The 141,423-nt window shown below is 37.5% G+C and overlaps 14 protein-coding genes across 18 annotated transcripts in view; 9 read left to right on the plus strand and 5 right to left on the minus strand.

Moving 5' to 3' along the window:
• The first annotated feature begins 3,215 nt into the window (after positions 1–3,215).
• si:ch211-198p11.6 (uncharacterized) lies at positions 3,216–7,139 on the plus strand. The gene is made up of 4 exons (XM_053514449.1): positions 3,216–3,400; positions 4,094–4,204; positions 4,561–4,698; positions 6,264–7,139. The coding sequence occupies exons 1-4, from the start codon at positions 3,392–3,394 to the stop codon at positions 6,348–6,350; spliced, it is 345 nt and encodes a 114-aa protein (XP_053370424.1). The 5' UTR covers positions 3,216–3,391; the 3' UTR covers positions 6,351–7,139.
• Positions 7,140–12,217: 5,078 nt separating this feature from the next.
• Positions 12,218–21,468, plus strand: cln3 (CLN3 lysosomal/endosomal transmembrane protein, battenin). 2 transcript variants are annotated; one of them, XM_053515402.1, is made up of 15 exons: positions 12,218–12,456; positions 12,541–12,577; positions 13,529–13,625; positions 14,322–14,399; positions 14,808–14,887; positions 15,234–15,319; positions 15,407–15,479; positions 16,669–16,812; positions 16,915–17,060; positions 17,156–17,244; positions 17,704–17,772; positions 18,615–18,670; positions 18,817–18,910; positions 19,341–19,481; positions 19,589–21,468. In XM_053515402.1, exons 1-15 carry the CDS (start codon positions 12,402–12,404, stop codon positions 19,703–19,705), a joined length of 1,362 nt encoding a protein of 453 aa, XP_053371377.1. In that variant the 5' UTR covers positions 12,218–12,401; the 3' UTR covers positions 19,706–21,468. The 2 variants fall into 2 exon arrangements, with proteins under 2 accessions (XP_053371377.1, XP_053371378.1); XM_053515403.1 differs by having other exon boundaries at positions 17,192–17,244.
• Positions 21,469–21,565: 97 nt separating this feature from the next.
• On the minus strand, positions 21,566–29,349 carry nudt9 (nudix (nucleoside diphosphate linked moiety X)-type motif 9). The gene is made up of 8 exons (XM_053514078.1): positions 29,182–29,349; positions 26,599–26,829; positions 26,425–26,514; positions 26,240–26,326; positions 24,378–24,489; positions 24,079–24,225; positions 23,897–23,981; positions 21,566–22,685 (listed from the first exon to the last, which is right to left on the minus strand). The coding sequence occupies exons 1-8, from the start codon at positions 29,271–29,273 to the stop codon at positions 22,540–22,542; spliced, it is 990 nt and encodes a 329-aa protein (XP_053370053.1). The 5' UTR covers positions 29,274–29,349; the 3' UTR covers positions 21,566–22,539.
• Positions 29,350–32,710: 3,361 nt separating this feature from the next.
• On the plus strand, positions 32,711–49,268 carry mapk3 (mitogen-activated protein kinase 3). The gene is made up of 9 exons (XM_053514543.1): positions 32,711–33,138; positions 34,409–34,591; positions 34,944–35,133; positions 36,175–36,291; positions 36,402–36,516; positions 38,317–38,448; positions 42,495–42,604; positions 43,456–43,585; positions 46,791–49,268. Exons 1-8 carry the CDS (start codon positions 32,903–32,905, stop codon positions 43,573–43,575), a joined length of 1,203 nt encoding a protein of 400 aa, XP_053370518.1. The 5' UTR covers positions 32,711–32,902; the 3' UTR covers positions 43,576–43,585; positions 46,791–49,268.
• A 5,896-nt stretch (positions 49,269–55,164) lies between these two features.
• On the plus strand, positions 55,165–63,567 carry gdpd3a (glycerophosphodiester phosphodiesterase domain containing 3a). Its single transcript, XM_053514873.1, has 11 exons — positions 55,165–55,440; positions 55,519–55,705; positions 58,438–58,480; positions 58,628–58,763; positions 61,046–61,091; positions 61,175–61,293; positions 61,427–61,516; positions 62,014–62,147; positions 62,270–62,329; positions 62,406–62,457; positions 62,588–63,567. The coding sequence occupies exons 2-11, from the start codon at positions 55,567–55,569 to the stop codon at positions 62,714–62,716; spliced, it is 948 nt and encodes a 315-aa protein (XP_053370848.1). The 5' UTR covers positions 55,165–55,440; positions 55,519–55,566; the 3' UTR covers positions 62,717–63,567.
• A 1,385-nt stretch (positions 63,568–64,952) lies between these two features.
• On the plus strand, positions 64,953–69,720 carry ypel3 (yippee-like 3). Its single transcript, XM_053514020.1, has 5 exons — positions 64,953–65,263; positions 66,874–66,992; positions 67,074–67,117; positions 67,213–67,321; positions 68,841–69,720. Exons 2-5 carry the CDS (start codon positions 66,876–66,878, stop codon positions 68,928–68,930), a joined length of 360 nt encoding a protein of 119 aa, XP_053369995.1. The 5' UTR covers positions 64,953–65,263; positions 66,874–66,875; the 3' UTR covers positions 68,931–69,720.
• A 3,314-nt stretch (positions 69,721–73,034) lies between these two features.
• LOC128544676 (uncharacterized) lies at positions 73,035–80,051 on the plus strand. Its single transcript, XM_053514949.1, has 12 exons — positions 73,035–73,382; positions 74,834–74,945; positions 75,058–75,151; positions 75,257–75,311; positions 75,394–75,534; positions 76,186–76,346; positions 76,445–76,543; positions 77,869–78,014; positions 78,124–78,295; positions 78,412–78,524; positions 79,213–79,297; positions 79,402–80,051. The coding sequence occupies exons 1-12, from the start codon at positions 73,265–73,267 to the stop codon at positions 79,456–79,458; spliced, it is 1,353 nt and encodes a 450-aa protein (XP_053370924.1). The 5' UTR covers positions 73,035–73,264; the 3' UTR covers positions 79,459–80,051.
• A 2,782-nt stretch (positions 80,052–82,833) lies between these two features.
• LOC128544983 (uncharacterized) lies at positions 82,834–92,309 on the plus strand. Of its 2 annotated transcripts, XM_053515294.1 has the most exons (12): positions 82,834–82,992; positions 87,757–87,865; positions 87,957–88,044; positions 88,133–88,187; positions 88,354–88,494; positions 88,604–88,764; positions 88,851–88,949; positions 89,084–89,229; positions 90,108–90,273; positions 91,517–91,629; positions 91,703–91,787; positions 91,885–92,309. In XM_053515294.1, exons 1-12 carry the CDS (start codon positions 82,914–82,916, stop codon positions 91,939–91,941), a joined length of 1,299 nt encoding a protein of 432 aa, XP_053371269.1. In that variant the 5' UTR covers positions 82,834–82,913; the 3' UTR covers positions 91,942–92,309. The 2 variants fall into 2 exon arrangements, with proteins under 2 accessions (XP_053371269.1, XP_053371270.1); XM_053515295.1 differs by lacking the exon at positions 88,851–88,949.
• A 2,335-nt stretch (positions 92,310–94,644) lies between these two features.
• rabep2 (rabaptin, RAB GTPase binding effector protein 2) lies at positions 94,645–102,407 on the plus strand. 2 transcript variants are annotated; one of them, XM_053514610.1, is made up of 13 exons: positions 94,645–94,875; positions 95,491–95,667; positions 95,816–95,904; positions 96,419–96,769; positions 98,402–98,497; positions 98,630–98,728; positions 98,832–98,945; positions 99,021–99,099; positions 99,200–99,211; positions 99,311–99,366; positions 99,657–99,755; positions 100,676–100,792; positions 101,347–102,407. In XM_053514610.1, exons 1-13 carry the CDS (start codon positions 94,839–94,841, stop codon positions 101,449–101,451), a joined length of 1,431 nt encoding a protein of 476 aa, XP_053370585.1. In that variant the 5' UTR covers positions 94,645–94,838; the 3' UTR covers positions 101,452–102,407. The 2 variants fall into 2 exon arrangements, with proteins under 2 accessions (XP_053370585.1, XP_053370586.1); XM_053514611.1 differs by lacking the exon at positions 99,200–99,211.
• An 873-nt stretch (positions 102,408–103,280) lies between these two features.
• atp2a1 (ATPase sarcoplasmic/endoplasmic reticulum Ca2+ transporting 1) lies at positions 103,281–117,943 on the minus strand. 2 transcript variants are annotated; one of them, XM_053514606.1, is made up of 24 exons: positions 117,801–117,942; positions 117,515–117,652; positions 116,806–116,823; positions 116,219–116,301; positions 114,620–114,724; positions 113,349–113,487; positions 112,600–112,680; positions 112,378–112,463; positions 111,318–111,615; positions 110,852–111,018; positions 109,097–109,185; positions 108,312–108,414; positions 108,091–108,222; positions 107,810–107,935; positions 107,501–107,719; positions 107,108–107,219; positions 106,748–106,971; positions 106,229–106,449; positions 105,900–106,102; positions 105,533–105,618; positions 105,179–105,312; positions 104,522–104,639; positions 104,311–104,428; positions 103,281–103,582 (listed from the first exon to the last, which is right to left on the minus strand). In XM_053514606.1, exons 2-24 carry the CDS (start codon positions 117,630–117,632, stop codon positions 103,545–103,547), a joined length of 3,018 nt encoding a protein of 1,005 aa, XP_053370581.1. In that variant the 5' UTR covers positions 117,633–117,652; positions 117,801–117,942; the 3' UTR covers positions 103,281–103,544. The 2 variants fall into 2 exon arrangements, with proteins under 2 accessions (XP_053370581.1, XP_053370582.1); XM_053514607.1 differs by lacking the exon at positions 103,281–103,582 and adding an exon at positions 103,694–103,988 and having other exon boundaries at positions 117,801–117,943.
• Positions 117,944–126,999: 9,056 nt separating this feature from the next.
• On the minus strand, positions 127,000–129,546 carry LOC128544474 (heat shock 70 kDa protein 1-like). Its single transcript, XM_053514608.1, has 2 exons — positions 129,457–129,546; positions 127,000–129,027 (listed from the first exon to the last, which is right to left on the minus strand). The coding sequence occupies exon 2, from the start codon at positions 129,004–129,006 to the stop codon at positions 127,075–127,077; it is 1,932 nt and encodes a 643-aa protein (XP_053370583.1). The 5' UTR covers positions 129,007–129,027; positions 129,457–129,546; the 3' UTR covers positions 127,000–127,074.
• Positions 129,547–131,706: 2,160 nt separating this feature from the next.
• Positions 131,707–134,558, minus strand: LOC128544898 (heat shock 70 kDa protein 1-like). Its single transcript, XM_053515211.1, has 2 exons — positions 134,468–134,558; positions 131,707–134,032 (listed from the first exon to the last, which is right to left on the minus strand). Exon 2 carries the CDS (start codon positions 134,009–134,011, stop codon positions 132,080–132,082), a length of 1,932 nt encoding a protein of 643 aa, XP_053371186.1. The 5' UTR covers positions 134,012–134,032; positions 134,468–134,558; the 3' UTR covers positions 131,707–132,079.
• Positions 134,559–137,031: 2,473 nt separating this feature from the next.
• LOC128544236 (heat shock 70 kDa protein 1) lies at positions 137,032–140,139 on the minus strand. The gene is made up of 2 exons (XM_053514294.1): positions 140,047–140,139; positions 137,032–139,560 (listed from the first exon to the last, which is right to left on the minus strand). Exon 2 carries the CDS (start codon positions 139,537–139,539, stop codon positions 137,608–137,610), a length of 1,932 nt encoding a protein of 643 aa, XP_053370269.1. The 5' UTR covers positions 139,540–139,560; positions 140,047–140,139; the 3' UTR covers positions 137,032–137,607.
• An 811-nt stretch (positions 140,140–140,950) lies between these two features.
• LOC128544235 (heat shock 70 kDa protein 1-like) overlaps positions 140,951–141,423 on the plus strand; it is a 3,081-nt gene continuing 2,608 nt past the window's right edge. Inside the window, exon 1 of the mRNA XM_053514293.1 lies at positions 140,951–141,065. The gene's annotated coding sequence lies outside the window, so the exon portion shown is untranslated. The remainder of the gene's footprint in view (positions 141,066–141,423) is intronic.

Below are 141,423 nucleotides of genomic sequence, written 5' to 3' on the forward strand. Positions count from 1 at the left end.
GTATTAAAATTATTTTTTTAAACTGTAGTATAGAAATTTAATGGAAGGATTAACATGTCAATCAGACATTGTTATTAATAATTATTTAAGGTCATGTGAGTCATCATTCAATGGCACTTTTCATCACTCATTAGTTTTATTATCCCTTTTTCTTTGTTCCCCTAAGAGTGACAATGAGTCACAATAGATCACGTTTGTGCGTTTAAAAACATATCGTACACATAAAGACACCTTAATGAACCAGTTGTGCTCCTTCATAAATAGCACTGTGTTGAAATAGCATGGTTTAAATCCTAGTGCAATACTTGTGATGAAAATAAACCTAGCTTTTTAAGAAGCTTGGCAACTAAGCAATTATAATAGCTGACAGACACAACAGGGTAAATTCAAGTTGATTTGATGGTAATGTTTTAATTTATTTACAAATTGCATACCAAGCTACCTATGTAGCTGGCATTCTTTCAGGTGCATCTATCAAATAGATCACCACACCAGAAGATCCGACCAACATACAACTTCCTGATGCAACCCTCCCATTCTTACCAGGATTAAGATCAGACGTATAGGAGGCAAAGGACGCATAGGAGGCAAGAAGTCTACTGCCATTTTAAGGAATTATTCCTTCCCCCCTTCGTCCGCAGCTTGCTTATCAGGGATGTAAGGGCCATGTTTTCATTCTTGTGACTTGTTGTTGTGTTTATTTTATTTCAGTCTATTAGTTAAGCATTAAGCATTAAGTATCATACTCATAATTCGTATTGTGACATCATTTCATGAGTTGTTCTGTGACATCATCTCACAGTTATGTAGCTGCATGTCTATCACGCACGTTAGTTGTTCAGTTGCTGTTAAGACACGGAAGGATACAGAAAGATTTGGAGTACACAAGCTTTTAACCGTGACACCGTGAGACAGTAAGCTAAAAGGATACAGTAAAATGAGTTGTTGTAACTGTAATCTATCGAAGCTACAGAACACAGCAAGTGACTTGTCGTGACTACAGTGGATTTATGCAAGAAACTGTAACAACCGTTGTACTTTGATGTTGAAAATAAACAAGTGACAAAGAAATCAAGGAAACGTCTGGAGCGTGAGTGACACTGTGTAACAAAAGGGACACGCATCAGAACTTGTGAATAACATGCATGTACAAGGGCCTATGTAATAATTTTGATTCACACACATTTATCACATTTCATATAAATTTTCATCATTTTCTTTTGATTGTGTAAAGCTGCTTTGGCAAAAAAATGACAATGGTTATCCTTTGTAATTGTAAGCGCTATACAAATAAAATAAAATTAAATTGAACATTGAACATTTAAAATGTGAAACCTTGAAATGACCCCCCACTGGGCACCAATAATCTAAACTAGGCACTTCCTGTAGCTGTGGATCAGACCTGCATATCATTTAGGAAGAGTTTTATCTCTGTCATATTCTTCACATTTGTGACTCTTTAAGTGAAGTGCATCTGTATTGGGTTGAGGTCTGGGCTCTGACTTGACCACTCCAAAAGGCAGATTTTGTTTTCCTAAAGCCATTGTGTTTTGATGTTTTGAGTCATTGTCCTGCTGCATCACACAACTTCTACAGAGTTTTTAGCTGACGTGCAGACATTCTCAAATTGTGCTGAGAATCTTTTTTACACGATTGGGAATTTATCTTCCCCTCTATGACTGCAACCTGGCCAGGCCCTGATGCAGCAAAGCAGGCACAAATCATGATGTTTCCACCACCATACTTTACGGTTGGGATGATGTTTTAAGCATGATATGGCGTGTCCTTTTTATGTCATATGTAATGTGTGTCTATTCCAAATAGTTCCAGTCTTAGTTTCATCAGTGCAAAAAACATTTTTGCCAAAACCACTGTGGACTGTCAATGAGCTGGGCATGCAACAATGTTCTTTTTGGTAAGCAATGGCTTTTTTTATAGTGTCTTGCTTGTTCATGAACAGTTATCCAATTCAGGTCATTTTGACTGGGCCCCCACATTTTGGTAGAGTAGCCAGAGTCCCTATAAGTGTTTCTATTAGTCTGTAGACTGGTGAATTTCTAAAGGCACTTCAGAATCTTGAAAGTCACTTTGTTACCCTTTCCAGATTTATGTAAAAAAAAAAATATATACTGTATATATATATATATATATATATATATATATATATATATATATATATATATATACATATATCCTCTGAAAGCTATTTTTGGCCAGGCATGGCTCACATTAGGAAATTATTTTTGTGCAGCGCAAACTTAAATTTAAGCGGATTTCAATCTGTTAAATAGCTCTAGTCCACACCTTCAAACTACACCTTACTTGCCATCATCACCCTTGGCTTGCTCATCAGGGACAAACTGATAGGCATACTTTTCCCCCAGCATATTCTTAATTTTATTTCCATTTTTTTATTCTGTAAAGCAATTTTCAGCAACAATGACCTATGTTAAAAGTGCTACACAAATAAAAGTATGAATTGAATTGATTTGAAATCAAATTGAAACCCAGTCTGAACAGGTTACACATTTTTTAATAACCTGGGTAAGCTGGGTATGTGTACCATGAGACACACAAGAGTTGAAATGAAAATTAAAAAATGAGTTGTTGTTGGTCTTTCAGCTGCTCCTGTTGAGGGGTTGCGTCAGTGGATCGGCTGATCCGCACAGGTTTCATGCCGGATGCCATTTCTGATGCAACACTCCCATTATATCCAGGCTTAGAACTGGCACTGCATCCAGTGGCTGGAGTTTAAGCACTGGATGGGAATCTAACCTGGGCCTTCCGCATGACAAAACCGAAACATTTGTACTATAAGAATATAATTAACTGAGAATTAAATGAGAATGTGAGTGTGTGTATATGTGTGTCCTGTGATTGATTGGCACCCCATCCAGGGTGTACCCTGCCTCGTGCCCTAAGTCCCCTGGGATGGATGATGAGTAAGTGAGATACAATGAGGAATTAAGAGACACTATGTTTCCACTATGCAAAAAAAAGAAGTTTAAAGAAAGCAAATAATGAATATAGTACGTGAATGAACTTAAGAACTTGTTCTTTTTTAAATCATATGTTTATAAGTATTTTTTTCTAACTTCTCCTTACTAGACTTTCTTTTCTTCGTGGAGATGAGAACCTGCGCCGTGCGCCATTACAGCAGGTGGCGGTGTTGCGCCAGATAGCTGTTTTTTTTCCAGTCAGCTGAAGAAGAACGGCAAGCCTGCTACCTGGTTACCAAGACAACGGAGACGAACTGCGCTGTTACTTAAGTTCGAACTGATTTTTTAGCTGTTTTTTTTATTTATTGTTTTACTTGCGACGGAAAAATCCTAGATGACGATGTTAATTAGTTAATGCAATGATTATAAGGACGGTTGAATAGACGAGTGTGATGATGACGGTGTGTATGAACAATAGCATCGTTAGCAGCGTTAGCTTTTGTAGCTAGTTGGTTAACTGGTTATAGTTTATTTTATAATTAGCAAAGACTTGTGTCAGCTGTCTCAGTGGAAACCTGAATAGAGTGCTGTCCTATTTATTAACTGTTCAATAAACGTACTCTAAAAGCAGCCCTTTAGCATATTAATAATTATTTAATTTTATCTATAATATTAATAATTAATAATAATAATAATTAATAATAAATTTTCTATTTATTATCTCTAAATGAAGATGTGAAGCATCTAGCTTAATCTACTAGGGTGAGTCAAAATTATCTGCACTCTGGTTGTAGAATTTATTTTCTTTATTTTTTTTTTACTTTTAGGAAAGGCAAATACAGCATTTCTTTTTTTTTTTTACATAACCTCCTTCATTTTCAATACACGTTGTCGAACAAGCTTTCATATTCCCTTATTAAAAAATGTTTTAGGCTGAGCTTCAAACCATGAATCACAAGAGGAGCATATATTTTAACTGATGTAACACGTTCACTCAGTGCAGTGACTGGGGAGACAGTCACTTATCTGCACTGATTAGATGCCTGATAATGCCTTCTTTTTGAGAAGCATCTTAAAATTTCTACTCAGAAATTCTGAGAATTTAACAGTGTTGCATTGTACAGTGTAATTAACTACTGTGTTTTTTTTCTAAGGCCGTCCCTTTGTGGGCTCTCTCCCTTCCACTCCCTGCCATCATCCTGATTTCTGTTGGACTCTATATGCTGTTTCTTGCAGGGGTCTTATGGTGCCATCACTGTCTCAAGGTGAGCACTATTTTCCACAGTTATTTTTGCTTCTATTAAGACCGCTACGTGTAAGTCTAGGTTTTACTTTTAGATACTGTTGTCATACGTATAGTTCGTCAGTTCCTTCCATGTCATCTAAACCCTCCTAGTCTTGACTTATCACTGACACTGATGGGGTACAGGTGTATCAGGTGCAAGCAAGCCCAACAAAGCTTCTGTAGCTGATACACTCATTCCTGCATTTTATATACGACCATTTAAGGGTTGCTTTTGAATTCCCAAATGCACCATTCAAATATCATAGGATAGATTGAGTCTATCAACAATATGTCTGCACATACTGTAGCTTCTTACTGATGGTTCTTTTTTCACAGACCCAGTGCAATTCTCAGTGTGCCAACTGCTGCCCGAGCGTATCTCCTTTTGAGTACTGTTACATGTGTGCTCAATCATGTGACTGCCACCCACCATCTCTTCAAACGTGCCTTGACCACTCCTGTCCCTCTTCTCACGTAAGGCCTACCAGATTTCTAGCACAGAACAATCTTTACATCTTCTGGCATTTTACCCAGTAGAATTTGTCTCAATGACATATAGAAAAGAATGTACTGATGTTGATAGTGGTGCCTATACAAACACATTTACTCATACTCAGAAAAACACTCTGCTAACAACATATGGTATGACATGATGCAATGCACCGTAAGCACGCCGAACATACATTGATTCCTGTAACAACAGGCGAGACATGAATTGCTTACATGGTTCAAGATAACATGAGGTATTCGCAAGCCGTCACACATGAGAGCAGTTCATTTTTGTGAACACTGAAATATGCACGCTTCATGTCAACACTTAATTTCACTTACTCTGTCCTATCCGCTCAATATATTAAAGATATAGTTTAAATCCCATGAGATTTAATCTGATTAAATCTCATACTTAGCAAGGGTTCAGTAGGTTACTCAATATAAAGTTCTTATATTCAGATATTATCTTTAGTATGCAAAAAACAAGCATCATGCTATATTTTATTAAACTGGTTTCAGTGCCTGTGTATGACGTTGTATTTATTTATTAATTTATTAATTTATTTATTTACAGTGGTGGCCAAAAGTATTAAGACATCATACATAGCTATAACATTAACATTAGTTATCTATTGTATACCAGTAAACTGTTGACAGGATCCTGGGCTCCCAAGGCTCACCTATGCCCACAGAAAGCAAAGCCCAACCTATCTGGTAGAATCCCACAGTAAAGCCATTGCAGCACAATATAAAGTATCATACTGGCCATGACAGAAAGGCACCAGTACACAGCCCGCCACACATGGCACCCAGCAGGCAAAGAGCCCAAGGCTGCTAACCTGGCCTCCAAACCTGGCATCGAAAGGATCCGCTGCTAAAGTCCTGGTGCCAGACACCACAGCATACTCGCAGAGGTCTTGCGCAGTCATGGTCCAAGGGGACATAGCTGCTTCGGTGGAACAAGGAGAACCTACACAGTTTTAGGACTAATGTTTTATGTTGTAATGTTATGGCCGATCAGTGTGTCCCATTTGTTAAAGTTACACGTACATTTAGGCATTTGGCAGATGCTCTTATCTAGAGTGACTAACAAAGGAATTTCACACAACAGGTAATGTCACCAATTATTTTGCCTATATGGCTGAAGAGATGCTTTAACTAGAATCAGTTGCTTTAACTAAATGATGGAATAAATACTGTACACTACAGGCCTTTTCTGAAGCTGCACCAAAATGTCTAAAACTAGGGAATTCTCAAGTCTATGGCAAATATCAAGACATGATCTTCAGGAAGCGATCAAGCAGGCATGGATTGAGCGAGTGACATCAGAGTACTGCAGACATTTTTTTGACTTTTGACTCTTTTAAAGAATACAGGACTTCATACTAAATATTGATTGTCGTCTAGCAATTTCATTACTGTTATTATTTTTAAATTTGAGAATGACACTTAAACATTATATTTCACTTTTGTCCCAATACTTTTGGTCACTATTGAATATGATGATGTACAATTGGTTGTTTATGTTGTACCCTTGTGTTCTGCAGTGTGCCATGTGGGACTGCTCCTGTACCCCTCAGTCACCTCAGTGTGACTCCATCAACTGTTTATGCTGCGAGATCAAGTTCAAATAGAGACTAAATGGAAGATCGATTTATACTTTCAAGGCCAAATGGTTTCAGGGTCTAGACTAAGTTGTGTATGCGATTGTTCTCATGTTTACAGCAAGTACATTCTTTTTTTTTTTTCCAATCATTGTACATTTACAGTTTTTAAACATGTTATTTTTGTTTAGAATGCCTTCTTGTTTATGTTTACTGGCTTTTTCTTTCATAATCTTTCAGTGTCCAAGTTCTTGCTTTTTAATATTTTTTAAAATAATAAGCGTATGTCAAATTATTGTCGCTACAGTAATTACATTGCACAAGCTGTGTCCTGGATATTTCAGCTGTTGCAGCACTAACACCAGTTTTCTAGGATTGATTTTACAGATTTCTATTTTCTTTTTGTATTTGCATAGAAGCATGCTGTATAGTCTTTAAATAGGAAACCAAAGCTATCTTTTTAATTATGTTTTGAATTCTTGAGTTCTTGCTTACTGTGTTGCTTCAGTTAAAGATTTTTTCCTACAAGATACCAGCGTTATTATTATTATTATTATTATAAAGAACAAGAATAATAATAAATGAAATATTACTGTAAAGATTCATCTTACATTATATCGGGCATTATCTCTACATACAGTTACATATAATTAAATGTGACTTAAAAACAGTTTCATACACAAAATATAGATCCATTATCCTGGAAAAATAAGACATAAATTATCTGATTGGTATGAGAAGGGAGCATGCTTTTTTTCCACATGCTATTATTTACAGACAAAATTTTTGACAATAAAACAAATATTAATTTTCACAAAGTCTGCTGCTTCTGTTTTCAGATCTCTTATTATGGAATATTGCCATCAGTCCTGTGTCATGCCAACAATAAAGCATTCTGAGATAATGTATGTGTGGAGTTGCTTCTCAGCCAAGGGAATGGGCTAACTTACAAATTTGCCTAAGAACACAACCATTAATAAAGAATGGTACAAAAACGTTCTGTGAGCAACTTCTCCCAATCAATCCAAGAACAGTTTGGTAATGAGCAATGCCTCTTCCAGCATGATGGAGCTCCTTGCCATAAGGCAAACATGATAACTCAAGGAACACATCATCAAACTTTGGGGTCCATAGCCAGGAAACTCCCCAGACCTTAAACCTATTGAGAACTTGTAGTCAATCCTCAAGGGGCAGGTGGACAAACAAAAACCAACAAATTTGGACAAACTCCAGGCACTGATTATGCAACAATGGGCTTCCATCAGAAAGGATGTGGCCAAGATGTAGAGTGACATATTAAAGTAATGATGAAGTGTTCATTTTTTTTACTTCATTACATAATTACATATGTGTTATGTGTCTCTTGGAAACAAATATACTTTACTTAAGCTATAGAACACAAGAGGGAGTGCTGTTGTGATGAACATGCTGATATTATACACAACAGCACTAGTTCGAGTGTGTTTATACAATAGTTCCACAAATGCCATTTATTATCCACAGATTATTTTGCCAGCTATTTTGCTTTACCAACACATATCATTCGACACCTGGTGCAACTAAATAACTGCAACTGGCTGAATGGTGACTGGCAGTTAGTGTAATTAACAGGCGAAAAAGTAGTTTTAAATTCTTATTTGTACTATGTAACCAAAATGTTAGTAGAATAAAACATGCAGATTATAATTGAACATTCCAGTGGTGTTATCATCAATTATCACCACTAGTGGAATCCCTCTCCTTCAATCAGATTCCTCATTTGGAACTGTTGTGCAATAATATTTAATGACTGACCACTTTATACATTCTTGCTACTTAGCCAATCATGTATCAGCAAGTGCAATAAGTTAGTTTTCGCAGATAATGAGCTTTACTTAACGTTCACATGACTCTGACTTTTTTTTTTCCTTTTTTTGTGTGGTTTAAGTACTTCACAAACTGCTGATCTCCATAGAATTTCACACACAGCTGTCTCTTTAGAGACGAATAAGAAATAAGTACTGTATTCTAACAGCATCTTCTAATCTAAAAGGGAGGGAACAAAAGGTAGTCATAAAAATGGTAACGTATTTTGGTGCATACATGTTCACTATGTTCATACATAATTTTACTATAGGTGTGAGAAAGAAAAAGAAACATAATGGTGTACTGGACATAATGGAGCAGCACGGTGGCTTAGTGGATAGTACTGTGAGTGTGTGCGTATGTCTGTGTTGTGTCCTCTGATGGATTGCCACCCCATCCAGGGTATACCCCACTTCTTTCCCTATGTCTCCTGGGATATGTTTCAGGCCCCGACAACCCTGTACACAGGATGTGAGTAAGTGAGTGAGTGGATACAATGAAAGTCCAGAGGGTGGCAGCACTAAAAAATGTACTGAGCAGAAAGGCACCTTCAGAGAGATGGGCTACAATGGCAAAAGAAAACATCAAGCTCCACTTCTGTTAGCCAACAACAGGAATCTAAGGAATCTACTGAAACTGGTTGGATGAAGACTAGAACAACTAGGCATTCTAATAATGGATCTGAATATAATCTGATATGTCTGTATGATTTTGTGCAATGCACTATTGTCAGCCACAGTTTCGGCTGTATGGATAAATGTTTCTCACGATGTTTGAGAGCTAATTTATGCCCATTCGATTAAAGAACATATGTTGGACATCTTGTACATGCTATAAATAACCGTCACATCTACCCCCAAAAAATGGCTGAATAAGGAATCAGGCTTACACAGTTATCTTTTTAATAAATCTATCAGATAAGCTTTATATCAAATACATTACAGATCTTGCAAGAAATCTCTTATATCAATCTGATAATGTAATTTTCTTCAGAACTAATGTTTCTGACATGACCCTTTGTAATCCAGATCATTTTTTGTATTAAATGACAATATAGTGACATAGTGGTACCCAAAGTCCAAAGACACGCATGAAATGCCCCGGGTCATTTTGAGCCTTAAAACCAGCAGAAAACTGCTGAGTAATGGTGACGAAGGTCAAAAAGTTATAAAATCTGCTTCTGTAAGTGATCTTCAGCAAGCAATCAAGCAGGCATGGATTGAGCAACTGACACCAGTGACATACTGCAGACGTCTTTTGAATCTATGGCCAGCAGGATCCAGGAGGAACAATTTTTATATTTTATATTGTTATTGAGTGTTGTAGAGCAATTTAATTGCGTGAAACAAATAATTGTTATTATTCTGGTTTTCATTATCTGAAAAAATAATTATAATTAAATCATTGAATTTCACCTTTGTCTAAATACTTTTGGAAATTTATTATAATATGATGAACAGTCTAAATTGACCCAACTGAAAAGACTTTTGTTTCAGAACATACTCTTACATGCATTCAAACAGGACGTTTTTATTTCCTGTAACCTGACAACCATGGACAACAATGTACCAAAGATTCATTGTTTCAGTCTTATCTTGTTGTTTTAATGCTTCAGTTTCCTTCTTAGAAGTCTTCCATATTCTCCATGCATGTTGCAATTGTTTTCTTTCTCTGTCAGGTTCTATGCCAACAACACCACACACCCTTAACCCACACACACTGGTCATTGTGTTTTTCACTCCACACAGAGTGAAACTGACATCTAAAGTCATTTGAGAACAGGAAGAGAAAGAACAAACCTGATTTGTTTTGTCACCATTTTATCAAAATAGCATTATCTATAAAATTAATGCTTTGATGCGAATAGATACAAATAATCATGTGTTTGTTTGTTTTTTGGTTGTTTTTAGTTGTTTATAACCAAATAATAATAATAATAATAATAATAATAATAATAATAATAATAATTTAATAGTGGTAAAATTTACCCTTTATTAAAGTAATGATAACTTTTTTTTTTGTAGCTGACATAACCGAAAACCCAAATACACAGTTTGATGTCTGAAGCCTCCCCATTAACACACTGCAAAGCTTTCATATAATCATTGACCTATGCTGTGTTGCCAGCACATATCTGTGCCACTTGAGTTTTAAGGGTTTTAAATTCTTTCAAATGTGATTAAATGAACATGTTTGATAAGTCTATATGTAATATGTGCCTCATGTCACATATCGCATGTGACCAGTTTATTTATATACACTATACATCCATTCATTATCTATACAGAAAACTTGTGTAAGAAAAGGCAGTTTTCACCCTGGATTGGGTGCCAAACAATTGTAGACTCTCAACTCTCAATTTAAACATGTGTTTCATGTTTTAATTTTATATATTGATCAGCCATAACTTTAAAACAGATTCCACTTGTGCCGCCTGGGTGGATCTGGCCCTTCGCAGCCTGGCTTCATGGGACCTCTGGGTGTTATGGTGTTATCATTATTATAGGTTTAATAGCCTTACTCAGAACAGTTTTTGCCAGCATTTAAATAGTGTATTAAAGTACAGCATAATCTAACGATCTACCAACAAATTATATTTTTGTTTGATTAAACTACAGGGCATCTGTCACTTTGTGTACAATATTTATGTTATGCTTTATATGTATAGATATGTTTTATTAATATAGAAAATTAATTTGACTAATGTGATATATATAATACAACCACAAGGGGGCACAATCGAGTGTCGTCTTGTGCCAGTCCCAAGTCTGGATAAATGCATAGCGTTGTGGCAGGAATGGCATCCAACGAAAAACAATTGACAAATCAATCATGGAAATCATTTACATGGAGGTTCTCTTTTTGGGAGTGAAAAAAATGGATAGGATAAAGAATGTGTCCATCAGAGGAACAACCCATGTTAGATGTTTAGGAGATAAAGTCAGAGTGGCCAGATTAAGGTGGTTTGGACATGTTCAGAGGAGAGATTGTGAATATATCAGTGGAAGGATGCTGAGGTTGGAACTGCCAGGCAGGAGGTCTAGAGAAGGAACAAAGAGGAGATTTATGATTGCAGTTAGAGAGGACCTGAAGGTAGTTGGTGTGAGAGAAGAGAAGTTGGTGTCAGAGGATAGGGTTAAATGGGAGCAGATGATTTGCTGTGGCGACCCCTGAAAGGGAAAAGCTGAAAGACAAAGAAGAAGAAATAATAATAATAATAATTTATTATTATTATTATTATTATTATTGTTGTTGTTGTTGTTGTTACACGGTGGTGTAGTGGCTAGCACTGACGCCTTCCACGTCCGGGTTCGATTCCCGGCCAGGTTCGATTCCCATCTCTGTGTCCATGGAGTTTGCATGTTCTCCCCGTGCTTGGTGGGTTTTCTCCGGGTACTCCGGTTTCCTCCCACAGTCCAAAGACATGTAGATTAGGCTAATTGGCGTTCCCAAATTGCCCGTAGTGTGTAAATGAGTGAGTGTATGAGTGTGTGCCCTGCAATGGATTGGCTCCCTGTCAAGGGTGTACCCCGCCTCGTGCCGTGACCCTAAATACAGGATAAAGCGGTATAAAAGATGAGTGAGTGAGTGGGTGAGTGTTTTATTATTATTATTATTATTATTATTATTATTATTATTGTTGTTGTTGTTGTTATTATTATTTTTATTATTATTATTGTGTTGTATTATTATTATTTAGTTTTTATTATTAATATTATTAATATTATTAATATTATTTAGTTTTTATATTATTGTGTTGTATTATTATTATTTAGTTTTTATTATTATTATTATTATTATTATTATTATTATTATTATGCACGCTCACCTGCTGCCGGACTCTAAAATGGGGAACAGTTTGTCTTCTATCCCGGATTAGTAGGGAAGTATTTTCATGTTGCACCTACGTATAACGGAAACTTCATTGTTGTTTTTGCTACGTCAAGTCACATCTTCTACGCTTGATTGGATAACGGTTCATAAACGCTCTGTACGATTGGCGGAATGTTGGCGAGGATGAGCTGTTAGCCAATCGAAGCGCAGGAGGCGGGCCTTGTCAAAATGTCGGTTTGGCAAAACATGAAACTGTGAAAAGAAAAGAAAGGGGAAGAAAGAAGTTTATTTTCATCATAGGTTTTCCGGAAACACAAAACTGAGTTTTGTATTTTTATTTACAGTAGTATGTTCTGGTTTATGCATCAGTGTAGTTGATGTTTGTGTGATTTTGTCCTCAACATGGATCACAGAGAGAGCATTAATACTGATCCTGGAGTAACGACCGGTGCTGAAGGTCAGTAATTGAACAGACTAAACAAGTGTTTAACATTTGTGCTAACTTCAGTCGCGGTGTGTTTACTGTGCGTTTTGTCTTTAGGCCGTTGTCAGAGATGGAGGAACCAAAGCGGGTTTTGGTGAGTCTGGCTCTTTAAAGTCGTATCCAAGTAGTAACCTTCTCTTTATTTCACATATTGTTACACCATAAAGCTCTAAAGAACACACTACAGACCCATATACTAGGAAAGTGGATTAAAAAGTTTTGTAACACGCCAGCAGATGACACGTACTAACACAGGGAGCACCGACCTTCATAAGTCAGTGTGCCAAAAGACATCATCCTGTGTACATCAGAAGCTGTGTGACAGGTGCTATTCTGACCACGTGCATTACCGCCTGTGTGATTTCATCATGGACAGCAAGTTAGAACAAAGCGAACATGAAAGTCAGCGTGAAAATGGGCAAACATGCCACAGAGACAATTGAAATGATTTGCCAAGTTTACGGCGATGCTGCACCTAGTCGCCCGAGGTCTTTTGAGTGGCACATGTGCTTCAAGAGCTGAAGAACATCACTGGAAGACGAGGAGGGGCTCAACAATCCGGGAACTTGTGCATGATGATCGTTGGAGAACAAACCACAATGTTGTCGGTGTGTCATATGGAACAGTCCAGGCAGTCCTCATGTGGGATTTGGACCATGTCACTGCCAAGTTGGTCCCCAGGCTGCTGACCCAAACGCAGAAAAAGAACATCGGGTCGAAGCCTGCCAAGGACTTCCATCAGCATGCCGTGGATGACCCATCCTTCATGTCGAGGATCATTACCAGTGACTAAACTGGGTAGAATAACTAATTCCACTGGCAGGTTTTAAGGTGTCTGTGCGAGGACATATGGCAAGAAAACTTGTAAACAGAGCTAATCACGAAAATTTTTGAAAATACCTCCTCGTACCACATCACAATACCAATACCACTCATTTACAGAAAAATATAATATATTTTAGACCCACATTATACACCACAAACCAATTCCTCTAAGTAAACATGTACATAACACATTCTCTGTTTTTGTCCATTTTTTGTCTAGGTTGCTTGGTCTGTGCAATAACTTTGCCTACGTGGTGATGCTGAGTGCCGCTCACGACATTTTAAAACAACAGGAGTCTCATAATGCAACAGTGACGGTACATGTGTACGACAGGCGTTCACGTCAAATTATTACTTTTAATTGTGCAGTTATAAGAGTAAAAACTCTTCATTTCTTTGTATAACCCCTCTACACTAATGCACGTATCCCAGGGTTTTACTAGTGCTTGAAAACCATAAGGTAAAATGTTTTCTCAGTACTGTACTGTTTCTGTTGTGGCAGTATCTCCCAGCCTTGTTCCTGTAATGTGCAAGTGTTGTTGGTGAATGATTGTGTGCATAGTTCCCACAGACAGATGTGTCTCTTTTGCAAGTTAATCTGTCAATTTTCAAGGATCAGGGGTTGAATGTTCACAGGAACGACTGCTTTTGAATCCGAGCCACATCGGCCGGAATCGTCATTCGTACGGCCTTCTTTAAACCGTTTGGCCATTCAAATGTTTTATGCCGCTAAGTACTGTACTTGGAGTCTTGATGTCAATTGCTTTCATGACTGTATTAACAAGAAATTTCATATCAATTCCCAGTTTGACTTGAATACCCACTGTATTTATTTCAACTATTTGTTTCTTGTAATTTTGTCGAGCTGTTACGAATGTCAGTGTGGTAAGCGAGTTGAATGAATTTGATCAGTATCACTACATTTGAGACAATTTTGTCAAAAAATGTACTTGGACTCGGAAAAAATGGTAATTTATTTAGTTTTTGCATTTTATGTCAATTTGGTTTTATAGACTCCAGGCCACTTAGACTCGAACAGTAGAAATGGCAGCAACAGTAGCCGCTATGACTGCAACCCTACATCTACTGCAGTAAGTCTACAACTCTTTCTCTTTCTCTCGATTTCTATTCATTGGTTTAAATTAGTGGTAAACTTTAAGTGCCAGAAAGGTGCTTTCACAGAAACTTGCTGTGCACTCTCTGTGTTTTAAGTAGGAAAAACTGCAGCTTAGTTTTCTGGTTTGATCTCACACTTTCCCTTGTCTGTGATTGGTCTAAATATCATGTGCAGTTTAATTTGCAGCCTCACAGTTTGCTTGTGTTGTAGAAGCATTGGTCCACAAAAACTGTATATATGCCAGCTGATTCTCTATCATGTATTAGTTTTCTGATTTGCACATTAAATGAGTTGACATCTGCTCCATATCGCCATCATGTGTTGATGTTTTATAGATTAATGACTGTACTTTGCTGTATTAATTATTTATTTGTGTTTTCAGGCTGTTCTTCTGGCTGACATCTTACCCACTCTCCTGATCAAACTGACAGCGCCGTTTTTCATACACAAAATGCCTTATGGGTAATGACTTCCCATATATATATATTATATAGATAGAAAGATAGATATAGATGTTGTTCGCATTAGATTATTAGCAAGCAGTGGTGCATAGTAGTCCCTTTAGTTTTAGGCTTTTGCTTACTTGAGAGCACCTTCACCACGGCTGTAAGTGGTCTCTCGTGAGCTTGAAACGCTAAAAGCCACAAAGTACTCCATTACAGGAGGAATATGTTAGGATTTTAGTGCTCGAAGGATCATTATCAGATAACCAGAAGATTACAAGTAATATTATTTATGCTTTCACATGATGCCTGTGTATGCGTGTATAACATCCTTAATTCTATCTCCATTTACTTTTGTCTGACAGTTTCCGTATTCTGGTGTGTGTCGCCACGGCAACAACAAGTTTCTTGGTGGTGTCATTTTCTTCAACTGTTTGGATGAGTATATTAGGTAATGTCTTAACTTTGTGTGTATGTGTGTGTGTGTGTGGTACTCTTATTCTAAATTGCACTGATTGACGTGTTGCTGTGTCTGTAGGTGTGATCTTTGCCAGTGTGAGTTCAGGACTGGGCGAGATCTCCTTCCTTTCCCTAACGGTCTATTTTAGCAGGTACGGCTTCTTTTACATAAAGCACACTGAACAATGCGTCACGCGACAATATCGACCATAAATAAATGTGTTCTTTTATGAATCATGAAGGAACAGCTTCCTTAATCAGTTCTTCTTACTAGGTGGCACAGTGGCTTAGTGGTTAGTAGGTTTCAGGTTCAGTTCCCACTTCTTTGTGCTTACTTGATAAAACGGTATAGACGATGAATGAGTTCTTTTTACTGGATTGTTTCCAAAAGACTTTAAAGGTCTTGTATTATCCTGCTTCTCAAACAAGTCTTGGAGGTCTCCAAAGAGTGCCTGTTAATATTCCAGCTGAAATACAACTCAGATCCTGCATTATGGATGCTTGATTTTTTTTATATTTCCCAAACACACTGTTTGCAGCTTTAAATGAACTGTTCCCAACACGCCTTTGTGGAAAAGCATTATCCTAGCAAATAAGAAGACCAGAAACGTCTATGTTCTTGACCTTAACAAGCATTTCTTACCAATTTTCAAGCTTTTCCTAGCTGTCTTTCTAACTACTGTAGTCCTTAAAATGGTGCCAAAGTAAGAGCAGAGCTGGGTTAAGCACACAATGGGGAAACCATATTTTCTCGTTTAAGCCAATGCAGAATTAGAAAAATGAAAAACTGCAGTAAGTTTTTTTGGTGTGTTCATGCAGATATTTAACCATATGAAAATTATATTTAAAAAAAAAAAGTCAATTTTGCATAAACTTAATATGCAATATAAAGTTTCTGGCTTAAAAGGCTTAAAGGAAAGGAACATTTTTGCACTTTTGAGTGTTATTAATATAGGATCAATATTATATATATATTATAGCAGGATTATATATATTATAGGCTATTAATAGATCTTAATACTTAATTTTCTCTTAATAAAATCTTTTAACATGGAAAAGAAAATGAAAAAAGCTGTGCACACGGTTTTTTATAATAAACATGCATATATTTAGTCTTGAGTTGTGTGATGTACAGTAAATAATGCATCACATCACTATTAAAAGAACAAACTCTGTGATTCTGATAAAATACTGATCAGCAATAAAACACCCATGATTAATATTATTTTCTGTTTGTAACTGTTTGCAGTTATTTCTGATTTTGTGGCCAGTGAGAAAACCAGATGTTCTGTGGTGGGTCGGTGATGACTGTCTTTTTTGTTCCCCCCGTCTCTCCATAAGTGATGTGCTGAGTGGATGGGGATCAGGTACAGGCGGAGCAGGAGTCGCTGGTGCTGTTCTTTATTCTGCGTTCACACAGGCTGGACTTTCACCCCGGGTTACTCTCCTGATCATGCTGATCGTCCCAGCCGTTATGATAATCAGGTCTGAGAAAGTCTGATAATTCAGCATCGCCACTCGTGTATTTGTCTCTGTCCTTTCCATTATGAATCTGCTTTCTTACATCCTCACTATTTTTTTTTCCAGTTACTTTCTACTTCTAGTCTTCCCTCCTTCGTTCCCACAGTGGAGGTCTGGGTCTGGTTTGTCCTCCGAGCAAGACTTTCAGGAACGGCGTCCGTTAATAACAGACGATAACGATGAAGGCAGTGTTCCAGATGAGAAAAGGAGAGGTGGGATGTGATCCATTTGTTCGGCAGAATATTGCTTGTACTGTAAGAGTGTGACGTGTTTGTGTGTAATGTGATTTCTGTGGTAACGTGTTTAGATAACTGTGCTGGAAATACTTTCTCCTTCCTGACAGAGGACCAACGTACCGGATCGCTGACCTTCTCAGACAAACTACATATCCTGAAAGTGAGTATGTGTGTGTGGGCATGCACGCCAGTACTTACTGCTCATGTTTGCCTGTGCGTGCCTTAAAATTAAACTTGGCTTTTTATTCTATTTTGAGAACCTTAGTACCTCACTACCTGTCTGTGAGTTTGTTGGTCAAGTGTGATAGGTTGCAGTCTAGAAATCTCATCTCTGGTCCATTTGTGAACTTCTTATCTAATTCCATTTACTCACAACCACTTAAATGTCTGGCGCCAGAAATTTTAGGGTATTATTAATTGACTGAAATGGACAATCTACCCAAAAAATATTTCTGGTGATAGAGTGAAATCAATCATTTCATCAGGAATTATGCAAGTCTTTAAAAATAGGGTGGTTTTTTTTTTTTTCTTTTTCTGCACAAACAGTAGAAATCATCATTTTGCAGTTCATAACTTTTAAATTATTAAAATAATGCTCACCATGTCTGTTCTGTTTTAGGGGCTGCTGAAGTATATTGTGCCTCTATCCGTGGTCTACTTTGCTGAATATTTCATTAACCAGGGATTGGTGAGTGCCTGGATCACTTCGCATCTAGGCACTAAGTTACATACTACACTAGTTTTAGACTATAAGCTTCATGTTTTATTTAGCAGCACTGGTGTGTTAGAAATGAAACTACAGGCAGTCGCTGACTTAAGAACAAATCGGACTTACGGACTCGTTTTTAAGTCCGACAAAGTGAGACTTGTATGCCTTTGACACGAATATACAAAGTAAAGCATACCAATCCACTTGACTTAATTTGTCCCCTTTCCCCACACTGCCATTATGTGGCCAAAAACCATAATCGCCCCTAAGGAAATTAATCTGATAAGTGTTGTCTCTGCGCCTTTAAAACGCGAGGGGAATCCCGTATGCCATTTTCTCCGTTTTTTTTTTTCCATTTTGAGCTGTTTTCCACTTATTGGACTGTAAAGTCTGTTTTGCTGAGGACTTATCCAAAATTTGGATTATTTACCATCAGGACAGATTTACAGGACAGACGTTTTCTATCATCGTGCTTCAGGACTGATTCATTGAAACCGTCGAGGCTGACTAATTTCTCACGCATACCCACACACACATGCATACAATATACCAGACTTTACCACTTTTACCATTTTATACTGTACATTTACTTACACAATGTGTGTTTTTTTATTATTATTTATTTATTTCATTATTATTTATTTTTTTTGTACAATACACGTTAAATCTTTGTGATTGAACCGAAAATCCTTCGGAAATTCTTAACTCGAATGTTCATAAATAGGGAACTACCTGTATACTGCTATCTATTTAATTCTATTAGGCAACACTATAGAAGCTGTTGATATTAAGAAATTGATGTGTTTTTCTTTTCTCCCCAGTTGGAGTTGCTTTACTTCCCTGCTTCCAGATTGTCTCATGCAGAACAATATCGTTGGTAGGATTCAGGTTTTCACTTCGGCCTAAATGTCTGAACGATCCACAGAAAACTAATTGCCATATGTTTTTCTTTCTCTTTTTGCTTTCTCTTCATACATTGTGTGGTGTATGTCTAAGTGATCTTTAACAGTGTGTTTGTTTCAGGTATCAGACACTGTACCAGATCGGCGTCTTTATATCCCGCACCTCGCTCTACTGTGTTAAGACCAGGAGAATCTGGGTGCTTTCATTCCTGCAGGTGTGGAAAAAAGTTTGTGAAAAGTATCCCCCCGTACAAAAAAATGACATAATACAGAGTTATAAGATAGTGAAGAGAAAAAGCACACAGTTTAAACCGGTTAATGTGGTGTACAAAAAGTGTAAATAATGTTTCTGTTGAATGAGTAGACACAGTAGTAGACACAGCAAACATTAGACTTTGTTCAGTGGTTGGAACAGACAAAAGGAGAAATGAGGTTGCTGCTAAGGTTAAATCAATGAAATGTACATCTTTTAATTAAATTTAATTGAGTATAAAGAAATGAGAAGGTAAAATTTTTAAAGCAATGGCAATTTTTTTTCATTAGATTTAGATTAGAGTCATTGATGTTTGAAGATGAAGCTCAATAATTTAGTGGATAATTATACCTTTCAAACTAATTAAATAACCTCTCCTTTGTGTCTTTCAGTGTGTGAATGCAGTCGTGCTGCTTTTTTCAGTGTATTACCAGTTCTGGCCAAGCGTTTGGGTTGTGTTTGTAATAGTTCTGTACGAAGGTCTGCTGGGAGGAGCTGCCTACGTTAACATCTTCTACTTAATCAGAGTTGAGGTGCGTGCCCATGTTTTGTTCATCTTAAACGCAGCGAATCATAACCAGCATAGGGGGCTTTGTTTGGATACACTGTTAACACTGTTCTTGGGGGTTTTGTGTTACAGACTGGGGAACGCGAGAGGGAGTTTGCGATGGCTGCAGCGAGTGTTGGAGACAGTATAGGCATTGCGCTCTCTGCAGCACCGGCCATCCCAATACACAACTACTTCTGCTCTCTCTGAGGAACACGAGAGGAAGTCATAAAGACATACTTCCTGCAGAGACGATGTTTAGTTGGCCCTATTTATTAGAAAACACCGCAATGTACAGGCACCTCGCTCTCAGACTTTTGCACATGGTTTTAGGTGAGCTCTGAGGAATACCAATCTTGTGACCAAGATCATGTTCCTAGTCTTCGTCTAGGAGCCATGCTTAAGCTGGATCATTCCAGGATGGATGACTTTAAGGGGCATCAGTTTTCTTAATGTACTCTAAATGTGTAAACTGTCCTGAAATGTAAATATTGCCATCTGCAGTACTGAAGCACTCCCTGGTAACAGCCAAATCACAGTAGGTAGTGAACTTGTAAGCTCTCAAAGCTATTTCGGTCTTCTTCTATCTTAATATGTTGAGGCCTTAAAGTTTGTGGATGAAATACGAGAAAGTTAGTTACATTTCCAGTTAAAAAGCAGACTTCCACCCAGCTACCAACCCCTGAGGGTAAATCCTAGGATGCCTTCTCTAAGACACTTAGTCTATTAACTATATTTTATTCATTCTTGCAACAGATGGTGATTTTTAGAGCAGCGTAACACAAATGCCTGCTTTTGCATACTTTGGCTTATAGACACCGTGATTAGTGGTTGTCACTGTTGTTACCGGGTAAAAAGATGGATTGAACGGTTTTCTGTTCCGTCAGTTAAGATCCCATCTTGAAAATAAGTTAAATGTTGAAATTTTGAACAGCAGCCATGAAGAATTCTGGTTTTATCAACTTGTTGAAAGGCATGATTTTTTTTATTAGCTATGATGTTATGACCTTAAAGCTATACAGTATAGCGTCTGAAAAAGGGTTTTTTGTTTGCTTTTTTTTTTTTTTTAAGCAGACCTGGCAACCATATAAAACTGAACAATTGATTTATTTTTTTAAATGCGCCATCTGTAATTCTATAGTAACTGAAGCACAAATGCTTCAAAGATGTTTGTTCACTTTGCAAAACCAAAACTGACATTTTATAACAATGTAGTGTAGTAATTTTATTTTTTAAATTAAACTTAAAATGAATGAACAACAATCACAGGCCAATTTGCACTTTTTTCTAGTTTACAAAAAAAAAAAAAAAACAGGATTTTTTTTCATATGGGTCCAAAGAGATAACCATACATATTGCAAATTTCTTGATCCCAAACAAGTATACAACTAGCTTTAAGCAGTAAGAAGTTGACTAGAGTGAAAGAACTACACTGACATCCACATTTGCTTATTCATTATTTTTCTTTGGCTTATTCCTTGGCTCAGAAATGCACTTTCGAGTTTTATTGTGATATTTTTTTAACATGGCTACTATAAACACCAAATTTTTAGTGTGGAATAATGTGTGCTTGTGAAATGAAAATTTTTACATTCCAATGTTTTTGTCTCAGGAAATGCTGAGTTAATGTTAGCATCTCTTTTAATTTTTATCAAGACTTTCTAAATGCTGTTCTCAATTATTACTATCATTATAATAGCTAAACTTTATTTTTAATATAATAATTCATTTGATTATATATTGATATAAAATATCTTTTTCATTTTATTTTTCTAATTTATCTAGTAAAGTAATAAGGTGAACCATTTTTACTGTAGAACTAAAATCAGCATTAAATGGTTAGGTGCAATAAAACTGATTCATTCGATTTAGTGCAAGTGGATTAACAGAGGAACTTTAACTCAATCCAGGTTTAATCTTTGTTGGTACGATGTAGTTTAAAAGAACTTGTACTATGTGTCTGATTTTTTTTTTTAATAAATGTAATATATAAACATGTATGTAATAATAATAAGCTAATACTTTTAACAATCCATAAATTCTTAGAGGAAAAAAAAAAACACACACAAATTGTTTTTGTTCCATTGCTTTTCATTGGTGTTAAATACATTGTTGATCATTTATCAAGTTAGAACAAGTTGTTCATTATAATAATCTTTCCCCAGGTCCATACACATGCAGGAATGTAAGGTGTACATCTGTTTGTAATATCCTTACCAAATAAAACAAAATTGATTAATTATGTTAATTACAGTACATTAAAAAAGAACAAACTCCAAAGCCATGGTATGCAGTGGAAAAGAGGTTTTAGTTCCCAGCGGTCCCAGAAACCCCAAGCACAATTCATTTTAGTGCCTTCATTACTCTAAAACACAATTCATGTCATTGCCAGAATTAAAAACCTTCAATAAAACAGAATAAATTAGTTAAAAAACTTAAAAGGGTGATTTTAAACAATAGAGAAACTTCCAGGGTATTTATTATAGCAGTGACACGATGTTGAGTGGTTATTTGTACTTAAGGAAAAAAACTCATTCAAACATCTTAAATAATTCCTCCTTATTTTTTAATTAGTGTTAAGATACACACATACAGTATATAATAACTAGAAGATTATATACTAAGCATATCAAATGATTAGTGAGATGTTCCTTGGCTGTCCTTTCCACAATAAGCATACATTAAATGAGTTCTGCCTGAAACTTCTTTGGGTGTTTATTAGACTTATGTCTGACTTCTGAGAAGACCATTAGAACTTGTGTCTATCAGAACATGTCTGAAATGATTCATTTTGGACGCAATTAGAAATGCCTGAAGTTTGTTTCAGTAGTTTAAGTACTTCATGAACAAAAGCAGTTTCGGACTGGGTTTTTAACAATGCAAAGTGCAAAAGAATGCAACAGTGCCCAATGAAGAGCCAGTCTACAAGCGAAAACTTCATGCCCGCTTTAATCAGTAAATGTTTACTCTACAGCACAATTTAAAAAGATAATTATTATAGCGTTTAAACGCTATCTCGGAAGGCACTTGTAACTTCCCTTCATTTACCAATGTGCATTTCTTTCCTCCGCTACTCTCTGGAGAAAATCAGAGTGACTGGCGTACAGGGGCTGAGAGGAATCGACGTCGCACCAGGTCACCTGTCCTGCATCGTCACCTGCTTGCAGAGGCAGCTCGCTCACACTGTCACCTGAGCCACAAGAAGAAACAGACTTAAGAGACTGTAGTATTTTAAGTTGTTTTCATTCTGGGTTCATTTCACAGCAAGGTCACGTACAGCAACAGTCAGGCTCAGTGGGTAAAGTCTCATCACTGGTTTATCAAAATCTGTAACCAAAGTAATCTCTCAGCGCTCCATCCCAGCATATCTCAGGATCGAAATCGGTCAGATCAGCTAGCTTGCCAGTTGGGACTGGAGCCTTATAATATTAACTGTTCTTTAGCAAATATAAGTAGCTAGCTAACTTTTACCGTCAGTTTGAAGGATACACTATGCTGCCAAAAGTATTCACTCGCCTGCCTTCACATGCATATGAACTTGTCAATGCTCTGCTGTTCTCTGTGTATGTAGTCAGATTAAATGTCACATTGTGTATTAAATAAGACTTAAATAACTTTCTAAAGTATACAATCTTTCTCTTTTGAAAGTCAAACACTAATATTTCATTTTGCCATCTTCAGCTTTGATTACAGCGCATAACGTGGTGGCCAGTCATCATGCTTATATGTCATGCTTACATTTCCTGGAATATGCCCATGCCATCAGGGAAGAAAAAAAAAATATACAGTGATATGTGATAACCTGGTCATTCAGTGCATTTTAATGTTGCTAAACCTAGACCTGACCAAATGAAGCAAGCCCAGATCCTAACCCCTGCCACAAGAGGTTTGTACAGTGGGCACTATGTATGATGGTGGCACCGCTTCATGTGCTTCTTCCTTACCCTTAAGCACCCATTGCTCTGGAATAGGGTCAAGCTGGACTCAACAGGCCAAACATGACATTTTCCATCGCTCCAAAGTCAAATCTTCATGCTCCTTAACCTATGCCTTTTTTCTGATTAGTTGTCTGAATTTTTCTCATTTTCTGAAACAGGTTTTCTTATGGCCACATTACATTTCAGTTTCAATCCTGTGAGTTCTTGTCACATTGTGGATGTGAAAATGCTCATAGTTTTATTATAAAACATAACTGTGGTTTCTATTCTAGTTTTTTTAGAACTTACTGCACCAAGTGTTGAAGTGCTCACCTATCACAGTTATTCATGTTTCATTTTTCTTTTATTTATTTTCTAAAGGGAAGGTAGTTTATACTCTCATAATTGTGCTGTTTTTCTGCAAAATAAAAAACATTTTGCCTTGAACGTATATGTATATTGTTCGATGCAATCTATCTATTACCTGTTTCATCATGAAAGTTAACAGCAACGGTTTCCATCCATGAATTGTCTGTGTTTCTTGGGTCATCAACATAACCTTTATACACCTAAGCAAAAGAACCAGCACAACTCTGTAAAGTACTGCAAGAAGACTTGTGTTTGTGTGGTCAATTTTATATGTACTGTGTAAAGTTCATTTCTAACCTGAAACCCAGGTGATCCGAAGAGCTTTGAGATCCGCTCATAGACCTGTTTGCGCTCTTCTGGAGGAGCCTGGAGAGAGTTCAATGCTTCCTCTGAGAATTCTCGCTGCAGAGTCTGAGACACCCGCTCTCCTGGGTCAACCATACCCTGAACAGTATATACATAAATATATATATATATATATATATATATATATATATATATATATATACACACACATACACACACAGTAGCTCAACATATCTGGTAACATTTCTACTGTACTGTATGTAAATAAAAAAATTTTATGTTATACCGACCCCCGGGATGGCCCATTCTCCACAATCTTTCCTCTTAATGGACACAAACTGCAAGACAGTTCGTTTTGAGACGGCATGAGATACAGGCTTGCCTGTAGAGTCCCGCTTCCACCTAGGACAGAGAAGAGATGAGCCTATGCATGAAAAACTAAAGACTCCTAAGTAAATGTCTCATCACAAAATACAATATGAATTAGTGGTTGAATTTGAATTTTCTTTTTTTTTTTTAATTAAGGGATGGTGTGTTCAAGTATTCTTTTTTTGGCTTGGGGGGGAACTACAATTAACCATACAAAATGATTATAAAATCTACGAAATAATTTGCAAATAAATTCTTTAAAAATCCTACAATGTGATTTTCCTATTATGACAATTACAGGCCTCTCTCATCTTTTTAAATGGGAGAACTTGCACAGTTGGTGGCTAACTAAATACTTTTTTGCCCCACTGTATTTATACACTGTATAAAAAAACCCAAATGGATGAATAAAAAATCCTTAGAAGAACAAAAGGGGGCCCTCGCACACTATGATGGCAAAGTCATAGAGCTTGAGTCCTAAATATTATTAATAGTATATTCTTTTCCTGAAGTGTGTATACATTTTTCAGCTGACCATATGGGCGGGGGGTGCAAATAATGTACAGACAACTCCCGGGAGTCACCCCGTCGTTGATGCGATGCGAGGCATATGTTTTTCATGTTGAAGTGTGCAAGACATTTTTTGGGCCCCATTTATTTCAGTCAGACCATAATTCCCAATGCAAAATCCATTCTTTATAAAAGTCATGTGCTCCTTCGTCTAGTCATAGGTATATTATAAGCTTTTGCATGGAGTCTAAAACCTCTCAGGAGCAAATGTCTGGTACAAAATCAATACGTCGAGTGCATTACGGGACGCACTTCAACTGACGGTTAATGTGATAATGTGAATTCTGATCTGTTTATCCTTTCTAAAAGCATTGAGAGTGCTTGGTGAACTCTGGACAGGTCATTGGGGATGCTGTGAAGTGTCCATCCAGTCAGTGGTCTATACAGAGTACTAATGTGAAAATTCTCTCAAATTGTGCATAGTGCTACACACGGGGGGGACAAGGGTACTAAATGATCTTTCAGAGTAAAAACTCTAAACACTGGAATGGTACCATTAAAGATAGATCACTTACAAAAATTAAGTGTACCCTTACTTACATTTTAACCACAACTATTGTACTGTCTAAGTGTTTGTTGCGGAGCAGCTGTCATTGGATAAAATGTGATATTTTTTCCAATGAATCAATAAAAATGCGAAAATATGAAGGGCACCAGTGGTTCTTAAAATAGGGGCCATAAATTTCATTTTTAAAACCAGTGAAAAGCACTATAACATTTACATTTCTTAAATTGTTTTGTGTACAGTTACTCAGAAAAAATGAAAGGTACATGAAAGGTACAGTATTATTTCAGTGGTAGCAAATAATTCTGTTATTTGTCAACACATATGTTTTTAAGTGTGTATGTCCCTTATTTTGCTGGGTTAAGATTCGTGGTGATGTACCTATATATCATCATTTAATTCAATTTACATAAAGTTTGCAGATTTTTTAATTATTATTATTGTGGAATTGCCTTTTTCTGTCTACATCCAAAATGAGGAAAGATCAAACATAACTCAATAAGTTGAAGAATCGATCTAGCTTAATGAAGGACAAAATTATTTTAATAACAAAAAAAAATCGCTGCACTACATGCTGTGCTCCATGGCAGAATGTTTTTATTCTAGAAATTATTTATTCTAAATTATACTTTAAGACTTTTTATAAATTAAAATTCTACTTTAAGAGTGTCTCTACATACATCTCATGCAGGAACACCTGTTACCTACCTGGTAACTATGGGATCTGCAGCATGGTTCGGACCCCACCTACCAAGCAGTCCCTGTCCATTCAGCCCAGTTCTTCCTTGAGGGTTACTGAAAGAGGTTTAAAAGGAAATGGAGTCTGAGACAGCTGGGAGAGAAAGAGAGAAACCTTGTGTAAAATCGCAGTAAAAATGACATGCTTGTCTTACAGCGGATGACCATCCTGGATGATGTAATCTCCTTCATAGCTCCTCCTATCCACAGACCCGTCAAGAGCGTTAAACCTTGGAGAAAAAGAACTGAAACATAAATGGCTCCATTAGTGGCTGAAATATCGATAACATTCCATTTAAATGGAGACACTCACTCACTCACTCACTCACCCGATGTCTGGATCTGCCCAGGCAGGTTTATTTAGCACAGACGGTGCGGTATAGTTCACAGGACTGTATTCGGGCCAGGGAGTCTCCCAACTTACTTTATCATCTGGAACAGGGAAGCGCTGTGTGTTTGAACCGGGGTACAATTTGCAACGAGCTTTGATATGTGTTGCAGACGACATGGAGACAGAACTTAAAGTGCAGACACTTGATAGTCCGGTGTTGATGGATTTACTGGGCACAGATAAAAAAATGCAAGTCAGTTTTTATTTGTGCGAGTGAAAGAATGAAGCTGAACCATAGATCAGTCATTAATGTTGATTATTTTGCTTTAATATAATTTCTGACAAGTTTCATCTGTAAGATTTAAACTAATGCTCTAACTTTTTGTAAGTCGCTCTGGATAAGAGCGTCTGCCAAATGCCTAAATGTAAATGTAATGCAATCTTTCTGGAGTAGCAGCTATAGTAAGAACTGGTTGCTGTGGTAACCACTGTAATGTATACCAAACCAAATACTGTGGTTTTCTGTGACGAGACCTTTTTCCCACTTATGAAAGACATCTTCAGTGTAAGCACTTTGCAACTTAAAAAATTCAAGAGGATTAGGTTTTGGAATTTCTTGCTAACAATACAAGTTGTGGGGTTTTTTTTGGTGTATTATTTAAAGATAAAGTAAAAGGGCTGACACCTCAGAGAGCTGTTTTGAAGGCTTTACAGAGAAAAGCCACATCTCGATATCAACTGTTCAAAGGAGATTAAAGAATATTTTGAAATATAAGTCAGGAAAGAAAACAGAATTATAAGGTGTGTCCAAACCTTAGACTGGTAGTGTATAAGAATAAAAGGAAACCACTTAAGCTGTAAAAGGATGGAAATGGTGACACATCAATGCTGTATTAAGCCAGTGGTTTTCAACCTTATTCCTTATACTTGATTAGTTCAATAAGGTGTCCTGGGAGCTGAAAAAACACTAAAATGTGCAGGACAATGCACAACTCCAGGACAAAGTGTTCTATAAATTTGCCCTACCCATAAGTCTCTCCTACCCACGCATGCACATACCATATATGTGTCATGTTTCACTGCTCTAGCGCCCCACCCATTACTCTATACTACTCCCAGCGACTTGTTAAGTAACATTTTTTATTAATTGTTTGTGTTTTTTATTGCACATTTTATTTCATGTGCAAGGTTAATGTAATAACGCTAAATCAACATTAAAATACTACCTGCTATATTCTGATAACATAAAAAACTATATGTAACAAGCGCTAACAGTATGTCAGGAAATTTTACCTTGATAAAAATTGGGAATTGCTACGACTATTCAAAACTACACTGAGGATATAGTAAGAAAGTAATGTGGACTGGTACAGTATAACTAAGATTTTTGCTACGGCTAGAAAATTCTTGTAAGGTAAAAAAAATAAAAAATGAAAGAACATCGTAGTCAAAAGGTTTCAAGACGAGTTTTGTAGCATGCCAACAGATGGAGGCACACGGCTGCCTGCACACTGACTGTCATAAGTCAGTGTGCCAAAATACATAGTCCTGAATACATCGGGAGCTGAACAACTAGTGCTATTCTAACCATGTGCGCTACTACCTTTGCTATTTTATCATGGTATCAGCAAGTTAGAACAAATGTGAACATAAAATTTTGTGTTTGAAACTGAGCAAATCTGCCACAGAGACAATTGAAATGATTCGGCAAGTTTATGGAGATTCTGCAATGAATTGTTCGAGGTGTTTTGAGTAGCACACCCTCTTCAAGAGCAGGAGAACATCACTGGAACACGACGAGAGATCAGGAAGACTTTCAACGAGCTCAACACCTGAAAATGTCAGAAACATTCAGCAACTTGTGCATGATGGTCATCGGAGAATAACCCACACCATTGCTGCCGTTGTCGGTGTCTCATGCGAGACAGTCCAGGAGATCCTCACGAGTGATTTGAACATAGTGCTCTTGTGCTGGCAAATTTGTCCTCAGGAAGCAGACAAAACATCGCAAGTCAGAAGCAGACAAAACATGGCATCGAAGTGTGCCAAGCACTCCATCAGTGTACCGTGGACAACCCGTCCTGCGTGATGAGGATCATTACCAGTGACAAAACTTGGTTGAATGGGTACGACCCAGAGACGAAGCAACATTCCTCACAGTGGAAAAGCCCATCATGTACAAAACCGGAAAAAAAGCGAGGCAGGTCTACAGCTTGACCAACTGCACGCTTATGGGTTTTTTCGACATTCGCAGCTTCCCCCAGGGGCCAGGCAAATTCTACAGCAAATTCTACTGCCAGGTTTTAAGGCGTCAGAAAGAGGGCATACAGAGCTAATATTGAAACTTTTTAATACCACCTTATGTTAGAGTATAAGCTAAATGAAGAAACATCAGGTCAGGGCAAGGCTGTTAATAATTGGGGAAAATATCCAAATGAACCTCTGGACCTGATCACACCCATCTGTCATTGATTAAGTTAACTTATTTGTCTGTGACTGAATAAGATCTACAGGCCACATTACACTGTATATAAGAGGAATTCTTAGTATTTATACTAACAATTTAATTCTAGAAACTTACCAGAATCCACTTGCACGAACGGTGAACGGTAGCGTCACTAGTGTAAAAGCAATATGCACCGAACTTGTCCAATTTCCAAATACAAGTTTCATCACAAAACGCCTGCAGTATCCAGGAAGTAAACGCTAGCGACCGTGGAAATGACTCCTCCTCCTTCCATCTGCAGCAACCCTCAAGCGTGGAGCGGGAAATATTCACACTGCGCATGCGTGCTACTGTGGCGCATGCGTACATTTTATTATGCGCTAAGCATAACGCCTATCACGCTTCCGGATTTGTACTGCGCATGCGTTTAGAACTGTTTTTTTTTTTTTCTCTATATATAAGATTTTGTTTGGTGTTTTTCTTTAACACAGGGATTGCAAAATAAATGTATTATTATTATTATTATCATTATACAGAATAATACAAAAACATAAAATGGTTAAACAAATTGTCCAAACAGCTTCAAAGAGAATGAACCTAATTTTTCTTTTTTTGTATTACCTATTCAATATTGTGTGTATTTTTTTTTTCATGTATTGTGTTATTGGAGTCGTTTCGGTCGTCAACAAAACATTCAAAGACAATATATATATATATATATATATATATATATATATATATATATATATATATAGTGTCATAAATATGTAATAGACTTTACCTACTAAAGCTGTAAATATGTAAATATAATGACTTTTATTATTTGTATAATAATCACTTCTATAGGAAAATGTAGTCAGCTACAGCAGGTCTTTGGTAGGAGTTTGGTGTTTTTGTGTTAAGAGATCATTTTTGTCCTAGGGTACTTTCTTAAGTTTTCCTATTATTTTTTATTTATTTATTTTAAGGTTGAGGGTTCAATTCTCACCTTCGGAATGCGCATGGAGTTTAGGCTCCCTACTGGGGTCTAGGTACTCCAGGTTCTTCCCACAGTCCAAAGACCTGCAGATTAAGCTAATTGTCCTTTCAAAATGTTGTATAGTGTGTGTGTGTGTGTGTGTGTGTGATAAATGGGCACCCTGTGCAGTGTTTACCTTGCTTAATGCCCCAAGTCTCCTGTCGTAGGCTCCAGGCCTTCCATGAACCTGTACAGGATAAGCAGTATAAAAAATTATAAAGGGTGAAAGTGAGTGATATTTTAGTATCTATTCGATTTCTGTACTTTAGTAACCTGTTTCAATGTCCCCATTATAACGTTCTTAAAAGCTGAACCAAACTAATTGCATTTTGTTTAATTTCTGTAAACTTCTTTGATATAGTTCATTTGTGTGATATCGTTTTTGAAATAACATCATTAACGCACTATAAAAAAAAAACTTAACAATAAATATATAAATAGTTAATTTCCCCTAAGAACGCATTATTGAACGCTGCGTGTTACTCGAAGCTTTATTACAGAGGCTGTGGGCGACACCTCCTGGTAAAAAGATGTAGTGCAGTCAAGTCTTTTTAAATTTCAAGCAAAGGCACAATGTGAATATATTATTAAACGGTTGTAATTCTGTTAATGGTGTATGTCAGGCGGTAGCACTACTACCATAGTGCACCAGGGTTTTGCTTTTTTTGCATGGATAATTTTGGGCTGCACAGTGGTGTAGTGATTAGTACTGTGGCCTCACACCTCCAGGGTTGAGGGTTCGATTCTCACCAATTTAATTCCCGGGACTATTTGTAAATGTGGAGTGTGTATATTTTCCCCATGCTTGGTGGGTTTACTCTCATAGTCCAAGGACATGCAGGGTATGCCGGTTTTCCTTTTCAAATGCCCGGATTGTGCGAATGAGCATGTGCCATCTTGTTCCCTGTGATGGATTGGCACTCAGTCCTGGGTGTACCTTGCTTATTGCCCCGAGTTCCTTGAGATAGATTTCAGGTCTCCCACAACCCTGTGTAGAATAAGTGGTGTTGGTGGATGATTGTGTGTAAAGCTCCCGCAGACAGATGCATCTCTTCCACAAGTTAATGATAAGTTATCTGATCAGACATTCAACTTGCTGAATGTTCATTAAATTAATTGCACTGGGCTGCGAGCCACTTCAACCACAATCGTCATTTGATCAAGAGTTTCATTACTGTAATGTGCTTGAAGACTTGTGCAAATGTGAATTAATTCACAAACAATTTCATCACGTCCTGGTTTGACCTGAATTCCCCACATAGTCTTAACGCACATTCTGTGCAGCAAAATGGCTGCTGGTTTCTTCAGTTTCTTTGCAGCTTCTATAGGTGTGGCACAACCAGACTTACTTTTTCATGATGTTGCCGAAATGTTGTGCCTCTATATAATGTCGGAGACAGGGTTTATCAGGTTTATTTGTGATGTAGCTTCAGGCTTTTATTCGGAACAAGAAGGGGTCATACCTGATAATAATAATGCATACATCTGTCTGGTGATTGTCTTACCAATCCTTGGTGGGTAGAGAGAATATTTGTTTTTGGAATTTATCATTTAATTTACATTAGGCTTTTAGCGCTTATCCTACTGCTGACATTTTTGGACCAAAAGTGACCAGTTTGAACTTAAAAGTTCTTACCACTACCAATTAAATGTGGGAGAAAAAAGGTTTGAACCACTAGCTGCAGTTAGAACTGCTTGGATTAGTTGGATACTAGCAGTGACATACGAAACAAACAAAAATTATTTAAATAGGATCAGGTGTGATTCCTGATTGGTTTGAATGAAGGCACTGGTTCTTTAGGCAGCAAGGTGGCTCAATGGTTAGCACTATCACCTTGCACTTCCAGGGTCCGGGTTAGATTCCTGCCTGGGGGGCTTGCATGGGGTTTGCATGTTCTCCGGATGCTTGGTCCAAAGACATGCGGATAAGGCGTCCAAAAATCACCTGTGTGAATGTTCGTAAAAAGGAGAATAAATACAATCGGCTTAAAGTAATGGTAATCACCACTGGCCTCCTCAGTCCCTAGTTGGACTTTAGACATTCGATGGATGAATGGATGGAACGGTTCATTATGGATAAGGCTAAAGTATTGGCATGAGGATATTATGCTTGATTTAAACATCAGATGAGCACTTACTCACTCATCGTCTATAACGTCTTATCCTGTATAAAGGGTCGCAGGGCGGCCTGGAGCCTCTGCCAGGAGTACACCCTGGAAGTGGTGCCAATCCATTGCAGGGCTCTCACACACTTTTGCACAATACAGGGCGATTTGGGAACGCCAGTTTTCCTAAAATGTCGTTGGACTGCAAGGAAACCTGAGTACTTGAAGGAAACCCACCGAGCACAGAGAGAACACACAAACTCCATGCACACAGACCCTGAGGCAGTAATTAGCCCCTGAAGGTGCAAGGACAAAGTGCTAACCACTTTGATAGGCACGCTTATAAAATAATAATCATCATCATCATCATCATTATTATTATTATAAACGCCCTGCCAGGCCTTGCATTTAAAACGCCCTGCCATGCCTCGAGCGCATGCGCAGTATGGCAACTGGCCTGAGGAGTATATTTTCACGATGCGCGCCCCCGCGTAGTACAGGAGGAAAAATCCGCGTTCACTAGGCCACACACACAGTGGCGCGCACGCACTCGTGTCGACTTTATCGAAGCAAGGGGGCGCGCTTTATTGACTCTTGTTCCACTGGCAGTTCAAGTGCGACGTCCAAAGGAGCCACGCTCGTTCACGGAAATAAACGACGCTTAAAACAGTAGAAGGCCCCCCTCCACACGACCGAGCGCCGGGAACCGAACGGGATTTAGTGGAGCGGAACGATGGCGGAGTCGGGCAACAGTGCAGCAGCAGCAGCAGCGGCGGCGGCAGGAGCAGGAGGAGCCGCGGGTTCGAACGGCAGCGTCGCCGATGCTGGAGGAACAGCCGCGCCCGGTGGAGCCACTGGAGCCGCGGGATCTAAACCTGGCCTGGAGTCGGTGAAAGGACAGAATTTCGACGTGGGCCCGCGTTACACTGACCTCCAGTATATCGGGGAAGGGGCTTACGGGATGGTGTGGTAAGACTGGAATTGAGATGAAATCTTATAAACACATCAACACATAGGCGAGGTGCTAACCAGTAACATCAGGCTTGCTAACTTCTCTCCTCCAGCATGCTAAATCGTATGATCAAAATAACACTGTGTTGGGGTTTTTACTTCTTTCTAAACATTTTTATGATTATTATTTTTTTTATTATAATTTCTTTAGTCTAAACCAAAGCAAGTCGTCATTTTAAGTCGTTTATTTACAACAGCAGATTTGGGGCGGCTCAACAAGTTCGCTCGGTGTAGCACATTAGCGCTTAGCATGTCCACAAACTAGCCTTTAAAAACAACAACGTTACTGTTTATTCAGTAAACAACATGCCTCCTAAAATATACGTTACCAAAGCTAACTTGGCTGTTTATTCTGTCACCATAATTAGCCTCGTTGCTTTGATATCATTTCGCAGATAAGACATGCCCTGTTTGTTTATAATCAACACCCACAAGTGACAACTGCTTATTAGTTATTTATTTATTCATTAATTTATTATTATTATTTTTTTTTTTTACAGATTTTTATTCCTCAAGGTTTAGAAATAGTTGGGTATTTAGCAAGTTATTCCGCAAAGCATGAAGACAGGAAGCCAAAGCTGCATGCTAGCTAGTACATTAGCCTTTAGCTCTTTGACATGTCATTATGTCGAGTGTAAGGCGTGGTTGTGGTGGCATTGAAGCTGTGTGTGTGTGTGTGTGTTTTAACTTACTATTAAAAGTTTCCATTAGGTATGAAAGCATTGAAACTAGTCATTTAAAAAAACAGAATTTTTGTTCATTATATTTGTACAGATGTGTGGTGTTGTCATGGAGATTAAAATGTTCTTGTTATCTTTACTCTTTTGAGATCACTAGCTGGTGTTATGATATGATGATAAGATAAAGATGTGTGACTAGCGTTGAGTTCTCAGTTATCCCTATTTGTGGCCCGGAGATCTAAGATAAGTTATACCTAACGTTTGTAAATAATCTGTAAAGCCTTGCTTTCTCCCCCATCCCCCCTTTGATAGTCATGTAGTGATGGTTTGGAATAAGCTTGTTTTTAAAAATAATCTTACAAAACATAACGGTTTATTGTCTGTTTTAGTTAAAAAGAAGATTAAGTATAAATTACTCTTTTTTTTTTTTTTTTTTTTTTTTTTTTTTAAGTGTCTATTTAAAACATCACTGCACTGATCTTATGTCACTTGGAATGTATTTCTAGTTTTTCATTTGTGTGGCCTCTTTCTTCCCTCCCTGCCTTTAGCTCTGCTTTTGATAATGTCAACAAGCTCCGAGTTGCCATTAAGAAGATCAGCCCGTTCGAGCACCAGACGTACTGCCAGCGCACACTGAGGGAGATCAAGATCCTGCTGCGCTTTCGCCACGAGAACATCATCGGCATCAACGACATCCTGAGAGCGCGCCGCATCGACTACATGCGTGATGTGTATCCTTACCCGAGCGCTCGGCCACGCCTGGAGAGCCAGGCTGCACTGCGATGAGGAGTCAGGTTTCCAATCATTGTCCTAAAGAGCACTGAGGCCCGAGGGTTGTGCTCTAGAGGTTTTACGTGATTACATTTATGCAGCTCTTCGGCATGGTCAGAAATGAGAGAAATAAAACGATTGCTTTGCGTTCTGTCTTTCTGTACTGTTTGAGTTCACGTCCAAATCTCAACTAATGCTTAAACATGCATTTAAAATAGCAATTAAAAGAGTGTGTGTGTCCCTGACCTTATTCAGGGATTATCCCTGTGAGCTTCTGTCAAGTCGATGTGTTAATTCCTTGACCGCCTGCAGCTACATCGTCCAGGACTTGATGGAGACGGACCTGTACAAGTTGCTGAAAACCCAGCAGCTCAGCAACGATCACATCTGCTACTTTTTGTACCAGATCCTGCGTGGGCTGAAGTACATTCACTCTGCCAATGTCCTCCACAGAGACCTGAAGCCCTCCAACCTGCTCATCAACACCACTTGTGACCTCAAGGTCAGAGCCAGTTCATGAGGAGTGTTTTCTTTTTTTTATATATGTTTATAGCTAGATATATTTTTTTTTTGTGCAAGGTTGTCAATGGTGTTTGTTTAGAGGACAAACCCTGCTCTTTGTGCTCAGTAATTCAAAGGTAAGCGGAAGCCAGAATAATGTGTACTAGCATAATTCCACCAGTCACGGGAAGGAGGCATCTCTATTTGCTTGTCTTGCATGAACGTTTAGGTATTCGAGCCTGGGCATGTTTTGTGTTTGTGTCTTCGATGCACAAAAGCATTACTTCTGTGGTTACCTTCTTGATTTGTTAACATTATGATGTTTAAAATGTATACATAATATAACAATGACTATGGTATTATGTAACGTGTACATACTTGTACATACGGCAGGCTTTACTTTTTTTGGCTACTCCCATTTCATATAAGGAATCCCTTCTAGGCCACGCCCACAAGACAAGCTTTAGTCCCATCAATTCCATTACCAAATCCACATTGCTAATAATTTATCAAGACATGACGGGTAAAGACAAAACCTAAATGCGTTTAGGTTGCCTCCTGGGCAAGCCAGTGCTCCAGGTTGCCACCCAGTCTTGTTTTATACAGACTGAAGAGATCTGAACTTCAAACCAACCCTTCTAATGTAGCACGGCATTTGCATCCTTACCTAAAATAACAAAAAAAAAAAAAAACATGTCTCTGACCGATAAATCTGCTTGTTGTCTTTATTTTCTCTCAGTATGTTTAACCATGAGTTTATTGCATGTGGTAAACAGACCAGTTGTATAACAGTTCTGCTCAGTTTTGTTAAAGTTCCCAAATAAATGTTTGTTCCTGATTCTAAAAACATAGCCAGTCATTAGCAGTTAATGTAACGTCTCATGATTCTTACACAGCTTTTCTTTAAAATCATTTTAAATTGGCCATGTTTTGTATAAACAGCCAGAGCTTTTTTTGGCCAGAATTACTTTGCATGAGATTGTCATTCTTGAATAGCTTGCGAGCCTCATTTTGTATTGTATTATCATTTCTCTGTTCTCAGATCTGTGATTTTGGGTTGGCTCGGATAGCCGACCCCGAGCATGATCACACTGGATTCCTGACGGAGTACGTGGCCACTCGCTGGTACCGTGCTCCAGAGATCATGCTCAACTCCAAGGTGAATATTCTTCTGTGCTTCTGCACGTGTATATGTAGGAATCTAAATTTATGTATTTTGTAAAAAAAAAAAAAAAAAAAACTGTCTTTCTTTTGTTTTTTGTGTGTCAGGGCTACACAAAGTCCATTGATATCTGGTCAGTGGGTTGCATTCTGGCTGAGATGTTAAACAATCGGCCCATTTTCCCAGGAAAGCACTATCTGGACCAACTCAATCATATACTTGGTAAGGTAGTATGATTGCACATTTCTGTTCTCACTAGTTTGCAGCCTCCCAAGTTTTCTCTGAAAAAAATAATCACATAAAACTGATCATTTTAATTTGTTGATCCTGTAACAAGACAACAATCCATAACGTGAAGAAAAAAAAGTCAAATCACAACAATTTTATAAAACTCTAAATCGCAACATCACACTATGTACCTTATGTATCTGTATTTAGATATGCAATGAAAAGTGGTTGCCCACCAACAAATTAATGCTGTGAATAATGTCCTGGAACATACATCCTACAACAGAAATTTTCACAGAAGATTTTAAGAGCAGAACCTCCACCTAAGCAGAGCTAATATATATATATATATATATATATATATATATATATATATATATATATATGTATATGTATGTATATATATATAAAGTAAGTTATTAAGGGTAAGGGTATTAAACATTCTCAGAGTTTAAAACATGTACCCTAGGGGAAATATAGGGGTACAGATATAAAAAATGTAACTGGTTGTGTGCAAGAATTAGTTACTGTCAAATATTTATATCACCTCTAAAGAAATATTAACTGAGGTGATTTTTACTTCTCGCAGTTTCTTAATATTTAATATTATAATGTACATCAAAGAGAGGAAACGTGTAGCAATGTTATCGCTATAAATTAAATTTGGCCTGATTTTGCATCAAGTGTATGCAAACATCTTGCACTCAACCATGTGAGGCTTAAACACTTCGACTATGAAATGAATGCAGCTGCTGTTGATTTGCTGCTTTTTACTTACAAGGTCATGGTTCAGGTAAAGAAATATATATATAATAATAATGACACACATTTTCCACTGGCCTCAAATATCATCAGCCATCAAAGACATTTTAATGTCCAGGTTTTGCTACGTTAGCCCTGTAACCCCAGTGCAAAGGTGATGCAGCTCTCATGTAATGGAATATATTGATTGCATGTTAATGTTGTGCAAACTGCAATGCTGAAGTTCACACATTTCTCTTAAACCACATGGCGTTGTTAGATAACCTCAAACAGGCTTGTGGTTTCTGACACTTCAAAAAAGGGAACAACGTTGTAGTGGTTGGCATTACGATCTAAGAAACATGCAGTATAAGTTTATATGATTCAAATCTCTTAGTTTTAAGTTAACACAAATTCAAAAAGTGTCTAATAGTCTGATTTTGGTTTGTTTGGTTTTTTTTTTTTGTGGTGTGCAGCATTTTTTTTTTTTTTTTTTTTAAGTGTGCGGCATTTCACTTCAAGTGTGGCCTTTTTTTAACTAAATGTCATTTTTATGTTGGGATTAGATTTATATCATTAATTACCACAGGAACAAAGCAGAAAGGGCTTTTTGTCTTCAATAATAAAGTTGTGCAGTCCAGTAAGAGTAGCACAGAGGCAATGGATATGTTAAATAAAAAATGTGTGTGCATTATGCTTAATAAATAAATAGTATTATTTATTAGTATTTATTTATTATTAGTGTGTACTTTTATGATAAAACAGTAAATCTGTAAGTTAATAAAACGTTAAGTTATTTCCAGTAGCAACTCTCAAAAATGTAGCAATGGTTTTCCTATTTATATACCAGACGTTAAATATTAATTTCAGAAAATGGAGTGTGAAAGAAGTAAGAACGCTGTATAACTGACTTTATTTTAAAATAGTTTAAAACTTTGGCCTTAGTCATGTATCGTGAACCTAAAATAAACCAGATTAAAGCCAAAATTTATACATTGAACAGTGCTGGTGTAAAAACAGTGCCTTTTGTAAAATGTACGCATGTCTTTTCAGGTGTTCTGGGTTCTCCTTCTCAGGAAGATCTAAACTGTATAATCAACATGAAAGCCAGGAACTACTTGCAGTCTCTTCCACAGAAGCCCAAAATCCCCTGGAGCAAGCTCTTCCCCAAGGCGGATAGCAAAGGTACACACGTGTATATGTTTATGTAGAACTATGCTATATACACGCATGTCAAATGTTATGAGCTGCCTCTCATTTCTTTTAAAATTAAGTGATGTAAATTACATTAAAGAAATGGGAGTATTTATTATAATTATTTTATACTGTGACGGGCTGTTCATGTAACAACCTTAGTAGCAACCTCTTTTCCCCTCTCGTCTGTTTCAACCATGTTTGTTCAACATTTAGCATCACCAGTATACTAATCACCGGTCTGATCACCTATCATTATCCGCACCTGTTTTCACACTGGTTCATGCCTTAAGTTAATTATTTTTTTTATTTTTATGCTTGGATGATTCATAGGTCACTGTGTGGCTTAACAAACAAAAAAACATTTCTATGAAACTTCTCAGGTACTAAGTAAGTTGAAAGCCAAAGAAGTCCTTCAGAAAGTCTCGAACTATTCTTCAAAACTACATTAACATTACATACATAAAAATTGAGGAAATGCAAGATAATCTAGGTTTTCGGAAGTTAAATATTAAGAAATGAGGGGTGGCTCAAAACCTTTGCACAGTATTGTGTGTGTTTGTGTGTACACATACACAGTAGCAGCCAAGTTTGGACACACCTTCTAATTCAATGGTGTTCCCTGATTTTTTTATTTATTTATTATTATTTTTTTTTATTTAAATTAATTCCTATGTTGTAAAACAACATTGAACAGTTGATTTGAGATGCATCTGCTACTTATGCTCTGTAAATCCTTCATAACGGCTCTAATCTGAGGTGCTGATTGTTAATTGGTGATTTCTGAGGCTGGTAACTCTAAATAAACTTCTCCTCTGCAGCAGAAGTATGTTTTGGTCTTGTTTCCTGAGATGGTCTTGATGAGAGCCGGTTTCATCATGGTGCTTGATGGGTTTTTCAAATGCACTTGACAAAACTGTTCTTGCAAGAACTATTTCAAAATAGTCTTTAAATAACAACAGATTGTTTTTGCTGTTGTTAGTTAATTGCATAATTCCATATGTGCTACAGTACTTCCTAGTTCATGGTCAAATCTCTGGTAGTTTTCTAGAATGTAGTGTCCAAACTTTTGACTGGTATCGTAGATAGTGCATATGTTTTTGCAAGCATAAAAAGTATTGTGTGGTGAGATCATGACTTCAAGAGAAACTCTTGTCATCAAATCATTATTATCCTGCAAAAATATACCAAGAATTATTTGTTTTGTTGTTGTACTTTTTAATGAGCCAGACAGTGTATAAGTCTAGAATCATTGACCGGTGTGTGTGTGTTTCAAACCCTTTTATTCTATATCACATTAGCAGTCATTTGGCTGGTGCACTTGTCTGAACTCGATTTTCTTGCTTGAAAGGTGTGCTGACTCTCAGTCTGTGCTTTTGCTTTCTGTCGTGATGAATAAAGAATGTTTTGAGGTCATTAACATGAAATGCAGTCCGTCGATGTATCAAGTATTTCAGTATCAAGCTGGGAGTAACCCTTTGAAGATTTTAAACTGAGACCATGAGAGAAAATACATGGTCCAGCAACAGATGGACTCAAATGATTGATTGGAGTTATTGAGCCCAAAATGTGCCCAGAAAACCACACCATTACGCCATCTGCACCAGCTTGGATTGTTAACACGAGGCAGGTTTCTGTTTATGGATTCATGCTGCTGGTGACAAATTCTTACCCTACCATGTGTGCGCCTCAGTGGGAATTTAATAGAAAGATTTATCAGTCCAGCCTAGGACTGGACTATCAGTCCAGCACTGCATTTTAAGATGCTTTTCTGCTCACCATAATGGTTCAGAGTGGTTATCTGTGGTACTGCAGCCCTTTTGTTAGCTCGAACCAGGCTAGCCATTCTCCATTGACTTTTCATCTCAACAAGGCATTTCTGTTCACGGAACTGCAGGTCACTGGTTGTTTTGTTTTTTTTTTTTCTTTCCTTTTTTCCTTTATTGCACAATTTTAAGTAAGCACAGATATCAGGAGATCAGCAGTTACAGAAATGTTTAAACAGGTTGTCATGCTATGGGGGGAAAAACACTGACCTTTTTTTTTTTTCTTTCCCCCATTCTGATGGCTGATATGGCCCATACCCACATGACTAAATGCAACGCACTGCTGCCACACTATTGGCTGATTGGATGCTGGTGTTCTTAAACGAAGTGTCCAATGTGTATACGGTACTGTGCAAAAGTCTTAGGCACCATATTATATGCTGTACCAATTTTGTTATATGTTTATCATGTCTGCATAATTATGTACAAAATCATTTATTATTTCCATATATAACTTAAAAAGTAATAAATAAATAACATTTACAGTAAAATATATGCATGGCTGTAAAGAAAAGAAATATATAGTACAAGACGGACCAGTTTTCAGATGAAAAAAGAACACCTAATGTACTCTCCTAACAAAGTTACCAGAAGAACTCATTCTCCAGCTAGCTCAGTAAAACCCAAAAACTGTTTTCTTATGAACTGCACAAATCTGTGTCTAAAACTCCTGATTTTAAGCAGAGTTTTTACTCCAAATATTGACTGTTTATTTTATTACTCTTTATTGCCCTTTATAGAAGTTTCTTTTATGCAGAAATGTTTTCAAAAGCATCTTTTGCTTATGCCAAGACTTTTGCACAGTACTATATAAGTTTTACTGAGCTTGCTGGAGAATGAGTTCTTCTGGTAACTTTGTCACACTCGCTCTTTTCTATTTTTATAAAATCCCAGGAGCGTACATTAGGTTTGTTTCCATCTGAAAACTGATTTGTCTTGTACTATATATTTTTTTCCTTACAGCCATGCATATGTTCCCCTGTAATGTTATTTAATTATTTTAAGTTATATATGGAAATACTGAATGATTTTGTGCATAATTATGCAGATATGATGAGCGTATATAACAAAATTGGTACAGCATATAATATGGTGTCTAAGACTTTTGCACAGTACTGTATGTTCAGCTTTGATCATAGCAGGTCTGTGAATTTATTAAGAAGAACAACAATCATAGGAACCTGACTTGTTTCCCTTTTTTTTTTTTTTCTCCTTTTTTTTTTTTTTTTAAACCACTGGGATTCTGTTGCAGGAGTCACAACGTGTACAAACAGGCTTTCCGTAATGGATGGCATGTAGTTGTGATGGTAGTATCATGGCAACGTTCTACATAGTGGTTTTTATTTTTCAGTCCCAGTGAATCACGGTATTGTCTTTAAGAGGGCTTACGGTCTGACTAACGTTACAATTACATCAGCACGGTTCAGCTGCACTTATGCTAACGTTTAATAGATCTTTAGCGTTTCCAGGTAGAGCAGTACTGAAAGCACGATCCTGGTCTTTCTTTACAAGTGACTGTGGACACCTTAGACATCTGTGCAGCTGTAAATGCATATACATATGCACATACCGTGTGTAATGTGTACCCTTTCGAGAGTAATTAAGATTACCGTTGTAGGTCTTGGAGTGGTCTTGTTCTTTATCTGATTGTCGTGTGTGTGTGGGCGTGCGTAGGAGTATGAGCTAGATGTGGCTGCATGCAAATGGTGAATATACTGTGCACATGTATCAGCACTGCACATTGCATAAGGTTTTAATGTTACTTCATGTTATGCATCATGGTTATTTATATTTCTATTTGAACTGAGAGTTTAACCAAGCATTTGCAAATATTAATATTTACTTTATTTGTAATGTATAATAACAATTCACATAATAGTGGTCACTCTGAGCATAGAAAGTCTCTCAGAAACTGGCAGTCAGTCAAAGCAGGTCTGCAGGACTAAACAGTTGTGGTTTAAGTGAGGCAACCAGTCATAAGGAGGATATTAAATTTAAATGTGTGTGTGTGGAAATTTTAATGTGTTTTTGATTTGTATAATAAATTCCGCTTATACAGTAAAATAAAAAAGGTCATTGTGATATAATTTTAGGAAGAAGCCTCATTGACAATGTTTGTTACCTTCACCAAGCAATACAAAGGTAATATAACCTTAGCGTTGATGTTCCAAAACAAATCATAGTTTTTCTGTCCTGTCTTTGTATGTTTAGCTTTGGATTTGTTGGACCGCATGTTGACCTTCAACCCCATCAAGCGTATAACGGTGGAAGAAGCACTTGCGCACCCTTACCTGGAGCAGTACTACGACCCCACTGACGAGGTACTCCGAAACGCTTCCCTGCCTTTTACTCTGTAAACTTGTTACTGATCGCCTGAGCATAAAAGCTGCATTTGTGCTGTGAAAGCTCTGAGGCGACTGCTGTCCTTCATCCCACACTCAAGCTGCAGTAAAAATGAATTAGGAATGGATCCCATTGTCTTAAATGTGTCCTTTTATAACGTCTAGAGCCCTCTGCTGTCTAAAAGGATGAATTACACAATTGGGGAACGTGGGGGGGAGCAGTGTTGAAGGCGGAGCTAGATCAGAAACTCATCCAGAAACAATACATTAACTAAAATTATGAAACAAGGTCAGAGATATTGTGTGGCAGGAATGAGAATATGTTTCTGTCAAAATCTTTAGAGGAAAAGTTGTTTGGAAATTATTTTGTAAAAATAGAAGCTGGCCCTAAGGTAAGTAGCGAATAATTAACCGTCACAATAAGTGACGGCGGGGGAACATAGATTCAGTGATGTATCGCCACAATGACTAACTTTTTAAAATAGATAAAAAAAAATAGGTCTTGCGTTTAAAAAGGTGAAACATTGCCATTTCTATATAAACCTACATGTGGCACGCTATTCTATTCACGCATTAACAGACAGCAAAGTATCCTGTGTGGTCTAAGCAAGTTATTTGCTAAGCTTGTTTACAAAATTTGAAACAATAATAATTGAATCAGAATATTTTTTAAAATGGTTATACTAACGTAATCGCAATACAGATCGAATCGGCGCCTAGGTATCGTGATTATATCGTATCGAATAGCTCCTGGTGATTAGAGTAGGAGGACAGAACGTTTAAATAAAGTATGTGGAAATTTTCACATATTTTTGTTTGTGTGTGTGTAGCCGGTGGCTGAGGAACCTTTCACTTTCAACATGGAACTAGATGACCTTCCTAAAGAGAAGCTAAAGGAACTCATCTATGAGGAGACAGCACGATTCCAGGCCAACTACCAAGGCTCCTGAGGGAAGCAAGGTAACCCTGACATAAAAATAAATAAATAAATCAGGAAATTGTTGAGCTAGCAGTCAATAGTGTGAATTGAAACATCTCATTTAAGGTAGGGCTAGTCAGTCAGGTGTTGTTTTTTGTTTTTTTATAAATAAGCCACGTTCTGTATCATAACATACAGTCATGTGAAAAATTTAGGACACCCTTTGAAAGCATGTGGTTTTTTGTAACATTTTTAATAAATGGTTATTTCATCTCCGTTTCAACAATACAGATAGATTAAAGTAATCCAACTAAACAAAGAAAACTGAAGAAAAGTCTTTTCAAGATCTTCTGTAAATGTCATTCTACAAAAATGCCTATTCTAACTGAGGAAAAAGATAGGACACCCTTGCCCCTAATAGCGAGTGTTACCTCCTTTGGCTGAAATAACTGCAGTGAGACGGTTCTTGTAGCCATCTACCAGTCTTCGACATCGGTCTGAGGAAATTTTACCCCACTCCTCAATGCAGAACTTTTTCAGCTGTGAGATGTTTGAGGGGTTTCTTGCGCGTACAGCCCTTTTCAAGTCACCCCACAGCATCTCAATGGGATTCAAATCTGGACTTTGACTTGGCCATTCCAGGACTCTCCATTTCTTCTTTTTCAGCCAATCTTTGGTTGATTTACTAGTATGTTTTGGGTCATTGTCATGTTGCATGGTCCAGTTCCGCTTCAGCTTTAATTTTCTAACTGATGGTCTCACATGTTCTTCAAGCACCTTCTGATACACAGTAGAATTCATCGTGGATTCTATGATGGTGAGCTGACCAGGTCCTGCTGCAGCAAAGCAGCCCCAAACCATGACACTTCCACCTCCATGCTTCACAGTTGGTATGAGGTTCTTTTCTTGGAATGCTGTGTTTGGTTTACGCCAAACATGTCCTCTGCTGTTGTGTCCAAATAATTCAATTTTGGACTCATCTGTCCAAAGAACATTATTCCAGAAGTCCTGGTCTTTGTCAACTTTATCTCTGGCAAATGTCAGTCTGGCCTCGATGTTTCTCTTGGAAAGCAAAGGTTTCCTCCTTGCACACCTCCCATGCAAGTTAAACTTGTACAGTCTCTTTCTGATTGTAAAGGCATGTACTTCTACATCAACAGTAGTCAGAGCCTGCTGTAGTTCTCGAGATGCCACTTTAGGGTTTTTGGAGACCTCTTTTAGCATCTTGCGGTCTGCTCTTGGGGTGAACTTGCTGGGGCGACCAGTCCTGGGCATGTTGGCAGTTGTTTTGAAAGCCCTCCACTTGTAGACTATCTTCCGGACAGTGGAATGGCTGATTTCAAAATCTTTTGAGATCTTTTTAAATCCCTTCCCAGACTCATAGGCTGCTACAATCTTTTTTCTGAAGTCCTCTGACAGCTCTTTTGTTCTCACCATGGTGCTCACTCTCACTTCAACAGTCAGGAGCACACCAAACTAAATGTCTGAGGTTTAAATAGGGCAAGCCTCATTCAACATGCAGAGTAACGATCTACTAATTATGTGCACCTGGTGTGATATACCTGTGTGAGATCTGAGCCAATTTAAGAGGGAATACATGTGAGGGTGTCCTATCTTTTTCCTCAGTTAGAATAGGCATTTTTGTAGAATGACATTTACAGAAGATCTTGAAAAGACTTTTCTTCAGTTTTCTTTGTTTAGTTGGATTACTTTAATCTCTCTGTATTGTTGAAACGGAGATGAAATAACCATTTATTAAAAATGTTACAAAAAACCACATACTTTCAAAGGGTGTCCTAATTTTTTCACATGACTGTATATTTGCTGGTGAATGAGGGGGAAAGCGGGTGGGCATACAAAGCTAAGTTTAGGTTAATGCTGTGGATACACTACACAACATTAGTCAGGATCTTGTATAGGGTTATAATCGTGGCGTGCATGCCCTAGTCTGCAGCTAGTTGGCACAGAAATCTGTAAGGGGTACAGCCTCGAATCGACATGTGTGGGAGGAGAACAAACTGAGAACAGACGTATCAAACATGCATAGTATACAGTGGGCACCAACCTGGACAGAGAATCCACACCGTCAGTAACCAACGAACAGAGAGGAGGCAGGATCATTCACTCCCTGACTCTTTAGCCTTTGTTTATTTGTTCAGTCATTTATTCATTATTTATTTCTTATGTGAAGGTTTTTTTTTTATAAAAAAGAAAGAAACAAATACTGTGCATGTCTCTGCTTGTGTGAGCATGCGTATGGTGAAACATAAGTCCACCATGGAAGTGAAGTAAAGTAAATTTAAGTCACGTGCACAGAAACGTGCCGTTTGCTTTCTGAGCTGATTCACATTATAAAACTTCTGCTGCCTGACTTGCATTCATGTTTGTTTGTTTGTTCTTCCTTTTGAAAGTTTACTCTTGCTCCCGAGCGTTCTCGTTTGTTTAGTTGGCCTCAGTTGGAGTGACATGTCGTGTAGTGTATCATGATTCCTCATCTGGTCTCGTTAAACATACTGTATGATTCACCGTTTTTGTTTGTTTGTTTTTTAAGTCGTCATAAAATATATAATCTGCAATCTAAAAGCCGGTCGGTTAGTACGGCTGATATATATACTTCCAGTCATTTCAGCATCGTCTAAAAAAGTCGTGAAGTGTATCCACAGCTTCATTTTTTTCTATTGTCCCAGCATCACCTATAATATTGCAATCTGCAAGAAAACATTCATCTATGGCATTGTGACACTGCTGTTGTTCTCGGTAGAGAAATGTGCATTGTCTTAAATTATTTTCTTAGGGTAGTGTAACATGTCAAGCTAGCTAGCCCAGGAACAGATGCCGTGCAGCTGTTATGTGAGAGAACTTTAAGCTTTAGAGACATTGAGGTTTTTATAGTCTCAGTAGTGTTTAAATTTTCCATCATAAATCACTGAACTTTGATTACTGCTTCTTATGTTTTCTAAATAATCAACGTCCGGTTTATTCCACTGTTATGGCATTGAACTCTTTCTGGTTTTCTGCCACGGTCGCTTGCGGTGGTCCAAAATTCCATCACTGCTCATTTGGATAATTAAATGAAAATTAGCCTTCTAGCTTCTGTTGTTCCAACTTGACTCAAATGCAGAATAAAAGTCACGATTTAATCTCTTATTAATTTCTTATAAAGTCACAAAATAAAGTGTAAAGCTAAATACGAAACTGTGATTCTGTGTACAAGTTTTAACAATTTTTTTTTTCCTTCCTATTTAGCACCCAAGGAGAGCACCCAATCCACGCTAAGGCTAAGAACAAGATAACTCCAAACAAGCTACAAAAGATGTACACATATGATATTAAAAAAAAAAAAAACAAAGGAAAAAAAAGTACATGGAAAACTTGAGCGTTTTTCTTTTCTTTCTCTCTCGCCTGGAGGCTCTGTTTGGGTTTCTACCCTGCTATGTTAACACCATCGAACGGGGGCAGCTGTGTCCACCGTGTCGCTCCATGCTGCGCACAGCCCCTACTCTTTTACTCTTTCTGCTTGTCTTCTGCTCAGACTGTTGTTGTTTTTTTTCCCTCTCATCCTCACACACTCTCACTCTCTCATCTTGTCACATTTGGCCTGCAATCAGTCTATTGTTTATGCCATTAAACGGAGAAAGAGCAGAGAGGGAGCGAACGAGCGAGCATATCGTTACTGTGGGCTCTGGCTGGGTGTGTACATGTATGTATATGTACTCCCCCCCCCCCCCCATACTATCTGAGTATTGTCTGTGCAAGATCCGTTTGTACACTGTAATTTGAATGTTATGATTCTTTAAAGAAGTGTGTTTTGTAAGTGGAGAGTTTATATTTGAGTATTTGTTAGATATTTTTTTTTTTTTTTTTTTTTTTTAAAGAAAAAAAAATTTTGAGAAGCCAGGTTGGTTTTCCTTGTGCGCTTTTGTGCTCCAGATTGTAAAAGCCAATGCTGGTAATTCTAAAAAAAAAAAAAAAAAAAAAGGAAGATATACAGGATGAAGATGTATAGAACTGAATCTTGCTTTATTTACTGTACCATATCTGATTCCATTGGTGTGTTTTTGTATTTTTTTTTTCCCCCTTCTCAAACGCTCTCGCCAGTGTCCTTGGAAAATGAAGCCATCAGTATCATAAAACTCAAATATCATCCCCACATCCCTTTTTTTCTTCTTTTTGTATCTGTTTGTCACATTGTACACATTGTATGTTCATTTCCTCGATGTTCCTTACTGTGTAGATCATCGCCCAGTTGTTCACTCGTTTTTGATTGTGTTGCTCTTGCTCTTAATAAGGATAAGCATATTTTTTTTATTTCAGGTTTTAACCGCTGATCCGTTGACGCCGCTTTCCTTCAGCATTCCTTTGCGTTCTTTCTCCTCACACGTTGCCAGTTGAGGAGGCATAGCCAAGCCGAGCGCTTTCAGAGCCATAGCACACACTCCTTCCCCCCTGGTGATGTCACAATTTCTTCAAAAAAAAGGGCTTTTTTCGACGGGGCTTGCTGACCTCAACACCTCTCTCTCTCTCTCTCTCTCTCTCTCTCGCCTGTGATCGGCTGACCTTGTGATAATGTAGTCTGTGACTGGCTGACTTTGCATGCACCAAATCACAGGTAGTATTTCCTATTCTCCTGCTCGTTCGAAGAAGTGTTATTGCCTCGTTTGTTTCCTGCAACCGATTAAACGCCTGTATAAACAAAACGCATATGTATGCTTTTTGTATAGCGCCGATGAGGAAAGCTAGCTCTAGATGAGGGGAGTGGAGAAATTTTTCTAAAAAATAAATAAATAAATGGTCTTGATTTCTGCACCGATGTTCTCTAATAATGTTGTTGATTATACCTGTGTGGGGGAAACAGAAGTGCACTCTACAGCATGTTTCATAAATCTGTTGAATTACGTTCTTCAATCTGTGCACCTGCACTTTTGTCTCACGACCAAACACTTCATTTGATTTCCTGTCTTCTCGTTATAGAAACTTTTTTGCTTGACAGAGACATGACAGAACTCTTGTAGTACTTGGTCTATTTTTTTATTTTTTTTCTCCTCTGCTTTTTTCCTCTTGCTTTGCTGGTGCATTGTGGGACAGGAAGGCACAGATGGTTGGGCTGCCTCCCCATGTCTGTGTCCGCATGTCTGTCTGTTTCAGCTATGAGCTGCTTTTTCCTCTGCTTCCTCTCGCTGCGTGGAACTCCGAGCCGAGGGGAACAAATCATTACCAAGGAAAATTTGTTATGCCGCGTTGTTGTTGATGTATTGCTTATTTACAAACGGGACCATAGGGACTGAACAATCACACAGCACACAACTTACAGATATCCATCACTCACACAAAGCAGTATATGATTCGAGACCTACAAATGAGGCAGATTTACTAATGTCCTTTTAATGGCTGTTCTTATAATTATTGCTGTTATATTGACGAGTCGTTTTTTTAAGAACTGAAAAAGGGATGTAAAACTTTTGTCTTTTTTTTTTTCTTTTTCGTTTCTCTGTGTGCGTGTGAATTAATTGGGTGTGTCGTCACTCTGTCGGAAATCTATTTCCCCCCCTGAATCTTTTAAGGATTTATTTTAAAAAGATGATTTAAAGCTATGAGTAGATTGTCAAGAAATATGAACCATGGATGGTTTTAGTGTATGTACATGCTTATGGGTATTATGAATTAAACAGTTAACAAAGAAACAGACTTATATACATATATTAAATAAAATTCCTGATACTGTAATTTTGGTGTGTTGCATTTTTCCCTTTCTTTAGATGTTGTTACATTAATGTTGCAGAAGACATCAGTGTCTAATTAAGCTTTTAATTTTCGTATCATTTTTCAGTAGATTTTGAATGCTTTGGGGGATATTAAAGTGTTTTAATATTGTATAGTATTAATGTAATGCTAAGAATTATCCATGTATTAAACAATTCAACCTATGTTTTTCAGCCAGAATTTCTGGTGTTCTAATGAAACAGGGTAGTTTAGATACACTAATCAGCCGTAACATTATGGGATATATTAGCCAGCAAGTAAACATTTTTTTTCCCTTAAGTTGATTTAATAGAAATAGAAATAGAATTTGCAAGCATACGTATTTTAGTGACTTTGACAAGAGTCAATTGTGGTGGACAAATTGGTCAGAGCAGCTTCTAAACCCTACATCTGGAGAGAAGTTTCCGGTCTGTAGTGGTCAGGACCTACCAAAAGAGGTCCAAGGAAGGAAAACCAGTGAACCCTGGTGGTCATGGGGTGGCCAAGGCTCAGCGATGCACATGTGGAGCGTGTAGTTACTGTATAGAAAAGTTACTGTAGCTCAAGCTGCTGATAAAGTTAACACTTATTCCGATAGAAAGGCATCAGAACACAACGCATCACAGTTTGTTGCGTAAGGTACTGCGTAGCCGCATACCGGTCAGAGTGCCCATGCTGACCCGTGCCCACCTCCAAATGCACATACAGTGAGCATCAGAACTGGAAAGAGGTAGACTGGTCTGATCATTTTTTTATTTGACATCATGTGGATGGTCTGGGGATGTTCTGCGAAAGAGATGGCACCAGGATGCACTGCAGAGGCAATGTGATTCTTTGGGCAATGAACCCCTGAGTCCTGTCATTCATGTGGATGTTACTTTAACACCTACGTAAACATTGTTACAAACCAAATTCACCCCCTTTATAAAAACAGTATTCCCTGATGACAGTTGCCTCTTTCAGCAGGATAATGCACCATGACACTGCCAAAAAAGGTTTAAGATGACAAAGAGTTTGAGGTGTTGAGTTGGTCTCCAAATTCTCCAGATCTCAATCCAGTCAAGCATCTGTGGTGGCCTGGGCAGGTCTCTGAAAACTTTTTAGGATTAAAATTTGTTTTATGTCCAGGTACTGTATCTCAACAAGGATTTATATATATATATATATATATATATATATATATATATATATAAAATAAATATATGTAGAAGGTTATGATAGACATGCTGTATCTGCATTTACGGCATTTGGCAGACGCTCTTATCCAGAGCGACTTACGTTTTATCTCGTTATACATCTGAGCAGTTCATGCATTTGCTCAATGACCCAAAAGTGGCAACTGAGGTGTGGTAGTAGGCTTTGAACCTGGAAGCTCATAATCAGTAGGCCAATGATTTAACTACTGAGCCACCCCCGACCCTGTCATCATCACCATGATGGATTTTAGAGTAGAAGTAATAAAAATCATGATAATGGTGTACATAACACAGAAGTGGTTTTAAAAACACTTATCTTTTCTGTTTTTCTAAAAGTAGCTTCATCTTAGCGGTTTCTGAAACTGCACACCACACATGAAAAGGTAGAAGATTAAATTTTAACTCATGTAACTATCCTAACACATAACTAGACATGTTTAGGCAGGCTGACAGTTTTGTCAAAGTGGCTCCTTAAACAGCATGGTATTCTTTGGCAGGTTGCCTAGGTAAAGTTAGAAAGGGAATAAAAACACAGCGTAGTGGTTAACACTGTGGCCTTGCACCTCTTTGGTTAAGGGTTTGATTCCAATCTCGCTTCTGTGTGCACAGAGTATGGATGTTCTCATGCTTGGTGGGTTTTCTCCAAGTACTCTGGTTTCCTCACACCACCTAAAGACATGTAGATTAGGTTAACTGGCATTCCCAAATTGCCTGTTGTGTGTGCCTTGCAATGGATTGCCACCTTGTCCAGGGTGTACTCCGCCTTGTGCCCTAAGTCTCCTGGGAAAGGTTCAATGCCCCACATAATCCTGTAATCCGTATAAAGCGGGATAGATGATGAATTAATTAACATAATTTTTGAAAAATATATTTAATGTTAGTCAAATCAAATATAATGTTCTATAGGCAGTAAAAAATGCTGGTTTCCAGAATTGAGCCACACATTGATGCCTATTGGCTTTTTCCAGGTCTCTATTCATATTTTCTGGCCACATTTTAAGTCACTTTCAGTTCTTGATTATTAAGGTAATAAGATACCTGAGATGATACCAAAAATAAAGGTTTAAAATAGATGTTTATTCCTGTGCTCAACAAAGAATTACAAGATTGCTTGGTGAGTTTGATCGACTGCACCAAGTTTTAGGCTTGGAGATTTGTCTTGTTTTTACTCATGTGCTTGGCATGCCCCAACAGCTGCTGATACCTGTCCTGGGGAACAGATTCACAAAGTCAAACAAATCTTAAAGACTATGCTTAGATTGAGCCCTGATAAATAATTATTCATCCATTAATGATATAATGAACCTCGTCAATTATTATGAAAGTGCTTTAAACATTTCTAATCAGTGGTGATTTAGCAGTGCTTTGAGTTGATAAAGTAGTCTGGTCATTACTGTATGTTCTCTTTTACCGCTCATGCCCTCCAGTTCTTTTTGAGTAGTTTATCAAGCTTTTCAGCTTTCAAAGCATCAATGCATGTTTTGGCGAAGCAGTTTGTACAAGGGTTTTACAATGTGTTTTTTAGGGTGTTTTTTCTTTCTTTTTTTCCAAAACTCAACCCAGTTCATGCTACCAAATTACAGTTTGGCACAGCAGCTCATTTTGCCTTCAAAAGAAACTTCGGCAATCAGAATACTAAAGATTGTTATGGTTATATTGCCATGTATATCACAAAGACAGAGAAAGCATGTTTACCATTACAATTTTTATTGTTGGTTTTGTTGCAAATATTAATACATGAGTAAATATTCCTCTATTGCACTGAATGTTGTGTATGTTAAAGAAATAATTCACTAATTCAGCCAAAGCCTTAATCGTTCTTTCATTGATTCATTCATTGATTCATTCATTCATATTAATTGCATATAGTGCTAGAAATACAAAGAAAGCAACCAAATAAAATACATAATAAAAAAAAATAGTTGTGTGCAAAAGTTTTGAGCCACCACTTAGTTCTTCATATTTTGATTCCAAAGAGCTAAGACTCTCTAACTTTTTATAACATGGTCTTGAGGAATAATTCTTCAGGTTTTTTAAAGGACTTTTTTGGCTCTAATTTTCAGTCCAGTATCTGTACCTGCGCAGATTTAGAGGAATGTTTTTCTTCCACACAGTGACCTATGAATCATTTAAGCATACAAAAGCATGTAACCTAAGGCATGAATAAGTTAGATGAGTATACTGGTGATGCTGAATGCTGAGTGGTTGGAACACATGGGAAGGGAAATTTGGTTGCTGTTAAGGTTGTTACATAATAGACCGATTTTTTTATCTCCTTGCAGGCCTTTGCAATTTTTTCCCATTTATTCAATTTAATATGAAGAAATTAAGGCTGGCTCAAGACTTTTGCACAGGACTGTATATAATAAAATGATATGCCCTATCTATTGTATATATAAGTATACACTCCTGAATGTGTATAGTCAAGTCAGTCAAACCAGCCCTATGAACTGTGCCAATGATTTTCATCTATTTCTATTTCACCATAAAATTAGACTTGCAACATTTTGTGTCATCACACAAACAATCAAGATCATTATAAATCATCTTTCCTCTGTCTGCCCATTTATCTTTGGTGTGCAGGGACAAGGGTTCGATTCCTGCCTCAGTTCTTTGTGCAAAAAGTTTGCATGTTTTTCTTATGGTTGGTGGGTTCCTCTAGGTACTCCGGTTTCCTCCAACAATCCAAAGAAAAGGTGAAAGCTGATTGGCATTTCTAAAAACCTCTTTGTATGCGAGTGAGTGGGTGTTGTGCCCTGTAATAGATTGGCACCCTGTTCAGGGTGTACACCTCCTCATCCCCTGTACCCCTCCTATATTCCTGGAAGAGGCTCCAGGTTTCCCACAACTCTGTACAGGAAAGTGGTATAGAATATGAGTGAATGAGCGATAAGTAGTATCATGGGTGTATTCCAGCCTTCAGGGTTGAGGGTAGTGCCTCTGTTTTTTGTGTGTGGATGTTCTACAAATGCTTGGTTGGTTTCCTTCAGTGACTTGGGTTTCCTCTTACATTTCAAAGAATTGCAGTATGGTCTAATTGGGGTTTAAAAATTGCCCATTGTGTGTGTTGGATGTGTGATTGTGCCTTGTGATGGACTGCCACCCCATCCTTGGTGTACCCCACTCAGTGCCCCAAAGTTCCCAGAGACCCTAAACAGGATAAGCGAGTAATGGATGGATGGATGGATAGATGGGTAGTAAATGGTTAACCATAAGATGATTAATGTGTATTATTTATTAACAAATTATTTAAAATATATTTACAATTAATAAATTATACTTATGGCTAGTTTACGTTGTGAAATATTGTGTCCTTTTAAAATAATAACAAATCATTTTAATTGTTTTAGTATCATGAAATGAATTGACTAAAATGAATTATGTATTATGTATTAACTGTAATACATACATATGGTACATACATACAAATTTAGTAACAATAATGATAGTTGTATGTAACCTAGATCACAGTTGAAAATAAGTCAAACAAAGGTAAAGTTGTTGATGTGAAAATTTAAGCACATGACAAAAAGAGAACAGAAAACTACTTATTTTCCATGTTTCTCATTAATATTAACTTTTGTTAAATTGTCTGCTAAGTAATTCATTTTTTAAAATTTGCTTCACTGTTATAATTTTTTACATTAGTTAATATATTAGTCAAGCATTTTTAATGCTTAAATGCTAGTCAGCTAGGCAACAATAGAATAAACAAGCTATGTAGCAAAACATGTTAGTTAGCTAGCTAGCATTAACTTAGCTGCTGAGGTAATTCTGTGTAAATAAAGTTAGCTCTCTCTCTCTCTCTTTCTCTCTCCCCCTCCCTCTTTGTGTGTGTGTGTGTGTGTGTGTTTTCTGTATATGTTGCCTGTCAGCTTTTCTATACAAATCCACACAACAGAAAACATCTGCTGACAAAAAGATGTTTTACTTTAGAAATGTTGGCTTGCATACCTGTTGTGTGTGTGTGTTTGTGTGTGTTTGCCATTAGTGAGAAACAAATGTGCCCATAAAAATATTCTGGAAAAGTAGAACATTTTGATGGTCCTTGTTGTGGTCTGGTGTTTTTGTAAATTTTCTTCTTTTGTTTTATCCCCAAAAGGCTTTTTTTAATATTTGAAAAACTTTTTGAAACTTAGGTTTAAACCCCAGCACCACCAAGCTGCCACTGTTGGACCTCTGAGCAACACTTTATAAGTTTTCTTAACTCTCGATAAAAACAAAACAAAACCAAAAAAAACATCTAAGTCGCTCTGGATAAGAGCATCTGCCAAAGGCCAAAAATGTAAATGTAAAGTGTGTGTGTGTGTGTGTGTGTGTGCGTGCGTGCGCGCACAATACAGTTTACATTCTACCTATGCACAACCTTAGTTACATATCCGTTGGGAGACCTTTGGAACCAAATCAACGCCTCAGACAAGAACTCAGTCACACCCTCTATTACAACTTCACACATGCCAATCTGTATAAGACAAACATTTAGACACTAAACCTGAACAATGACAACATTGTTTCTATTGCAAACCTGCATGCATGTATATGTACACACACACACACACACACATACACACACACAATCACAGGAAAGGAGGGAAAACTGCTGGCTGTCACTAACTGACCACAGACAATGTTACCGTCACACCTCCACAGAAAGTGCATGACTGGAGAGGTGGGGAATTCTTGCAACACTTTTGCAAGGTTTCATGGTCTATGCAGAAGGAATGACTGCAGTTTTACCTTTCCTCTGCCTGCTTGGTCTGGTTTGACTAGTTCTAGGCTTAATCACAGTATCACTGCAGGAGGGTTGACAAGAGGGAGGGGAGATATATAGAGAAAAAAGAAGGTGTACAGAAAGCAAGCAAACAGGTCAGCAGTGAACGAGAGTGAGAAAAGTCTGTAGGAACTGTCTCTGAACTGTCTTTCTCTCTCCAGCGGACACGCTAAGGATAAATCAGAATCAGGTAATCTGGAAATACCTTCTTAATGTCAAACACAAACCAGCATTGGTTGGCGCTGACTGCTGAATTCTTTTCCTGCAGTGACTTGTCAAGTTCTGGATTCCTTGGGATTGACAGCCTGTAGAAATTATGTCCAGTTTCCTGTATTACCTGCTTCCAGCAGTAGGGGGATATGCCGTAGCATCCATCTACCTGCTGAAGAATCCGCACATCCTGCACAAAAAGAAGCAGACAGCCTTCCATTGCAGGCACATCTCACACCGAGGAGGTAAGGTGTCCATCTCACCTTGCCAGTGCACTGCTGTTTGCAAATCGCTAATCCTCGACCTTGACAACTAGAGCACTACATATTATACCTATTATAAGAAACAAAGAAACTTTGTGACCAAAGTTAATGTTTTACATTATATCCTGGACAGGGTCTGATACAGGCTTGTTTTCTGGAAGTACACATAACAATCCCAAACTGCAAAAATTTGACTAATTACTTACAATTTTATACTTTATTGGTAGTTCATTTTTGCTGCTAGTTTTTCTTTTTTCCGGAAAGTAGCAAAAATATCTGCTAAAAAAACAAGTTTACATTTCAAGTTTTTTGAACTATGTCCAGAAATAAGCGTAATAACCTTCCTGTAAGCAAAAAACAATAGTGGTTAAATCTGTTTAAAAGACCAATTAATAAAGCTGAAGATACCTACTAACAATATCTTTCACAGGGCTTAGAATTGAGTGATTGATTTCTCATGAATGAAGGCATTAATACAATATACATTTACAGAAGACTTCAAGCACAGTGCAGTCATGACACCATTAGCCATAATAAAACATTTGAATGGTGCAAAACCTAAAAAGAAAAGGCTGTACGTCTGTTAATGACGTTGCTGGCTGAGGCAGCTTGTCTACTACAGTCATGATCTGAGAAAATCAATGGATAGCATTTCGGCCTATAACTTGCGGAAGGGAAACAATTGAGGAATAAAAAAAATAAGGGAATATAAAAAAAAAATAAAGGTAGTACTGAAGACACACTCTCTCAAATGTGTTCTGTCATTCTGCACAATCCAAAGAACCATACTCCTTTTTCTGTTTCAAGTCCTTCCTAGTGTTTGTTTGTTCTGTGGAATCTCATGTGGGTTCATTTTCTCTGAAGTTTCACTTGGTTTCACTTTGTTCTCGACTCACTTTGGGTAAACTGACAAATTATGCTAGCGTGACGGAATGCAATGGATTTGCTCTGATCAGGGTTCAGTAAACAGACATGCAAAGACCATCTAGCGCTCTGATTCTTTATCTCAATCATGATGATCCCATGTGCTGCGCAGTCCAGTCTTGTGTTCAATTCAGTTTAATATGGTGTTATTTGTATGGTGCTTTTGACAGCAGACATTAAGAAATGATTGAGCAGCTCTTGTTAGGTTGGTCAGGGGGTGTAGATGCCAGATTGTAATCCATGGGAGTGCACTAGTTGAGATGAAAACCACACCTTTATGAAGTATGTACACTCTGTGATCTTATGAAAAACAGAATAGTGCGATTCTGTTTTTTATCAAGCTATGACTGACTTTATGATTAGCTGTGAGATTTTCTTATCAGGATAACAGACCACATGAAAGACATGATGTAGTGTAACAGGTGTACAGTTTTTTTAAATTACTTTAAATTACATTCTGATCATTTTGCAGTTCAATCATTTATTGTAGTGCATATGTTACTATCAACAAGATATTACCACCGCCATAGAACGGTAGCACCTCTGATTGGGTCTTTTCAGCTGAATCAATAATTTTTCTAAGCATATATGACCATACTCATATGATAGTGTTGTATCAGGCCACTTGTAGGCATACATTTAGATACTGATATCCATGTTATGGTTTATTCGTTTTTTAACCCATCACTTGTGGTTCTTTCCATAGCACCAAAGAAGTACGAGTAGCTTCATGTCATAACGTCTGCTGTGCTATGTAGAAACCACTACTAATCAGCTAATCAGTAATGCCTGGTTGATTTTCTTTTCCCATGAAGCAATGAGGATGTGTAAAGACAGGTTTAAACAGTAAGGCTAGTACAGACCTTCCAACTCAAAACCTCTGCATTTTATCGCTGCTAATTATCGCTCATAAAATATGCCAAGCTGTCTTCCTTTTTTAACCCTGATATGACCTGGCAGTTGCTTGAATTATGGGTGGAATACCTGGTGGACCAAAACAGCACTTATTCAGCTATTAAATCAAGCACCAAGTCGAACACTTAATAAAAAAAATAATGGTTATAATGATTAGATGGAGATTAAAACACACTGCTTTTTTAATCTTATTACACTTGTATAAGGGTGTACACTGGGATCTAGCAATCATCTGGTGATTGTGGAGAAAAATCTGCTTCATTTTCACCTTAACTACTGTCATTTTTCAAAATATAAAGACAGATCTGTCAGTAACAGTCATTAACAGTGAATAAATACAGTCATTATGTTCAGTCATTATAAAATTATTACAGCCATAATAAACTGCAAATTGTTTTTTTATACATCATGTAAAATAATATTCTAATAATAATAATAATTATTATTATTATTATAATTATTATTATAGTGCGGCACAATTGCTTAATGGTTAGCACTGTTGCCTCGCACCTCCAGGTTCCCGGGTTCGATTCCCACCTCGGGTCTGTGTGCATGGAGTTTGCATGTTCTCCCAAGGCTTGGTGGGTTTCCTCCAGGTACTCCGGTTTCCTCCCGCAGGCCAAATACATGCAGATTAGGCTAAAATAATAATAATAATCCACACGCAGCTTTGCTCATATGAAAGTATGTTGCAAATAGTCATACTGTATTAAATGATTTATTTTGGGTGAACTAAGCAATAATGAGGCTTCAGCTGCAGATTATTTTTAGCTTTTCATTTTTAATATTTACTACATTAATTCTTCAGTCTTTTCCACCTCTTGTTTGTTGCATGTCGTTCTGTATGTATCTCTGACACAGTGCTTTGTTTCTAGGTTCTGGGGAGAGAATTGAGAGCACCATGGAGGCTTTCACACAGTGAGTAATAACTGATCTCAGATCAGATACCTAGCTACTTCTTGTCGCGTGACCCTATGGTCTATTCTTCATTATAATCATGCTACATCGGTCACCTCTTTGTATTTTTCACTACTGATGTCTCACAAATTCCCTTCTTTCCATCAGTGCAGTGGAGGTGGGGACAGAGATGCTTGAGCTGGACTGTCACCTTACTCGAGATGGTCACGTGATTGTATCGCATGATGACAACCTCCTGCGGCAGACTGGGCAAGACGTCAACATCTCCGATCTAAACCTCGAGGTCAGAGTTCAGGAGTTCAAATTATAGTAACTGCTGTTATTATGTTTAGTGTTACTGTAACCCTTGACTAAGTGTGTTGTACTTTAAATGAGTAACACAGTGTTAAGGATGATGTGCTTACTTTGTTTGTTCATAAGGGGGGCAGAATATGATGAAGAAAAACTTGACCTTTTTTTTACGTTTTGTAGTGTTACATCAAAGTTTTTGTAATTCCTGAAATGGATTTAATTTGGATGCTCCTGTCTGGATGTGAGGAAAAAAGTCAAGTAATGGTGTGGGTCTGTAAAAAGTCCTGCTAAAGTATTCATACCCCTTGAACTTTTTCAGATTTTTATACGTTATAATCAAAATTTCGAATGTATTTTATTTGGATTTTATCTGATAGACCAACACAAAGGGACACATAATTGTGAAGTGAAATAGTTTTCAACTTTTTTTTTTTTTTTACAAATAATATGTTTTAGTTGAAACGTGACAAATTTTGGAAAAGTTCCAATGGTATAAATACTTTTGCAAGGCAATGTAGATTATTTTTATACACTCTGAAAAATAAGAACGCTTTCACACTAGGGATTCAGACGCAGATCCAAGTACCCTTCAACCAAAAGTCCAGTAGGTTTGTGTAATGTGAACACTCTGCATTGTGAACCACTATCTATATCTGAACACAGAAGTGGACTGCTGTTTAGAATCCATTACTAATGAAAAGAGGAGGAGGATTGGTAAATCGTACCCAGGCACAGTATAAAGCAATCATGCCTACTGTGAAAACACTCAATCTGACTACTTTAACATTTTGACAGCAAATGTGATAAATCCATTCTTGATTATTATTATTTTTTTTAAATGAAGCATGAAGTTTTGTAAACTGATAGAGAATATTTTGTGTGTGTTTTCTTTGCATCACAAGAGTGTTTAAAAGCACAAATGGCAAAATATTTGTCAAAACTCTTTGGGTTATATACAGTAAATGTGAATTTTGTGTGATTTTTTTTTTTTAATCTAATACTCCAGTTTTGCAGAAATAGGGATAGATCCTGCATTTGTTTATGGTCCTTTAAGTATGCAATTTAGTAATTATACAAAATAATATAGCGAATGTTTTTTTATTGTGATTTTGTAGTCAAACAGAAAGTAGTGGCAGGAAATTAAACACACAAAACTTTTTTACGAAGAATGTTAAAGATCAGGAGAAACGTCTACAGCATCATCAGCCTTCTTATCTAGTCGTTTTAGTTTCATGTTGGTACATGAGACATGATCATAGTACAGGTTTGCACCATATGATGTGCGTTTTTGCATATGTCTGTCAGTCATACCCCCAGGGTTTACAACATTACAGTAATAGCAGACAAAACCAGACAAACTATCGTCGCTTCATGTGATATTACTGATCATATGACTGAATAAGTGACGCGGTGACTTTTGCTAAAAAAAACAGGCAGCTACATGTCAAACGTGTCCAATGTAGAGTTTTAAAGTTTCTAAAATAAGGTTATATATCGTTTTTCAAATGAAACATTTTATTATAGACAACCTTGTGTCAAAGAATAATAATTTGCCAAAATGAGTAATTGTGGTCGAAAGTGCCACTTACAGTTGCCAAGTAACAGTTGTACTTGAAGGAGCTTAATGTGAATGTCATGCACCAACAACAAGATCAACAAAAATTGCTATTTGTTATACTACTATAATATTCCAAGGCAAAACAAATATATTATCTGTACTTTGCATCAATACATTCATTTTCCGTGCTACTTATCCTGTGTAGGTTTGTGCCAGTCTATCCCAGGGAGCACAAAGCTGTGTGCCAATCCATCACTGAGCACAAGCACACACACTCACGTAAATACTCATACACCATTGGCAATTTACCAACGCTGAACAACCTACAAGGCACATCTTATAATGATGGGAAGAAGCTGGAGTTACTGGAGGAACCCCACTAAACATCAGGAGAACATTTAAACACCGTTACACAAGTACACAAGTACACAGGAGCAAAGGCGTAATTTATGCAGGTGTAGGAGTGACAGCGTTTAACTTTTAAGTGTTAGTGCTGTATTCCAAAACATGTATTCATATCACAATAATAGTAAAAAAACACTAGTAATAATGTGAATACGCCTGAACAAAAGGACAGGCGATCTTTTGCTTTCTGTTTCTGTAAAGACCCATGCACACGTGGCGGGTTATGAGGAAAAAATATGGGTCAGACGTTTTTATATGAAAATATGATCAAACTTTTTATGATGGGTAATATCTTTTTTTATTTTCCCCAGGAGCTTCCACTGTATAAGGAAGAACTTGAAGTTACATTTTACGCAGGTGCGTTTTTGCCAGCACACACATGCACATTCACACACAAACAGCCGCAGTTTACTGTAAACCATTTCTAACACACACTGCAGGTCACTACGGCACTGGCTCAGACAGAAAGTTTGCCCTGTTGGAAGACGTCTTCAGCAAGTTTCCAAGGATCCCCGTGAACATTGAGGTGAAAGAGACCAACATGGAGCTGATCGAAAAGGTGAGAGGATTTCAGTTATCTTGGACGTTTTGCCCATGTTATCAAGTTTGCTGTGAGACTCTACATTTGTACTTTCTGTTTCCTATTTGCATGCCACACAACATCTCACTCTCCTTCTTTTGTGTTCTTTCAGGTGTCTGCTCTTGTGAAGAAGTACAAACGAGAGGACATTACTGTTTGGGCATCTGTGGAGTCTTCTATCATGAAAGAATGCCGTAAAGTGGTGTGTGTACATTCATGCTTCTGTCACACAGTGTCCAACGAATCACGACAAGGGGGAATCTCTACTTTAATGTCATAACACTTGGCAAAACATAACTGCGGAAACGCTTAAGTGAATGGCTGTGCATATGGGTTTTGGCAGGCAGCTGCTCTCCTCTCAGTACTGCTACCTACTTTCACCTAAAGCTGTGACCGTAATTAGTGTAATTAACGGTTATTGGAAAACCTGGGGTGACATTATTTATTGTATTTATTGTATCTGTCGGTTGGTCTGTCTGTCTGTATCTATTAAAAAATTTGCCTTTTGCAAAAGTACTGTAATTAAATCATCAAGCCTAGGTGGTGTATTTGATAAAATTGTTCAATACTTCCAGTCCAAACAAACTCATCACCAACTCATCACAGAGAGTCAATATTTAGAATTGACACATTGGTTAATAGATTTCTGACCTTTTTGTACCCCCTCTGTCTCATTCTCTCCTTTTCTATGTTGGCTAGAATTCTACTATGCCTTACATGTTCACGGAAATGCGTGGCCTACAGCTGCTTCTGCTGTACTACACAGGACTTCTGCCCTTCATTACCTTGGGAGAAAGCTTCCTGCAGTACTACCTTCCCCAAGTCATCAACAGGTTTGATTTCTCAAAATCATCTTTCTTCTTTTGTATGTCCAACCACGGCATGCATTACAGTATTTGAACAACCCAGTAGGCTTTAATCATTTATGAATGTTAAATCAATTTGAATTTTTTAGGACTTATATCCCAGAGCCTGGCATTCTCAGGAACAGTTTGGTCATCTCACTAATTCAAAAGTATGTAAAACTTTAACAGTCAAATTCATGTAAGATTTTTACTCCTGAATAATTGTTTGCTTCATTTGTGTTATAGGCTGACTTTGAGGAAAGGTTTGTTTCAGCATTTGAAAGACAGAGGAATTCAGGTAGAAATTTATCCAATTTTCATCCAACAAAGGAAATTTTTTAAAACAGCCTACATCTTAAACATGCCAGAGTTATGTTTCATCAATTTCTGCCTCTCTTTTTCACTTTATTTCTTTATGTGCTATTCAGATTCATCTGTTTGTTTGTAATGAAGAACAGGACATCGAGGCTGCTTTTGCAGCAGGAGCAACCGGAGTCATGACTGATTATCCTACACTCTTATCAAACTACCTTAGGAGGCACCCACAGGCCACATGAATAAAGTTGAACACGGAGTTAATGAATGAATAAATGAATAAATAAATAAATACTACATAGCAGTATAGATTGACAAAAATGCCTATAAAGTCTGGCTCTGTATGCAAAAGTGTATTTAAAAGTTAAATAACAGTGAATGCTCACATTAATTCAGTCTGACTTTGTGCCACTTGTGGATTGGCCGAAAGAAGAAAAAAAGAAAAATCTCAAATTTCATATAAGGAAACATGACAATGGATCTAGAATTTTGGGTGATTCCATGTAATGTTAGAACTACAATATTGATCTTAATGACTTAAGTTATATTATACATCAACTGACTTCCCCGTTTCTGAATTGTGCTGAAATTATAAACTTTTTGGTTTTGCTCCAGATTGCAGATTTCATCATCTTTGCGAGAACATGAGGTTCCAGGGAATACCAGTGGCCAAAGTAATATAACAAATCATGAGACTGAAGAACAGTTTGTAATTCCTAGATTTCACAATTTTCTCAGAAATTCATAGTTCAATTTAGTGCCACAGTCCAAAACAAGAAAGCACATTTCTAATAAACTCAGCATGATGTTGTGTAGAGAGCCAATTATGTCATACCTTTACAAGAATAAAACACAGGACTTTATTTCTTTTGATAATCTTTGCTAATAATATAATAGTATACATATATAATAACATATATAATATACTTATATTGTATAAACATATCACATCACATCAGAAGCATTTTAATCTGATGTATCTTATACTGATACATTCATTGACACTCAGCTGTTTAGTCCCGGTCCTGTGAGTTCTTGTCACATTGTGCATTTAAAAATCTTCTCACTTTCACTATTAAAAATTTGCATGATTTCTACTGTCTTTTTTCTCATGCATCTTTACTAAGCGTTTAAGTGATCTATATATTTATTTTTTATTTATTGTTTTATATATATATATATATATATATATATATATATATATATATATATATATATAGAGAGAGAGAGAGAGAGAGAGAGAGAGAGATAGCTCTTATATACTGTATTGTGTTTTGTGTCCGGGCGTGTGCATTTATGGACCAAGCACTATGACATCATAGTGTTTAAAGAGCCTTCTTGTACTTCCTAGGATTTTTTTTTTTTTTTTATCTGGGGATTTTTGAAAATCAGCACACGTTAGACTCTGCTGTCATTAGGATGCCTCATTGGCTGGGCCTTGGCCATGGCACCAGGCCTTCATAGGAGATTTTGCTGCATAGCTTATGCACACTTGCACATGTACATGTAAAACCTGGTAAACATTGGGATAGTTTGATATACTCCTAGGGGATTTATACACTCAGATTATGAGTGACTGTTATGCCACATTATGACACGTTTCCCCTTTAGATGCATGTGCCCACTGTTTTTCTGGTGCACCAGGGTTGGCAAATGGCACAGATGCTTTGCAACCATGTTTTTTTTATTCATTTATTAATTGCTTATAAAGTTATATATATTGATATAACCTCCCCAGCAAACTGATGCTGAACTTCATCAACAAAAAAAAGACATGAGAGCACCCTGGGACATAAAATTTACACCCCACCAAAGTCACCCTGTGTTAATGCGTAAGAGTGGAGGGGGCAACAACATTCCAGCATTGTCTGATTATCTTTACATAACAGCCACAGCCACATGCGTTTCCTTGTTTGCAAAACGCGTTTACTGCAAACTTTGAAACGAGGTCATGTTTTGACTTCAACACAGGGTTGCCAGATTTCAGAAAAAAAAAACTCAGACCAAGTCAAGAGAAGCAGGCTTTTGTTGTCATTTCAACCATATACAGTGAAACTAAACAAAGTGGACCTAGGTGCTACATACAACATAAATTAGCAACATAAATTAGCAACATAAATTAACAAAACTGCCTAAGACACCTAATTAGCTAACTAGCTAAGACAACAAATTAACGAAATCAACAACATAAAATCCAAACAAAAAAAAAACTTATCTGATCAAACAAAAGTAATCATATGACATTTTTTCGTCTTTTTTCTAAACAACATATCCATATAAATCGAACATAATCTAATTGTAAAACAGTCACTGTATCTTTTATATCGCTCACTCTGGCAACCCTGCTCCACAGCCCCGCAGACGCAACGCTGCATTTAATTGGCTAATCTGGTTCCCTGACTTTCCTTGTCAATTCTGATTGGTCAAGGGGGAAGTCCTTTGACGCCACATGATCTGGTGAAATTATTTAAGGCGGCGCGGTAAATAAACAACAACAGCAAATATTTTGGTTGCGCCGCTGCGCGTTAATCATAGAGCATTATTTTTTTGGCGGATTAAACGGTGTTTGTTATTTGATCAGTTTAGTATCGGTGTTTTAAGGCGGTTTGGGGCCGGACAGTGAGTAGTGGCGCACGTTTGTTTTTTTGTTGTTTTTTGGTTTGTTTTTGGGAAAAGCAGAGTGACATTCAGCTTTTCATAACAACATTCACCTCTGATGTCTATCAGTTGATTTTTTTTTTTTTTTTAATATATAAATTATAGGACGCCGTCGCGAATTAAATATCTAGGTGAGTCCTAGTTTAATGTTTAACATGCCCTAGTTGAAGCCTCGTGCACCTTCTGTTTATTTATTTCATTTTTTATTTTTGTTTATGATGTTTTTGTGATGCACGACTATTTATAGACATGCATGATAGTATGATATTTATATACCATATAATAAACGTTCAGCACGGAGATCTGATGTGTTTCTGTTGGTAGTAAGTTTACATTGCAGTCTGTTTGTTTGTTTTTAGCTGCAGTGTTCAGGCCTGTCGTGTTGCGCAGTTTTCCAGCGTTGTATATTTAATAAAAAATAATCTTACATACAGTAACAATAACACAATCTTCATTTTAAGCATGACAACATTGTAGCATAATGCTTAGCACGGATACATTGAAGCATTGAAGGCTACCAGGCCAAGTAGGTCAGACAGACTCCGTGTGTGTGTGTGTTATGCAGTATTATTAAACCCGGAAGTTCAGCTCGAATGATTTCTCACACTCCTGATTAAGAAATAAGAGCAACAACACAACAACCGAGGTTTCAGCCATAACATGTTTAACCTTTAGTGTCCTGTAGCCTGTACATTATTACACTGTAGGTTTGGTTACACAGTTTTTCTCACACATTTGATCCCCATTTCCTTAATTTTCTATTGTGTAAAGGTACTTTGCGTTAAAATGCTATAAGTAAAATTCAATTAAATCATCCAAGACAATATTATCACCATACTTCGGTGCCGAATTCACCTGTATTGTGATTGTCAGTATCATTAGCATTCATATCATGCCAGTAATATGTGACAATCAGGTGTCGAGTTGGCAACCCAACCTCTAAAGTTAAAACTGACAAAGAAATTATGGATACATCGCCAAGGTGGGGAGTATCCGTTGCCCGATGTGTCGAATACCAAAAACCCACAGGGGATACTGTGCTTCGTCAACAATTTGGAGCAGTCCACCTGTAGGATTATAAGAGGAATGGTTACCTTTTACCACTGCAAATACAAGCATATACATTTACATTTATGGCATTTAGCAGACCCTCATACAGAGTGATTTCCATTTTCTTATTTGACGTCTGAGCAGTTTTAATCAATTTTGGAGTCAGCATATGTGAATTGGTGCAAAAAAGAACCTCGATTTATAACTGAATCTAATGTCCCAAACATCTCATAATTGGGGAAAGCTAGTCATTGCAACCTTCAAAAATTAAATCCAAGTGCCATTATTTACATAGTGCTCCTTTTGGGCTTATTGAGGTTTATGTTTAAAACATTTTGATTTTATATATTCTTTTGTCAAAATACTAGCACTGGTAATGTTGGCAAATGGCTACAGTTCAGAATTTCTAAAGGTTTGTGTAACTGTAACAACAAATAGCATGAGAACTGATTTTCATGTCTAGTACATTTTGCCAATTAATGATAATTCAAGTGACGAGACATACAAGCTGAAAACTCAGTAAATCTAAAAAATATATATATTTTAGATTTATCACATTAATAAGACTGAACGGCACTGTATGTAAATGTTGCTCCACAGGACTGAATGGTTCTCTGGTTTATCTGAAAATATTGGTCTGTTGAGCCTTTTTTTTCTCTCTCTCTCTCTCTCCCTTTTTTTTCTAAAAAAGCCATGGTGAAGGAGACTAAAGCCAAAACTTTTCAAGCATACATTGACTCCTGTCACCGTCGTTACAGCTGTGTACACTGCCGAGCTCATTTAGCCAACCACGATGAGCTCATTTCCAAGGTAAGCTGGTGTAAGGTAAAGTGAAAATCTGATCAACGTAATCTAGAAATCCATCTAATTTATGAAACTTTTTTTTTCCAGTCTTTCCAAGGCAGCCAGGGTCGTGCCTATTTGTTCAATTCAGTGTGAGTATCTGTGTGACTGTTCATAGACTGTTCAAGTAGGAATCGAGTCGGTCATCTTGGTCGGTGTTTTATTCTGTGCCGCTTGATGATTGTAGGGTGAACGTGGGCTGCGGTCCGGCTGAGGAGAGGCTCCTGCTGACCGGACTTCATGCTGTGGCTGACATTTACTGTGAAAACTGTCACACCACTTTGGGCTGGAAATATGTAAGCACACCTTTTAAACACACTCTGAGACACTTGGTGTGTTTATATGTCATACCACAGAAAGCTGTTGAATGGTTGATCCAGAGCGGTTAGAAGGTGATCAGATTTTAAAGAGCAGCAGTTCTGAGGAAAATCACAGGTTTATATTAATGCATGTTGATTATGCCACAAAATATAACGGTATTATAAAATGTAACTGTCTTAATTAACAAAGAAAATCATTCTCACCGGCGCCAGGGTCTGTTTGTTTTTGTTTTATTAATTTTGACTTGGTGGTGGAAGGACAGTTTATTTCTGCAATGTTAATAATAACAGAAACTTGCTTGTCATTTTAGATGCTCAAATTTAAACTGTAAAACATGCACGATATTATTAATGAATCTAATACTTGTTCACAAATTGGTATAAAACTAATTAAACACTTCACATTTCTGTTACTGAAAAATTATTTGACATGTCAATCATTTTCTGCAAAGTCTCTTATTTCTTACATGTCTGATTTTTCGCAGTTACCAGAACATTCCTCTAAACATTACACTGCAAAATCTTTAATTTGATTTCGGCAAATGTAGTCATGTAGACTAAATGCAACGAACCTTTGAACAGTGAAAGATCCTGTCCTGTGCCTTTGGATAAAAATAGAGAGCGAACAAACAAGCACAGTTTACATGCAACTTACAAGAATTCAAACTCTTAGAGCTTTTCTTCATTAAAGCACCTTCTTAGCAGACTGTAACCAAGTCAGTTGTGCTCTCGACCAAATGACGTCAAAAAATGTACAGAATGATGGATGTTATATTTGTTAAATGCGTGTTATATTTATGACAGGCGTTCAAGTCAACCCAGGATTTTTGATTGTGCAGAATAATAGCATGTTTATAAGAGTACAAACTCCTTTTCTTTCTCAGTATAATCCTATGCTACACAAATGCACTTATCCCAGCGTTTCACTAGTGCTTGGATACCATTAAGACAAAGTTTTTTATCAAACTGCCTGCTTTACATCATTTTCACTCCTGAAATGCTGGCCTCCCAGGAACTCTTTTAATAGCCCTTTGCTTTAATTAACGACCAGCTTGGATGTTCTCTTTTTGCAGGCAATTTACAACCTCATACTGCCCACTGCACCAGTTGCACATCACAGGAACTTGCCAGGGAGTTATTGCCACATCTCTTGCAACCAAGCCATTTTCCATGTGTTTGGACGACTAAATGAGTTCGTAAGGGGATTATACAGAGAAATAAAAATGTATTGTTATTCAGCACAGTCAAAAGTGATTTAGGAAATCATCCTAGGCTAATATGTGGATCAATTCTGATCATGTGATTAAAAAATAAAAAATAAAAAAAAAGCATTAAAGAAATAATCATCACATGAAAGGCTTCACATTAATTGGGACAACTTAGGAAATATTGCACGGTACAGCAACACACTTTTAGTCCAAAACTGCTCTCTGTGCTTTAATCATGTGAAGAGCTTTATTGTCTCAACCTTAATTATTTCCTTCTCTCTTTACAGGAGCAGGCGTTTGAGCTGAGTCAGAAATATAAGGAGGGAAAGTACATCATTGAACTTTCTCACATGATTAAGGACAATGGCTGGGACTGATGTTCTCGGTGCCTACCATCAGCATGATACTTTTTTTATACACTTTTTTTGCATTACTATTAAGCACTTTTTTCATCCCTGATAACCCAGTTCATCAGTTTTACATTTAAAATGTGGTTGTAAATCAGTACAATCATGTAAACTTTACGCTCCAATGTGTTTGAGAGATGTGGAAAAACTTAGGAGCTAAACTTTAAATTCTTAAATTTGAATTAATTCACAAACCTGGACAAAAGTGACCTGTTCTTAAAGGTCTTGTGACTTTAATTTCCATTTTTAGGTTCTAGTTTAAAAGCACGAGGTAGCAGATATGATTGTTTTGGAGAAATGTTTTACTCTGCATTATTTTGTGGTATCTGCCATTGAAGGTATGATTTTTATTTCAGTGTGAAATGCATTGAGAGACTAAAGGCGATGTGCAATAAGTTTGTGTGCGTGTTTGTAAGCGCGCATGTGTTTTTCTTAATGTTTTGTCATGTTTTGTTTTTTCTTTTAAATGTTTCAAGGTATAAAAGAATCCTGTTAATGGGTTGTAGCATGTAGGCCAAATGGTGTATATTGTTTCTTGAGACACATCAGTTACAGTTTAATTTAGAACGTGATTGTGACTCTTTGCTTGGCGAAATGTGGATTCGATCATGTTAGAATCTGAAAAAGTCTGTAGCAGCTGTCTGTAAATGCTAAATTGTTTAGGTTTATTTTATCAGTTGGTGTTATTAAATTGTCATGAATGAATGTTGTTAGTATATGTAAATACAGAATATATAAATAAAATAAGAATTGTTACTTGTGTTAAACATTGTTTTATGTTTTAAAAATAATAAGCACATGTACAATTTTGGTTGCAGTGGTGCATCACATAACACTGTGTGTTTTTTGCAGCATCTCAAGTTTCTTGGTTTCATGTAGACTGGCTTGGATGATTGTGTGTGCATAATGCACTAAGATGGACTGGCATCTCATTCATGCTGCATTCCTGCATTATACCTGGTGTTCCCATGATTGGTTTTGGATTCATAATGACTCTGACCGGTATAATGTGGTTTAATGAGGGTAAACGAGTGCATGCAGTTTGGCAATCATTTCTATCCAAAGTCAACTGTGCGTGAAGTTGAAATAACTACTAACATAAATATGTGGTTAAGTCCACTAATATCAAATGTGGTGCACACTCTCTCACTCATCATCTATACCACTTTACAATATACTGTACAGTTTCTTGGGGTGTCTGGCGCTTATCTCAGGAGACTTGGGGCATGGGCGGAGTACACCCTGGACATACACACACGTATGCTCATTCACACACCACGTCTAATTTGGAAAAGCCAATTAGCCTAATTTGCATGTCTTTGGACTGTTGGAGGAAACCCACTGGCGACTACAGGGAGATCATGCAAACTCCATGCACACAGACCTAAAGTGAAGGTCCAAGGTGACCGTGCTAACCACTACACCGGGTGCATGCACATACAGTTTTCAATTCTATAAGCAGTCTTTTGACAGCTGTGAATGAATCACATCCCTGGTTCAAATGAACAGTTCTTTAAAATTATGTGTGTGGAAGTCTGTGCATAAAGAGAAACTTTAACATGCTTTCTGTCTGCCAGCATGCTGTTTGTGATTAATATTAATATTTTTTTCGGCAAAATTATGTCACATGGCTGTTGTTTAAGAACATTTATTTTTTTATTACCTAAAGGCCAAAGCGTAATGGTTTATATTGACTTCCAAAATGCATATAAAATTACTGTTACAGGTTTGAGAATCAGTTACACTTAACTGTGTTTTATGCACATGCATTATATTTCTTATTTATGACTTTTCTTACATAACCTGCATGTTGCCCCTCTCTTAAACTGTAAGAACAGAAAAAAATCCCCAACCCGAGCACTGAGACAGGATCTTCAGAGTTTTTTTGGGTTCTTTTGTGGAGGAGGGAGGAGCGCAAACCTTGTGCTGAGGCGGTCCGGCCTCCGCAGAGTTCGACGTTTCGCCGGCGTGTGTCCACGCCCATGCGCTCCATAGGTGCCCCCACCCGAAAGTCCTGCAGCGGTGCTCGCGAGCGCTGGGTGGGGCGCTTCTTTGCCATGCAGCAGCGCTGCTCTAATCACAAACCTGCGCATTCGTGCGTATCCCAGCGGGGTAAAATGTAAGTTGTTGGTGGGCGGGGCCCATTTCTATCAGAGTTGCGCTGCGCTGTCCACTGGGTCGCGCAGATATTTGGTCCGCCCAGAGCAGCTCAATCAGGTGCCACGGTTTCGCCCAACTTTTGATGAGTTTGGCTTCCCATATTCACACCTCCGAAACTGAGAGAGTCATGGTGACCGGGGACGGTCACAGCTCGAGTGTGGCGTGGGCGGGGCAACGGCTGACGACCATCATGCATTGTGGGTTTTTTTTCAATATGTACACCCTATCGGGGAACGGTGTTTGGGTTAGTGGATTCGGTCATGTTGTATGAATTAAGTGAGTGTAGTGTAACCTGTTGAATGTGCTAAGGGTGAATTGGATTTGGTTCTCATTCTGATCGTCTTCCAATATTCATAATTTCAGGTGTTTTTTTCGCGTAAAAACTCTGAATCTTTCCACGCAGACCAGGACCCGCCCTGCTCACGCCACAATATATATATATATATATATATATATATATATACACATACATACATACATATATATACACATACATAGCAAAAAAAGAAACGTCCTCTGACTTTCAACTGTTTTTACTTTCAGTAAACTTAATGTGTAAATATTTGTATGAACACTAAAAGAGTCAACACCATGATAAGACAAACTAAAAATGTTTCACAATGTGTCCCTGAATGAAGGGAGTACCAAAAGTACCAGTCAGTATCTGGTGTGGCCACCAGCTGCTTGAAGTACTACAGTGCATCTCCTCCTCATGGACTGCCTATTGCGGACAGTCTGAGCACTAATGGAGGGATTGTGTGTTCCTGGTGGGACTCGGGCAGTTGTTGTGGCCATCCTGTACCTGTCACGCAGGTGTGATATTCGGATGTACCGATCCTGTGCAGGTGTTGTTACACGTGGTCTTCCACTGCGAGGATGATCAGCTGTCCTTCCTGTCTCCCTGTAGCGCCGTCTTAGGTGTCTCACAGTGCGGACATGGCGATTTATCGCCCTAGCCACATAAGCAGTCCGCATGCCTAATTCACGTTCACGCAGATGAGCAGGGACCCTGGGCATCTTTCTTTGTGTTTTTTCCACAGTTGGTAGACAAGTCTCTTTAGTGTCCTGCGTTTTTAGAACTGTGACTTTAAATGCCTACTTTCTGTAAGCTGTTAAGGTCTTAACGACCATTCCACAGGTGCATAATATTTAATTGATTATGGTTAATTGAACATGCATGGAAAACATTGTTTAAACACTTTACAATGAAGATCTGTAAAGTTATTTGGATTTTTACAAAATTATTGTTGAAATACACAGTCCTGAAAAAGGGACGTTTTTTTTGTTGTTGCTTTTTTTGTATGTATATATATATATATATATATATATATATACACACCTCATACCCTAATTTACCACTTTGTTATTTATTATAAATAGGTCACTTATGACCAGATGATAACTGCATTTCGTTGGCTTTCTATATGTACTTTGCACAATGACAATAAAATCATCTTTGAATTTAATCCAATTACGCATAATTACCACGGGTTTATAATTCGCAATCATTAGCAAGAGTTTATTGATCTAGTTTGCCCTCTAGTGGAACAACCGTGACTCGTCTCTTTTATTTTTGTTTATTAAAAAAGAAGAAGAAGGTTTTATTGAACAAGACGAGTCCCAAACCTTATTGGTGCTTTTTAAAATCGCCTCTTGTGCAAATGGTCTACCACCACTGCTTAGCAGGCAGCTTTTTTATGTATTCAATTTCGCCAGGCCTTATAATGGTTACCGTAAAAAAAGACCTCGCACTGCCACGCCAGCACTTACGGTAGGGGCTGCAGCATCAGTAATCAGACGGGACTACACGTGTAAGCTCCGCCCAAACTGTGGTTAGGGTTATGGGGTTGGGGTTAGGTTTAGCTCCACCCTGATACTCAGTACACAGTCTGCATTGGTCCCTTCTCGGAGCTACCGCAAACAAAACGAAATAATCCCACAAATCTACAACTACAAATCCCAGACGTCTTTGCGAGAGTCGGTTGACGTGGCCGGCGTTGATGAACATACCGGGCCGGTTTAAATTTAGTTCAGCTGTTGAGCGTGTCCTCCTACGGTTTGCTGGTTAATATAATAACCGGGGTTGTTGTCCCTTTTTCATTTTTATCTCGTTACCGTATACCTCTTTGTAGCTGCGTCCGATAATGTCGGGGAAAATTAAGAGCAGGAACGCGGCAAATGCGGACGCGGCGTCGGGCAGCGTGTCCTGCGGGGAGCGCATCTTGAAGGACTGCCATCAGATGTACACCGATACAGACAGTGGTAATACGTCATTAACGTCCAGTTTTCTCTTAGTTTAGCACGTCATCTTAAATACTAACGGAAACAAGCTAACAGCAGTTAGCCGGCTCGCGCTGTTGCTAGGGCGAGTTTGAATGAAGTTAACAGTTTCTGACTCCATTTAGCAAGTTTAATCTTGTTTATCTTATTTCTTTTTTATTTTAACTTGGTACTACAGGCAATTTAGTACTTTTTTTCTTTTTAAACTGCGTTTTTCCATATAAATATGTTTTCTGCTTATAAGTTAACTTTACTTCAATGTATTAGAATAAATGTATAATCCTTAAGTGTTTAAGTGATAATGGGATTAAATATTACTTCAGTTCTCTTTACGCAGTTCATTTAGGATACATTTTTGTACAAGAAAAAAACCTTGGGTCTTTGTAACGTAAAATTGTACACGAACATTTCCGAAAGTGTCCGATCGTTTCCGAAAGGCGGCTTAGTCACGTGACAAGTTACTCTCCCTCATCTTCCATCCATTCATCAACCTCTGTAATCCAACTAGGGAGACAGCAGGCCTGGAGCCTATCCCAAGAGACTTTGGGCATGCGGCGGTGTCCACCCTGAACAGGGTGCCAGTCCATAGCAGGACACACGCACACACCGATGGCAGTCATTTGACAGATTTTTTTTGTTTGTTTTGCATAAATTTTCCTAAATTCATATTTGGCACCCTTGCAGTTCAAGTGCAGTGTCGCAGGTCATGCACGTTTGCAAAATACCTTACTTGCAGTTTTAGTCGTACATTGGGACACTGGGCAGGAAAACACTTCAGAATAGAAGAAGGAAATTCATTCTGACTTAAATACTCTGTTCTGTCTCTGAGCTTTGTTTGAAACATTTGCTTTGGTCTGAAATCAGTAGCCTTTTTTTGTTTCTCCACACTGAATAAAAAAGACCACCAAACCAGGTTAATTTCATCTTAATGCAATATTGTTGAGTGCAGAGGTGTGTACACCTCCCCTTTTAAAATCTGCTGAATGGCAAGAGCTTATGATGTAACTCTACTTTAAACAACCAAAATGTGTACACATGCCACCTTTTGTCCATGCTTTTGTTTGTTTTACCCACTCTTCTTCCTTCCTTAAATCTGTCCATGCATCTCTAATGGTTTTATTCTGATCAGAATTGGACAACACACACACATCATGGGGGCAATTCATCATTCACCTGTTCACCTACCAGCATGTTTTTTTTTTTTTTTTTTTTTTTTTTTTTTTTTAGATTTGCAAAGAAACTACCTTGGACACTTGCAGCCAGTAAAATAAGTTCAGGGAGCATTGTTAAGGAAATGAGCTTTTCTTTTTTTTATATTGAGCTGAGGGTGTGCAAGCCTGTGAATTGACTATGTTTACAGGATTGTATAATTTACCAAATTCAGCAGATGTGCTTGGATGCATTAATCAGAATGGTATTTTCTGTTTTTCTAGGTTTAATAACAATAGCTCAGTCTGTTGGTGTGACTTTGCTGCCTCCCAGGAAAAAGATCACAGTCATGCTGATGGGAAACCATTCAGCTGGAAAAAGCTCCTTTATTAACTGGTATGCACAATTTTACATAATTTATGATTTAAATACTTTTGTGAGTGATTGGGTGGGAAGCTTTTGTGGTCTTTGTGCAAGTCATTCATTCTTCTAAAACCTTTTGTTTTAGGTACATTGAAGAGCACATCCAAAGAACAGGCGTTGCAATTGAGACACAGGGCTTCACTTTTGTTACCAGCGGGCGAAAGAGGGAGTCGCTTACGGTAAAAAATAAAATAAATAAAACTGCAGCCCCGCTTAGGAAAGTTTAATAAGGGATTATGGCTGAAATGATCTTCATTTTTGTTTCTGGTTTGACCTTCATTTAGGGTAATGCAACACTTCACCTGTATCCTCACTTTAAACAACTTCAAGAGTTTAAAGGTAAGTGAAAACCCCAAATCAGTTATTAAATATCATATGCTTGAAACACGTTGTGTGACTCGTTTCTTTTTGTGTATCTCAGGTGTGTCTGAATACGTTGGCACCGAGATCTGCACTTCTCGGCAAAAGCGTTTCAGTTTGGTGACTTTTGTGGACACTCCAGGACTGGTGGATGGTGATATGAAGTATCCCTTTGATGTCGACCAGGCCATCCTTTGGCTAGGTGGGATTTCTTTTGTGTGAGATGTCTGAGTATCAGAGTCTTGTGCCAGAGGTGGCATCTAATATGGGTGGGAATCATCCGGCACCACACAATACAAATTTATAAAATTTCCTAATTCTCTATTAAAATGTTTTCAGATTTTGTTACAATTCTAAAGAAATTTAGCCAATAACTTGCATTGTGGTAAGTTTAGAGCATGCCATCTGCAAGATTGTAGAGGAACAACATTTTCGCACCTCAAATGCTAATAGTTAAATTGAAAAGTTTTTTTTCCCTTCTATTTCTAGCATTTAATTTTTTGCTGCATCACATTTGCAACACATGAGAATTATTTCTGCTTTCTCAGCTACAGTAGCAGGCTGACAAACTGTGCACCAAATTCACTTGTCACTAAAACTACTTCACTGAAGGGTTATGAATGTTCTGCAGTTACTTCTGGTCATGATTATATCCACTGTCCTAACCACATGAAAGTGAATTTCGATCTTTAAAACTGTAAGCCAGTAGAAAATGAGGGTGGATCTATACTGATTCTTTTCCTTTCATCCTGCAAAGATTTTTATTTTTTGCCTTTGTTGGATCACAATGTCTTAGATCATTAATCCTTATGATGTTTGGTATAAGGATTAATGGTATGTTTCTTATTTCTAGGTGATGTGTGTGATTTGATTCTGGTCTTCTTCGACCCGATGGGACAGGCTCTGTGCAAACGCACACTCAACATTGTGGAGCAACTCAACGAAAGGCAGGGAGATCGACTCCGCTTTTACCTTAGCAAAGCTGACGAAGCCGGTGGAGAGTCAGACAGACAGGTGAGAGGGGGTGTTGGCGCTCATCCTGATTTCTCTTGAATATCTTGGATCATTGAGGTTCAGCAGACCTGATTGTAGACTGTGACTGCTTTTTACAGAGAGTGATGATGCAGATTGTGCAGGAGTTGTGTAAACGTCCAGGACTCAACAAGTGTGGCTTTGACATGCCTACTATCTACATCCCCAATCCCAACAAGGTACCATCAGCACATGCACACTTCCTCAAAACAGACCTCGACTGCACTATTGTGCTGATGTACTATTAATAGATTATGCAATTGCTTTCAATTACTCTTTGTGTTCCTGACATGAGTCAGACCAGTTAAGTTGCTGTGTCTGGGTGGAGGTTGCACCAGGGGTGAAGCTGAAATGCCTTGGATGCCCCTAGTGGCTAACTGTAGTACAATTTGTTTTTTTTGTTTTTTTCTTTTGGATAGTGATTGCAATATGACTCAAATTTACTTTTAAGTTAACTTCATGAATTATCATTAGTAGTGTTTGTTCTTTAAACAACAGTTGAGCCTAATGTCTAGCCATTATTTAATGGTGATAAATCTGTTCAATAGAAGTTATTACTTAAAAAAATTACATTATATAGTTGATGGACATTGATCCTGGGCATGACCGTCAAGCCTCATGAATGAACTCACATTTTCCAACAGGAATCTGAATATTTGGACCCCCTTTTTTTTATTCTTATATATATATATTTTTTTTTATATATAAACAAAGTAATATCTTGTACTCCTGTAAACTGCTCTATTGGACCCACAGTGTTCAAATTTAATTAAAATATTGTCACATACAAAGTATGATGACCTTAAAGTGAAAATAAAGAATTAATTATGGAATAAAATACGAAATAGAATATAGAGAAACTTGGGTGTAGAAAAGAACATGGGTATAAAAAAAAAAATATATATATATATATATATATATATATATATATATATATATATATATATATATATATATATATATATATAAAAAACCTAGCTATACAATATAGTTAATGTGAGGTTTTTGCACTTTCTGATATGTTGCTTATTTTGAGATCTAAGCTAGTTTGCACTTATTATAAAAACTCGCAGCACATTGGGCGAGGGGCGTAGGCACTGATCTTTCCTGTCTTGTGAATTTGACCGCAATCGTTAAATGACGTTTGAAACAAGTCGTTTAACTAATGTACATTATGCACAGTCAGTCGGACAGACAAATTTAAGTTCTCTTGAGTGGTGTAGCCATAATCAATATATTGAGTGTTTTATACCTGGCTGGGAAGGCTGATGTTTTTTTCGTCATGCTTATTAATAGATAATACGTTTGTAAGCTCATATGTATACACAATATATGAGCATTATATTCAATGCAAGTATATAATCGAACATTTAGGGCTCTGTCAATTAAGTGATGTTGCACAAGTTTTAGAGAGAAGTTGTTTCACATGTGATTTTATTGTATGAAATCGCTCTATCTGCTTGTCATTGTAGTATCTTATCCTGTTGATCAATTTTGTCCATAGCCCAGTCGATGTGTCAATCAGATCGAGGAGGTGTGTCGCAGCATAGAAAAGACCATCAATCAGACAGTGCAGAACACACTCAACACGCTGGAGAAGGACTGCGAGCTCATCTGCGAGGCTGTTGCTGAGACACTCGATAACGACCGGTAGTAAAACAAACAGCAGGACGTTCTGTGGATGTAATGTGAAACCATGTGTCCAATTGATTCATATATAATGCACTAAGCCTTGTTTTTTGTGCACTTAAACTCGCAGGCAGTGCAGTGTGGAGAACAGACGTGCCCGCTGTAAGGGCTGTTTTTTGGGCCTGCTGGGCTTCAGTGTGCCTTTAATGCTGCTTTTCGCCCTGGTGCTCGGCAGCCTGTCCAGGGATGTGCTGGAGCTAGTACTGGGTGCTGAGGGCACGGAGACGCTCTCGCTCTATCTGGTCAGCGTGCTAATTGTTTCATTTAATTAAAGAGATCCAGTAACGTGATCTTGTTGCAGTATTGTAGTCTTTATAGCTCCTCATTTATTATTTGCATGGTTTGTGTCCTCCTTCAGGCTCCAGTAGTAAAGGCGACTGAATCTCTGTCTGTGGAAACACAGCTGTATATTTGTGGTGGCCTTGTTCTGCTCTCCTTCATTCTCCTCATCCTTGCTCGCTTCTCTTCCAGGTTAGTAAATATGTCTGACTTATGGCAGTCTCAACACTTTTTAGTGCTGTTTCCTTTTAGTCTCCGAAATAAGTTAAGGCCAAAAAAAAAAGACAAACAGAGCAACTTGTAACCAAGAAACTGGAAAAGCATGATATCCTTAAGACTTTCACATTTCAGAAAACGTGTATATAGAGGATATCGCTTTAAGGCTAGGACACTGTAGATTTCTTATAGACAAATGTATCTTTGCAGAAATTGTGACCTTGTACTGTTCTTTGTTAAATATAATATTTCCTGTTTGATATTTTACGTTCAGATTTGATGCATTAATATAAACCTGTAATTCATCAGCTGCAGCGTGGCCGAAACGACTCGATCTATAATGCAAAATTTAATGTCCAAACAAAGAACTTTTTTCTTCTTTTTTTTTTTTTTTTTTTATCGTGCTGCCCTAATTTCAGATAACCACAAAGAAAAAAATTTGAGCTTCTCTCATTCGATACAAAGCCAATTTGGGTCTGAAATAAATAAAAAAATAAAAAGCAGGAAAGAAAGATGTTTCATAGAAGGAAAATGCCTGTGGATCCAGACTTTTGGGCCATCTTGTATGGTTTAAGAATTTTGCTTATTATCTCAATTGTGTGATTGTAGGGTCTGTGACATTGTCTTAGACTTATCTGGGCTGCATGTGTATCTCTGTCTATAGCACAAGGCCAACTCTGTCAGGAAAACAAAAGAGGCAGTTGCAGGAGAAACTGGAGTATGTGCAGGAGGTGGTGAAAACGAAAAAGGTAAAACTTTTTTTTTTCCTTTTTTTTTTTTTTTTTTTTTTTTTTTAACTATATAAGAGATGGTATATAGACAGTACTTTTTAAAACCCCTTGTGAATCCACAGAGAAAGCTGTATGAGGAGTACCTGCGGCAGAGTGTTGGGGATCACGATATGGACTAAAGTTTTCAGTTGAAGATCTACTCATGACTAATGGAAAGAGCAATGAACACACATTCCTGCACTGTAGACCACCAATAATAAGGTTCACTTGAGCTGTCCTGTCCCCACTACCAATTCCCCCCCAGGAGAGGCGCACCAGCATATTAATGGGGAAGAAGTAAATGTATCAAGTATTTATCCATGTCGTTCTTTCGTCATAATGTCAATGCAGTGTTTTGTAGATCGCTCTAATGGTACGCACTTAAGACATCCCAAACAAGGCATCATTCTCATTTTTAAAGAATCTTATTAATGTGACCTACCACAGCTCCACTAAAACCTTATGGCTTTGCATCATGCGTTTTAAACCATATACCTTGCACTGCCTATGTCTGCATCATACCGTGCATCAGATACATGATACAACATGAAGCTTAACACATACCTCGCTGTTTCACTGTATGGTTTGGATGTAAAAGAAGGATCTTTTATTGTGTACTGTACAAATTCCACATAAGACAGCATTTTTTACTAAATAAGAATAAACGTGTTTGTATGCCTTTGTCATTTTTTTACCACAGTGTTCATAATAAAATAAATAATCTGATCAAGCATATTGCCTCTTTGTTTCATGTGTGTATTTCCTCCTCAGATATTATAACAAGTCCAACCCATGTGACTTAAGTACGACTTTGGGAAAGTCCTCTTGAGGGGAAAATTTTTATTTTTAGAAAGGCTTCCAGGTTTTCCTTTTTTTAATGCATTTATTTTAGAGGAATTTTTAATGTTATACAATTTTTTTCAACTAAATAAAAATTGTAATTATTTAAAGTTAACAATTGAAATTAGTATACATGTAATGCAATTCCTTAAGGTATACTACACTGGCTGTCTAAAAAAAAAAAAAAAGTCACCATTTCAAAGGGGCCAAATTACTGGGCTGCATCAAGAAAAGAAAGCAACTAAGGAGATTCAACATTACTGGAACAGGGTTACAAACCCTTCAACACAATTAAAATCACTTACACCAGGGGTGTCAAACTGGATCCAAGAATAGTATGCATGGTAAAAAAAAAAAAAAACAGACAGTAAAAACCATAGCTATGTTTAATAGTAAAAGTAAGAGCCTTACCACATGTGTCAACAATGTGATGAAAACTCAGAGTATTGGGACTTAACATCTGTGTAGCCATAAAAACACCAACTGTTTATGAGACTTAGGAGAAATAGGCTTAAATATGCTAGGGAGCAGATAGATTGGACTTTAACACGAACAATGAAAAAAGGTCATGTGATCTCATGAGTTTAGACTGACCCTTTTCCAGAGTGATGGGTATGTCAGGGTAAGAAGGGAAGCACAGTGCCCACTGTACAAGCTTCTCTATGGAAATGTTATGGTTGCTTCAGTTGGTCAAGTCTAGGCTCAGCGGCATTATTTGGCAATAAAATGAAGTCAGCAGATGACTGGACTGTATTAAATAACCAGGTTATCACATCTATGGAGTTTTTGATTCCTTCACATGGGCATATTCTGCATGCCTCAATTCCGGGCACCACTTTAAGTGCTGTAATTAAATAAAATCTTGTGGAAGTGTGGGATTTTTTAATTGATACACTATATTGACAACAGTTTAATTGAATTAAGGTGTTTCAATCAATCAGGCCCCTTGAAGAGCAATCTTCATGTCTTCACCAAGACATCATGGACAATGCTATGCTTCTAACTTTGTAGCAACAGTTTGTGAAAGGCCCTTCTCTATTCCAACATGACTGTGCCTCAATGCAGAAAGCAAGGACGCCAACTGAGGAAGTTTAACCTGCCACAGGAGCTGCTCAACAGCTCTACTCGGCTGTCATTGAATCTGCCCTTTGCACTTTAATAACTGTCTGGTTTGGCTCATTTACAAAATAAGACATCAGAAAACTACTCTGAAAGGATTATCATCGCTCATCTGCCCACCCTTCAAGAACTGCATATATCCAGAGTGAAGAAAAGGGGGTACATACAAAAGGCCTTACATGCATCTTCTCCAGGACAGCCATGAACACTTTCTTCTCCCAGGCATTCTACCTCATGTTTTCCCCAGTGTGCAATAAGTATATGTGCAATATTCAAATGTGCAATACCGCTGAGTATTTATTTGATAATACTCAATATCTTCTTCCATTTCTTTTTTTTTTTCCTCTGAATGTGTAAATGTATTGTGCAATAAAGCGCTTTCTGATTCTTATTTCTGATTCTAACTCTAAAGACATAATTTGATGAGTTTGGTGTAGAAGAACTTGACTGGCCTGCACAGAGCCCTGACCTCAACCCCATCAAGCACCTTTGGGAATGAACTGGAACAGAAACTGCGAGCCAGGCCTTCTTAACCAACATCAGAATGAATGGGCAAGGATTTCCACAGAAACACCTGACCAAAACGTAGCATTGGTGCTAAAAAGTGTCTCGTGTAGTGTCCGTAACTTTTTAAAATGTTTTTTTTTTTTAATCTTTCAATGCTCTTAATAGTCATTTAGATGAAACTTGGCCAATTTAAATTTCACATTTAAAGACTAAAACCTGAAAAGTGTTTTATTCTAAAACGCAAAATTGAATATATATATTGCAACATAATATTGACATGGTTATGGACACTACAGATTTTTTAAAGAAATAAAACAAAATTTTCCACAGATTGCTTTAATTTAAGCAAAAATTTTTAGAGGTCATATGGCTCTAGACGCTTCCACCAGTTTTAGTATCAATGTTAGCAAACGAATACTTTGCATTTTGTTTGAAGCGAGATGCTGAAAAATGGCCAGTTTGGGGGCACATATAAAACAATTTTCCCAAAACGGCTGAAGTTAGCAACTTGATATTTTTAGGGAAGCAAGATGGGTCACTTCAGAAAGTAGCTTGTTTGGCACTCACATTTTCTGTATTACAGTATACAGTATATGTATAACATAAAAAAATATAATGTTATAATGTTACAGTACAAATACTGTATTTTGGCCTACACTAAAATCTTGTGGACAGCCTCGCAAGAATAGTGGAAGCTGTTATAGCTGTAAAAACTCCATATTGAAGGATATGTATTTAAATACAATGTGGAAAATACTTTCGTCCATATTATGTATTTAAGATCAATCAACAAAAACAAGAATTGGACAAGTGTAAGCCAAGCAGAGTTGACATTTCGAGAAAATCTGTCGCGTTATAACGAGTTTTTATTTTTGTGAAAATAATAAGAACAATTAATTCAATACTTTTTTTGAAAACAACAACAAAAAATCACTGCAAAGCAAGTGTCAGTCTCCTTCACGCGCAGGAACAGGGCGAAAGAGCGCTCTTTTGGCGCCGCGGATCACGTGACTCTGTCGCTGACACTGCTTTGGGGAAGTTTCCGCGTCTCCAGAGCTTCTTCAGTTGGTTCACCTTTCATCACCGTTGGAGAGGGCTAATATAATAATTTAAAAAAGCATCCAGGAAAATGAAGAAGAAGAGCGCGGACTCGTGTGATGAGCGCATCCTGAGGGACTGCTTTCAGATGTACACGGATCCAGAGAGAGGTAATAAATAAATCCTCACCTCGTTCCATTCTCCGCTGGTTTAGCCTTCATACACCTGAGCTCGTTGTCTGATACTCACACGGACTATAGTTTGCTAAAGAACATAAGAAATGTGTTCTATACTTCACAGGGTGCTAAAACTTTTTGTATCCAGGAATCAATTTGACTGTTTCTCTTATTCTTAATAACAATATTATTGAACTATTAGATTAGGATCATTAGTTTAACCAAACACAAAAATATATATATATATATATTTGGGATTTCTACAGTGGTGGCCAAATGTATGGAGATAAAGTGAAATTCAATGTTCAGCATTTTCAATTATTTTTAAATAACTGCAAACAAGATAATTAAGGTGCTTTTAAAAAAATAATTTGTTACAGGATGAAATTGCTATACAATTGTTAATATTTAGTATAAAGTCCTTTATTCTTCTAAACCATAAAATCAAAAAGATGTCTGCGGAACTCTGATGTCACTCTCTTAATCCATGCCTGCTTCATAGCCTCCTGATGATCGTGTACTGTACAGAAGATGGTTTCTCGACTGCTACCGCCTTCTTCACCATTTCAGAGTTTCAGAGTTTGCTTTTGAAGACTCCAAAAGCCTAATACAATTTTAACAAAGTTAGTTTTTATGTTTTTATTCAGGCTGGAACTAATTAGTAAAAGCACCTGTTGTGTGTACACTGAGACCTACTGTATAATACATAGCATATGTTGTCCTAATATTTTTGGCCACAACTGTATCGAGCACAGCAAGGGTTTTGCATATTCTTTCCATGTCTGAGTTTCTCATCCAGGGTGTGTTCTTCTGTCGGACTTAGTATTTCTGGAAAGAAAAAAAAACAAATGAATGAAGGTTTGGATTATCTATCTATCTATCTATCTATCTATTTATCTATCTATCTATCTATCTATCTATCTATCTGGGGAAACCCACTGAGAACATGCAATCTCCACACAAACACACAGACAGTAAGCGAGATTTGAACACCACACGTGTCAGTGCCACTAAGCCATTTTGACAGGGTTGAATTAAGGGCTTTCAATTTTAAAAACCTGCTGTAGGTAAATGACTATAATAACTCATTTCTAAATATAATATAATAGTCAGTTGTGATTTCCTTCCCTGAAAAAAATCATTTCACTTACAAAATCATTGGTTATGCTTTATGGACCGTGGGGGTCCCTGGACCCCACTTTGAGAATATTGGGGTTTCAGGATTACGGTGACTATAAATCTATAACACAATAAGACATGTGATAAAATAAATTGCAACAGGCTTCTTTCTAGCTTTTAGATTTTTATTTGTAAACATGTACAGGCTGCATTCTACAGATGTGTACTGCATTCATAAAAGAAAAAAAAAAAACGGAGAATTTATCTCATAATTATGACTTACTTACTCCAAATTATGACTTACTAACTCATAGTAGTAACTCATAACCATGAGATAAGTCATAATTATTTCATAAGATTTTTTATTTTTTATTTTATGAATGCAATGCTCTTTTTATTTTTTTAATTTTTTAAAATGTAATACCTATAAATGTAAAACCTATCTAACACAGATGGATGAATTAGCTTCATTGTTCACAGTCCTGTCAGTGACTGGTAAGGGCTTCTGAAATGTTGGCAAATGTGACTTTGAAAGTTTATTTCCAATGCAAATTTCAATAGACTGACTACACATGCAAACCGTCTTGATTTAGGCAGGGTTTGATTTTTTTTTTAAATAAATAAAATGCTTTATTACCAAATCATTCCCTAGATATAAGAGTGCATTTACAGTATTGGCCAAAAGTATTAAGAAAACATATGCCATATATCATAGTTCTCAGTGTGCAGTAAACAGGTCTTTTCACCAATTACATCTATTCTATCTAACTGCTAATAAAGTGAAAAACTGGTGAAATTGTAAGAATGGTATTCAGCTTCTGAAGCCAAGGTCATGTTTCCAGACCTAAACCCAAAAGAAAACTATAGGACAATGGGAAAAAAGCAGGAGCAGTCAAGAAACTATCTTCTCTACATGATGTTTTGAGAGAGTGACACCAGAATACTGCAGATGTCTTTTTGACTCTATGTCCATCACGATACAGGAGGTTTTGAAAAATAATTCAAATCAACTAATTCAATTTTATTTGTATAGCGCTTTTAACAAATGACATTGTGGCAAAGCAGCTTTATACAATCAGAAGAATTATTTAAGTTTATATGAAATGTGAATGTGTATGAATCAAAATGAAAAGACTGTCCCTAATGAGCTAGATGAGGATGACGGCGACAGTGGCAAGGAAAAACTCCCTGAGATGGTAATAGGAAGAAACCTTGTGAGGAACCAGACTCATTTGGGTAAAATGGATAGCAGGGATTGATCTGCATCATACTGTGTTCAGTATAACAGAAGGTGTGTTAAAGTTAAAATGGAGTCCAGTTTGTTCTTGGAGGCTCAGGTAAAACGTAGAAAACTCCACTTCTGATCTATCGAGCAGACTAAAGTCACAAGTCCTCAGAGAAACAGCTGTCTGCATCAGAACCGTCTTCATGGTAAGACAAGGCAGACAAGATCTCCAACCAGAAGCAGGACACCAGGACGAGAAGACAGGTCTGGAGGGCAGAGAGGGTCTGTATCACTGGCAGCTCAGGAGCGACATGTATAGCTCGCCAGAGAGACAGGTAGAGGGAAAAAGAGAGAGGAAGAGAAAAAGGAGAAGAGAGAGAAGAGGAGAGAGAAAGAGAGAAAAAAGAGAGAAGAGAAGCAAGAGAGTTAAGAGGAGAATAAAAGACATCATACTAAACATGCTAGTTGGGGGTCAGGGATAACTCAGTGGTTAAAGCATTGGACTATGATTCGGAAGGTCCCAGATTCTGGCCCTTAACCTTTAATGTATAATGAGAAAAACCTCAGATGTATACTAAGATAAAAATGGAAAATGCTCTGGATAAGGGTGTCTCAACAGCCAAATACTGTAATGTAGTTGTACAGCAATTTAATTCCACAATATATACAATTATAACAAATTATTCTTATCTTGAGTGTCATTATGTAAAAATAATTGAGAATGCCACTAAACATTGAATTTCACTTTTTTCTCCATACATTTGGCCAACACTGTATATGGTTTTACAATACCAATATGGGATTCAATGTTTAGTTTTATAAATTCATTGCTTGCTATTTACTTAAATAAATTCAATTCAGTTCAATTCAATTAATTTTTATATAGCACTTTTGACCGTGGACTTTTTTCACAAAGCACACTCAGTCATTCACTCATCATTTACATTGCTTTATCCTGTATACAGGGTCTTATATGTTTATATAACAAAAAAAAAAGTTAGCTAGAAACTAATTGTAACTAATGATATTGAAAAAAAAACACAATTCAATTTAAGAAAAAGAGAGTTTTAGCCTAGTTAATATTGCACATTATCGTACTTATATGTGTTACCTGTAATATCAAATCAGGTATTTGCACAATGGCTAATAGAGTGCAGTAGGTGAAATAGGCAAAATTTGGTTGATAAATAAATAATAAAAAAATAAAAAATAAAACATTGTTTTAATGAACACTATCTAAGCAGGTTACTCCATTTGTACTCGAAAAGCATGCATTCTTTTTACTATAAAACCACACTTTTGGCAAATTTATTTTTAGGAGGAGCATGAAAATCCTGGTGTTAAAATGAGGCTGAGGGTTCCCTCTTTCTTACTACGTTATGAAATCCTCATTTAAATATCGAAAAAATCGGATTGTGACAGATTATTCCGAAGCACTCCCCATAAATAAACTCAATATCTGAAAACATTTGATATGTGAAAACCAGGCTTAAAAACTAATCCCTATTATAAAAATGCTTTATAAATATGCACACTAAATATTTTAGTCTTGTTAGATGACTGCAAGTGTAAATGCACCCAAAATACACTTTTTTTTGAGTTTGCTAATGAATTTTACCAGTCTCCCTAATGGATGCTAAATCTGCCTGACAACACTACAAGTTTAAATATATTTGCATCTCCGAGCCACATTTGACAACCAAAGCAATTCTTTATACACGTGATGTAACCTACATTGCTGAACGTGCTTAACAGGAACAGACTAGTAGCTAGGAATTCTGCTCCCCTCTGGAACAATATTGTTCTGAGCCCTTTGTATTGTTATATTTACATAATAGTCATCACTTCTACCACTTACAACAGCCCTGGTGTTCAGTCTTTCCTTCTTTTTTCTCTATTAAGAACCATAAAAGTCATGAAATGTTGCTAAAACGTTCAATTATGTTAGATTTTATACTGAAAATGGCATTTTTAAAAATGACCTGGTAATTTTTTAATTCAAAAAGAATAATAAAAAGCAAACACAAACTCTTCTGTAAATAAGAGTTTTTCTTGTCAAAATCAAAAAGAAGTTATAAGAAATTCAGCAATCAACAAGGCAAAATATCTATCTATCTATCTATCTATCTATCTATCTATCTATCTATCTATCTATCTATCTATCTATCTATCCATCCATTAAGAATTATGTATTGTTTTAAATAAATAATCTTAATAATAATAATTAATAATCTTGTCTTAAAACACTGCTAGTCTAAAAGCCGATTTGTGGTGATGATTTTGAGAACTTTGTAAGACAAATGATGCGGTGTTTTGTCATTTAATGTATGTATACATTTTATTTAGTTTGTAAATTGTATTTTAATAAGTACTAAAATACATCTGGACTTGAGCCACTTTCTGTTTCTTTTTAGGACTTATGGCAATAGCCGAGTCTGTTGACGTGACTTTGCTGCCTCCAAAGAAGATCACCGTTATGCTGATAGGGAATCACTCAGCTGGAAAAAGCTCCTTCATTAATTGGTATTTTACACATTTTTACCTGTTCAGAAGTGCAGGATTAGGATTATTTTGCAAGCAAATTTTGTGTCTCATTTAGACATTTTGTTTGTAGGTATATAAAGGAGCAGGTCCAGAAGACCAAAGGACCCGGACAAGGTTTCACTATTGTTGCTAGTGGGTGCAAGAGAGAGACTCTTAAGGTATTTATATCGATTGGAATCATTTGAAGATTGCATGTACGTATTTCAGTCGTGCCTTTGGTCTGATCTTTCACCTGTACTCTTTTAGAGTAAAGCAACCTTCGAATTGTATCCACACTTTAGGGCACTTCAGGAGGTTAAAGGTTAGTTATCAAAAATGCAATGCACTCTGTGCACTTTACATACTGTACATATTTAAAATGTTTATATAAACATTATCTGGAACATACAGTATTATTAGAAATATACTGTAAATATTTTTTAAATGATTTTTTTACAGTCGAACTCTCTCTCTCTGTCTTTTATAAGGGGTGTCTAAATACATTAGCACAGAGATCTCCACTTCTCGGGAGAAGCGGTTCAGTTTGGTGACTTTCGTGGACACTCCTGGACTGGTGGACGGTGATATGCAGTATCCCTTTGATGTGGACCAGGCCATCCTTAAGCTAGGTGTGTATCCAGCAAAAAAGCTTTTAGGATTTGTTTAGAATTGTTTTCTGTCTTGCCCGACTTTTTATCTGTCAGCCACACGAATTACAGGTATGTTTCTTATCTCTAGGTGATATGTGCGATTTGATCCTGGTCTTCTTGGACCCAGTGGGACAGGCTCTGTGCAAACGCACACTCGACATCGTCGGACAACTCAACGAAAGGCAGGGAGATCGCCTCCGCTTTTATCTTAGCAAAGCTGACGAGGCTGGCGGAGAGTCAGACAGACAGGTGTGCGATGGTTTTGCTAGTCGTTCTCTTTCTCTGTGACATTTTAATCACACTAACTAACGGCAGGTTGTGATCGCATATTCCAGAGAGTGATGATGCAGATCGTGCAGGAGTTGTGTAAACGTCCGGGACTCAACAAGAGTAGCTTAGACATGACTACAATCTACATCCCCAAAACCAACAAGGTGCTAAAATCATACTTGCTTGGATGAGTCAAATATATTTCTTTAAAGTCTACCATTGCAGGTAGATTAAATCGCGGAAATGAAGGGTGATGTTATTTAAATTTTTTTTTTTAATATTTACTTTGTTCCCACAGCCCACTCAGTGTATCAATCAGATCGACCAGGTGTGTCACACCATACAGAAAACCATCAACCTGACAGTGCAGAACACACTGAACACACTAGAGAAGGACTGCGAGCTCATCCGCGAGGCTGTTACTGAGACGCTCAACAACGACTGGTAGCATAGCCTTACTCGTTTACATATTCTCAATCATAGTTAATTTTCATGTTACGTTCACATCTGGTTTGTCAGCAATATAAGCAATTGATTTAAATAGACAACCACTTGCCCTCTGCTTGAGATCCTTCCTGGTGGTATGGATGTAAAGATCCTTATTTTTAACAGCTTCACACCAGTCAGCCATAACATTATGACAACCCACTTAATATTGAGTTGCTCCCCCTCTTTCCACCAAAACAATGATGCATTAAGTGTTCTGACACCTTTCTATGGGAACTAGCATGAACCTTTTTAACAATTAAAGCTACAGTATCAGACTACATGGACCAGTATTGAGGCTTGGCTACCCATGACCTTGTTGCCAGCTGATGGGTTTGAATTCCTTGCACCACTTTTGGTATGTCCTGACCACTGCAGACTGGGGACATCCCAAAAGAGCTGCAGTTTTGGAGTTGCTCTGATCCATTCACCTAGCCATCACAATTAGGCTCTTAGCAAAGTCACCAAAGTCCCTACATTTGACCATTTTCTTCAGTTTCCCACACAATAGTGGGATATGACACTGCCTAATATATCACACCCACTTGAAGGTGCCTTTGGCACCAGATATTGTAACTGTAGCTACTGTGACAAGGGACAAATTGTAATGTCTGGGTGACTGGGTCAGAGCAACATCAAAACTGCAGCTCAGTGGTCATGACATACTAAGAGCAGTCCAAGGAAGGAAAATCTATTGAACCAGTGACAGGGCCATAGGTGGCCAAGACTCAATGGGAGATTAGAGTTGACCACTGGAGCCATACAGACAGTAATAATGGCAGGTACTGTAAACCTGATTCCTGATTGAAACACAAGCTCTTATATCTCTGATATAGGCAGTATTGCAAGGAAAACAGGAGTGCCGGCAGTGTGAGCTGTGCCCTTGGCATGCTTGGGTTCTTTGTGATGGTGCTCTTTGCCCTGATGATGGGCATCATCTACTGGGAGATCCTGGAGATGGTACTGGGTACTTATGGCACTGAGATACTGTTGCTCTATCTGGTGAGTGTCATTGTCCAGGCAATAAAGATGTTACTGAACATATCCGACTACATTAAGATATGGAAATAGGAGAAGCACTGTTTTTTGTTTTTTTTTCAACTTAAAAAACAACAACATTTTTCTTGCATGCAGGCATGAATGAGCGATTGGATTCAAGGCTAATGAGTCAAAAATAGAACATTTATTAACACGAGCATGCTGCGTTGCACAATACAGTTGTCCTTTCATTCTAAATGACTTCCTGGTTCCTGTCCAGGTGGCTTAATGTAGTTTGGGGGGGATCAGTGGATTAACCAAGGCTAGTAGAAAAAAAACCCCCATAAATTTAAGCAGTCCAGTGCTGTCTATCTCGAGTTGGGGACTTAAGTGATATGACTGATGGTATGTAGTATTTCTTCTTTTTTTTGCAGTGTTTTATAGTGTTCCTTTTGGTATGGTGGTAGCGTTAAATAAAAAAAACACACACACACGCACGCACGCACACACACACACACACATTCTATCTAGGCCATGCCAGCAATAATTAAATGGAACACTAAAATGTTACAGAGAGTCTCACTGCATTACATGCTCAGTATGCATTTATATTTCAATTTTATTTTAGGACCAATGAGATTATCTACTTAAACATTACAATAGGTCAATCTAATTAGTAATGACTGATCAGCCTTAACATTAAAACCAAAACCTTAAAACATTATGCCTCATATTGTGTAGGGCCCCCTTTTGCCACCAAAACAGTTAAGACTCCTTGAGGCATGACCGCACAAGACCTCTGAATGTTTACTGAGATATCTGGCACCAGAATGTTAACAGCAGGTCCTTTAAGTGTTGTAAATTGCATTGAAAAGTGGGATTAGACTTGATTGTCCAGCACATTCCATGGGTGTTTGATTGGATTGAGATCTGGGGAATCTCTAGGAAACTCGTTACCTGCTAAACATCATATACAGTACAGCAGTCTGAATGTCTTGACACCTTTCTATCAGCCACATTGTTTTTTTCTGTTGAATTGAACCAGACAGGCTAGCCTTTGATCCCCAAACCCATAAACTAGTCTTGGGCACCCATGATCCTGTCACTGGTATATAACTTATAAGTGTTGATGTTATATAGTGTTGGCTGAACAGTGTTTAAATGTTTCACTTTAAGCTAAGAATGTGAATAATGTACATAGTCTGCAGATTTTACCCATACATGTCTTTAAATACTAAATTTATGTTTTGCTATTTTTTGTTTGTAGGCTCCACTCATCAGAGTGCTTGATACTGTGCCAGTGCAAATACAGTTAATTACTTCTGGTTTCTTGATGCAACTCTCTGTAACTCTCATCATCTTGGCTTTCATCTTCCTCAAGTAAGTAAACATTTACAAGTTGATTTACACATCATCTGGATTTTCATGTTTATCGGCTTCTCTGTTTCTGCAGCACTAAGCCAACTCTGTCTGAAAAACAAAAGATACAGTTGCAGAAGAAACTGGAGTACGTGCAGGAGGTGGTGAAAGCTAAAAAGGTAGTGTGTGTTCGTGTGTGTTTTGGCATTTTGTCTCTAAAGGAGCACTTTAGAGAATAAATACAGTATATTTGATAAAATCTGTTTAAATCCACAGAAGAAGCTGCATCAGGAGTACCTCCAGTGGAGTGTTAGTGACCAGAATACAGATTAAGGTTTGGGTTGAAGAGCTAATGAAGTGATGCATAGAAGGAACAATGAACGAGTAAAAGGAAGGAAATCAATAACACACTACTGTACTTCCCTGCATTATAAAGGAGGAGAAATATAAATTTCAACCATTCTTCTTTCTTTACAGTGCCAACACAAAGTGTTGCTGAAGGTTACTATTAGTCTACACACGACCAGAAATTGCACTGATTAATGTGTTTGTATGAATTTCTGTATGTACAAATATACAATACTTGACTTCGACCTTACAGCATTACACCGTGTGTTTTAAATCAACAGATTTTGTACTAACCTTAAGATAATTGATTAAAATATATACTTCACTGTATCACTTGCATGCTTAACGTAATAAAAAAGGTGCCAAGACCATTAATTGGTTATGCAGAATGTTTACTAAGCATAAATAATGCTATAAATGTGTATACTTTTGACATTTTACTCTGTCATTATTTAAATTATAAAAAAAAAAAAAATTTAATCAAGCACATTCGCTATTTTTATTTTTTATCTAGTGGTTTGTCCTAAATTCCTAGATGTAGTCATGTACTTGGGTAATGTAGAGTAACATAGTACTCTACATAGTAAATGCTGGTTCAAATTAGTTTATTCAGTTAATGCTACATGACAATATACAGTATGGCTTGAAATTATTGCTTTTACACCATTTTTGTATATCAACAAGGCAGCAATTTTGGATTCATGTGGAATTATCATTGAAACTAGCAGATGAATAGATTACATTTTGAAACTGATCCAAACAGGGTCGCAGCAAGGTCACATGTCTGGAATAGTTTTTCTTCCTTCCAGTCTGTCATACGAAGGTGTGAATAACACCCTGTTCATAAGGTCATGACCAAATGTTCTGGCTATTAGTTCATCCATCCATTCTTTCATACATGGTTCTCTCTAAATTATCTCACAAACGAGTGACTGAATGTTTGTAGAAGAAATTATCATTATAACCAGCAGATGGTTTTAAAATTGATTTAATACAGGGTCAAGGACCCAGCTTGGTCGTTTTTTTTCTTCAATAACTCCATTAATGTTTGAATTATAGTCCTGTGCTCATTTCTGTTTTCATGTAAAACCCAGGACCATTAGTTTTCACTGTTTCCATCTGAAAACTGGTCTGTCATGTAATATGTTGCTTTCTTTATGGGCATGCAATTAGTCTTCTCTAATGGCATTTCTTTATTAAAATTTAAAAGTTACTCTTAAATAATTTAAAGTTAAACTATATGGAAAAAAGTATTTAGCCAAACCTGTTAATTTGTGAATTCAGACTTGACTGACTGACTGGCCCTAACACAGAGCCCTGACCTGACCTCATCAAGCACCTTTGGGATGAACTGGACCTGGACTCATCCAACATCAGTGCCTGACCCTTATAAATGTTCTACAGAATGAACGGGTACGAATTCCCACAGAAACACTCAACCTACACGGAAAACCTACAAAGAAGAGTGGAAGCTGTTATAGCTGCAAAAAGGGGACCAACTCTATATCCAAGTATATGTATTTGGATAAAATGTCATTGCAGGTTTGGCCAAATAGAAAAATATCCATATAGGAAAAATGTAAATGGCCTTGTATATAATAATGCAGATAACACTCATAGTCTATACCACTTTATCTTGTATAGAGGGTCTCAGGGAGCCTGGAATCCATCTCATGAGACTTAGGACACGAGGCGAGGTAGACCCTGGACAGGGTGCCAATTCATCGTAGGACACACATGCACACACTAAAGCCAAGTTGGGAACGCCAATGGGAGACCAACTCCATATTGAAGTAGATGTATTTGGAGGCAATTTTATTGGTTTGGCCAAATACTTTTGTCCATACAGTGTGTGTTTAAAAATAGTGACTGGCCTTACATAATAAAGCAGACAACACTCATAGTCTTTACCATTTTATGTTGTGTAGATGGTCGTGGGGAGCCTGGAACCTATCCCAGGAGACTTAGGGCATGAGGCAGGGTAGACCTTGGACAGAGTGCCAGTCCATTGTAGGACACACATGTACACACTATGATCATTTTGGAAATGCCAATTAGCTTAATCTACATGTCTTTGGATTGTGAGAGGAAACAGACTGAAAATCGATCCAGGTTCCTGAAGGTGCAAGGCCACTGTGCTAACCACTGAGCCACCGTGCTGTGCAGATATGATAAACATATATAACAAAATTTGTACTAAAGATAATATGACTTTTGCAGATGGTATTTTAGGCATAAAAATGTAAAACATAACAAAAGTGGATATGATTGTCACGCCCTTGATGTTGACTTCTGCTTGTTTACTGCTGCCAGATCCACAGTGATATCTTTGTAAACTTGTAGATAACGTTGTATTTGAAAGAATATTAGTAATGTCATAAAATATACTTGATTTTGACCATATTTCCAGGATTTCTTTCTTTTTTTTTTTCTTAGCTACCCAAACACAACAAAGTACTTAGGGTGTGTGTGTGTGTGTAGACTACTTTTTTAAGTTACTTAAAGCAAACACAAGGCTTGAATGACCCTGAAGAGATTAGATTACTCTGTTTGTATTGTTCTTAGATAACAAGCTGAGAAACCAACCAACAAAACTGAACCAGCCCTTCTTGTTGGTTGTTGCCCTTCCTAAATCTTCCCTGCGAGCTCGAGCCTACAGGAAGGATGGTGACGTCACTTCCGCAGGGTTAAACCGGGGGAAAGTTGTTTCCTGAACACTTGCAGTTCTGCAGCTTTTTTTCGCGTTTGTGTTTGTATTTTTTATATATATATATCTGAACTCGAAGCAGAACCGGGGACAGGAGTGAACGCATGGAGAGAGAGGAAATAATGCTGAAACGGACATGAAGTATCGTGTTTATTAAAGAGTTGAAGACTTGAGCATGGAGGTGACGAGCAAAGAGGACAGTCAGTCTGGTGGTATGTAAACTATCCTTAGACTGGAGCCACACACAAGGCGCTTATTGTTGTAGACAGAGTTACTTTGTAGCCGTTGTAGCGGTTATTTATCTTTCAAATGTAACATTTTTTTTTGTTACATTGGCGCTAAAACAAACATTCTGTAACTACTTGCTGTCAAATGTTTCCTTTGACAGCTGTAACATGTAACATTACACACTGGACCTTTAATGTTTATAATATTTAGTTACAATGTTTTTTATTAACAAGTGTATGTCACAACTGTTTAGCATGTAGAAATATTGCTGTGTGTGTGTGTGTTTGTGAGAGAGAGAGAGAGAGAGAGAGAGCAACAGGTGTTTTTACTGCACACCTTGAATGAAACAAGACCAAATCTGCTTAAATCCACTTATGTTAGTGCTTCATTATTATTGGATTTAAAGGACAAAAGGCGTCTCATTTGATCTCCGTTCAGATCTGCAACACAATATCCTCAATCATCAGACAATGACCTTTGCTTTAAACTCTTTTGAGTTCCTGCTTGGACTCTATCTATCTAAATGAAAGTAATAAACCGTGTTTTTGAACAGGGTCAGGCTTAAACCTCTTTATTTCCTTCTTTATTTTTGTCATCAGCATTGAAGTCGGAAGACGATGAAGTGAATTTACAACTCCAGCTGGTCGAATGCCGAGCGCAGTTGGAGCACTGGCAGGGAGTGGCGAAGATCTGTGAGCTGAGCAAACAGGAGGAGCTACAGGACCTGCAGAGACAGTGTGACCAGGAGATACAGTCACTCCACGAGGCCCTGAGAGGTAAGAAGAGGAAGAGAAAGTGAAAGAAAAGAACCGTCAGCAGATTCAATCATCTTACTCTTGTGTTTTTTTTCTCTCTCTCTCTCTCTCTCTCTGACTTTTATTTTCTCTTTTTTTTTCTTCTTTTTTTTCTTTTTTTTCTTTTTAGAAACAGCCTCTCAGTACGAAGCCAGATTATCTGCCTTACAATCAGAGCGCGCTCAATGGAGGAGAGCAGGGTTCAGTCCAGAAAACAGGGTGTGTGTGTGTTTATATGTATGTGCGTATGGGAATTTACAGTTTGCTTGTGCCACCAGGGCATGACGTGAAAGGGAAATTCTTAAAATGACAATCTCAGCTTAAAAGGAAATACTTTTTTCAGCACGATCTGTATCTGGAGTGTATAAGAGCAGTGATTTCAATCAATTTGTTCTAGACAAGAGAAATAAATAATAAATCTAAAAAAGACAATAAACATGCATTTTTTGTTTTGAACACAGTGCTGCCCAAATTAAAACCTATTATCATTACACATGAACAAATCAGTTCCAGCAAAAAAGTGAAAAAATATAACTTCTCACATGTGTTATAGAAATGTCTTATTTCTAAAGAAGGTGATTTATTCACTTTTCATGGCAAAATATGTTTGCACATGCATTTATCAACAGTTGCTGTTGCAACAGATTGTTACTTTTGGTTTCCATAAAACTTTGCTGCCAAAAGCATTTTGTTTAACCTTTATTTTCTATACTCAATCCCCCCATAACTACAGGACAGCATAAAGAAAGGAAGGATAGAGAGCTCATCTCCACCTAACGAGAGGCTGAAGAAGGAGTGCTCTGAGGGTGCAGCAGGAGATGCCGAGTCTCAGGAGCTGCTGGCCGAGCTCTCTGACGCTGAGAGGACAGAACTCCATATGGAGGGCTTCTACACGCAGCAATCCGACACCTCCTCTCTGTCTTGCTTCTCTGTGGATACCCCATCCTTGCCCCGCCGTATGCCCCCTCAGGATGACACTGCTTCCTTGGTTTCAACAGGAACTCTGGTGCCTGAGGCTATCTACCTACCCCCTCCAGGACATCGTTTGGTCACACATGCAGACTGGGATGGACTTCAAGCACAAGTCAGTACAGCAGTTTTTTTTAATAAGAGTTAGTTGTTTGAAAGTGACCAGTAGTCGTAGATACTTCAAAGCTTTTCAAAGTACAGCGTATATGTACGCAGTGTTTTTCATATCATTTTCATAGTCAAAGTTTAAGCAGCTGTTGATTCTAATAATCCGCATGAGCTTATAAGGTGATCAGGGTTTTAACCAATACTAATAATTATGGTTAATATAATTTATGCAAATTTTAACGTGGAACAAAAAGGGCAGACCTTACAGACTTTACAAGGTGGAGCTGAAGTATGATAACGAAGCTCATGTCGAGCGGAAAGGGTGGTTCCAAATAAAGCCCTGCTTCGAGGTCTGTGTCGTTTCCCCAAGAGTTGCGTAAGCACTGACAATCGAGGCCTCGCTTTTTTTCCGGAATCACGCGACTGATTCGTTCTGCGTTTCAACTGGCTTATATAAAAGCTTCTTGAAATAAACGTCTCATTTCTTTAATCAGCACACTGTGCGCGTCTAGTAGCACGCACTTGATATACGGTAATTATATTAATTATAGTAAATATCTTTCCAATAAGGTAAATTGTTGTAACAGATAGCTAAAACATAGTCAGAGGCTTTTTCATTTTCATTTAGGTGGCACTGTAGTGTAGTGGTTGGCACTGTTGCCTTGAACCTCCAGGATCCGGGTTCAGTTCCTGCCTCAGGTCTGTGTGCATGATCTTTACATGCTTAGTTGGTTTCTATTTTATTTTTAACTTATTTTCTGACACTTGAACGTACAGTAAGTTGCATTAAAGTAGCATTAGAGTTGCTTTGGCTGAAGCATCTCATTGCAGTAGAACAGTAGCATTGTTTTCCACTAGATTTAAATGTATTTTATCTCAGACTGCTGTAATTGTACATTGTTTGTATGTCGTTTGTATGTTGTTTGTACATTGTTTGTACGTTGTTTGTTAATTTATGTTGTATGTTGCACCTAAGTCCTGGTGGAACGTTGTTTAGTTTCACTGTGTACTGCAATGCATATGGTTGAAATGACTATAAAGCCGACTTGACTTGACTTGAATTCATAAGCAAGTTTAATAAAAGTCACTTGCTTATCATTAATTGTTCCAGACCTTCAACCTTGAATAGAAATCAGATTTGGAATTTGGATCTTTAAGAAGCCATGTTTTATATTGTTATTATTTTAATTAGCCGAAGGATAGGTCACACTCGGGACAAAAATGATTTTTTCTTGCCATGAAGGGGTGCGTTTGGTCTGCATTAATGTTGACGTAAGTGGTAAAATCCACAACAAAGCCAGCATCCAAGGTTTCCAAGCAGAACATTTTACAGAGCATTGCACTACTTCTGCTGGCTTGCCTTCTTCACATAGTGTATATGATGCGCACACACCCGGCCACCCACCTGTTGTAGCAAAAGGAATCCTTAGACCAGACCATCTTCTTAAATCTGGTGTTTGCTATAAGGGCAGCGGTGGACAGTGGTTGTGGACCTTCTTGTCAAAGTCGCTCAGATCCTTAAACTTGTCCAGTAGTGACATTGATTTTAATGCTATGGCTAAATAATGCATATAATATTTGGTCGCTGTGCTGATGTGGTTCACTGTCTGAGATCTCACTGTGGTGCTGTGATTATCAGGTAGCAGAGCTTCAGGAAGAATTGACCCAACTGAGAGAGCAGAAGGCACAACTGGAGAAAGAGCTGGACACTCAGACAACAGAAACACAGAAACAGGTAGAGTACTGCTGACTGCTGAATTCCAAAAGGTTACAGACACTACATAAAAGGGCATGAGTTGTATTTAGCAACTGTTTATTTTTATCTGATAAAAATATACATGAAAATAAGATGTGTGTATGAATACAGGTGGCAGTGCTCCAGTCCCAGGTGCAGACCTCTGAGACTCTCCTCCAAGAGCTGCAGAAATCTTTTAGCCAATCACAGAGCGCTGTGCAGAGCAGATTGGTGAGTAGTCCTCATTCTGTTTGATGAATGTTTGGCCAAACATGTGACCAAACAAAAGTCCTTCAAGTTTGTTCATTTATGCATATGTGACTCTGATGTGCAGAAGGAGCTGTCACTGTCTCAGAGGAAGGTATGTAGCGAGCTGTCCAGGCTGAAAGGCGGAGAGATGGAAGAGAACACAGCCGGAGATGACACTTCAGAGGTGTTTTCTCTACAGGTAACATGTTTCTTATGTGTATGCTTTGTGTGCGTACACGCTTGAGATAAATTTACTCAGCCTGTCTCTGTGTAGGGAGCACACACCGAAGAGAGGCTGCGTATTGAAATTGTCAACTTAAGGGAACAGCTGGAGATGCGAACGGAAGAGAGCGGTTAGTATATTTATCGGTTTATAATTCCATCTGCTTACTGACTGATTTTTTTTTTCCTGCTGTATGTTTAACTGGTTTTGCTCTTTCTCTGTTCTTTCAGAGGTCCTGGAGGGTGAGTCGGATACGTCTTTTATAATTATGCAGGCTAAACAGTCGTTGCTTTACCAAAAAACTCCATTGCATGATATATGTTTGTTTTCTTATTCTTTAGTCCAGCTCTCCAGTCTCAAAACGGAGACGGATCGCATCCAAAGCGAAAAAGAAAAGGTGTGTCTGTGTGTGTGTGTGTGTGTGTAATATACCATGGTAGGACTGTGTCAAATGGGCAAAAATAGAGAAAAATTCTTTTCGCCTGCAGGATGAAAAATAGACTGATAACGATATGATGTATTATGTTATTATTATTATAATAACTAAAACAAACAACGTTCCTGTACACGTTTTAATTTATTCCATCCTGTGTTCCTGTCTATTAAAATTACAACAAGGAGTTAAAGTAATTTATGTGCTCATATGTTCATGTTTGTGTGTGGATGCATGTTGGTCTGGTTTTGTAGCTGGAGAGTGAGCTGCAGGGGTGTCGCACTGAGCTGCACGGCCTCCGGGTAGCACTGGCACATCTTCAGAGAGACGGCAAGACCCAGAACCATGAGAAGGTATCAGGAGCTGGCTTTCATGTGGATTTGCATGTGGAGCATGTGATAGTATCTCCACCACCTCCCTATTCACCTACTCTCTCCGAACATACTCTTTAGTTCAGATGTTTAAAATGACAGTTTAAAAAAGTTTAAATGCACAATATGTGCAAATAAGAAATGTATATTATAAATATTTGGAAATGTATGCATATAATGTAGGAAATTGCAATAGTATACTTGTAGGTATTGTTACACACAGTTACAGATGGATATAGAATGTGTTCAAGTCAAACTGGGACTTTTGATTGTGCAAAATACTGTATCAGTATACCGCTATGAGAGTAAATTTCTGTATATAATCCCCTGCTACACTAATGCACTTATCCCAGCGTTTCACTAATGCTTGGATACCGTAAAGGTAAAAAAATTTTCTCAGTATGGCAGAACCATGATCAGACTGCCTGCTCCCCAAACATGAGGGAAATGGCTTGGAGCGAGGTCAGGACTGTACGGAGGATGTTTTTAATAACTCCCAGCCGAGTTCCTGTAATGTACCAGTCGCATCATGAATTGTACATTGTGTGTGCAGTTCACGCAAATGGATGTGTGTCTGCTTCAAGTTGGCAACAGATTATCCGTCAATGTTTTAAGGGTCATGCTTTCTATTCACTGGATGTTTATGAGAATGACTGCAGTGGGGTCAGAGCCTCCTCGACTGGGATCATCATTCACAGACCTTTAAAATGTTTGCACCATTTAAAGCGTTTCGTCATCGTAATGCGCTTAAGGTCTTCTGTAAATGTCAGTCGGTTTCATGCTTTTTTCATGAGAAATTTCATCATAAGTCCCAGGTTTGACTTGAACCCCCCTCACACATGCATTGTTGTTGCACCTAAATTAGTCTTACAAACTGTCTTTCTCTTTTCTTGTGCTTTCAGACAGCGTTGCAAAATCAGTGTTTAGAGCTGCGCAGTCAGGTGATCAGTCTGCGCAGTCAGTTGGACACCAGCCAGGCTGTGCAGAGGGACTTTGTGCAACTCTCCCAGTCACTACAGGTACACAGACTTAATATCCGCATATTTGGCCAGGGTTTCATATAATGTTTTTTTTTTTTTTTTTTTTTTTTTAAACAGTGCTTTTGTTTAAATCTAAAACACAAATGACATGATGATTCTTCAACTTTAACTCAAATAAAAGTTTCGCTTTGTTGACAAGATAATTATGATATATTAAAAAAAAAGTTGATGGGTTTTAAATCTAGCTTGGGTAGCTTTCTGGTTCATTAAAAACAAACCAGGAAGCTATTAAGAAAGTGTCCAGCTAACGCTAATTAGCCTACTTATAACCTAATTACCTAGCTAGGTAACAGTCTAATGTTAAGTTAGTATGCTGGGGTTTAACAGCGTTGGCTCATCTGGGCCCGAACCGAACACTGATCAGTGACTCAGAGCCTTAACACACTTGCTAGTGACCAAGCTAGCAGGGAGTACTTCATGGATCATCACAAGGGGTTTTATTTATCGGCTGTTTCGACGAGGAATTATCTTGCTTTCTAGTGCTACAGTAGCAGTTTTCCACATGATCATATAAGCTGCTGTAATCATCTCAGGTGAAGATGGAGCAGATTCGTCAGGCAGAATCTCTGGATCAAGTCAGGCACATCCTTGGAGAACAGCTTGAGGAGCAAAGCGACTCACTCAGCAGTGCCACATAAGACAGTAGAACATTATCACCATTTCTCTGGACCAAAGTGAAAAGGACTGCTTTATGTCATGACCATAAAAATGAACCAGTATCAAGAGTATAGGTAATTAAGAGGCTACCAAACTTCGGGTTCTTATTAACTGTGGTAAATTCCGGAAATTTTTACAGTATCTGTTCTCTCACACAACTTTACTAACTTCAATGTAGATTGAATCTCAGTGAGTTAGAGCTAGCCGATCATAACCTTACCATGTCTTTGACACTGTAACCAGACATCAATTCACTTATAATAACTGTCCATTGAAGCGGATGGTGAATATCACTCTTAATCACTCCATCACCAGCAAAAACATTTTACTCTTAACTTTATTTGATACCATTCCATTCTGCAAAAAAAGAGCTATAATGCATTTCTCATGAACAAATCTCCATGTTGTGTCAGTAATCAAATTTCCAGTTCTAACTACAACGATTGCATTACACCTTACACTGTATATCTAGTTATTTTTACAGCAGTGTGCTGTAGTGGTAAAGGTAAATTTGACAGTTAAAACTTTGTGTTTGTGTACATGGAAACAACTTAATGCTAAAGGTCAGCATTGGCATTTCACCATATACAACCGCCCATAGTAAGACACCCAAGACCTCCTCGGGCATGTTTTATTCCAGGGCACAATAACTTCTTTATATATGAGCTTTTCTACACTGTGATACTCTGTTACCTTATGACTCCATGTAAAATAAATGAACACTAGGCTTAACCTGGGGCCAAGACACCAGTTTTATGAGTGCATTGATCATGTGTTGAGTAACATGATAATATTTATCATATTGTGTGCCATTATTGGCTTTATACATCATACCACTGTAAAGTAACCTTTGGCTTCACAGCGAGCATTGTCTGTCTGGTTTCACGTTCCACTTGGACATGTTTTATTAAAAAGCCTGTTTTGGTCAAAAGAGGAATCCTGGATTTGTCTCCATTTATCTTCCATAACTCTGTTGTCCTTTAATTTCAGCATGTAAACATATCTAAACTGTGTAAAAATGAGAATAAGGGAAATGTGCAGTTAATTCTTATTGTTTTTCCACCTTAGAACACCACTAATACATTTAATTTAAACAAGTAATTTATTCTGTTCGGTTTCACAGATGTTCCTTCAAAAAGCTCAGTTTATGTTAAGATATAAATATCTTAAATATTTACCTCTATATCTCCTTGTTTTAAATATGATATAATGTTTTTTTTAACCCATAACTTGCTTTTCAATTGAAAGTTGTAATTTTCCAAGGATTTCTTCCAGATGTTTCTCCCATTTCTATCAGATTGCTTTAAACCATTTTACCGTATTTGTTTTTTGTTTTTTGTATTCATGCCATATACTGTATTAGAGATGGCAGATATTTAATCCAATCACTTGTGGCAATTCACGTATCGCCACTCTAACTTTAGTATTGTAACAAAAAAAATGTTGGCGTCTCATATATCTGCCCGATGCCACAAATAACCTCTGTTTAACATAAGGATAAGAGACTTGTGGCAACATTCTTTCCTTTGCCTCTTTTCAAAAATTTTCCCCCAAATATTTACACTTTTCTGTTTCGCACCCAAAGCCCCGTGCACTCAACTGTATAGCTTTTATCACACCAAAATCCCCTGCATGGAATATTTACACAAATTAATTTGTAAAATATACTTGGTATAAATTATTGCAAGAGTTCATTAAACAATGGCATTTTTCTTAATCTCATATATTAGCATTTTACCACAGAGATACAACGGAGTGAAATTATTATTTTTTTTAAATATATATCTTTAATAAGAAATATGTTTTTCATTTTTTTTTAGGAATAAACTCCTTAAAATATTAGTTAATTGATTATAATGTTAATTCATTAAAATACAAACTTAGATAACATTTATATTCACAGAACATTGTGTTTTTTATACATTTTCTTCTTTTTTTTTGTATTTTCAAGTATGTTGACTTGTTCACTGTTAGTTGCATGAGTGTTTGTTGTAACTCTTGTCGTCATGAGTAATTGTGCTCATTCCTTTAAGCCAGTTCTTTCTCATTGCATTTACTTGTCGCCTTCCTTCTCTTAGTCCCATTTCTTAGACACCAGGTTCTCGTCTTTCTCTGGAGACATGCAGTAAGACACCAGTAAAGCAAGTTCAGCACAGTGCCAATGATCACTACTATCAACTTTAATCAGACATGTTCATGTATGCGCTGAGTAACTGAATTGCCTCTTGTGCGTTTGGATACTCCATGCAAATGGAAATGATCATATCCTTCTGTATGCTGGATAAGAATGCCAGTTCTCATCAGCCATACTATGTAACATCAGTCACACCACTATGCACTACCCTGAAATAATGCGTTAGTAAAACACACAACACTAACAATACACATACACATCACAGTCTTTTTTAAGCATTATTTTTTTGGCACACAGAAACACAAAGACAGCTTAAGAACAGGACAGTGAGGATTGTGGGATACCTTGCTTTGTTACAGGAATTGTAAAGGGAACAGGATTAGGCTGGGATAAAATTGTGAAGGAGATAAGAGAAAAGGTAAGGAAGGGAAGTGAGGGTTATGGAGGTGAAACAGTGGGTGAACTTCAGGAAAAGGAAAGTGCTTATTTGGGGAAACACCATTTTAAATAGTAGAGAAGGGAGAATTCTGGTGAATTGGAATTTAATAATATTAGGTCTGATTACAGGGATTGTTATAAAACATTTAGGCTATAATTAATTAAAATGAACAAATACAGGATCTAGCAAACCCTTTATATGAATATTTAATCTAATCAGTTTTTATTGATTTAAATCACTGGTTAAGAAGCAGACATGTTCACTTACGTTCCAAGTAGGTGCGAGAGATGTACTTGAGCACCTCATCGATGAGGATGACGGGGAGAGAGAGCTTCAGCACCACCAGCCACTGTTCCAGATTCAGATGAGTCAGCTTGAAAATCATCTATAATGCAATAGAGAAGAATAAAAATTATAAATGTAAAAGTAGGTTTGTTTAATTGTGTCTTTAGGGAAATGTACTGGCAGTGGGACTTACAGGCAGAGGATCGACGTAGATGATCATAAAGTGCAGGGACATGGACAGGGTCATGGCAGCCACCAGCCAGGGATTGCTCCAGGGAGGCATTCGAATCAGGGACTGGTTCTCTGACAAGCTACATACGCATATAAAGGTTATGCAGGATACTAGGGCAAAAAACCCTCACAATATCAAGGTACTAAAGCACAGGTTGTAATTTGAGGATCATTCTGCATGTATGGTTTTCCCTGCTCTAACACACCCATTTTAAGTACAATATGTAGATAATATGGAATATGTTAATAGTCAGATTATTTTACAGATGTCTTTGTATTTTATTTGCTTTGGAATAAGAATTATATCTCAATTCTTAAGGGTAAGTTTTAATATTGTGCAAGCTCTGATTTAGCCAAGATCACTAAAACTAGGTTTGGTACAATTATAAAATGTGGTATTATTGTCAGTCAATAATACTTTTTTTTTTTTTTTTTTCATACCAACAAGGCATTTACTGTACTGTCAAGTCAAATGACCTTGCGGATGTAAACTCTTGCACTCAACTATAATCTGTACAAATTGCAGTATGGATACAGTATCAGTCTTTCCTGATTTTTGTTTAATTCTTCTTTTGAAGGGGGCAAAAAATAAAGCATCAATAGGTTGTTTTATTCTGACCTGTTAAGGGCGTTGCACATTTCGATGGTGACCAACACAGACAGGGCCATTGTCATTGGGGGAGCAGACTCAAACACCTCGCATATAATGTCGGCGAATTCCTCATTCTCTTCAGTGCACTGCATGAAGTGGGTCTGAGGAACACAAAGCCATTCAGTGAGTACTAATGAAGGTGGCTGGTCGATTAAAACGGCAGGTAAAATATACCTGTATCAGTCATTTAAAATGTCACTCTGCTAAGGCAATTAATATGCTTTTTAATAAGTTTAGAATATGCTTTGTCATAATGTGTTACTTATGGATTAGGAAATGCAGTTTGAGTCAATGTGCTTGTTGTTCAGTGGCTTGACGCACCAGCTGGTAGAAGGTCACCATTGGGCCGTCCTCAGAGTAAATGAACCACCATGCAGCAGCAGCCACTGTAGCAGCTCCAACATAACCTAAAGAACAACAAAAAGACCAGTACAGACCCCCAAATATAAGATAATTATGTATATCATTCCCTGTAGATAGTAGGTGGCTTATTGGTTGAGGTTCTGCAGTAGCGGCAAATAGGTTCCAATAATGTGATATTTTTCTTGCTCAGTTTATGAAAAGGCTAGATATATGTGAGATGATTTCCAAGAAATTGTTTAATGATTTTAATTTGTACTTATAGTCAAAGCAGGAGCCATTGTAACCATTATCTGTCCATATAATAATGATAACTACACTACAGTACCTCCAATAGCCAGGTATCTGAAGAAGAGCCAGCCAGAAATGAGTGGTTCTTTGGGAGATCGAGGTGCCTTTCCCATGATATCCAGATCAGGAGGGTTAAATCCCAGAGCAGTAGCAGGAAGACCATCAGTGACCAGGTTCACCCATAACAACTGCACTGGGATCAGGGCCTCAGGCAGACCAAGAGCAGCAGTAAGGAAGATACTGAGAGGGAAAGTTGAATGTTTTTTTTTAGTGAAAAATGAAAATTAAGCAGGAAAACAGATTGCTTGATGTCCTCATAAAAAAATTTAAATAACACAAAAAAAATGAGTTTGTAATGTTACTGACCAGACGACCTCTCCTACGTTGGATGAGATGAGGTAGCGGATAAACTGTTTCATGTTGTTGTAGATGGCTCTGCCTTCCTCAACAGCAGACACAATGGAAGAGAAGTTGTCATCGGCCAGGACCATTTCTGAGGCTGACTTGGCAACAGCTGTGCCAGAGCCCATGGCAATACCAATCTCTGCCTTCTTTAGAGCAGGGGCATCATTCACACCATCACCAGTCTGTAAAGAGCATTTACATTTTATTTAAGCTGATTTCTATTTAAGATGAATGTACTGAATAGTTATTAAAATTGAGAATTTGCTGGAAAGGATCAGACTATCAATGGATATTTGAACAGAACTTCACAAGTTGACTATATACACTATAAGTGTATATCGTAGATAAGAATTAAAATAATTAAAATGTGCTAAATTCTATTTAAGCAGCATGAACATATCCATAAATTAATATATTGTAATTATAACTCAGTAAATGTTTATGGCTGTGGATGCCTTGAGAGTTGTGTGGCCCTCTCACCATAGCCGTGATCTCATCATAACTCTGCAGGAATTCTACAATCTTGCTCTTGTGAGAAGGCTCGACACGGGCATAGCAGCAGGCCTTGCGCACTGCCTCTTTTTGTTGTTCCAGTGGGAGGTCGTCAAACTCACGACCTGTGTAAGCACGCCCAGTGACATTTTCATTCTCTCCGAAGATGCCTATGCGCCGGCAAATAGCCACGGCAGTGCCCTTGTTATCACCTGAGAGTCAGAACATGTTAGATTAAGAAATGAGGAGAAACAGGACAGCAAGTCAAAGAGTAAGAAATTGTGAAATATCAGTTGCAAGATATGATTTAGATTGAAAAAAAAATATGCATAAAGTGAATGCTCTAACCAGTAATCATAATGACCCTGATGCCAGCAGCCTTGCACAGCTGAATAGAGCCCATGACCTCTTTACGTGGGGGGTCCAGCATGCCAACACAACCCACAAAGGTGAGATCAGTCTGAGGAGCATAGAAAACCATACGGAGGTTGGTGGAGCTTGGATCTTAACTGATTTGAGGAATGAACTCTTAAGAAATATGTTCTTGTTGGTGTTTTGAAATGGTGTAATCATTCTATAGGGTTTTATGTAAATCCATTTTGAAGAGATGTTTCTATATGAGAGAATCTCTAGAAGATCAAATTTGTTATGCATTGTCATAACAAAAGTCAACGGTCTGTCAGTGACCGTCACCAGGCTCTACATCTTGTGTAGAACCTGCAAATCCATCCATCTACTCACCTCATAGTCAGCAAACTTGGTGGAATCCTCCAGGTTCATCTCTTCCTTCCTCAGAGGGGAGTCCCGAGTGGCCAGAGCCAGACAGCGCAGGGTGTCTCTACCAGTTCCCCATTCCTTAATCACAGCCATGATCTTTTCTTTCACTGGGGCAGTCAGGGGTATACGGGTGGCTCCCACACGCACATACGCACATCTGTCAATTACACCCTCGGGAGCGCCCTTCATGGATATTAGTTAAGAGAAGGTCTATTACTTGCAAGGTTCTTTTTCATACTTTGACTATAAATGTTTGACAAAAGGTGAACTAACCTTGACAAACATCTTATTACCGAGAGATGCCTTGGAGGGCTTGCCGGGAGAGCAGTAGACAGACATAGACTTCCTGTCACGGGAGAACTCCAGTGTGAACTCTTTCTTCATCAGCTGTTTGATTACCTATTAAAAAGGGCACGGGTAATATAATTAGACTGAGGAGATGCCTTTTAAAAAGCTGGATCCCTCTGAAGCACCCTTGAATGACCCTTATTATAGGGTGTGTGTGACAAGGGTCACTTAATGTACATCATAAATAGGACAGTAATCATACTTACAGTGCAACAAGCATTGGCTCTCTCAACCTTGGACAAGCCACGGACCTCTGTGTTGAACACGTTCATCTTTTCCACCAGGCAGCAGAGGGCAGTCTCAGTGGCTTCACCCACCTTCTCATAGATTCCCTTAGACTGTTAGGCAGAAAAAATATTATTTTTTTTTTTAGATGTATAGAGAATGAAGAAAAAGTCAGAAAGTGTGTGTGGAAGAAAATGCTGACCTCATTATAATCCAGAGAGGAGTCATTACACAGGGCACAGATGGTAGCCAGCTCAACCAGTCCATCATATTGGCCACATTTTACTGGAAGACCACCTTTAGTTCTGCACAAATGTGAGTGTTTCTTCAAAGTTATTGTGCGAATTTAATTATTGTTTTGTTTATATAGTCATGATTTAAAGTTAGTGCCCCCTCTTTTAGTTCTGCTTATTTTTTTGGGTTAAAACAACAAAAATCATCTGATCACTGCGGGACTTCATCTAGGGCAAAGACAACCGCAGACAAACAACAATGTATAAACCTTTTTTTCACTGTGCTATTTTTTATTTAAGAAAATGAAGCCAACTTGCAAAATCCTGCTTTCACATAATTTAAAAGTGTAAGATGCAGCCGGGTGCTGGTACTTATCAGCCCATAAAAGTGCAGACTTCTATAAAATCAGACGTTTTTGCAATCTCCTCAGGATTGGGCAGTCACCCCAAGATTAGACAATGCAATGCTCTGAGGAATACAAAAACACCACAGGAGCTACAGCTCTCAGGACCTACAGTGAGAGATTGATAAAGTCATTATCGCTGCTGAAGGTGGATTTACAACCTATTGAATCTTGGCATGGTAAAAAAAAGTTATGTTGTTCGTCTGAGTTTGAGTGTGTATTTGCCTAATACTAAGACCTATTTTGATCAGATCATTTTTATTGTTTTTATACATAGACCTAGGAATGAAAGAGGGGGTACTAACTTTTACACATGACTGTAGCTGCCCAGTAATTTGTTGTCTACTTACACTTCTCCTTCAGGAGTGTATTTTGAGCCAGAGATATCATATTGGTCAAGAGTCACATTGTCCCCTTCCACCTTCTCAATGATGAACATCTAAACAGACAGTTGAGACGATTTTGTTAGCATTACATTTTATAATAGCAATTTTGAAAGAAAAACAACAATTTCCTTACAGTGTATTTGCAAAAACAGAAGAACTGACCCAATTTTAATCTTTCTGCTCTGAATCCAATTGCAATTACTGAAAAGCCTGTATGTGGTTAATCCTCGTGAAAATTGGACTCTCGACAATGATACCAGTTTTAATCATACACAACAAATGATAAGACCTTACTGATGGGAGACGTTACATTTTAAAGTAACTAATTACATTACAAAATTACTGTCATTAAAAAGTAATCAGTTACATTACAGTTTACCAGTTAAAGTACTTTTCCATTGCAGAAAATGAAAACTCCTTTGTGATTCTTCATGCATTTTGTTTTAGTCAAGACCTTTATAATTATTCCACCATCATCACTCAGCAAAGTTTGGTCCATAATCTTTTAACTAATAACGGAATCACTGCTGTCTGGCTCACGGATTACACATTTTGCCTATCCTAGGGAGCTTGTGGTACACAGACACACACACACATCTCTAGTCAATCAGCATACAACTTATGTCTCTAAAGTAACCTGGAGGAAACGCACCAAGCACTTGCAAAACATGCAAACTCCAGGCACACATATCAGAGGCAAAATTCCAATTCCCAGCCACTGAGGTGTGAGGCAACAGTACCACTGGGTAGCTTCCACTGCTTGGCCAAGTAACAACACCTTTAAATGTTTTTTATTTAAATAGGCAAATACTTAAGGGCATTTAACTGGATAAATACTACAGTGATTCATGTTTTAGTCGCAGCAACTTATCTTTTCTCACTAAGAAAAGGTAAAGAATGGAAAAAAGACATGCTCTATGTTCATCTATGTACACTGACTAGCAAAACCAAGTCAACCACTCTAGTATTAACTTTGACTGCCTTTTAGCTAGCTTTAGTTTCATGTGTGACACTGTTTCCTTATGTTTCCCATCGCTCTGAAATAGCGCCAATCTGAACCCATCGGACCACATGACCTTTTTCAATTGCTCCAAAGTCCAATATTTTCGCAGCAAATTTTGAAAGAAGAAACAACATGAAAGATTCCTTATCTGCTTAGCCTCACTAACAAGTGTTTTTATTCTGGACACACAGCTGGGAGCTGTCGTATCTTACTCTCACTATTAACCCTATCTGTAAGTCCTACTGTCCATTGTTTTACAATGCAATTTCAACAGGCGTTTAAGTTATTGCTAATCATTGTGATTTTTTTTCCTCTATTCACATTTTTGTTGTTGAAATTGACGCTTTGGACTACCATTTCAGGTTTCTTAACCAAAGTCCAGTAATTTCAGAAGTTGCCTTAGTTATTTTCTTTGCTCCATGCAGGCCTGTCTGATATAGCTTTTTTGGAATGGCACTGTAGAAATATTTACCTTTCAGAAAAAAGGATCTATTAAAACAACATAGGACACCTCTTCTAAATCAACGCAGTAAAATCCAATAGAACCTTGTGAGAAACCACTGACCCTTAAATATTTAAAGATGATGTCAACCCATTTAAGACTTTAACAGACTGTACCCAATTAAACATAACATTTAACCAGCCCTAAAGTTAACCTTTACCCAATGTGAGCTGTGTACTGTATATTGAAAAATGTATTCACATCTGTTCCCCACCTTGGTCACACACATCTGGTTAGTGGTCAGTGTGCCGGTCTTGTCGGAGCAGATGACTGAAGTGCAGCCCAGAGTCTCCACAGAAGGCAGAGAACGCACAATGGCATTCTTCTTGGCCATACGACGTGTGCCCAGAGCCAAGCATGTAGTAATCACAGCAGGGAGACCTACCAACAACCATTAAGAACCATGGTATGTTAACAAAGTACGCACAAAGTATATAGACAAGAATGCACCAAACAAGACTACATGTAGCTTATATATAGCTGAGCTTCCCGCCAAATTTTTTTAACCTCCAGCATGTCCCATATTTGTTTTTCATTTCTCTTAAACTACAGCAAATATACTTAAAGTATATTTTCCATATAATGATTATATTTCCCATATATGTTTAAACTGGAAAGGTCTGACTATTCAGAATTAAGAGTACTACAGGACTATGATACAGTAGTCATTAGTCTCTCACCCTCAGGGATTGCAGCCACAGCTAGGGCTACAGCGATTTTAAAATAGTAAATGGCACCACGGATCCATGAGCCTCCATGCACTGGGTCATTGAAGTGGCCGATGTTGATGAGCCACACAGCCACACAGATGAGCGAGATGACCTTCGACAGTTGCTCTCCAAACTCATCCAACTTCTGCTGCAGTGGAGTCTTTTCCTGCTCGGTGGCTGCCATCTGGTCTCGGATCTTTCCAATCTCGGTGGAGACGCCGGTGGCCACAGCTACACCAATAGCTTTTCCTGCTGCGATGTTGGTGCCCTATATAGGATGGACAGAAATGGACAAGGTAATGTACAGATAGTTAGCTATGTAAAGGAAAAATTGTAGTGATGAATGATGATGAAAGCTGCTTATAAGAGAGAGATGATTTATAAACAGAAGTGTATTCATGAGGGGTGTTCAAGTCAAACCCGGGCTTTTGAATAACAGAACACAGTTATGAGATTAAATACTTCCTTTGTTCCTCTACACAATCCCCTGCTGCACTAATGCACTTATCCCAAAGTTTCACTAGTGCTTGGGTTCCATCAAGATAGAAAGGTTTTTTTCAATACACCAAAGCCATGATCAGACTACCTGCTTAATTTCTGAAATTCTGGCTTTCCAGGAACTCCTTTGGTGCCCCAAACATGTGAGAAATAGATTGGAGCGAGGTTCAGGGGCTGTGTCAGTATCTCCCAGCGGAGTTTCTGTAATGTGCAAGTGGTGGTGAATGATGGCGTTTACAATGACCAAAGAAAGATACATCTCTTCTGAAAGTTGGCGACCAGGATCAGGCAGTACAGTCACTGAACGCTCACAAAAACATAATTTATGGACATTCAAATGTTTTACTGCAGTCAAGAGTCTTATAACTGTACTGTATTTAAAGTATTTTTTTTAATGTCAACTGTTTTATGTCTTCATTCATGAGAAATTTTATCTCCAGTCCCGGTTTGACATGAACACCTATCATTCATAGTTTAAAAGACAAATCTAATAAGGTTGAGTATAAAATGAATGGTAATGAAAGAGACTAACAGAGAAGAGCATGTTCTTCTTGTCCTGATTGACAGCTCTGGGGTCAGGTACAGAATCTGTGTGCTTAATCACACTCACAGACTCACCTATAAGATATAATAACATGATAGGTGGTTAATAATATTTTAATTTTAAATATTTTATTTATTTGTTTATTATATGTATAACTGCAACTGTTTATAAAAGTTAGGCCTCTAATGTTATATGTCTAGGATTATGTACCAGTAAGGATGGACTGGTCAACACGCAAAGTTGTGGATTTGATTGAAGTGATTCTGATATCAGCAGGGACTTTATCACCAACTGCAGGAAAGAGAAACACACAAACACACACTTTACTATTTACTAAAAAAAAGTTAAATAGGATACATTTATTGAGAACTTTTTGGGAACTAACTGAGCCTGATAAGAGGTAGGCTATAGACAAAGAAAAGGAACAGACCAAGTCTGCAAAAAGCCTTAAACCAGCTGACCCCAAAGAAAAATGAGTGATGAGGAGTGAACAGGTGGGACAATGAAAGAGTAGGAGAGAGAGAGAGAAAGGGATTGAGATGGGGGCAAGTGGAAGACAGGTGCTGGGCCATATTTATACACGAGCTTCTCTTTGACTGTACCCTTGATGAGATCTCTTAACCTTCTCTGATCCCTTTATTCTTTCTCTCTCTCTCTCTCTCTCTCTCTCTTTCTCTCTCTCTCTCTCTCTCTCTCTCTTTCTTTTTTTCTCCCTCTCTTATTTATTTTCATTCTTTTTTAAACATACTCTCTTATTCTTATTACCATAAAGGGATAGCTTGAGTCTTTCAAGGACATTGGTATCATAGGTGGCCATACTGGTCATGTGTTTAAATGTCTTCCTTTTTAGGTTGGTTGTTTGCTTGGTTGTTTGATGCGTTATGTATTAATTATTTAATTAATTTATTCATTGTTGATTGATTGATATGATGAAGCACATGATGTGTGTGAATGTGTACCTGACACTTCCACAATGTCTCCAGGGACAATCTCCCTGGCCTTGATCCTCTGTACGCTCTTTCTGTCAGCTCGGTATACCTTGCCCATCTCTGGCTCATACTCCTTTAGAGCCTCAATGGCACTCTCAGCGTTGCGCTCCTGAGGAAGGAAGTATTCATCCAAAATCAGTTCATAGTTTCCTATTTACCCATGCTCAAAGCTTTTCTTCTTCTTCCCTTGGCATGCAGGATTTCCTGATTATCAATCTCGTGTCTATATGGACTTTGCTGAAATCTGTGATCATCCTTCTTCAGGCTACACTAATACAAACCTTTAAGATCCTAAGCATTACATTTTGGCCATTACAAGTAAAGATACCACAATCCCTTTCCATTTAAAATGATTTTAAGGTTTTTCCATAGACTTTATACAGTATATACTGGTCAAACCCTTCATATCATCGTCCATAGTGTTTCCGAAGTGGTTTTGAAGCTTAACTGTCGCCGCACTGGTCATTACCAAAAGGGTGGAGCTAACAGCACCTGACTGTGGTTGGAACATGCCTATTTACCTCAGATAGCTAAGTTTTAGTATCTAAGTTAAATTTTTATGCTAACATTACTCATTCAAACCCTACACGTTGTCCCATGTACTGTAGCTGTCAACTACGTCCTAGTGGTCATTCAAAGAACTGCACATTTTGGCACGAAATTTTCAGAGCTTGCCCCTTGGGGAAGTCCCTTATGGACTTCAATTAAAACTTACATGTTTTGGAATATGTTACGATTGAAGATAGCCTTTGCTAAAATTTACAGATCCTGCTTTTAATTCCGTGTTGTTTTTATGTTTGTGTATTAACCTTCTGGGAAAGGCAACCAGATTTTTAGGTCTTTTGGTTTTTAAAAAATTTTCTTCATGTAGTTATCAGGAAAATAAGAAATGACCAGCTAAACAGTTTTTAAGACTGAGAACATATTTTAAATACTAAATGACTGACTTTTATAGTATTTAGGGATGTTTTTTTTATGAACTATCTCCCTATTAGAACATTATTATTTTGAATTCATGTTTACATATTTTTTTTTATTCATCCATCCTTATTTAAGTGCCAAAAAATTTCTAGGAGTTCTAGGTGAATTAATTTAGCTTTATTTTTTAAATAGCCATACCCATTCATCACTTTGGTTATATGTGTTTTTATTTCCATCATAGCCATGAAACCAGGTCCTCTTATACTCACCCTACAAACCTCCTGTATGTGTGCATGTGTATATGTTTTGTGTCACCTCACCTGCCAAACACCGACCACAGCATTGGCAATAAGGATGAGCAGAATAACGAAAGGCTCGACGAAGGCCGTTACAGTTTCCTCACCCTCCTCGAACCAGGCCAAGACCTGAGGTGGAATAAGGAGAACTCCTCAGAACAATATCAGCACCGGTGATCTGCGTGTATATGTTTGTGTTACAGTGTAAGGTGTTATTTTCCCACCCCAGCAACAAGAGAGAGAAGACACTCTGACCTAAATCCTCTATTGTATCACAATCATTATTTATATATCTTTCTTATTGTCTTGGCTCCATCTTTTCTTCACACCACTGATATATCCTGCACTGATTAGTCCCTTTTAAGTCCTCTCATTCTTTCTCTGTCTGTTTCTCTTCGATGGAAAGATGGTGTGAGAACAGCTGCCTTGGCTCATTGTATCTTCCACATTAATTGTGTCTTCCACATTGGCACATTAACACCAGCTCTCTGACATTCTTTCTCTCCTTTGCTCTCTTTTTTTGTTTCTATCTCTGTCTCTCTGCCATGTAATCCTCCTATCATTCATCCCTGACCTTTTGTACATGCGTTCTGTTCCTCGGCCTGGCTTAAAATAATGATCTCCTTTTTTCTTTACCCCCCCACCCCCCGCCACCCCCTTCTCTCACATAATGACAGCTGTTGTGGCACAGAGGAGAATAAGTGTTGCATAGTCACCCCCTTAATGGCACTTCAAAACAAATTATAAGTGGCAGAGGGAAAGTGTGAGAAAGTGCTCTGATCACTTTAATAGTGACCATTTTGTAACACTACAGATATAATTTATGACTAAGGAAGTTCTTCAGCAAATTAGACTTACACCAGATTAAGACTGTGGTTGTGTCTGTATATTAATCGCAAAATATATTTAAGTACACCAATAGCAGAAAACAATAAAATTCATGCTATCAGTCACATGCTTTGACTTAAGAATAGAATAGATTTGCAGCCACTGTTTAAAGGTAGACACAAAACCCTCCCGACTCTTACTCATTTGTATAATGAGAAATAAATTTGGTTCATCTTTAATATGCGGTATGATATGTGAAACTTTATCTAAAAAGGTTTTGTTTAAAACTCTCCTAGCACTAATATCTTTCTAAAATTCTCAGAACTGTAAAACAAAAGCATTGAAAGTGTGAAACATAATCCCTGTGAAGTCTGACACTTCTGCCATACATCACTCCCCTGAATGTACAGTTTACCCACAATGCATCGCTCAGGGATAAAGGGTGAAGAGGTCGCTTTTTGATAGACAGGAAGGCTTGGGCATGCGACAAAAGTGTCCCATGCCACTCACATGAATGTAAACTATGCCTATCTGTGTCTCAGTATGAAGTCCTGTTTCCTTTTAAGCACACTACACACCCACATTTGGCACCTCACGTACAACAATAGCCCTTTTCTTTACATCCCAGATGAAGGGATGGGTAACAGTAGTTTGTATTCTATTTGGGGGGGACTGGGGGGGGGGGGATTGAAGGGTGGTTTTAAATACAGACACATCTCACAGAATTCATCGTTGTGATTTTCTTAAAAGATTTTTTTTTATATTAATAAGAGGTGATTTACTTGATTTACTTACAAAAGAGATGCAGGCAGCTAGCAGCAGGATCCTGACCAATAAGTCCTCAAACTGCTCCACCACCAGCTCCCAGATTGATTTACCTGAGAAAAAAGTAAGAACATATGCATACAATATTTGTTAGTGCTGAGATGTGATTATTATTATTATTATTATTATTATTATTATTTAATTATGTTTTTATTTGCATTTTAAGAAATTGATGTATCATTTCTTGTAGGTTATCATGTAGCACCTCTATTTGGCACATTTACTATACTACTGTGCTGTTAAATTCTTGATTCTGATTGGTCAGATGATATTCATTAACATATTGTTAACTAACAGCAGCTCTAACAGTAGTTCTAGCTGTAATTTATACCACAGGTTTAATTTTATGCACTTTTCAATGCGGTTATTTTAATATATCAATTAATAATGTAATAATAATAGTAAAGTAATAATGCAAACTACCTTGTTGTGTAAATGTTCCATAGCATCAAATATAACTATAGAAAAACTATATAAAAAGATTGTTGGCAAATCGCTGTTTTGTTATCGGAAAAGTAAATATGCTCAAAAACTGAAAGAAAGGGAAAAACATTTACCTTCCTCAGCAGGCAGCTCTGTAGGTCAGTTCAGTCCAGGACGCAGTATACAGGAAAATAATGCAAAATAAAGATTGTTTAATTGTGCAATATTGCAATCATAATCAATATTGTCTTTAAATTATATATTATAATGGTTATGTGCTTGTAGTCAAAACACAATTTATATTTCTGCCGTTTTTTTATTTATTTATTTAGTTTTTATGCACATGGTTAAAGATAGCCACTGATTTCTCTAGATGTCTTATTAATAATATTAATATCAAACTCTTAATTTTTCATATTATTAATCACACCCTCCCCTGCACAAAAAACCCTGCAATTAATTTGATATCAAAATATTTTTTTCCAAATTTTATTCAGAGATGGATAAAATAAAAGATCTTGGAAATGCGATGTTAGCTTGAATAGGTGTTTCACAGATAGCAATGGGTGTAAGATATAATTACTCATAGCAAACTTTTTCTATATTTTGACATTATTTCAGATTTCATGTGCCTTGTCACTTGGATTTTTTGTCTACTTCTTGGTCTACTTGCCTGAGATAACAATAATTTGTCTAAGGGTACATTTTTTCATCCTTTCATGTATTCTTTCATCCATCTATCAATCCATTATCAATTCTTCCTCCCATCCATCCATCCATCCATCCATCCATCCATCCATCCATCTATTCATTCATCCATCCATGCATTCATGTGTCTCTCACCATTGTAGCCGAACTTTTCCAGGTTCCTTTTGACCTGGTCAGGTGAGAGGCCCGTGGTCTCGCTGACCCCAAAGTAGGACAGGCACGTACCCGTTTCCTGAGTGTGAGCGTTCTCCATCCTCTCAGCTCAAGGGGAGGCTTCACAAAAAAAATATAAAAAATTATATATATATAAATAACCAATAGTCAGATCCCAATTCAGAGCTCAGAAAAGTCCACCAAGAAGTGGAAAAAGTAGATTAAATTCCATTTAGAGGACATAAGAGTTTTAAAAAATGCTACCCACCAACACTTTCCAAAAGTGTGTAAATTGGGATAAAATCAACAGCCCCCGTGCTCTCTCTCCCCTCTATCTTTTCTCCTCCCTGGGCTGACAGAAAGTGCTATCTGCTGCTCTTCTCCATACGATTTTATAAAGACACGCCAAAGCCCTTTGCCTAGAGGCACACGCTTGCAAGACCACCTATTGGCTGAGGTGGCACGTATATATGGAGAAGGGGCTGGGCCTGTGATGGGGAGAGGGGCCTGGAGTAATTTGGCAGCAACTGTGGGCCTGAGTGTATTTGTGTGTGTGACGGCGTTAGCCTTGAAGCAGGGGTCTGAAAATGGTGTCTGTTTTTGGAACATACATGGTCAGTATAGGATGGAAGGCATGGAGTTAGGGATTGTGGTATTGAGTGGTGAGGCATAGGAGGCATAGTGAGTGATGGCTCAAGTGTCTTATTGGTCTTACGGGGCAGAAAGAGGTCACCTTGGCTCACCGTCGGGTGCTTGTGTGTAATAACTGTAAGTCCGGGTGAGAGAAAGAGAGAGAGCTGTGGTTCTGAGAATAAGTAAGGGACATTCTGTTCAGGGGATTAACAGCCCAAATGACTAGGCATGGAAAAGTTTGTGCGCACGAGTGCGAGTGTGAGAAAGGTGTAAAGCCTTTCGAGTTCACTTTAGCAATTTAAAACTAACGCAACGTAAAATACAAGTCTGTGTAATTAGTGGTTAAAGCAGAAGGAGAGACACAGCAGTCTGAGTGCACTATTAAGTCAGTGTGAACCTACAGGACCACTGCCTCCGCCAGCCTCCAATAAGGGGCCGATTTCAAAGCTGCAGGCCATTCAGAAATTTCATTTATTCTTACTGGTATAATAATAATAATAATAATAATAATAATAACAATAATAATAATAATAATAATAATAATAATAATAATAATAATAATTATTATTATTATTATTATTATTATTATTATTATTATTTTTATTATTATACTATAATGGTACACGGATTAGAAAGAAACAAAGTGAGACTTTTAAGGTAGACAGGAACCAGCATTACTGTCTCAGCATTACATTACTGAGTGTTAATGTTTTTAGAGTTTATTTATACAGTACATATCTTGATTTCAACATGGTTAACATCATGTCATGCCAGAAATATGATCAAACAAAGTGCACTAACATGGTGAGAAACCATTAAAGGTAGAGACAGGGTATGTGTAATACAGTATGTGCAATACCGGATGCACAGTAAGACAGGATGTGTGTAATTATATTTCTCTTTCTTTCTTTCTTTCTTTCTTTCTTTCTTTCTTTCTTTCTTTTTTCGTGCTTTCGTTACAGCTGCTGTTCTGCACTGTGACCTTTGACCTTAACACAGACTGATCTGTCATCATGTACCTCACCGAAGCTCAATGACATTTAACTCAATATCCCCTAAGATCAGCTTACAGACCCCCAACGCACATACAGTACGTACACACGCTGATCAATGTTAATGCACCGTACACAATCAGAAGAAGCCTACTTACACCCTTACGCTACACACATGTGGTGATCTGCGAGAAGAGTTTCGTCAAGATTATCTTCTGTTACACATTCCATTTAAACACTTTCTGGGAAAATCTTAAAAACAAAAAACAAAGCCTTTAAATGTTTATATAAATGTTTTGTAATTTTTAAATATTAAATAAATAAATAGCACTTTCATGATTTACATATACACTATATATAGTACCTGCCATGTTCTTCTTTCCTCTGAGTGTTTACATTTTCAGCCTCACAGCTATGTCTTCAGTCTTCACAAATAGTCACTAGTATAAACTCCAAGTTTAGTCTTGGTGCAGTTGTGTAAAAGAGCCAGATACTTTAGCCTGGACCCTCTGTCACTATTTGTTGAGCAACATTTTTGTCATTCTGGTATAAATAGATCTTGTGTCTTTTTTGCATGTTTACATTTCAGGTATGGCAAATGTACGATGACCCACATGCCATACAACATTCCGGAAATTCATGCATGAGTGTGCAGTATTATTTGAAATAATTTGTAAAAAAAAAAAATATTTAAGGTTAATAATGCAGTTTTTTTTGGACAGAATTGTTTTGTCTAAATGAAAATAATGAAATATGAAATAATCACCAGGTGCACCTGCGTCACTTTTGCAACTTAAATAATTTATAAAAATCTATACATTATTAAATGCATAAGTTTTATATACAGTAAGTCTTATATTTAAATTTGTATTAAAATTTTCCTATCACAATAATACTTTTTTAGTTACTTCTATTTATTCATTGTAACCTCCTTATAACTTTTAACCTGTGAACCTTTGCACTTTTTTTAGACCACAGATTGACCCCACATGTTTTTGATCTTACACCGGTAACTTCTACCATTGTTTTTAGCATTGACATAAGTCACTTTTGAACTAATTTCACCATCTTGACCATTAATTTTTCTCAGTTAAGTGTCCAGCTCATTGATACTGTATTCTTCAGGTTATTTAATTTAAAGGATTTACCAACGCAGGAAGAGCAACTTGCATACAATTTTTTTATGTACTCGTAAACAGCATTTATTATGTGCAGCTGTCAAAGTTGTAGTTTGGATTAAAAAAAACAAACACATTTGATTACTACTTAATATGTTTGATCTTTTAATTCTAATTGATGCATTGAGTAGCTCCTCATTTCTTAAACAGCCATGTTGTAAAACTTTTCACATGGTTTTGGAAAAGATGTAAATCATAAATAATTAAAATTAAAGATCACTTAAACACATTGCTGCGGTGGCTCAAACAGTTAAGCCTTTGGTTACTGATCAGAAGGTCAGGGGTTCAAGCCTCAGCACCAGCAATCTGCCACTGTTAAGCCCTTGAGCAAGGCCCTTAACCTCCCCTCTCTCCAGGGGTGCAGTTTCCGGTCTGACCTTGCACTTTGGCCCTAGCTCCCAAACGGGTACTGTAGATGTGAGAAAATCATTTATTTGTGCTGTAAGGTAGATATAATAAATATAATAGGCTCTTAATCTTTTGGTCCAACCCCCTGCTTGTTTTCAGTGTCACGGTCATGTCCCGGCCCAGGGCATGACTTAAGCTTTAAGCTCTAGCAATAGCTAAGTGCCATATTAAGTCTAAAGCTCATATTATGGCCAGTTTCAGTACCCAAGATAAATCACAGCCTACTTTTCAGGCACCACCTTTGATTCATAAGAGATACTGTTTCAGGTCAGCTCAATTTCTGTGGGGTGTTTTGCATGTTTTACCCACGTCCCAACCAGGGTGTATTCTAATCTCATGCCAAGTATTCATGGGCTACACCCTGGATTCAATGCAATCTTGACCATGATAGGTAGTTAAATAAGCTGATTGATTGATTGATTGATTGATTGATTGATTGATTGATTAACAAATGAATGCACAAATTATGTAAGTATTTTGTAGATATGGCCACTTTCAGAGAGAGAGAGAGAGAGAGAGTGTGTGTGTGTGTGTGTGTGTGTGTGTGTGTGTGTGTGTGTGTGTGTGTGTGTGTGTGCGCATACATATGTCTAGCCATGGTCTGCTGTGGGCTGGTGTCCTATCTAGGGTGTATTCCCATCTCATGCCAAGTGTTCCTGGGCTAGGATCTGGATTCATTGCAATCCTGAGCACCATAGACTGATTACTGTAATCAAATGAATGTTAAATAGTTTAACATTCCTGCTAAAGTTCATATACTGTAGCAAATTTCTTTAGATATTAAGATACTGGCTCGGAAATGTAGGTGTTTATAACTGGCTGATGAAATCTAATTTAATATAAAAAGCTTTTGTCAGATTTAATGATGCTGTATGTGATGTTTTTAAAGACACATAGAGACATATACACTATAAAGAACACTCGGTGCACACACAAATGGATCATTGTTACACCATGTTTATGAGCACATCAAACGAATATTCACAATTCAAAATATCCAAAGAAAAAAAGGGAAAAGGTCAGTGTAATCTGCCAGAACTACCGATTTTCTGGATTCTAAATAATCAAAAGGTGTTGATTAATTCTCCATAACATCAGCTTTGAAGTTAAAATTAGCAGTAATTCAAATTACAATTTATTTCACAGGGACTTAATAAACAGTATAGCAGTATAAGAAAAAGTGTTAACAAAATTTTTTAAAAATGTATTAAACATTTTAGAACACTAAATATAATTGCATAACATTTAATGTCGACGGAGTAATCTGAATAAAATCATTAATAACGTTAACTGTTGGTCGCCGGCGTGGGTGAAAGTGGGCCGGCACAGTCCGCACTACCAGAAAGAGGGGAGAGCAGCTGCTTTCCAAAACCATATTTAATACCAATCATGAAAACACTTTCAGCAAAAAAACACATCTGATAACATTAACAACACTTTGTCTACAGTGGTACCTCGACAAATGAAAGTTATCCGTTCTGGATGCGAGTTCTTAAGTTAAAATTTTGTATTGCAAAATAGATTTTCTCATAGGAAATATTGTAAATGCAGATAATTTGTTCCAGCCACTCAAAAATATTATCAATATACTAATAACATTTAAAAAAGCCATGTAAATAAAATAAAATATAAAATCAAAATATGACATTAAACCTTGCTTATCCTTAATATATAATTTCTCATGAAAAATGAAAGTGAAAGTGGCTCTCTTTCCTTCTTGCTACTGTGCTTGCTAACATTCTAGAGGCCCATGGTGCTAGCTCTTTACAAAATCTTGCACAAAAAACAAATCATAATCTGTTGCTAATAAAAAGTTTAGGTAGAACTTTTGTATAAAAGTAATATCACATTCAAGGTCTCACATGTGATATTACTTAAATGCACACTGATTAACATATACCACTTCATTCTTTATTTAAAACATGTTGTGTTTTATTTTTTATGTTATCAGAAAGCAAGTTGTTAATGAAAATATATATAATAAGGTTAATATGGTCCTGCAATGTGTGTATTCTTCTCTAAAAATAAGACAATAACTTGTCAGAAATATTAATGACAAAAAAAACAGCTTCAAACTTTAATAATGTTGGACATAATAGACTTTGGCATGATAGACCAAAGACATGATCCAGAAGTCACTGGACATTACGTTACCATTCAGACACCATTAAGAGTATGGGCATTTCGTAATTCCTCTGCTGCTGAAAGACAGAGGAGGATCGGATGGCACTGTGGAATGCAGAAGCGTGTATGAGTGAGCTGATCAGGTGTTTCAGGAGGGCGGGAGGGACTGTACTGTTAGGAATAGACTCTAAGAGAGCATATCTGATGGGACAGTTGCTAACACTTGTTAATTATAGTGAGGGATGTCCTTGGGTATTCTTAAAAGAGGAGAGGGTGGAGGATATCCCAAAGAAAGCACCATCCATAACACAACCACTCCTACCCCCCCACACACCCTCCGTGTATGTCTTTCTCTCTGTCTCTTGCTTTGTGAGGTTATTTTTAGTCAGGCTTGCGTTTTGACCCCTTGCTTTGCTAGAGTATCAGGCCTTACAAGGCCCACTGTCTCTGTTGCTCAGCAACCCGCTGTGTTTTCCCTGAAGCAGATAGCATTCATTAATCAACCTCGCTCAATGTGATAATTATTGTCTTATCACCATCCTGAGAGCATCATCACAGATCCGTGTCAAAACGTCATTCTTTTGGCATTGCGTTATTCCAGATCATTGCTTATCCTTCCTGTTACTTTGGTCACAAGTGTTTGTTTTTGTTATTTTGAATTAATTGCTTTGTACACATGAAAGCGCGAGAGATGGAGTAACAGGAGGAAGACAATGTAATGACAGAGGTGATAAACAGGCTCAGTCAGATTTAACAGCTGCAGGATGTGGCGGGGAGGATTTGTTTACTGCAACCCCACTGAATATTAAATAACAGGAAATACAAATACATAAACACTTCAATCAGAGACAGAGTGAAATGAAGAACATCTCACCTCTGATTTCATTCACGATTATGATCATTTAGCAGTTGTGGCACCGTGCAAACGAAAAGTGTAAAAGTTTGCATCCTCCATGGTAGTTGAATCGGGAAATAATTTATAAGCATCCCTGATTTGGATAGGGAATTGCAGTAGTGTAGGGTAGTGGTGTAATGGTTAGCGCCGTGGCCTCTCTTCTTCAGTAAAATGGTTTGAGTCCTGTTTTCTGTGTGCGTGGAGTTTCCATGATCTCCCTGTGCTTGGTGGGTTTCCTTTGGGGTTCTCTAATTTCCTCCTGCAGTCCAAAGCCATGTAGAGTAGGGCTATTGTCATTTCCAAATTGCCCAAAGTGTATGAGTGAATGTGAGTCTGTTGATTGTGCCCTGCGATGGATTGGCACTCCATCCATCTACTCCACCTAGTGGTCTGAGTTTAGGGAAAGGCTCCAGGGCTCTCACGAAAGGATACAAGATAAGCAGTATAGAGAGTGAATGAAGGATTTGGATGGGTTTTATGACCAAAGACACCACAACATCAAAGACATATTGTGATATATATTTTAAAGAAATCTGTCAGATTGAATGTATGAAGAAAACAGTGATGCAAACTTGTCTTACTGCTGTAAATAAAATGTCTGCTCCTACTTCCTTCATTTTTGTCCTGATGCTTTGTAACCTTTTGTACTCAACTATGCCTCAGATCCATGGTTTTGGCAAAGCACAGTCTTGTGATTATAGGCATTTTAAAAAGTGAAGTAAAGCAGTGGAAATCAAACCTACCATTATCAAAGCTTAGATTTTTTATATTGTGTTTTTATAGTTATTAGTTTTATATTGAATCCCCATGTTTTTTTAATAAGTAGAATGTTCAATTATACACCAAATCTCTAGTAAATATCCATAATACTGTACCACTTTGAGCTTAATATATGAATAGTTGCATTATATCTGTAAAAATAAATCTGTAGTTATAGGGTCTGTAAAGGTTACATTAATTTCCTAGATAATAGTTCCTGTATTTAAAAAACGTTGCTTCATTATAGTACATCAATATGGATTTATGTTTATGATTATGCATGTCCAGCTACTGCATTTTGTTTGGACATGTCCAAATTCAAATTCAAATTTTATTTGTCACATACACAGTCATACACAGTACGATATGCAGTGAAATTCTTAGAAAACTGCTCGTGACCTTAAAATAAAAGACTATGAATAAGAAATAAATATAAAAATAAAATAAAAGGTAAATTTAACTAAGAAAGAATAAAATAAAATAAAATAACTGTACAACAAAAATACACAATATAGAAAATATATGAAGAAATATAGGACAAAAGAAACAGCTGTACAAAGTAGGTATAGATTTATGGCATTTTGTGTGGATGAAGTTAGATAGAATGGTAAAAAAAAAAACAGCTAAACAAGATTACTGTTTATGTTGCTTTGCAAAAGGTAAATATAAATCTGTGCTTTAATTTGCTGAACGTTGTTAAGATAACAATAGAAGAGATACACAGCCCGGAGGGAACATTATGTGTTTAGGTATGCGTATACAATTACACCATGTACATGTACATCCTAACTAATTTACTAATAATAATTAGAGGCCAAAGCTTATGTATGCATGTGTTTTTAGATATAGAAGAACCACCTGTTCAGGATGGATGATTTGTCCATGTCATAAAGGCATGCATACATGAATACACTTTAACTCCAGTCCTTAAGCTGGGAGGAGGTGCTCGCAATTCTTATTGTGGTGTGCGCGACACCAAGTTTTGTTTTCATGTTTTTGTTTTTTTTTCAATTTCAAGATTGACATTCCAGAAAGAGAAGGCTACTCATGTTAAGACAACTTTAGATACAGGGAGATTTTTTTTTCTAAAGGACAGGGGGTATAAAAAGAGGACAAAGAGGATATGCTTTAGATTTCATATCTTAAATAGTTGCATAGAGCCAAGAGCTTCTGTTCACATATTAGACAGACTGGTACACCTAGTTCTTGAGGGGTCACATATGTAGTTTAGCAACAAGTTTATATATAAACTGTAATAATTTTATATATAATATAAAAAAAGCCCCAATATGTATATTTATTCAAATAACTTAGCTTAGAAATTATGCATGCTTTAGTTCCAAGAACTTTTGTGAGATCTTTGGTAAAATGTCCTAAAATCAGCACTCCTCACACCTGACCATCACTTTAAAATGCACACAGTGGGGGGATATATATATATATATATATATATATATATATATATAAAGTCTGATATGACATTTAGCATGCAGTATGTCTTCAGTACTTCAGGCATTTGTATAATGCAGCTATTAATAAATGTTCCTCTTGTGCATCTGCATTCTCCAAGAAGAAGCCAACTAATTAGTTTCAGTGCACTCACACAATGTTTGATCTAAAGCTGGTGATGATGATCTCAGATCACTCTCATTTACAGACACATGGATGAGACTAGTGAAAATCACATGTCACAACAGAATGAGGAGGCTTTGGCAGTTGTTGAGAAACCCAAGACTCATGAACATAGATAAGTAAACAATGAAGATGTCAGAACTACCGCCTGGGTTGTTTTTTTTTGTGACAAAACAGACACAACATATAGCTGCTATAACATAGACAGTAACAGGAACCAGGCTCAAGCATGTTTCACAATACTAAATATACATTTACAGAAAGGGGATATAAAAATATGGTCTCTCCTACTTTCATGAATTTTAAAAGAAATTCACAAAATATTATTGTATGACAGACGTACGAAAACACTGGGATATAACCAGCTGGGAATGAAAATATATTTTGGGGGTTGAGGGGGTCAGGGGTATTTTCTTTTGGGAAAGATATCAGAAGCATGTGCTAGGATTTTAGTACAGTACAAGTACATTGCTTTGATTGGTTTATCCGAAATGTACACACACATTATATGTATATACTCCTTTAATAAGAGCCTTTTATCTAATTTAGACTAAGCCTGACCTCTGCTGGTGAAAGATTATCAATAACTCCATTCAATCTTTATATGGCTTGTTTATAAATATTCAGTGTACAGTACTGAATATTTGAGTATTTGTTAACAACAATAAGCTTTCTTAGTGGATTCAGACTAAAAGAAAACACTTTTCTGCTCTTGTTATGAAATATTTTAATTACAAATTGTATACAAAACTATTCACACCAATATTTACATTTGTTTAAAAGATTTATAAGCAATGATTTACAGTTCATAAATCAATAAACTAAAAACATAATTATATACTGGCAAGCTGCTTCTTCAACAATCAAACAGGTATATCTAAAATTGTTTTAAAACATGAAAGGAGATTTCTGCTTTTTTTTTTAATCCACTTCTTCAATAGTTGGGCCCTGGCTGTTTGCTCCTGAAGCGGATCGTGCCTGAGCTCCACAGCTTCCAGCTGGCATCCCTCCCTGGTACAGCTTAGTGATGATGGGGTTGCAGACTTTCTCCAGTTCCTTCTGTTTATGTTCAAACTCTTCCTTTTCCGCCAACTGGTTGTTCTCCAGCCAGGTAATGGCCTCATTACACTTTTCAATCACTTTCTTTTTGTCCTCTTCACTGATTTTGCCTTTCAAACTTTCATCTTCTACACTGTTTTTCATGTGAAAAGCATATGACTCCAAGGAGTTCTTGGCTGCAATCTTCTCTCTCTGAAGCTCATCTTCTGCTTTGTACTTATCTGCTTCCTGCACCATCCTCTCAATGTCCTCCTTGCTCAGCCTGCCCTTGTCATTGGTGATGGTGATCTTGTTCTCTTTGCCGGTGCTTTTGTCCACAGCAGACACGTTCAGAATGCCGTTGGCATCAACGTCAAAGGTCACTTCGATCTGAGGAACTCCGCGTGGTGCAGGTGGGATGCCCGTCAGATCAAACTTCCCGAGCAGGTTGTTGTCTTTGGTCATGGCTCTCTCACCTTCATACACCTGGATCAGAACTCCAGGCTGGTTGTCTGCGTAGGTGCTGAAGGTTTGTTTCTGTTTGGTGGGAATGGTGGTGTTGCGTTTGATTAGAGGGGTCATGACTCCTCCTGCTGTTTCAATGCCCAGGGACAATGGAGCCACATCCAGCAGCAGCAAGTCCTGGACGTTTCCAGAGGTGTCACCCATAAGGATGGCAGCCTGAACTGCAGCACCATAAGCAACGGCCTCATCTGGGTTGATGCTTTTGTTCAGTTCTCGTCCATTAAAGAAGTCCTGCAGAAGTTTCTGGATCTTGGGGATTCTTGTTGAACCTCCAACCAGGACAATTTCATGGATCTGGGATTTGTCCATCTTGGCATCTCTCAGGGCTTTCTCCACCGGCTCTAGTGTTCCTCTGAACAGGTCTGAACACAACTCCTCAAAGCGTGCTCTGGTGATGGAGGTGTAAAAGTCGGTCCCTTCGTAAAGAGAGTCAATTTCAATGCTGGCTTGAGAGCTGGAGGACAGTGTTCTCTTGGCTCTCTCACATGCTGTACGCAGCCTCCTCAGGGCTCGCTTGTTCTGGCTGATGTCTTTCTTGTGCTTCCTTTTGAATTCCTCCACAAAGTGGGTGACCATGCGATTGTCAAAATCTTCTCCACCCAGGTGAGTGTCTCCTGCTGTGGCTTTCACTTCAAAGATGCCATCTTCAATGGTCAGGATGGACACATCGAAAGTACCACCTCCCAGGTCAAAGATCAGGACGTTGCTCTCTGTTTTCTTGCCTTTGTCCAAGCCATAGGCGATCGCTGCAGCTGTGGGCTCATTGATGATCCTCAGAACATTCAGTCCGGCAATCACTCCAGCATCTTTAGTGGCCTGTCTCTGAGAGTCGTTGAAGTAGGCCGGAACAGTAATAACAGCATTTGTTACCTTCTGTCCAAGATAGGCCTCAGCGATTTCCTTCATTTTTACAAGAACCATGGAGGAGATCTCTTCAGGGTTAAAGGATTTCTTCTCTCCTTTGTACTCGACTTGAACCTTCGGCTTGCCTCCATCACTGGTCACTTGGAAAGGCCAGTGCTTCATGTCAGACTGTACGACTGGATCGTCAAACTTCCTGCCAATCAGTCGCTTGGCATCAAACACTGTGTTGTTGGGGTTAATGGCCACTTGGTTTTTTGCGGCATCTCCAATCAGTCTCTCTGTGTCTGTGAAGGCCACGTAGCTGGGTGTTGTTCTGTTTCCCTGGTCATTAGCAATGATCTCCACTTTTCCATGCTGAAACACCCCCACACAGGAGTAGGTGGTGCCCAGGTCAATCCCAATAGCAACTCCTTTAGCAGAAGACATTTTGATTGTTTTGTCAAACGTCTAGAAATCACATAGACAAAAACAATAGCAGATGTTAGGTCAAATACATATTTAAAAAATTACTAAAATCAATAACCTATTAACTGACCCATAATTACAAAAATTGCAAAACAGAAATACATGTTTATTATGGTTAAAATGTTGCTTATATTAATAATAAAGTTAGCCTAATTTAATTTCAGTTATAACACATGAAATTATCTATTCTTTTTTTCTTAGTAGTAAAATGCACTAAGAGTCATTTTTGTAAAGTTGTCAAATGGTCTCAAAATGCATTTTAAAATTATTCTCTAATCAGGTTACTTGATAAAATATGTATAATTTAAAGAGATTATAAATTATACCATATTAGTTTAGACTTCATTCATCACACAAACATTACTGTACAGTGAAACGACAGGAATAATGTGGATAATAAATCTTACTTACAGTTCTTAGACTCCTGTAATATGTGAAGATTATGTGTTATCTCTTATTAAATCTGACTCGTTGATCCTCTTCGTTACTGCAGCTCTCTAAAGTCGTAGACGGCTGTATGCTGCACGCGCTTTCATTCTCGCTTTTATACTCACAAGCGCCTTCAGCCTCTCTCCTCTCGCGCTTTCTAGACGTTTCTCCAAAGCTCATGCGAAACCGACCAATTAGAAGTTACCCAGCTCGCTAAATCCCGCCCACCTATAGTTCGGGAACATACCATTCTAGCCGGAACAGAGGAGAAACGTCTAGAGAGTTCGGGAATTATTTCTCTCTTCTTTCACTGGATGATCAGACATTGATCCCAAAATATAATGTAGTGACTCGAGGCTTCCTTAAAATACACAACAAATAGAAAATATAAATATTTTGGAAACAACCTGACTTGACGTTTTGCGGTAGCATTAGACTGTATAGTTGTTCCTATAACTATTTTTAAATAAACAAGGACAGTGTCTGTATTAAGAGCATACAATTAAAACAGAGATATTATATTTCATATTTATAAGGCACTGTCTGTATCTCAGCCGTCTTTCAGTGTACACAAGATATTATATGATGGTACATATTATGTATATGTACATGAGGGACAGTGCACATTTCCTGCATTTTGATGTAACCAATCAAAAAATATATGTAAGTTAGTCATTACTGTGATGAACTAAGCCTGAGAGAGTCTAACAATAAAGCATAACTTTTTTGCACATTTGAATCCATCTATCTATCTATCTATCTATCTATCTATGACATTCATTTTATTAAAAAAATAAATAAATCAAGATCACAGCCACACATTTATAATCATTTAGGTTTTCTTGTAACTGACATGACTTTTTAAACTTATTTTTGATGGAAAGTAAATAATGTCTCTAATTATTCTTTATATCATATTTCATAAAGCCCCAAATGGTTCATTATGTAAATTTAGTTTAACAAGTGTAATCAGTTTATCAAATTAGAAATGTAGTAAGATACTCACCATGCACAGTTTTTTTGTCTTTCCATTTTACATGTTTATAGATTGCTTCCATAAATAATTTAATATAATAAAAAGTTATTATACTCTTTAACTTGCAGTGGAGAAGTAATGTCAGATCTCCAAATGATCAAATTCTTCTCATGGTGCAAAACTGCTGTGCGAGCAATGATGCCAGACTAGTTTCACTCATTTAAGTGTACTTTTTCCAAGTCAGAAGTCATCTATGGGTTAATCCGTTTAAAATATGAGGCTAGTCCTCATATTTATTAGTTATAAGTGAGTATTATAATATATTTTAAACAAGCTAGGGTTCAGTTCCATATACTAAACCCACAATTTATACCATATTTTTTTTAATGATCTTGTGATATTATTGATGTGGTATTTCAAGCAAAATAAGCACTTGCTAAAACAATTGAACAAAAGTTTCTTGATCTTTGTTTGATTGTGGAAACACTGGATGTAATGCAAAGATGGAAATGACAGGTGACTAAGAAAAGTAAAATTATAAGTTCTTGCTAGATCAATAGAAAACCACTTGCTTTTATATATATATATATATATATATATATATATATATATATATATATATATATGTATATATATATATATATATATATATATATATATATATATATATATAATTTGAGTTTATATTTAGCATTGAACATTACATTGTTTCCTTTTGAAGGAATTGGAGAATTTGTGCTTTGTATAAACATCTCATTGACAGAAATAGACAGAATTAGCCAAAATGGATTGTTTTGTCTCACACAGCACTACACAACTTAACATTGTAGTTTTTTATGTCCTAACAAACATGATGTAAATTGTGAATGCACATTTAAAACATGAAATGGGAAATAGAGAAAGCGCTAAACTGTGCTAGAGACTGTTGATGAACACTGACCTCTGCTGTCCAAACCAACCACCATGATGGCATTACTTTGGGCTAATCAATCAGCATCACATAATCATATACTGACTTTCATAAGAGAAGCACAAACTTTGGCTTTTTCATATGTGACTTAATAAACACACTTTACACTACAAGAAAATGCTCATTCTTGCGTCTTATTTTATTTCAATGAAACAATGACTCGTACATCACATCATGGAAATTCACATGTGATCAGCACAATTTACACTTTTTCACAGTTCAATGGATACTGTTTATTAATAGTTTTTACAAAATATATATATATAAATAATTTCTCAGGAAATGTACTTTGTATCAAAAGGAAGAATTTAACAAGATTATAGCACAGCACGCACTATTTAACATCATCCCAGGTAACATATTTGTATTCAAATTATTTTGCATGCAGCACATTCACTTAAGACTAGAATTAAAAACAACATATGAGTATAAACAAAAGTACACACCAACAAAAACTAATATTAACAGCATAACTACTTGTATGTTTAGGTTTATTTGCCCGAAAGAGTGGTAAACTATTAACTCTTATATACAGTAAGGAACATACCTACAGTACGCTAGGACTCAGATGTTTACATTTTCCAGTGTAAAAATGTTGCTGTACTATACTGTAATAGCTTGTACTTAGAAGTTCACTTATTAAGTCTATATAAGTTTTTTTAATCCACTTCTTCAATAGTTGGGCCCTGGCTGTTTGCTCCTGAAGCGGATCGTGCCTGAGCTCCACAGCTTCCAGCTGGCATCCCTCCCTGGTACAGCTTAGTGATGATGGGGTTGCAGACTTTCTCCAGTTCCTTCTGTTTATGTTCAAACTCTTCCTTTTCCGCCAACTGGTTGTTCTCCAGCCAGGTAATGGCCTCATTACACTTCTCAATCACTTTCTTTTTGTCCTCTTCACTGATTTTGCCTTTCAAACTTTCATCTTCTACACTGTTTTTCATGTGAAAAGCATATGACTCCAAGGAGTTCTTGGCTGCAATCTTCTCTCTCTGAAGCTCATCTTCTGCTTTGTACTTATCTGCTTCCTGCACCATCCTCTCAATGTCCTCCTTGCTCAGCCTGCCCTTGTCATTGGTGATGGTGATCTTGTTCTCTTTGCCGGTGCTTTTGTCCACAGCAGACACGTTCAGAATGCCGTTGGCATCAACGTCAAAGGTCACTTCGATCTGAGGAACTCCGCGTGGTGCAGGTGGGATGCCCGTCAGATCAAACTTCCCGAGCAGGTTGTTGTCTTTGGTCATGGCTCTCTCACCTTCATACACCTGGATCAGAACTCCAGGCTGGTTGTCTGCGTAGGTGCTGAAGGTTTGTGTCTGTTTGGTGGGAATGGTGGTGTTGCGTTTGATTAGAGGGGTCATGACTCCTCCTGCTGTTTCAATGCCCAGGGACAATGGAGCCACATCCAGCAGCAGCAAGTCCTGGACGTTTCCAGAGGTGTCACCCATAAGGATGGCAGCCTGAACTGCAGCACCATAAGCAACGGCCTCATCTGGGTTGATGCTTTTGTTCAGTTCTCGTCCATTAAAGAAGTCCTGCAGAAGTTTCTGGATCTTGGGGATTCTTGTTGAACCTCCAACCAGGACAATTTCATGGATCTGGGATTTGTCCATCTTGGCATCTCTCAGGGCTTTCTCCACTGGCTCTAGTGTTCCTCTGAACAGGTCTGAACACAACTCCTCAAAGCGTGCTCTGGTGATGGAGGTGTAAAAGTCGGTCCCTTCGTAAAGAGAGTCAATTTCAATGCTGGCTTGAGAGCTGGAAGACAGTGTTCTCTTGGCTCTCTCACATGCTGTACGCAGCCTCCTCAGGGCTCGCTTGTTCTGGCTGATGTCTTTCTTGTGCTTCCTTTTGAATTCCTCCACAAAGTGGGTGACCATGCGATTGTCAAAATCTTCTCCACCCAGGTGAGTGTCTCCTGCTGTGGCTTTCACTTCAAAGATGCCATCTTCAATGGTCAGGATGGACACATCGAAAGTACCACCTCCCAGGTCAAAGATCAGGACGTTGCGCTCTGTTTTCTTGCCTTTGTCCAAGCCATAGGCGATCGCTGCAGCTGTGGGCTCATTGATGATCCTCAGGACATTCAGTCCGGCAATCACTCCAGCATCTTTAGTGGCCTGTCTCTGAGAGTCGTTGAAGTAGGCCGGAACAGTAATAACAGCATTTGTTACCTTCTGTCCAAGATAGGCCTCAGCGATTTCCTTCATTTTTACAAGAACCATGGAGGAGATCTCTTCAGGGTTAAAGGATTTCTTCTCTCCTTTGTACTCGACTTGAACCTTCGGCTTGCCTCCATCACTGGTCACTTGGAAAGGCCAGTGCTTCATGTCAGACTGTACGACTGGATCGTCAAACTTCCTGCCAATCAGTCGCTTGGCATCAAACACTGTGTTGTTGGGGTTAATGGCCACTTGGTTTTTTGCGGCATCTCCAATCAGTCTCTCTGTGTCTGTGAAGGCCACGTAGCTGGGTGTTGTTCTGTTTCCCTGGTCATTAGCAATGATCTCCACTTTTCCATGCTGAAACACCCCCACACAGGAGTAGGTGGTGCCCAGGTCAATCCCAATAGCAACTCCTTTAGCAGAAGACATCTTGATTGTTTTGTCAAACGTCTAGAAATCACATAGACAAAAACAATAGCAGATGTTAGGTCAAATACATATAAAAAAAAAAAAAATTACTAAAATCAATAACCTATTAACTGACCCATAATTACAAAAATTGCAAAACAGAAATACATGTTTATTATGGTTAAAATGTTGCTTATATTAATAATAAAGTTAGCCTAATTTAATTTCAGTTATAACACATGAAATTATCTATTCTTTTTTTCTTAGTAGTAAAATGTACTAAGAGTCATTTTTGTAAAGTTGTCAAATGGTCTCAAAATGCATTTTAAAATTATTCTCTAATCAGGTTACTTGATAAAATATGTATAATTTAAAGAGATTATAAATTATATCATATTAGTTCAGACTTCATTCATCACACAAACATTACTGCACAGTGAAACGACAGGAATAATGTGGATAATAAATCGTACTTACAGTTCTTAGACTCCTGTAATATGTGAAGATTATGTGTTATCTCTTATTAAATCTGACTCGTTGATCCTCTTCGTTACTGCAGCTCTCAATAGTCGTAGACGGCTGTATGCTGCACGCGCTTTCATTCTCGCTTTTATACTCACAAGCGCCTTCAGCCTCTCTCCTCTCGCGCTTTCTAGACGTTTCTCCAAAGCTCGTGCGAAACCGACCAATTAGAAGTTACCCAGCTCGCTAAATCCCGCCCACCTATAGTTCGGGAACATACCATTCTCGCCGGAACAGAGGAGAAACGTCTAGAGAGTTCGGGAATTATTTCTCTCTTCTTTCACTGGATGATCAGACATTGATCCCAAAATATAATGTAGTGACTCGAGGCTTCCTTAAAATACACAACAAATAGAAAATATAAATATTTTGGAAACAACCTGATTTGACGTTTTGCGGTAGCATTAGACTGTATAGTTGTTCCTATAACTATTTTTAAATAAACAGGGACAGTGTCTGTATTAAGAGCATACAATTAAAACAGAGATATTATATTTCATATTTATAAGGCACTGTCTGTATCTCAACCCTCTTTCAGTGTACACAAGATATAATATGAAGGTACATATTATGTATATGTACAGTACGGGACAGTGCACATTTTCTGCATTTTGATGTAACCAATCAAAAAATATATGTAAGTTAGTCATTACTGTGATGAACTGAGCCTGAGAGAGTCTGACAATAAAGCATAACTTTTTTGCACAATTAAATCTATCTATCTATCTATCTATCTATTACAAATTTCTTCAAAGAAAAGTTGGATCACAGCTACTTCTCAATAATAAGTCAAGCCTTCATGTAACTGACAGGGCTTTTATAATAATTTTAATTATTATTTAAATCGCCATCATATTAACTAACTGACCAGAAAGGTTTATTAGCTTAACAAGTGTAATCAGTTTATCAAAGGTAATTGCATAAATGATTCATACATTGGTATTTGTGCTTTTACCATTATCTATCACAAATCTTATATGAGGAGCATATACGCTAGTACTGGCATGTGGCATTTTGCACTGAATAACTTGACCTGTACAGTACGTAAAAGTCCACTTAAGTCCATATAATTTGGTTATGTTTTAGTTCACTTTGTTTTTTAGAACAGAGGAGAAACTTCTATGTTATTCTGCAGAATCTATCTATCTATCTATCTATCTATCTATCTATCTATCTATCTATCTATGATATTTATTTTATTTAAAAAAAAAAAATCAAGATCACAGCCACACATTTATAATCATTTTGGTTTTCTTGTAACTGACATGACTTTCAAAACTTATTTTTGATGGAACGTAAATAATGTCTCTAATTATTCTTTATATCATATTTCATAAAGCCCCAAATGGTTAATTATGTAAATTTATTTTAACTAGTGTAATCAGTTAATTAAATCAGAAATGTAGTAATTTAGTAAGATACTTATTATGCACACTTTTTTGCCTTTCCATTTTTATAGATTGCTTCCATAAATAGTTTAATCTCATGAAAAATATTATTTTTTCTTTAACCTGCAGTGGCGAAGTAATGTCAGATCTCCAAATGGTCAGACTCTTCTTATGGTGCAAAACTGATGTGCAAGCAATGATGCCAGACTAGTTTCACTCATTTAAGTGTACTTCTTCCAAGTCAGCATCACCTATGGGTTAATTTGTTTAAAATATCAGGCTAGTACTAGGTATTAGTTATAAGTGAGTATTATAATATATTTAAGACAAGTTAAGGTTCAGTCACATATAGTAAACCCACAATTTATACCATATTTTTGAAATGATCTTTTGATATTGTATTTGAACCAAAATAACAATTTTAGAAAGAATCAATATTGCAATAATTAACCCTGAGGGGATCACTCTGTATGGCAGACTGAATTATAGAGTAAAAACCTGAACAAAAAAAACGGCACTCACTGAAACAAATGAATAAAAACAAAAGTTTCTTGATCTTTGTTTGACTGTGGAAACACTGGATGTAATCCAAAGATGGAAATAACAGGTGACAAAGAAAAGTTAAATTATAAGTTCTTGCTAGATCAATAGAAAAACACTTTCTTTTTTTTTTTTTTTTATAATTTGAGTTTATATTTAGCATTGAACATTACATTGTTTCCTGGGCTTTTGGAGAATTTGTGCTTTGTATAAACATCTCATTGACAGAAATAGAATTAGCCAAAATGGATTGTTTTGTCTCACACAGCACTACACAACTTAACATTGTAGTTTTTTTATGTCCTAACAAACATGATGTAAGTTCTGAATGGACCAACAAAACATGAAATGGGAAATAGAGAAAGCACTAAACTGTGCTAGAGAAGGTTGATGAACACTGACCTCTGCTGTCCAAATCAACCACCATGATGGCATTACTGTGGGCTAATCAATCAGCATCACATAATCATAATCATATACTGACTTTTATAACACGAGTTGTAACACAAACATTGGCTTTTTTATACAGTATGTGACTTAATAAACACACTTTACACTATAAGAAAATGCTCATTCTTGCTTAATTGTAGGTCTCACTTTATTACAATGTAACAATGACACATACTGTACATCACATCATGGAAATTCACATGTGATCAACACAATTTAAACTTTTTCACAGTTCAATGGATACTGTTTATTAATTGTTTTTACAAAAATATATATAAATAATTTCTCAGGAAAATCCAATGCAATCAAAACAATGGATGAATGTTTTAAAAAAAAATCAAATGTACTTTGTATCAAAAGGAAAAATTTAACAAGATTATAGCACAGCACGCACTATTTAACATCATCCCAAGTAACATATTTGTATTCAAATTATTTTGCATGCAGCACATTCACTTAAGACTAGAATAAAAACAACATATGAGTATAAACAAAAGTACACACCAACAAAAACTAATATTTACAGCATAACTACTTGTATGTTTAGGTTTATTTGCCCGAAAGAGTGGTAAACTATTAACTCTTATATACAGTAAGGAACATACCTACAGTACGCTAGGACTCAAATATTTACATTTTCCAGTGTAAAAATGTTGCTGTACTATACTGTAATAGCTTGTACTTAGAAGTTCACTTATTAAGTCTATATATGTTTTTTTAATCCACTTCTTCAATAGTTGGGCCCTGGCTGTTTGCTCCTGAAGCAGATCGTGCCTGAGCCCCACAGCTTCCAGCTGGCATCCCTCCCTGGTACAGCTTAGTGATGATGGGGTTGCAGACTTTCTCCAGTTCCTTCTGTTTATGTTCAAACTCTTCCTTTTCCGCCAACTGGTTGTTCTCCAGCCAGGTAATGGTCTCATTACACTTCTCAATCACTTTCTTTTTGTCCTCTTCACTGATTTTGCCTTTCAAACTTTCATCTTCTACACTGTTTTTCATGTGAAAAGCATATGACTCCAGGGAGTTCTTGGCTGCAATCTTCTCTCTCTGAAGCTCATCTTCTGCTTTGTACTTATCTGCTTCCTGCACCATCCTCTCAATGTCCTCCTTGCTCAGCCTGCCCTTGTCATTGGTGATGGTGATCTTGTTCTCTTTGCCGGTGCTTTTATCCACAGCAGACACGTTCAGAATGCCGTTGGCATCAACGTCAAAGGTCACTTCGATCTGAGGAACTCCGCGTGGTGCAGGTGGTATGCCCGTCAGATCAAACTTCCCGAGCAGGTTGTTGTCTTTGGTCATGGCTCTCTCACCTTCATACACCTGGATCAGAACTCCAGGCTGGTTGTCTGCGTAGGTGCTGAAGGTTTGTGTCTGTTTGGTGGGAATGGTGGTGTTGCGTTTGATTAGAGGGGTCATGACTCCTCCTGCTGTTTCAATGCCCAGGGACAATGGAGCCACATCCAGCAGCAGCAAGTCCTGGACGTTTCCAGAGGTGTCACCCATAAGGATGGCAGCCTGAACTGCAGCACCATAAGCAACGGCCTCATCTGGGTTGATGCTTTTGTTCAGTTCTCGTCCATTAAAGAAGTCCTGTAGAAGTTTCTGGATCTTGGGGATTCTTGTTGAACCTCCAACCAGGACAATTTCATGGATCTGGGATTTGTCCATCTTAGCATCTCTCAGGGCTTTCTCCACCGGCTCTAGTGTTCCTCTGAACAGGTCTGAACACAACTCCTCAAAGCGTGCTCTGGTGATGGAGGTGTAAAAGTCGGTCCCTTCGTAAAGAGAGTCAATTTCAATGCTGGCTTGAGAGCTGGAAGACAGTGTTCTCTTGGCTCTCTCACATGCTGTACGCAGCCTCCTCAGGGCTCGCTTGTTCTGGCTGATGTCTTTCTTGTGCTTCCTTTTGAATTCCTCCACAAAGTGGTTGACCATGCGATTGTCAAAATCTTCTCCACCCAGGTGAGTGTCTCCTGCTGTGGCTTTCACTTCAAAGATGCCATCTTCAATGGTCAGGATGGACACATCGAAAGTACCACCTCCCAGGTCAAAGATCAGGACGTTGCGCTCTGTTTTCTTGCCTTTGTCCAGGCCATAGGCGATCGCTGCAGCTGTGGGCTCATTGATGATCCTCAGGACATTCAGTCCGGCAATCACTCCAGCATCTTTAGTGGCCTGTCTCTGAGAGTCGTTGAAGTAGGCCGGAACAGTAATAACAGCATTTGTTACCTTCTGTCCAAGATAGGCCTCAGCGATTTCCTTCATTTTCACAAGAACCATGGAGGAGATCTCTTCAGGGTTAAAGGATTTCTTCTCTCCTTTGTACTCGACTTGAACCTTCGGCTTGCCTCCATCACTGGTCACTTGGAAAGGCCAGTGCTTCATGTCAGACTGTACGACTGGATCGTCAAACTTCCTGCCAATCAGTCGCTTGGCATCAAACACTGTGTTGTTGGGGTTAATGGCCACTTGGTTTTTTGCGGCATCTCCAATCAGTCTCTCTGTGTCTGTGAAGGCCACATAGCTGGGTGTTGTTCTGTTTCCCTGGTCATTAGCAATGATCTCCACTTTTCCATGCTGAAACACCCCCACACAGGAGTAGGTGGTGCCCAGGTCAATCCCAATAGCAACTCCTTTCGCAGAAGACATCTTGATTGTTTTGTCAAATATCTAGAAATCACAGAGACAAAAACAATAGCAGATGTTAGGTCAAGTACATTTACATATGCATAATTTAAATCAATAAACTGTTAATTGAAGCTTAATTACAACAATTTTGAAACAGAAATATATGTATATTATAGTTAAAGTATTAATTAATAAGTATCTATATTCTTAATAAAAATCAAACTATTAACTGGACCCTAATTACAAAAACTACAAAACAGAAATACATGAATATTACGGTTATGATATTAATTATGTTAATAATAAAGTTAGCAGCCCAATTTTAGTTATAACACATGAAATTATCTATTCTCTTTTTTCTTAGAATTAAATGCACTAAGATTTGTTTTGTAAAGTTATTAAAAGGTTTCAGTATGCATTTTTTAATTATTCTGACATCCATTTACTTGATACATTTCTATAATTTATAGAGATTATAAATCATATCATATAACGACAGTAATAATGTAAGTGATTAATCGTACTTACAGATCTTAGACTCCTGTTATATATGAAGAGTATGTGTTATCTCTTATTAAATCTGACTCTTTGGTCCTCTTCGTTGCTGCAGCTCTCACTACTCGCAGACGGCTGTTTATTGCACGAGCTTTCTTTCTCGCTTTTATACTCACCAACAGACTCAACCGTTCTCCTCTCGCACTTTCCAGACGCTTCTACGAAGCTCGTGCGAAACCGACCAATCAGAAGTTACCCAGCTCGCTAAATCCCGCCCACTTTTGGTTCGTGAACATACCATTCTAGCCGGAACAACGGAGAAACGTCTAGAGAGTTCGGGATTATTTCACATTTTAGTCACTGCACTAACTCTTAGACTATAGGACGATGATGTAATGCGATAAAAATTCATTCAAATATATAGAGGATTTACGCGTAAATATATTTTTTTCTTTGACCCAATAATATGCATTTTAGTATAAGAACATTATACTCATTTAGATAAAGGGTTTCACAGCTTTATTTTACCAAAACACATAATTTGTTATGTTTTATACGTTCTGTTTTCTACTTTATTCGTTATTTCTTGTTTCCCCCCCCATTCTTTATGTTGATATGGCCTGCCGTCAAAATATGAATTAATATAAATAGCACCAAATATTTTTAAAAAACCTTAAATGGCTTAGTCTTAGCCTAACCTCTGTACCCCAACTCTTTATTTGCGACTTATTGTACTAGGTTAGCGAAAGACATGAAGGGAATTAGCCCGAACTCTCCAGAAGTTTCTCCTCTGTTCTGGCTGAAAATAGTATGTTCCGGGTTAGTCAGCTGGCTATCTTCTGATTGGTCGAGTTCGAACGAGCTTTGGAGAAGCGTCTAGAAAGCGTGAGATGAGATTGGCTGGGTCCGCTGGTGAATATAAAAGCCAGAATGACAGCGCGTGCAACATACAGCAGTCTACGAGTAGTGAGAATTGCCGCAGCGTAGAGGATCAAAGAGTCATTAAAAAGAAATAACGCATAATCTTCATATATTGCAGGAGTCTAATAATTGTAAGTACTATTTAATTTTTACATTAAATGCACATTTTAAAATAAATACTTTATCATGTAACTGGATAAAAGAATAATATTAAAATTCATCACGAGACCTATTAATAACTTTACAAAACGACATTTAGTGCATTTTACTACTAAGGGGAAAAAATTAGATAAGTTCATGTAAAATAACTGAAATAATATTTGTATGCTTTCTTTATTTTTCAATTAATATTTTACCCATAATTCACATCTATTTCTGTTTCAAAATTGTAGTAATTAAGTTTTAATTAATAGTTTATTGATTTTAATTAAACAGTAATATACATGTATTTCTGTTTTGCAGTTTTTGTAATTAAGGTTCAGTTAATAG

This window comes from Clarias gariepinus, chromosome 16, assembly GCF_024256425.1.
Source record: "Clarias gariepinus isolate MV-2021 ecotype Netherlands chromosome 16, CGAR_prim_01v2, whole genome shotgun sequence".
NCBI classification, from domain to species: Eukaryota; Metazoa; Chordata; class Actinopteri; order Siluriformes; family Clariidae; genus Clarias; species Clarias gariepinus.

Excerpts from the sequence above, each read along its gene's own strand:
- LOC128544474 (XM_053514608.1), bottom strand. The coding sequence starts at position 129,006 with ATGTCTTCTGCTAAAGGAGTTGCTATTGGGATTGACCTGGGCACCACC.
- LOC128544236 (XM_053514294.1), bottom strand. The coding sequence starts at position 139,539 with ATGTCTTCTGCGAAAGGAGTTGCTATTGGGATTGACCTGGGCACCACC.
- LOC128544898 (XM_053515211.1), bottom strand. The coding sequence starts at position 134,011 with ATGTCTTCTGCTAAAGGAGTTGCTATTGGGATTGACCTGGGCACCACC.
- ypel3 (XM_053514020.1), top strand. The coding sequence starts at position 66,876 with ATGGTGAAGGAGACTAAAGCCAAAACTTTTCAAGCATACATTGACTCC. Across the intron at positions 66,993-67,073 it reads ACGATGAGCTCATTTCCAAG|TCTTTCCAAGGCAGCCAGGG; the intron begins GTAAGCTGGTGT and ends TTTTTTTTCCAG. Across the intron at positions 67,322-68,840 it reads CCACTTTGGGCTGGAAATAT|GAGCAGGCGTTTGAGCTGAG; the intron begins GTAAGCACACCT and ends CTCTCTTTACAG.
- gdpd3a (XM_053514873.1), top strand. The coding sequence starts at position 55,567 with ATGTCCAGTTTCCTGTATTACCTGCTTCCAGCAGTAGGGGGATATGCC. Across the intron at positions 61,092-61,174 it reads TGAAGTTACATTTTACGCAG|GTCACTACGGCACTGGCTCA; the intron begins GTGCGTTTTTGC and ends CACACACTGCAG. Across the intron at positions 62,148-62,269 it reads CTTCCCCAAGTCATCAACAG|GACTTATATCCCAGAGCCTG; the intron begins GTTTGATTTCTC and ends TGAATTTTTTAG.
- mapk3 (XM_053514543.1), top strand. The coding sequence starts at position 32,903 with ATGGCGGAGTCGGGCAACAGTGCAGCAGCAGCAGCAGCGGCGGCGGCA. Across the intron at positions 33,139-34,408 it reads GGGGCTTACGGGATGGTGTG|CTCTGCTTTTGATAATGTCA; the intron begins GTAAGACTGGAA and ends CCCTGCCTTTAG. Across the intron at positions 36,517-38,316 it reads CCAACTCAATCATATACTTG|GTGTTCTGGGTTCTCCTTCT; the intron begins GTAAGGTAGTAT and ends ATGTCTTTTCAG.
- rabep2 (XM_053514610.1), top strand. The coding sequence starts at position 94,839 with ATGGAGGTGACGAGCAAAGAGGACAGTCAGTCTGGTG. Across the intron at positions 94,876-95,490 it reads AGAGGACAGTCAGTCTGGTG|CATTGAAGTCGGAAGACGAT; the intron begins GTATGTAAACTA and ends TTTTGTCATCAG. Across the intron at positions 98,729-98,831 it reads GCGCTGTGCAGAGCAGATTG|AAGGAGCTGTCACTGTCTCA; the intron begins GTGAGTAGTCCT and ends TCTGATGTGCAG.
- atp2a1 (XM_053514606.1), bottom strand. The coding sequence starts at position 117,632 with ATGGAGAACGCTCACACTCAGGAAACGGGTACGTGCCTGTCCTACTTT. Across the intron at positions 113,488-114,619 it reads CTGTGGTCGGTGTTTGGCAG|GAGCGCAACGCTGAGAGTGC; the intron begins GTGAGGTGACAC and ends TTCCTTCCTCAG. Across the intron at positions 107,936-108,090 it reads GAGCCAATGCTTGTTGCACT|GTAATCAAACAGCTGATGAA; the intron begins GTAAGTATGATT and ends CCTTTTTAATAG.
- si:ch211-198p11.6 (XM_053514449.1), top strand. Across the intron at positions 4,205-4,560 it reads GGTGCCATCACTGTCTCAAG|ACCCAGTGCAATTCTCAGTG; the intron begins GTGAGCACTATT and ends CTTTTTTCACAG. Across the intron at positions 4,699-6,263 it reads ACTCCTGTCCCTCTTCTCAC|TGTGCCATGTGGGACTGCTC; the intron begins GTAAGGCCTACC and ends TGTGTTCTGCAG.
- LOC128544983 (XM_053515294.1), top strand. The coding sequence starts at position 82,914 with ATGAAGAAGAAGAGCGCGGACTCGTGTGATGAGCGCATCCTGAGGGAC. Across the intron at positions 88,188-88,353 it reads GGCACTTCAGGAGGTTAAAG|GGGTGTCTAAATACATTAGC; the intron begins GTTAGTTATCAA and ends GTCTTTTATAAG. Across the intron at positions 89,230-90,107 it reads GAGACGCTCAACAACGACTG|GCAGTATTGCAAGGAAAACA; the intron begins GTAGCATAGCCT and ends TCTCTGATATAG.
- cln3 (XM_053515402.1), top strand. The coding sequence starts at position 12,402 with ATGGATCACAGAGAGAGCATTAATACTGATCCTGGAGTAACGACCGGT. Across the intron at positions 14,888-15,233 it reads ATACACAAAATGCCTTATGG|TTTCCGTATTCTGGTGTGTG; the intron begins GTAATGACTTCC and ends TTTGTCTGACAG. Across the intron at positions 15,320-15,406 it reads TGTTTGGATGAGTATATTAG|GTGTGATCTTTGCCAGTGTG; the intron begins GTAATGTCTTAA and ends CTGTGTCTGTAG.
- nudt9 (XM_053514078.1), bottom strand. The coding sequence starts at position 29,273 with ATGAAACTTGTATTTGGAAATTGGACAAGTTCGGTGCATATTGCTTTT. Across the intron at positions 26,327-26,424 it reads ATCCAGGATGGTCATCCGCT|TAACCCTCAAGGAAGAACTG; the intron begins GTAAGACAAGCA and ends AACCTCTTTCAG. Across the intron at positions 24,226-24,377 it reads GAGAATGGGCCATCCCGGGG|GGTATGGTTGACCCAGGAGA; the intron begins GTCGGTATAACA and ends TATACTGTTCAG.
- LOC128544676 (XM_053514949.1), top strand. The coding sequence starts at position 73,265 with ATGTCGGGGAAAATTAAGAGCAGGAACGCGGCAAATGCGGACGCGGCG. Across the intron at positions 76,347-76,444 it reads GTGGAGAGTCAGACAGACAG|AGAGTGATGATGCAGATTGT; the intron begins GTGAGAGGGGGT and ends TGCTTTTTACAG. Across the intron at positions 79,298-79,401 it reads AGGTGGTGAAAACGAAAAAG|AGAAAGCTGTATGAGGAGTA; the intron begins GTAAAACTTTTT and ends GTGAATCCACAG.